The 144,179-nt window shown below is 34.5% G+C and overlaps 5 protein-coding genes and 2 pseudogenes across 5 annotated transcripts; 3 read left to right on the top strand and 4 right to left on the bottom strand.

Moving 5' to 3' along the window:
- Window positions 1-56,346: 56,346 nt before the first annotated feature.
- On the bottom strand, window positions 56,347-60,144 carry LOC133176348 (uncharacterized). The gene is made up of 5 exons (XM_061311478.1): window positions 59,227-60,144; window positions 58,820-58,952; window positions 57,802-57,950; window positions 57,493-57,667; window positions 56,347-56,612 (listed from the first exon to the last, which is right to left on the bottom strand). The coding sequence occupies exons 1-5, from the start codon at window positions 60,142-60,144 to the stop codon at window positions 56,347-56,349; spliced, it is 1,641 nt and encodes a 546-aa protein (XP_061167462.1).
- Window positions 60,145-61,991: 1,847 nt separating this feature from the next.
- On the top strand, window positions 61,992-68,360 carry LOC133176318 (uncharacterized). The gene is made up of 4 exons (XM_061311447.1): window positions 61,992-62,397; window positions 65,457-65,664; window positions 67,921-68,005; window positions 68,166-68,360. The coding sequence occupies exons 1-4, from the start codon at window positions 61,992-61,994 to the stop codon at window positions 68,358-68,360; spliced, it is 894 nt and encodes a 297-aa protein (XP_061167431.1).
- Window positions 68,361-68,460: 100 nt separating this feature from the next.
- On the bottom strand, window positions 68,461-70,359 carry LOC133176294 (putative nuclease HARBI1; annotated as a pseudogene).
- Window positions 70,360-78,332: 7,973 nt separating this feature from the next.
- Window positions 78,333-79,359, top strand: LOC133176305 (putative nuclease HARBI1). The gene is made up of 2 exons (XM_061311439.1): window positions 78,333-78,665; window positions 78,751-79,359. The coding sequence occupies exons 1-2, from the start codon at window positions 78,338-78,340 to the stop codon at window positions 79,227-79,229; spliced, it is 807 nt and encodes a 268-aa protein (XP_061167423.1). The 5' UTR covers window positions 78,333-78,337; the 3' UTR covers window positions 79,230-79,359.
- Window positions 79,305-83,459, bottom strand: LOC133176317 (uncharacterized). The gene is made up of 4 exons (XM_061311446.1): window positions 83,060-83,459; window positions 81,576-81,699; window positions 80,455-80,578; window positions 79,305-79,588 (listed from the first exon to the last, which is right to left on the bottom strand). The coding sequence occupies exons 1-4, from the start codon at window positions 83,457-83,459 to the stop codon at window positions 79,394-79,396; spliced, it is 843 nt and encodes a 280-aa protein (XP_061167430.1). The 3' UTR covers window positions 79,305-79,393.
- A 20,537-nt stretch (window positions 83,460-103,996) lies between these two features.
- On the bottom strand, window positions 103,997-105,913 carry LOC133176350 (uncharacterized). The gene is made up of 5 exons (XM_061311481.1): window positions 105,550-105,913; window positions 105,064-105,423; window positions 104,656-104,767; window positions 104,359-104,548; window positions 103,997-104,195 (listed from the first exon to the last, which is right to left on the bottom strand). Exons 1-5 carry the CDS (start codon window positions 105,865-105,867, stop codon window positions 103,997-103,999), a joined length of 1,179 nt encoding a protein of 392 aa, XP_061167465.1. The 5' UTR covers window positions 105,868-105,913.
- A 33,267-nt stretch (window positions 105,914-139,180) lies between these two features.
- Window positions 139,181-140,049, top strand: LOC133176325 (uncharacterized; annotated as a pseudogene).
- Window positions 140,050-144,179: the final 4,130 nt, after the last annotated feature.

Here is a 144,179-nt window from a genome sequence, read left to right as displayed (position 1 = left end):
TGAGTCACAGCAGTAGAACAGAGCAGTGGGTATGACGTTTTGGGCAATGGCCATACCCACCTTGTACATCTCCCATTGTCGAGTGAACGCTGACCACTGGTCTGGGTCACATCCAGCAGCTATGGTGGGTGGGTCCAACTTCAGTTTGGGAGCTGCGGCAGCTGCTGGCTGGGCCTGTGGCTGGTGAACAGTTCTATCGTGGATCTGGAGGGCTGCCGTCATCGCTGCGGCAAAAGCTGCATCCAGGTCCTGAGACTGCCACTCACATCCAAATACAGGGCACTCTAACGTTGGCATGTTGGGGAGTATAGATCGTCTTTTGTACCAAAATTGTCAAATTGTGTAGAACTGGTATCAGTCATAAATGATAACCATCATCCAATGAGTAACTCTTTAATTAACTAAGGATGACTGATACCTGAAACATATAGAAATAATATTACATTACATAAATGATTAGTTATTCTCTGACTTGTTTACCTGTACTTCGATCGAAATTCTCCTCCTACTTGCTCGCACCCAAGCTTTTACGACCCTCAATTTATCCATCGTAAGTCGGAGAACCCTCCGGCTTTGTACAACTGCTTAAACTTTCCTTATACGCTTTGTGTAAACCATAAACATGCATGACCCAATACACATCTCCATGTGTGAGGTACCTGGAAGTTAATATTATCGAAAAATCTCGCGAGTCACGTGACGAGACTTACAGACCCTAACGCAGCCCGAATTTGCTTGGTTCCAATGAAAATCTAGATAATCTTGAGGAAGGGAGCATTCATTATTTGTTGTTGTAAGAAATGCGAATAGGTGATATCACCTATTCGAATAGGTGATATCACTCATTCAAATTGAATAGGTGATATCACTTATTCGAATAGGTGATATCACTTATTCGAATAGGTGATATCACCTATTCAGCACGAATAGGTGATATCACCTATTCGAATAGGTGATATCACCAATTCATTTCGAATAGGTGATATCACCTATTTGAATAAGTGATATCACCTATTCGAATAAGTGATATCACCTATTCGAATAGGTGATATCACCTATTCGAATAGGTGATATCACCTATTCAATTTGAATGAGTGATATCACCTATTCGAATAGGTGATATCACCTATTCGAATAGGTGATATCACTTATTCGAATAGGTGATATCACTTTTTGGCAGTAAATACCAAAACGGCGCCTCATACTGAATGGCTCAAGGGCATAATGGCTTATTATAATGGCTTATTGGCATAATGGGACCTATAATATAAATCAAGGTTAGCTACAGATATAATATACTTAATATACTTTGCTCATACTCGTACATTTTCCTGTACATTCACTAAGGTGCATTTTACTGCATTATACATAAAAATAAGTTGCATTTTACGGCACTGTACGTATACTTCATTACTTCAATTTACTTTACAAAACTATTACGTTCACACATAGACTAATTGTACTACTTGTAGACAATAGCTTTACTTTAAGACGAATACTATACGCCATACTTTGTACATACAACACTATGTCTACATTATACATATACTCATACACTTATACTTTTACTTATAATATATATACATTACATGAGCAAACACTACTTTGAATCTTACTTACAAATAAAAATATAGAACAAAGTTCTCAAACACAGTGATGCGCTTCAGAGCTCTAAAATCGACGCAAAATCGATGTGTTGTCTTTCTTTGCAACAAGGAGTACAGGGGATGAGTATGGACTTTCCGAATATTCTATTACCCTAATTTCTAACATTTTACTTACCTCTCCTTTCACCGTTCCCATCATAGCAAAAGGGATTTGTCTCGGACTTACTCTAACAGGTTTATCCGTTGTTGTCCTGATTTCATGTTCAAGCACAGGTGTATGGCCTGGTACATGTGTTAAAACATCACTATACCTGTGTAAAAGATCCATAAGAGTTTTCTTTTTCCTCTGTTGAGATCTGGATTCACATCTACATTTTGCTTAAGTGTACCGTTAAAACGTTCAACTAACCCGCTGCACATAGGGTGATATGGAGTAGTTGTCAACTGTTTTAACGATGAGTCTACTAACCTCTTTCATGAGCCCGGAAGTGAACTGACTTCCCATGTCTGTCAATATTTCCTCTGGAATACCTGTATAGGATAACATTTCAAGTAAGCTTCAGCAACCCGCTCTGTTTCTGGAAGCGCCTTGGCTAGTGGAAACCTTATGGCATAATCGACTAAAGTCAAAATAAAACGATTATTTTTTTTCAGTTGGAGGATGCAGTGGACCTACAATGTCTACGGCAACTCTTTTAAAAGGCACATCTATTAAAGACATTCTATCTAGAGGAACTTTAGTCACCTTACCCTTAGACACCATTCTCTGACATGTATCACAAGACCGACAAAATCGTTTTATCTTCGACTGCATTCCTGGCCAAAAGAATTCTGACAACATTCTAGAAATGGTTCTACTAATCGCTAAATGACCAGACATGATTGATTCATCAGCTAATTTCATTACATTATGACGAAACTTTGAAGGAACTATAAGCTGAGAATAAGTCTTACCACCCTCTATTTCTGATGACTCATATTCTCTGAACAGAAGACCATTCTTTTCAAACCACTTGACCTTACCATCACGTGATGTTCGATCTTCCTCTGCATATTGCGTGCTGTTTCGAGTCGCGGTTCTGATCGCTATTCCCGCAATATGTCACCTGGGTTGATTTCATCTTTGACAGTTTCTGGAACTTTAAAGGACTTGTTCCATGTTTCTCAATTACTTGAAATTAAAAGCGTATTTATGTCCCTTATGATCATAGTTTGTAAATTACGTGTTTTTATTGTGGGGATAACGCGGTAATGAAACATTTTTGATTGAAATAAAAAAAACCTCAGTTAAAAATCCAAGTTAATTAAATAGCGATCAATTGACCATGATACGTCATATGCGACAATGGCTGATCAGCTTTTTACGTTAATCTTACTAAAATGTTCGCGATGCAAACTGGATTTTCTGCGTTATGACCAACCAAATCACTGATTTTATCTGTACAAAGTTGAATATTCAACCTTTTTTTAACTGTTAGCAAGAAAAAATACGAAAAATATACTAAAAGGAAAAAGAAACGCAGGGTAAACTTTTTAGGTGAAATAAGTTATATATTTCAGACGTATTTTCCAGTTATCCTATCTTACATTTAAAATCATCTTTAATAAAAATGTAACCAAAATCACGTTTGATTTTCCCCAATAATTCATGAGTTATTGAAACCCATATGACGGTATCCCCCAAAAGTGAAAATTCTCATTATCTCACATGTCTCCCTCGCGCATCTGTCACAGCCATGATTCTCCAAAGCAATGCATGGATTTCATCAGTGTGTTTATCCTTCTAATAGGGATATTATTCAACCTTTCTGAGAAGGCAGCCCTTAGTTAATTGGAACCAGCTTGGCCATTTTAAACCCAATCGTCCACGTAGTCCCACAGAAGTTTGATGCGAAAAAGATGGACTTGACAGAGACCAGTCAAGTGGATAAACGTGATTGATTGCGAGAAAATCTTGACAAACCCTGGCAGCATTGGGAGGGGGGTTAACATGCCCAAAAAATAGGCAAAGGACGTACGCATGCGCGAGTTAGAGGAACACTTACGTAAAGTTGACGTGCTCAGAAACCAAAATCGCGCTATCGATTTCCTTCAGTTTTGGGGTGAATGTAACGATTATGATAGCCTGCTGTATTAACAGCAGTTTTATGGTAATGTGATGGTGATTATACAGGTGGCAGGATGATTAACCCAATCTTGACGTGGCGCTGTTACGCGTCAACGTCATCGTCACGGTTGGTTGGAAACCTTTCTACGCCTTCTCTGAGGACGGGTAAGACGTTCTGTTGTGGAAAAATTCACAACAAACTGCACAGAAACCTGTCATTGCCTTTGTCCTTACTTAAGCAACAAATAGCCAGACCCATGGTACTTCCGTCAACCGTACCTTGATTTCAAGAAATGTAAATCGACTGTTAATATCGAAAAACGATATGTATAACTTAAGTGCAGCAAATGGTACTGCAAGATGTGTTGAAAAACATGTCGTCATCGATATGCACGTGTTTTCGGCTTTTTACCACTTTCCTTATGTGACGTCATACATTTCACGGTTGAGTAGTTCTGAACACTGATTTTAATGCACAGTAACCAAGATATCCCTCTGACCAATTTTCATAATTTTCGGTTACACAGTCAAAAAATTTTCGCATATTATGTTTCCCTGCGTTTCTTTTTCCTTTCAGTATGCTATAGATACACTGCATCTTCAGTGTTTTCCCTTTAATTTTGTATTTGAAGAAAGCAATATTCAAAAAATCTTTTTCAAACGAAAATTGATTAAAAACTATGCCTTATTCTTGGTAAACTAATTAAATATATAAATGATACACCGATGTCAGTTTATTTATTTATAACACGGAGTAATTAATAGCCATTCTCTGTAAGCATTTAAACTCTTATATAGGGAGTGTGGCACGCTAGGTCTTAGATTTTTATGAAACTTGGCACACATTCCTATATTGATGTAAGAAACAAAAATTCATAATAAAATGGTTGCTATGGTCAATGGTTACCATGGCAACCAACATACATTTTTCATGGCCTAAAAAATGCTAAATTTTGATGAAAAATGACCATTTTTGACAAATTAAAGTCTTTAATACAACAAGATATTTACAAGACTTCATCTTTTTGCCAAAATACATCACTTTTATAGTTCTTTAGATAATTTCTAGTATTTAAGTAACTTTACCTAATAGAAAAAATATCGCCTGTTTTTAGGTAGGATTTTTCTGGGAAAAAATTGTAGATTTTAGGCTCTTTTGAAAAGCCTGGTATAAAATTTTGCGGACATTTGGGAAAAAATAAATGTATTGGTTTTAAAGTGCATATATAGTTCTAATATAAACTACAAAGAAACATTTGGTATTCATATTTAGTTTTCATGTTACCATGGTTACAAACTTATGCTTTTTTAAATAATTCCAGACAAGGGCAATAGGTATCTACAATAAGTTTCCATATAAATATCTGAGTATTTTAAAATGCATTAAAACCGAATTTAGTTATGTGGTACACAACAGCAAAAACAAAGAGAAAAATCAATTTTCATGACAAAAGGTCAAAGGTCAAGGTCATAATAGCTCGATTTAGATGGAAATTTTCTGTGTCCTAACTAATACTTTTGTTTTAAACAGCATGAATATACAAAATTACAGTTCTGTTGGACAATAACTACATGTGGCATCACATGAATTGGTAAATACGGACAGAAAGTCAAAGTTCAAGGTCACAATGGTATATAAAAATGCCTTTTTGTACCCCGCTTTCACTGAAAGTGGGGGATATTGATGAGGGTCTGTCTGTCCGTCCATCAGTCTGTCTTTCTGCAAACTTTTGTTTCGGCCCGATGTCTCTAGAAGCCTTTGAGCCTTTGCAATGAAATTTTGCATAAAAAATCCCTGTGGCCTAGGGAAGAAGGTCAAGGACATGAATACATAAATTCTGATTAAACACTTTGTTTCTGTGCGATATCTCGAGAAGCCTTCAAGCTTTTGCATTGAAATTTTAAAGCACAACTCCCTGTGAACTAAAAAGGACCCCTATTGATTTCGAGGTCAAAAGGTCAAAGGTCAAAAATTTATATTTTCTGTTTGTGTGTAAAACTTTCATTTCCGAGTGATATCTCAAAAAGATTTTAAGCTTTTGAAATGAAATTTTATATCTTAACTCCCTATGGTCTAGCCCTCTCCTCTGAAAGTGTCCCGTCCCCCCCCCTCTCTAAATCCGTACATGTTCTTCTTTTTTCCTTAAACAGGGGACACAGATTCCCTGAATTAGCTTGTTAGTATAGCATTAATACTTGGATATTGTGAAAGCGTATCCTATTTTATACACAATTTATTTTACTGAAACTGAAGGTTAGATAAATTACATTCTCACCTTCAGGTCATTTATTGATAAAAATGTAACCAAGTCAAAATACTGAAAGCCTATAAACTTACCATATTGAGTGACTTGTACGTAGAGAATTGTGCTACATGCATGTAAAAGCACTCTTTTGTTGTTTTTGTAGACTAAGTCCTTGTTCTAAAATGTACATTTTTGACCCTATCCAACAGCCCGCATTTTTCCAGTGACAGTCAAATTATGTTTTCCTGTGACTTTTTTCAGAGAAGTTGACAGAAAACGCCTAAATCCATTTTACTTTGCAATATTATTCTTAGAAACTTGAAAATTTAGAGACATAGATGATAAATATTTCAACCCAAATATGCATGGGTTTACACATAATAGATCTGCTGGTTCCCAAAATTTAATCAATAATTATCTGTTGTAAAAATCTGCTGGACCTGTTCGGATAATCTGTTTTTGTGCTTTCTTGAATTTATGTTGGTTGGCAAGCTTGATGGAATCGTACACCTTATGGTGTGTTATGTAAACATAATTTCTAAAGTTTTATCCTTGAAAATGCTGAAAATAAATACCAGGTAATCTGTCCCTGCCTTCTTCCTACGGGTTTCATTTTTTAAAAATGAATATAGTAAAGTAACCAATGACCAGGACTTACTCCACCCCTTCCAGGAACCATGTAAAAGAAACATGGATACCTTGTAAAACGTTAAGAAGCGTTATTTATAAATATCAAAGGAAGTGATTCATTCATAAGTGAATATTTACATTTCCAAATATTTTTTCTTAATATTCTTTGCAAATTAGAATGCTGTTCATTTTCTCATGAATTACCATGGATGAGCATGAATATCTCAATTGTTACGTCATAATGCCGTACTTGACGTCAAAACTATAGTGCAAACTGTTTTGCTTTAAAAATGACAGTTGAAATGTGAAATTTGTGGTAACTCATCATAAAAATAATGTAAATATAAGAAATGAATTTAATTTTTGAAAATTCATGAGGTACATGAACTACAACGCTTCACGCCGGCATATTTATCATGAAGCGCTAACGCGCTTCATGAAATATGCCGGCGTGAAGCGTCGTAGTTCATGTCCTCATGAATCTTCAAAAATTAAATTCATTTAAGAAATGAATTTAATTTTTGAAGTTTCCACAAGTTACACCATTCAACTGTCATTTTTGAAGCAAAACCGTTCGCACTATAGTTTTGACGTCAAGTACGGTATTATGACGTAACAATAGAGATATTCATGCTTATCTCATGGTAGTTCATGAGAAAATGAACAATCTTTTAATTTGCAAAGAATATTAAGGAAAAATACTTGGAAATGTAAATATTTCTTAATTAACCCCACCCCGCCCCCATTCCGAGGTATAGATTTATTTTTTGTTTAATTTTAGATTTTTTTTTTTTTTTTGGTAGAAAGGGGGTTGTTGTCAGAAATTTATTTATGTTTTCATAGTTAATAAAATACAGCTGGACAGATTTAATATTAATTTTACTGCTACAAGGTTCAATCTAAATGTATCTTAGTCTAGAGAAATGATAAACCGTAATCTTTAAACATGATTCAGACAATTTGTATTTCTATGCACCCCCCCCCCCCAAAAAAAAATGAAAGTGTAATTTTGACTGGTCGATAGGAATCAAACAAAACATTTTTATTATTGGCCTTAACAATTCTTTTTATTTATTTTTTATTGGGTAAAGACCTTTCCCTTAAAGAAAATTCTTGCTTCAGCAACATTATCAAATTACATCACATCATTCAATATAAACTTGATACACCTGTACTTTGTTGTTGCCAAGCCTATTTTTTTTATCCAACTTTCAACTTCCAGTTTTGTACGATCATGTAAATGTAGTTAGACTTTAATTATTTAGGTAAAATCAAAAGCCTACTTTTCTAACATTATAATTCAGTTTTGTTTTTTTTTTTCCACATTCATTTTTAAAAAGAAACACTGGCTTTCCTGGCTGTTATTCATTGTAATATATCACGTACTCTGACTGAGACACTGTACCTCTTCCTACAACCAATTCAATATAATTCTGATATTTTAAGTTTATCTTTTTATCCCCATTTTGAAACTCATAAGACCTTGAGGCTTAGGCTTCAATATCATGAATGTGCACAGAGCTGATTTCTTGTACCATGTGGTCTTGTACATTTCGCAATTGTTCACACATTAAAATTACTCTTTGCATCCAGGAAATAAACAAAGAGGTTAAAATTTGTATGCACATTAAATAAACAGAAAAAAACACTTGATTTTACTTGAAATCCAGGATATATGTTGACAATGTAAACAACTTCCAGTCAGTTTTGTCCAATGATTCTTTTTATCTCTCACACTAAAGAGCTCACAATTATCAAAGGGAGATAATTCAATTTTTAAATGAATGTCTGCTATTTTAATCATAGATTTCTCATATTTATAGACTGAATACCAACAATGTTTTTAAATGACTTTTAAAATCAGATGTCATACTTTTTATTTCTGTAAGTATTATGAATTGAAGTAGCCGCATTTCATTAAATAACATTCCCCAAAATTGCATTTTTTCAGAAAAAAATCAACTTTAGACACCGTTTCCATGGTAACTACTCAACATTCATATGATCTAACAATATTTTTGGGAGTAGTTTATGAGGTGGTAAATTCTAGCCAAATTTGAAAAAAATCTGTGATTACGCGTGCCACAAAAGTTTAAGTGGTTACAGAGAATGGCTATTAATTATTGATAATTACAAGTAAATGTGCATTGTCGAAGGCAGGGGTGGATCCAAATTTCCAGCAGAAAAGGAAGGGTGAAGGGAAGAAGGGTGAATTGGTCAAATGTTTAATTTTTTTAATACTAAATCAAAAACCCGAAAATAAATCCGCGGTTGAGTTTATATTTTCATATATTTCAGTGATAAAACGAGTTCAGAAGATTAAAAAATATAAGTATACTAGACTTTTTTACGGAATCCCTCAAATTCTGAGTTTGCTTTGAAATTCTTCACCGTCTATATTCACTGAAAGTGAGAGTATTCTTCTAAGATCGGCAAAGTTGTCTACATCGTGTAGGTTTTATCCATTCAGAAAGATACATAGCTCTATGATTATGTACCGGTATGTCTTTCCTAGGGCAGGCTGTTACATATCCTCTTTTTAGATTTAAAATTGATATGAGACCAAATGAGTGATTTTTCTAAGTGAGAGTATTCTACTAAGATCGGCAAAGTTGTCTACATCGTGTAGGTTTTATCCATTCAGAAAGATACATAGCTCTATGATTATGTACCGGTATGTCTTTCCTAGGGCAGGCTGTTACATATCCTCTTTTTAGATTTAAAATTGATATGAGACCAAATGAGTGATTTTTCTACACCCAATTAAGTCCGAATATCGGCCCTTTCCCATATCAAAAATTACCGATTTTTTTCCCAATTTCAGTTGCATCCATATCTGTCTACATGAGTGATGCAATATTCCCGCCGAGAAATAATCCCATGTAAGATACGGTGATACAGATATATCTCTTTCTAATTTTCACACATAAACTTTTCTTTAAATTTTAAAGCTAAAATATATAACTTTAAAATTTATAATTTGTTATGCAATAGGTCAGAGTAAGTTTTGCCAAGAATCTTAGCATTTAGACGTTGACAGAGGTCTTGTAGCCAAGCGTAATACGCCCTCTGGTGAGAGATTGTTAAAATGATAGTGAGGAAGAGCAAATTATTTTGTGCGTTTACAGGAAATAGAAAAACACATGGATCATGTCAAACTTGTGTGTAAATACATCGTAAGAAAAGTAAGATGCATGTGAACCGGCGAAGCATAGGTTTATTTGTAAATCCAAGTACTAGTTATTCTACAACAAGCATCCCTTATTCCACAAAAATCAAATTTTGTACACTCGGCAGATGCAACTAATATTGCAGGGTAATTGCAGCAATATGATAAGGGTAACTTAGAAAGCTTTAATAATGAATTAGAAAAAACGATTTGTTATAAATCATGTCAGATTATTCCATCTTCAATGCCTATTATGAGTAGGATTTTCTCATATGTCTACCATTATGGCAAAAAAAAAAAAAAATAATGATAATGAAATATTGGACGGTCACAAGGACAACTTTCAAAGATTGAAAAAAAACAGTTAAAAATGTAGAACTGTGTCTAATTTGTTATTTTGTAGTAAACATTTTTAATTAATGATCTTGCATTTACCTATATATTTTATTTTACCTGTCAATTAAGGCTAATTTTAATCTTATTGATTTTTCCCAATTTGACACAAATGTCGATGATTTTTCCCAATTGTAAAGGCCCAGCTGGCTCCGTTTAAAAAATGTAGAAAAATCACTGTCAAATATAATCACAGTCATGTAAGAGGTAGACCAAGTTCATCTCATACTGCATTTTTGTTCTGTGTTTGCGTTCAGTTTGCAAGTCTGCTAAAAAGAAATCTGAAAGGATTCACCTGGACCATTATTACAGCTAGTGGTGCCTGGGATTAAATAACCTATCTTCAGACGGGAAGCAAAAATATGTAATGCTAACAGGAAATAAGGGTCTTGACGGTCACCATAGTATAAATACAACAATGTAAAGTATCCTTAGAAGTATAAAATAAAACAAACTGAAAGTTGATCGATGTTACCCAAAAGCAAAATAAATATAATGATCAGGGATAAAAAAAATAATTAGTCTAGTACTCCTAAATAAATCCTAAACTATATCTATTTACTTGCCTGTTTCTGCCCCCCCCCCCCCTCCTATGTAACTATAATCTTGTAAACTAAACAAAACAATAGTGGTAACCCATCTCATTCCCTCTCATATCGGTCTATCTTGGTCTGTGAAGAACGCAGTACAATAAAGGTGCCTTATGGAAATATCGGCGATTTTTTGTGATAAAAAATACACTCTTACTCAGGACGACGATTCTTTTTAATACTTTACTAATATCGGACAAATGTAATTAAGGTTATTAACTACATATTGAAGACGATTAGGTTTTCTATTATATCACATGATGTGGCAGTCACATGATTTTAGCATATATACCTGCAGTATTGAGGTCACTCATAAATTCAGAAGTGCAAGGGCATAATCAAGTTGAACTTTTAAGTTTAGTTTATAAATATTTTCAATAGCCATCGTAGTTTGTGAAAAGTGCTGCGATCCTACATAGATTGTACTATTTCATTGTTAAAATCAAATATGTATGACTGCATGCTGACTGTTTTGCTGGTCAACTGCATAAAATATAGAATTACTGTGAATCACCAAATTTTCACGACACCTTATTTTCACGATTTATATACTAGTTATTAATAAGCGAAACAAAATTTTCACGAATGCTGGTTTTTGTTGTATTTATCCTATACTAGTGAAAATATACACGAGAATAAAATTTTCCCGAGCAGACCGTCTCGCGTAATACGCAAAAAAAGTCTGTCAATTTAAAATTAAGAAAAAAAATAAAAAGTGATCTACAGTACTAAATTTATTTTCATCATTCCACAAGGATCGCAGCACTTTTCAAATACCTTAATATTTCTAGAGTTTCTGCGTAAAAGCTTACTATGATCCACTGAGTGTATGCCATTGCACAAGAAACGATTCATTAAGACCCTTACATTACCCTCCAATGGATCTGCATACAAATATTCAACAGTATCAGTTAACTAGAAAATACGAGCCTTGTTCGAAAAGTTCGTGGACTAAGCCAATCTTCGTTATACTATCTTCAAGAAATTTAGAATGAGCACATTATCAAATGTAAAAATATTTATTTTGTTTAAGTGTGAAGTTTCATTCCATGTGATTTAATAGAATTCATGTTATTTAATTTTAAAATCAGTACGTTTTGTAACCACGGAGCAAACTCAACAACACTGTAACGTCAAACACATACCGACATGAAGTTCTCTAAAATACTATCCCTATACATTTCACACAGTATTGCCAAATATCAGTGCACTCATTAAAAACGTTTCTCTATCACTTGAAATCTATTTTTCTAACAATTGTTCCAGTAGCATTATTTTGTTTGTCAATGTTATATTTTTTTCACTCATAAGTGTGCTTTCACAAGACCAGCATCTGTGAAGCGCCAAACTTTTAGCATGACGTTACTAACTTTTAAATGTTTTTGATAAGATTTTTTTTTTATAGGTAATCCGCTTTCTCACAGATCACTATCGTCTAAGCAAAGTAGTCTATCATTCAAATACCGCTTTTACCATGTACACACACATGAATGGATCGCTTTTGACATATTTCCTACTTCCTCCGCATTTTCAGAGTTTTATTCTGGAGTTTTCCAGTGTACAACACAAAATTGTATGGTTAACTGACCTGCTCCGTGACGTTCTACGACGTTATCTTTCTTGCCTTTTTCAATGAAGACCACCTATCTTCTGGAACTGATTTCTTTTCAACGAAGCAAATTATTAAGTTATAATTTGATATCAGAAACGATGAAACACTTCTTAATTTGAATGTGTAGATTTTTTTTCCGTTTTTGTGTCATTTTACAGAAGATATGACTTCATACATTATTTAGTGTCTTGATTGTAAATTACAAAATTTTGACCTGCTCCGTGATCCGATTTTCGCATTGTTTAAGTCTAAATAAGTTTGAAATAAACCACGATATTTTAAAAAAAATTTAATACACATCATTTGAATTTACTGTTGAAGTATTTCTTCCAAATTTGGATATTATATGACGTTAAGTAAAATGTTATGACGGTAGTCCACGAACTTTCCGAACAACCCTCGTATATTAATAAAATTATTAAAAAGACATTGCATCCAAGTTGATGTTACTAGGATTTCAACAACCCTTTTTAAAGCCAGCTTTTACATTGATCTTGTTCGTAAATACAACCTATTGATGTGTCGCATTTTGTCTGAAATGTTTCAAACCATTAATTAGGACATTGCTTTTATACTAAATTTGCTTCAGAGTCTACCTGAGCAATACATAGGGTTCACAGTGGGTATGTTAGCAGGGGATGCACACTCCTCCTAGCCACCCGATCCCATCTCTGATGTTCCCTCGGGTCTGTGTTTGCCCTTTCCACGATTTGTTTTGTTTCTTGGATTTATGAAACTGATCAGTGATGAGCACGCAGTTACTCTGTATTTCTTAATCCTGTCTATATCAAAGGCTGTTAAAACGCTCTTGCCGATTTGGAAAGCCGTAAAATTTGCAATGATATGAAACATATGTGACGGTGCACATTTTAATGTTTTTGATGAGACGTTAAATCGCAATTTGCCAAATCAAAATCAACGTTTTCTGAATTATCAGTACTAATGTTTGCGACCATAGGTTTTTCTGCAAGAATTTTTGAGTCTAAGTTTATAACTGATTCTTGATGCACTTCTGAAACTGTAGCGATGACTAATGTCGACGGCAGAGAGCGTTTGCTTTTAGTCGGGTTCATTATTTCCATAACTGCGCGACCGTTGCGAATTTTAACTAAACAACGCGCTCCTAGCAATTGTCGATTTGAAAGGGCAGATGTCGGTTCTAATAGAACTGGCTTACCTGAAGTTTGTCTTGAGACTGATACATCCAAGCGTACTGAACTTTCTGGCTGAATAACAATAGCATGCAATGGTCTAACTAATCCTAAATTTGTATGTAACATACACACTAAAGGTTTGTTACCTGGAATTGTCATGGTCTCTGATGCAAAATCTATTTCTACCTTGTTCGTAACAAGAAAATCTCTACCAATAATAAGTGAATGGTGCAGATTGTCAAAGATTAGAAAGGTGTTAGTAAATGTAACATCACTAAATGTTAATGGAAGAGTGATTTCCCCTTTGACACTATGACATTCTCCACCTACACCTGTAATTTGCGTGAATTTGGATGAATTGATCTTAACATCCGAAGGATCTAACTTGGCAAGCAACTTTGAGTGAATACAACTAACGTCAGCACCTGTGTCTACCAAAGCATTTGTCTTAACATTCCCTACATTAACAGTGACTGTACTCTTATGTAAAGATGTTTTGAGACTAAGAACTGTTGGATCTCCCCTATTTGGCAATTTAGCACTCTTTTTAGACTTAGACTTGTTCTTGATTAGTTTTGATTTTTGAATAGAAAGCTCTTGCTTAATTTCAGAAAGAGTCTTATCCCTAGCACTTACAGCAGCCTTTATCAATTCTTTGTCTTTGTGCCCACCTATAGATGATCTATAGACAGGCTCGAATCCCTATTTACGATTACCTGATCTACACATTCTCTGAAAATGACCTAGCCTGGAACATTTCCTACACCTTTGATTTAGAGCTGGACAGTTCCTCCTATCCCTACAATCCATTCCACATCTAGAACACTGGTAGTGTGACCTAGATTGATTGGGATTTGAGGCTCTACCCAGGATTGGCCTAAATTGAGAAAAATTCCTTTGATTTGGACCCATAGTCCTTTCAACGTGGCTAACATTCGCGGAAGCTAAAGCTAATTGTTGTAATTGTTCAGACATTTGATCAAATTTAGCATGTAAGGATTCAACTTGAATACTGTCATTAGAGGAACAATTTTTTTCCGCTAATACTGCAAGTCTACGAACCTGATCAACTGTTTCAGGCTCCCTCATGGTTACGTTTTGTTTAATGTTATTGGATAACCCATTTAACAAAGCACCTACTTGAAGATTTTCAGGCCAATTGACCTTTTGAGCCTGTTTTAGAAACCTAGTCACATACTGCTCAGCTGATTCAGCTGGCAGTTGCTGTATTTTGAACAATGACACATCATAAGCGTTGTTTTGAACTCTAAATCTATCTAAGAATGCTGCGGCAACTTCTTCAAAACCTCTGTTCTTAATTCTCTGATCTAAATTATCATACCAGAGAGAAGCGGCACCTGTTAAATGGAGCGGGAAACCGGCCGCTTGTCTATCTTCATTCAAATTTGTAAATATTGAATACTGGCGATATTTTGCCAGCCATGCGACAGCATCTTCATCGCCACCGCCGAATTTTTCAAACGAAAAGGAAGACATTACCTCGTCTTCGTGCTCTTCACAGTCGAAGTCGAAGTCCTCGTCGTCTTCCAAGAACGCTGTTCGCAGGTAGTAGTTGTGCGGTCTTGGCATGTGAGGTTGTGAGGATCCGGGTCTTTTTCTCCACCACGTATTACGGCGTAGTTTTGCTAACGCCTGGGAATTAGCTCTGGGGATTGCCTTACGCCCAGCAACACCTTTGTCCTTGGCCCTTTGGATGATCCTTATTGACCTTTAAAATACGACAAGGTTGAGGTTATACAATGTTTATTGTCTCGTGTCCCGAGCGTAAGTGAAGTATATTATAACATAATAAAGATCAATTAATTTACAAGATGTTATTGATTGATATTAATGTACAAACATGAAATATTTATATTGAATTAATTTATCAAGTACTTAAATTTATACTAAAGAAACAATACAGTGGTCCGCCATTAAACATTGGCGGCCATATTGAAAACTTACTTCCGGTTACATTTCCGGTGCTAAAATTATTACAAAAGTTATGGCGTCCGATACAATTTTAAAAGTGACATCATTTTAACAAAGTGAAATGGAACAAAATGTTATAGAAGGAAATAGAACACTATACTTAACTTTAATAATAATGTGGCGAAGTACGATATTTATTTCCTGACTTAGTTAACCTTTTAAAGGAATTTATACCTAATAATATGATGACCAATAATTTATCTTTTTACAGTAAATATGTATATCCTAACTCTAATTCACAATTAATAATTCTAACTGTTAATTTAGAATAAAACTGAATTCATTACTAAGAATGCTAAATATTTGTTATAAATATAAATAAGTAAATGTTTCAATACTGACCTTTAAAATACGACAAGGTTGAGGTTATACAATGTTTATTGTCTCGTGTCCCGAGCGTAAGTGACGGGAGGGAGACGGGAGAACAAACTTAAACCTTCAACCTGTCCTTTGAGAGGTCACTCAAGGGGAATAATTATATTTAATTATAAATGTCCTTAAAAGAATTTAATTAATATCCCTAACGGAGCCTCACAGGAATAGCGTCCCTTATTACCTAGAGTTTGATTTAACTTGCCGAAGAGTTTCTCACTTATTCTGGCATCTATTGTTAAGAGTTAATCCCGAAGTGATAGTAATTAACTCAAATACGTATGTTCTGACAGATGAATAGATAGACAGGCAAATGTTTATATTACAAATTAACTTTACCATTGATAATTGCCGATATGTGAGAAAGTATTACTTAAAATAAATTGTAACATATGTTTGATCAAGAAATAAAGAGAACCTATGCGTGAATGTTGATCCAAACAAATTAAACTAATTTATTTATTTAGCAGGTATACTTAATTCTAAATATTTCCTATTTTCAAAATCATAACTTTTAAATAAAAATTGCTTATAATTTAGCTAGAAGAATAAAATAAATATTGATTATCATTGATTTATACAAAATTACGTCAGAATTCAAAAACATTAAAATGTGCACCGTCACACTATTCTCCACCACGTATTACGGCGTAGTTTTGCTAACGCCTGGGAATTAGCTCTGGGGATTGCCTTACGCCCAGCAACACCTTTGTCCTTGGCCCTTTGGATGATCCTTATTGACCTTTAAAATACGACAAGGTTGAGGTTATACAATGTTTATTGTCTCGTGTCCCGAGCGTAAGTGAAGTATATTATAACATAATAAAGATCAATTAATTTACAAGATGTTATTGATTGATATTAATGTACAAACATGAAATATTTATATTGAATTAATTTATCAAGTACTTAAATTTATACTAAAGAAACAATACAGTGGTCCGCCATTAAACATTGGCGGCCATATTGAAAACTTACTTCCGGTTACATTTCCGGTGCTAAAATTATTACAAAAGTTATGGCGTCCGATACAATTTTAAAAGTGACATCATTTTAACAAAGTGAAATGGAACAAAATGTTATAGAAGGAAATAGAACACTATACTTAACTTTAATAATAATGTGGCGAAGTACGATATTTATTTCCTGACTTAGTTAACCTTTTAAAGGAATTTATACCTAATAATATGATGACCAATAATTTATCTTTTTACAGTAAATATGTATATCCTAACTCTAATTCACAATTAATAATTCTAACTGTTAATTTAGAATAAAACTGAATTCATTACTAAGAATGCTAAATATTTGTTATAAATATAAATAAGTAAATGTTTCAATACTGACCTTTAAAATACGACAAGGTTGAGGTTATACAATGTTTATTGTCTCGTGTCCCGAGCGTAAGTGACGGGAGGGAGACGGGAGAACAAACTTAAACCTTCAACCTGTCCTTTGAGAGGTCACTCAAGGGGAATAATTATATTTAATTATAAATGTCCTTAAAAGAATTTAATTAATATCCCTAACGGAGCCTCACAGGAATAGCGTCCCTTATTACCTAGAGTTTGATTTAACTTGCCGAAGAGTTTCTCACTTATTCTGGCATCTATTGTTAAGAGTTAATCCCGAAGTGATAGTAATTAACTCAAATACGTATGTTCTGACAGATGAATAGATAGACAGGCAAATGTTTATATTACAAATTAACTTTACCATTGATAATTGCCGATATGTGAGAAAGTATTACTTAAAATAAATTGTAACATATGTTTGATCAAGAAATAAAGAGAACCTATGCGTGAATGTTGATCCAAACAAATTAAACTAATTTATTTATTTAGCAGGTATACTTAATTCTAAATATTTCCTATTTTCAAAATCATAACTTTTAAATAAAAATTGCTTATAATTTAGCTAGAAGAATAAAATAAATATTGATTATCATTGATTTATACAAAATTACGTCAGAATTCAAAAACATTAAAATGTGCACCGTCACACATATGCTAAACAGAAATCTGTTTTTGAAGATACCCAGTATATACCCTCGACCGCTTATCAACATTTGCAACTCATGTATATAATAAGTTAACTAATTAAACATCATGGTACCCTGTTCGGAGTGCTACTGAGCGTTACTGATGCTTTTACATGTGAATAGATCTTACATCAATGCGTGTTCATTTTCTCTCCCTTATTATAGTTTATTCAAGAAAATTCCGAAAAAAGAGATTTGTTTTGGAGGAATAAGCACAAACAGCATTGGTCAACAGCGAGTTAGTAACCATTCCTGATGAAACTTTGTGTACACGACAGTTTTTCTAAGTTGTTTATCCCCACCTGCTATTGTGCTCTTTGAATCAGATCCGTTCATTAGACGTTACATGTGAGAATACTTCAAAGGCCGTCCTAATAAACCGCATTATTCGGAGACCTGGTGTGTGAGCGCTGTCTTATCGTTTATTCTCGCTCGGGGAATAATGAGTATTATCAGTATTTAGTAATGGGATTTATCACTTTTAAGATTAGAAAATATGCATTTTTACGAAGAAAAAATGTTTTTGTACGTAATCTTGCAAAACAATCAAGGCCATATCTTTTAAAAACAATAATTCTTCAGTCTATCATTTCATGATAAGACACTATGTGTTGTGGCATGTATGAAATGTACATAACAAAAGCGGCAATATGTAGAGGTAATGAAAACAAAACACTTCTTTTGACAATCCAAAAGCCTTTCCGAGAGACATTCAAAGACAAAATCCCTAACAGGATAAGAATTCTAAATCTGGCATTGATACCAGCAAGTTTTCTGGAAATAGCATTCTCGCTGAAGCAAGCACCGCCGCGAGTTCTGCAGTACCAGCTGACAATAATTCATCATAATTGACTGGTCAAGTGAGAATACCTATGCCAAATTTTATGATAAAACTGTTTTTATAATGATACAAATTTTCGGCGCTTGTAAACTTGTCTCCAAAACGCAAAGATGATTAGAGCATTCAGTAAATTGTTAACTTTTCTGTACTACGTGTAATACCTATTTCTAATATGTGAATATTTGCTTTAAGGACATTGGCAAGTCAGGGCTTTCCGGAGAAAAAAGGTTTAATACATGGGTTTTTTCACTTGTAAAATAGTGATTGAGAGTGATCTCCCGTATAGAATTCTCTAAGCGGTGAAAACCAACAAAGCGTATGTTATAGAGGTAAACAAAAGCACGTGTACTTCAACGGGTAGAATTATCTAATGATCTATACAGCAAGAAAGAAAAGTAGTAATGGCTTTGTTGTACATTGTATTCAGGGACAAAGAGCAAACAGGTCGTCATTTACCATAGTTATGCTCAGTATGCTGGGAAGAGCAAAGATGTGACATATGCTGGAAGGTAGGTCGACCATGCCGACTGAGAACAGTTCTTAGGTCGTGTGAAGGAATCAGCATTTAGTAATTACGAATAAAAGTTAAAAATAAATCCATGCCAATATTTTTATGACAATGTATTTCAATCAATTCAGTCAATTACATGATAAAAACAATCAACCAGTCATTTGACCAATTTTAGCTGTTAAGGGACGCAACTCAAAAATGATGATCGGTGCTGGTATATCCATGTCTTTTTTCTATATATACATTTTCAACCAAAATATCTAAAAGTCATAGGAAATGAAGTTACAATAATGTATATAATACAAAAACTGTATGAAATAAATGGGATTTGAAGAAATATTATGGTGAAAAATTATGTAGGTCCCTTTTATCAACATTTGACATAGGAAATGCATTAAGAGTTGTCAAAACACTAATTTGACAAAATCTAAAAAAGAATGCTGGATTGGTAGGTAAAACGATCCAGAATATAGCCTATTTAGTACATTTAAACCTACTCAAAAGTTCTTGAAAAATTCTATACAATAACCAGGAACCTAGCTTGCCAATGTCCTTAAGAACCCTCTATACACTGCACACTAGAGAGTTCTGATTTTGTGGTATTTTTCTGAAGATAGAGTGATCTGCCCTTTGATCAAGAATAAAATAAATTGAAATGTACAGATTATTACTTAATTTGTGATCAAATCAAGCATTCATAACACTTTAATAGGCCAAGATGAATAGATAAAACACTTCATGTGCAAATATTTTGCCCACTTAAGTAAACAACAGTGATTTATACTCATCAGTATTTCATTGTCTTTGAACATTTTTCCTGGGGGTAAATGCAAGGCACCCTATGCTGAAAATGTGATAGATATGCTAAATGCTTACACCTTTACACATAATTTTCTCAATGTCCAAAAAATATTTTCCTCTAGTGTATAGAGGGTCCTTAAACATTTCACGTGATACCCATTTGACTTGGTGATGAAAGTGAATTAGAAAATTAAAGAACTTTAATTAATTCTACAAAGTACCAAAGAACGTGGTGGTATTTAGTGTCCACCCTTGATCACCATCCCATGGAACTAGGGTGCTTTATGAAAATAAATTTATAATTAAGCGCCTAAATTTTTCTCCTCAAGAAAATTCACATATTGAGTTGAATACAAGGTCTGGGAGTAGCCTTGCATTTCTCAAGTAATAACCAACGTCCCTTGTTACTTCACAGATGCAAAGTTCACCTTACAGGTAAGTCTTTTTTTAATTTTCCGTAATGCAAAATTTAAAAAGATGGGGTTTTGTATTTAGGTAGAATCAGCAGGTTACACATGACACAAAGACTGGATTCATGTCACTGTTGACGGAGAGCTCTATCATCATTTTTCGCCATAGCTGTTTGCATAACATCAGCTACGTTACACAACTGTGATGTTAAATAATAACAGTGTTAACCGATTTCAGAATTCACTCAATACCCTAAATATCGTTCTGCACAAGTGTTGACATTAGCAATACCTTCATGCTCCACATAAGGACTGCTCTCAGAAAAATTACAACTTTTAACCGTGTGCATTTAAAATTAAAAACAACAGGAATTGGTAGTTTGCAAGGTAGTAAAATTCTTTCTTTTATACTTATTATGGCATTTGTATACTTATATTTGGTAAATTCATTCATGTTGGGAGAGTTTTAGTTTGTGTTTGCCAATGTTTTTTTTCAAAAAATATTCCAGACAATAAAATGAAAATAGAAAAACAGATTTTAAGTTGTATAGAAATTACGTGATGATTTTGTTTTTAAAAAATCTTGAAGTGGATATTGATTTAACAAACAAATATTGATAATGTATATAACATTTCTTGTTTCTTGTGTGTTCATGTAGTCTTTTCTAGACTATCAATTGTTAAACCAGTTTAAGTATGGCTTTTGAGAAGTTTAAGTTAGAGTTACGGGTTAACGATAACCAGCAAGATTTTATCAGACGGAATGTCACTGTCACTTCAACGTTTTAAAAGAATTTGGTTACCATACGTTATCATTTACATTTTCATACTTTGATGAAAGATATAAAAGAAAGAAATATATGGAGATAACGAACAGTGTTCAAGCTCAAAAGTCCATTCAAACAATACAAATCAGGAGTAGAGCAAACACAGATCTTCAAAACATCAGAGGTGGGCTCAGATGCCATGGAGAAGTGAGCGTCCCTATCCAAGTCAGACCCGCTGCTCCTTATCATGATCAGGAAAAACAGGAAAAAAGTAGACAATTCAGAAAAAATCAATGAAAAGTAGAGGTTTTAATGCTATTAAAAATTATTAAAGATTAAACAAACAGACACCATAAGTCAAGTTACTATTCTTGTGAATAGTATTAAGAAAAAAAGCATATCGTTTTTGCTTTCCGAGTAAACGAGGCCTTGCATAAACATTTTTAATTAATGAATAATAATGTTCTATAACTTTGTTTTTTCATATCAATGAAGTATTAGTACTTTTTATATTTTTTGTTAAGCTTTAATGAATAGTGAGATTTAAAATATTTCTTTGATTTGCATTGTAGGCTTTTTAACCATACACCCAGACGCAAGCGTAATCATGGGCATCAGTCCTACAATAAACCTTTAATACACGATGTCTCCTTTGATTCATTACTACCTTATGTAAATCAACAGTTAGGTTTTCATCACATTCGAATATCTGAAACATAATCCTTCTTCGTGTTCGTGTTCTTCTTCACCCTACAACTATAGTCGTGCTGGACAAATGACCTAATTATAGTTAAAAATTAGGACCTTCAATCACTTTTTTTAAAAGGGCCAAAATTTAGGGAACCCCAATCTTTCAACTGGCGTCATAACTTTTTGAATATTATGAATTATGTGGAAGATTACGCCAGGCGATGGGTCAGACATGAAGAAGAAGACCTTGATACTTTGTCAAAATAGGTTAAATGTATCAGAAGTATGTTAAAATCTCGTATTAAGCGATTGAGTGGCAATATGAAAACCATCTATCCTTCTGAATTCAATAATTCAGAAGTGAAAAAAGAATTAAATATACTATCAGTATGTACTGATCCCAGCTGACAAAGCAGGTAAAAACATTGTCTTTGTTTGTAAGGCTCTTTATTTTAATTGTATTTTAGAGGAACTGGGATTAAATTCTACAAGTGGTAATCCAACTTATACCCATAGCTCCCTTTCCAGGAGGAAATTCTCTAAACTCATATGCCAGTTTTGAATATTTTTAATATTCCCATTAACCACAATGAATATGAATTACCATATCTCTATTGGATTCCAATACTTCATAAAAATCCTTACAAACAAAGATACATAGCGGGTTCCAGTAAATGTTCTTCCAAGTCTCTTTCTCTACTCCTCACTAAAATATTAACAGCGGAGCAGTGAAGGAGATACCTCATGAGTACTGTGAAACAATCAAGATTATTTGATTTTATATCAAATAGTGAATTATTAATTTAGGACAGGATTTTATGTTTTGTTAGTCGGTATAAAACGTACGCAATTCATTAAATCATCATAGCAATATAGTAAGGTGTATTACGAGTAAAAGTAGGTACGAATTAACTATTGCTGTGCACCGGAAGTTTCCCCCCTTTTTTTAAACCAGCAGAATTTGCAACCAGACGCTTTTTCGAAGACGAGCAAAATATTCAATACCATCGGCATCCCAGAGCAAGAAATAATGCCACCAGTGAAGAGTAAAGCGACGCAAATAACGTCAAGGAAGCGCAGAGAAAGTTTGGGAGCCCCAGCGAGAGGAAGAGGGCAATCGAAGCGGTGCAGACAAAGCACCAGTGCCACCACTTCACCACCACGCCGGGCCCCGGCCGAGTCGTCAGTTGGAAGCCTTCCAGAAGCCCCCCCCCTCTCCACCATCTATGGAAGTTCACCTATCTTCGCTGACGTTATCACCACCAATACCAAACACAAGCACCCCCGGAAGCACTCTCTACCATCGGCTCATACATTCACCTCTGTCGTTGGCTCGCGTATATCACAGTGATAAGCACGAGAAATAGTGCGTTTCTTTTAATTCATTATAATTAAATGTTTGAGCTAATGATAGCCCTTAAAGATAGATATTTACTAAATAGATCTAATACTATTAGTTTAATTTGAAATAATCCTTGACATGTTATGTTTTTTACGTTATGTCAAAAATCTTGACGCGAGCCCATTGCAGAGTTGTCTGAGAGAGAAACGAACGACAACTCTGCATAGGAGATTGCCCCGGAAGCGGTGAGTTAAATTTTTCAAACCAACCTCGACAAGAAATCAGTTGCCATGATTCTTTGGGTTCACATGTACCAAATACCTTGAGGTACCCTTAGCTTCCCTTGAATTGCCAGTCTTTCTTTCCTTGAGGTACCCTTAGCTTCCCTTGAATGGCCAGTCTTTTCATTCCTTGAGATACCCTTAGCTTCCCTTGAATTGCCAGTCTTTTCATTCCTTGAGATACCCTTAGCTTCCCTTGAATTGCCAGTCTTTTCTTTCCTTGAGATACCCTTAGCTTCCCTTGAATTGCCAGTCTTTTCATTCCTTGAGGTAACCCTATCTTCCCCAACCTTGCCAGTCTTATCTTTGCTGAGGTTACCTTTATGTACTCGGGCATTTGTTTTGTCTTCTTTGTCCAAAGTGGCAACATCCTGAAGAGCAACAAAACACGTTAGTGACATAAAGTGTATTATTTTTGTTATATTCATTGAGAACAACCTCGAAGTTTGCATCAAGGATAAGAGTGGGAAATCCCTGTTGAATTCAGATGTCTTCCACAATTAGTTAAAGATCTTAAATGGAGACATAATTTCTAAGGAACTTTTGGAAAATTTGAAATCACAAGATTTTACCAAAATCAACAGCTTAAAAACTTACGACTTTTCTACTTTATACACAACCATTCCCCAAGATAAATTAAAGTCCAGGCTTTTTGACATAATTGACAGCTGCTTTTTCAATAAAAATGGAACTCATAAATATACTTACCTTGTCATTGGTCATTTGCAAAATTATTTTGTTAAAAAACATTCTGGTTGTACACACAAGTACTCTGAAGTTGACATCAAAAAGATGCTTGAGTTTCTGATTGACAATATCTATGTGGTTTTTGGAGACCAGGTCTTCCAACAATCTATTGGAATTCCCATGGGTACCAATTGCGCCCCGTGATTAGCAGACCTTTTTTTGTATTCATATGAAGCAGAATTTGTCCAAAATCTTGTACGTGAAAAGAAGAAAGCACTTGCTGTGGCCTTCAACTCGACATTTAGATATATCGACGACGTATTGTCAATTAACAATAGCTATTTCCATTCTTATGTCGATACGATATATCCTGGTGAACTTGAGATACCACAGAGTCTGACACATCTGTTTCATATTTGGTTATTTTACTTGAGAAAGACGTTAATGGTAATCTAACAACCAAGCTTTAGGATAAACGTGATGACTTTAACTTTTCAATCGTCAACTTCCCTTACTTATGCAGCAATATACCTTCATCACCTGCATACGGGGTATATATCTCTCAGTTGATTCGATACGCAAGAGCATGCTCTACGTATGTACAATTTCTAAAACGAGGTAAATTACTGACAAACAAGTTGATGAAACAAGAATATCAGCTGTCTCGTTTAAAGTCATCATTTCGTAAGTTCTATGGTCGATACAATGACCTTATCAGCAAATACAATTTATCATTGAGTCAAATGCCGACTGCCGTTTTTCATACTAATTGTTAAGCCATTATTTACACACTGAATTGTCGACGGATTTTTCCGTTATTTCCCGATCATGACAAGGAGCACACGGCGGGTTTGACCGGTCGACAGGGGATGCTCACTCCTCCACCTGATCCCACCTCTGATGTTTAGGGGTCCGTGTTTGCTCTGCTCCTATTTTGTATTGTTTAATGGACTTTTGAGCTTGAATACTGTTCGTTATCTCCATATATTTCATTGTTATACAATTTAGTTCTTAATAAAACACTTTTGTTCTGAGATTTCAGCTATTTGAAAATATATATATATATATATATATATATATATATATATATATATATATATATATATATATATATATATATATATATATATATATATATATATATATATATATATATATATATATATTATGGCAAAGGTCATTCTGTGTCTTTAACGTTGGTGGAAAAACGCAGATTTAGTGTCTTAATTGCTCATTTTTACTATTAAGAACATATACTTCTGGGATTCTTTAATTCAAACCATTATACAAAAAAAGTAAATGAGGTTTATCACAAATCTACATTTTCTTTAAAAGTAACGAATTAAAAAATCAAATGTTTAAATCTTTGATAATATGATTGTGTGTTCTTTTACGTCCCGTTCGAATTTTTCAATCATATTGAGACATCACCATATGCCGGTGAAGGAATTCAAATTTAGACCCTTACTCGGTACTCAGGGCCATTGATCAATAAATTCTCTTTATCGTGTCAACAACTAACGTGACACGGGGCCTCGGTTTTTGAAGTATCATCTGAAAGAACCGCAAACTTCACTCCAAAGTGCTGAGCGCTTGGCAAAGGAACAGTTACTACCTATTTTTTATCAACTTAGGTCAGTCACGGCCGTGATTCGAACACACAAGATTCCTTTAACGATACGAAATGTGTGAAAATATCTTAATATTCTGGAAAAAGCCGAAAATTCGAAGACGTTAAATTTCTAGATTTAAGAAATCAATAGCTCTTTGTTCATAACATAAGGTGCTAAGGTTAGCATGGCTGATTTCATTAAAATAAAAGTCATTTATATGTACGTTATTCTTTAAAGACAGTCTTAACGATTCCGTCGTTATCATTGCTTTTTTCCACATAAAAGACATTTAAAAAGCAAGGAGCTCTAGTAATTGTTCGTTAATTGTTATCTTCTTTTTAATCTCGGTTTGCGGTCATTTGAGAGACATTACAGACAGACATATCATGATCTGATATATATACCATTATATGGAATTTAAGATCGTTTGCATTTAATGCCAGAAAATTCTTATGTAAAGTTCTAGCGTTTGTTAAAATCTTCAAGTTTCAGAGCATCAAAGGTAATGGAAATAAAGTTATCATGCATCAAGATATGTGCTTGGACATTTACGTGCATCGTACGTCAATAGGAAAAGTTTACAGCACATACGCACTAAATTTTTCTCCGTTCCCGTAAAATTCTGGCTTTATAAACTGCAGAATGCAAGCTAGCGTTTGTGGTTATTGATGTTGCCAAGCACTGGCGTTTATGAGATACTAAATTATTTTTAAACACGTACGTATATAAACACGTATATCTTCTATGTATATATCCTTGTGAAAATAACTTAAAACAGAGGTGTTTTAAGAATATCTAATTCTCCTCAATTAGATATAACGTAACGTGCCACACGACTGTTGTCCTCAAGCGGATCTGTGTAAATAATCCAATTATATAGACGCCAAGACCCGTGTTTTTACTGCAGTTTTCGGATCCCTTCGTGTTTTGACTCGTAATTGATTAAATTGACCAACACCTGATTTAAAATCACTATTAATAAAGATTAAAATATTTTTTTTGCGATTTATAAATTGCGACAAGCATAATTTATTTAAAAAGAAAATTCACCAAAATCAGTTACTTATAACTTCTAAAAATCACGTGTACATGTGACAGCATAAGATCTAATAACTTACAACGTCACTTTTTTACTTGGGAAAAAATGCCTGATTTCCCCAAGCCTTGGACAACGGTTTCTGTTTGAACGACCTTGAACTTGACCATTTACCTAAGGTGAATGGGTTTCAATGTTGATGAAAGTATATGCTGTAGATGTGTTTACGGATTGCATTTCCCCCTCTTTTTTAATCTCAAATGAATTTGATCTGCATACCACTCAGGAAATTTATTCTTGATATATTTTTTAGATTTCGTCATTTCCAGCGAGGTCGATGCTGACGGGAACCTACCGCATATGTATGTGGTTCCGAGTCATTTGATCATTGTGCTCGTGAAGTTGATGTTCTTTCGAAGCTTCAAATATTTACAGGACAGGCGTATTCGAGCGATACAATGGCAATTTTTTCCCCATACTTTCAATATAGGGTATTATATTTTTTGTAATGTAAATAATCCGCGTAATTTTCTACCCGCGGATTAAAGTGATATTGTGATTCCGCGGAATTATGACCCCGTGTAAAAAGTACATTTACAGTATTTGAAATCTTTTCCATCGAGATATTGAAAACAAAACCAATTTGCCCTGAGATTTCAGCTGTTTAAAAAAAATAATGGTGAAGATCATTTACTTTCATTAACTTTAGTGGAAAAACTCAGATTAAATGTATTTGAACTCAACGCTTCTGCATCTTAAAATCAAAATTACAATTAACAATGCTACTGATTAATTCCTAATTTTACTGTTTTGAACGAATACTTCTGGAATTTTTAATTCAAACCATAATGCATAAAAATTATCTACTCTAATTACATATTGGTATATTATAAACATCAATCTCTTTTTTTTTAATTTGTCGAAGAAAACAAAACCTGCAATAAAAACTTAAAAGTAAATCAGGTTAATCAGAAATCTACATTTTCTTTAAAACAAGGAATTAAAAAATCAAATGTTTAAATCTTTGATAAATGCAATGCGTGTCAATAACCCAACAAAGTCGAAATTTCAAATACGCAAAATTTCAAAATGTAAAAAAAAAAGCAATAGTTGTTTATTCATAATATAAGTAACGAAGATAAACATGGCTGATTTCATCAAAATAGTAGTCGGTAGAACCTTCGCTCCATGATCAGAAGTTCTTGCGTTCAAACCCCGGCCACTTAAAAGTGAAAGTTGCGTATCTTTCGGATGAGACCTTAAAACTGAGGCCCCGTGTCACGGCAGGCCTTGGCAAGATATAGATCCCTTACTGTTCTATGGCCATGAGTGCTGAATTAACGTCTAAAGTTGAAGCCCTTCACCAGTATCTGGTGGTATATCTATAGGAGTAATAAATTCTTGAACGGGACGTAAAAAAAGGTACAATATGTATTCCATACATAATTTTGAATGAAGAGACATTCGAAGTTTGTGTTTTACACAGTTATGATTGCTGGGCTTAATTTTTTATGGATGATTTTATAGAGAGGACTATTATCCCCCTGGATGTGTGGGTTGGTATTATTGTAAGGGTGAGGTGCAGAGAGTATGATTCTGTGTTACTCTGACATGGTCTGTCTGTTTTAAGTCGGACAAGATGAATGTTCAGTAAGCTATGGATAAGTGATAATTATTTTTTTAATTTTTGCATGTGTGCAAAATAGTGTTAAGTGTATTAAAGAATGTGCGAGACAGTAAATGAGAGAGCGGTGACTCTGGAGAAAGTAATAATGATGATGTCTTGGTTAGACATAGAGGGTGTGTCTGTTCCAGAGAGAACATGGTGACTGTTGAATAAGTTTAGAAAAATCACAGATTGGTTTGAAAACCTAAAAAGTGTCTGAGAGGAAAAGAGTGCTGAGTATATCAAAGAAACATGAGAGATGATACTCTTTAAAATAAAGTAACTCCGTATAGTGTACATTAAAATATTATGGAAATAAGTGCATATGTCCTGATAATTGGCAGTGTTTCTTAAAGACACTGTTTTTAAAGATAATTAATGAAGAGAGGATAACTGAGAATTATCTTCACTAAGTGTTTAAAGTAGCGCAATAACATGAAGTCATTTAATTTGTAATGAACTGGGATTCATTTCCTTGAAGATTTCTCTACCCTCTCTTTCTAAGGTGTCTTGAAATTGTGTTTATATATATATATATATATATATATATATATATATATATATATATATATATATATATATATATATATATATATATATATATACAGTCCCTGAAACGTTCTACTTTCCCATTTTTCCGTTCGCTCACCGTTCGTTCACCGTGCGTTCACCGTTCGTTCACCGTGCGTTCACCGTTCGCTTTGCGTTCACCGTTCACCGTGCGCTCGCGTTCACCGTTTACAAAGCGTTCAGCGTTCGCTCTTCGTTCCGTTCACCTTGCGTTCAGCGTTCACCTATCGTTCAGTTTTCATTGTCATTCGGAACCCCGAAGTGAAAGGACTTATCTTTTTGTAGGTTAGGAGTTACAGGTTTTTTTAATTTAATAACTAACATTTCGTGTTTGAAGAATCATTATTTCATTGGGAAAAATATCTACGATATATATTTCTATTATTCTAACTTAGCTGTTAGGTTATTTATTAAATTACTCTGGAAAATAAATGTTGTTATAAGCACATTCTGTACCTATGTAGAACGATGTTGAAATATTTAACTAAGGGCAATGTGCAAATACTTCAAGCACTGCAACATTTTGTTGTTTTGATAAAGACGAATCGTTAATGGAGATATAATTATCCAAGTCAAATAATTACGCAGCAAAATAACGAAAATATTTATTTCTAACAAGTTTTTTTTTTCAATTACTACAGAAAATATGATAGAACTAGTTGTGAGAGTTATACATAGTACTGGGGATATCGTGTTAATTTATTATCTTTGGAGCGAATTAAATTCATTTGATAGTGTGGTTAAAGGAAATATTTATCTACAATGTAATGCACTACAGAATTTTCTCTACTATAATATGTCAAGTCTATAGTTATAGAGAAAAAAAAATCTTTCTTCACCGTAACTTTATATGTTTGCCATTCGATATGATTAATCCCCCCCCCCCTTTACCCCTAAATCGGTTACTTAGTCAGTATTTTATTTCCAGAATATTTTAATTAATATTTTTTAAAAAAAGTTAAGGTCTTTTTAGAACAAAAATTTCAGTCTCAAAACAAACATGCATCTAAAAAAGTCACAAAACAATAGTAGTTCAAAATGTACACGTATCGGCGGTGGTATTTGGAATTGGCAGAGAGTATGTTTCAAAGTCAAGTGTTAATGCCCAATGTATTTTATTCAATTATTATTCAAATGTTGGAATCAACTCTAGAAATGATAAAAATAATTGTTATAACTTGTTGGAAATACTCGCACTTGTCTTCGATGTGACGAAACTTTCACACCTGCACAGTGTCGAATGATTTTGATTGACAGGACAAGCACGTGGACTTCGTGTGAACTTGAAGCAGGAAAATAAAATCGAGTATGACTGTCAAACAAATGGATATGATTTGTTGATAAAAAAAAAAAAAGTTACTTTCACTGTCTGATATATTTAGAAAAAAAAATTTCAGGGTTTTTGTTTGATATAGGTACAAACATTTAGTAAAGCCTGAAATGGGGGAAGGGGGGCTAAAACGGAATATCTCTCTCTCTCTCTCTCTCTCTCTCTCTCTCTCTCATTTGTTTAATAAAAACTATAACAGCATATTACTTGAATATCAAGTTCTGAAAATTGAATTTATAACAAATAATGAATATGTTTCTTTGTATTATCTTGTCCGAGTATAATCACGGCCATCTACAGATAAATGCTGCTCAATAAACATGGCCGTAGGAACCGGGGGGGGGGGAGCCAATAATTTTGCTGATATATAGATTACTATAGTAAACATAGATACATGTACTATATGCTTGTGCCCCCCGCAATAAAAAGTCTGATGACTTTTTTTCTTTATTCTTTTTGCTTGTCAGGAAATATTTGGTAGTGCCCCCTCAACTATCAACTGAAAATGTATGGCTGTACACCCCCCCCCCCAAAAAAAAACCGAATTTGCTTCCTACGGGTCTGAATAAATCATTATGAAAAATAGAAATGACACATAATATATTATTGTATTAAAAATTTAAAATACGAGCGTATTAATGCAAAACGTCCACTGACCTTTAATTAATTTTTTTTTCATTACTTTACACAAAATCGCCTGAACACGGAGATATATGAATGGATGTTACAACCACTTTAATTCATTCTATAAGTCAGAAGTTTTCTCTGATTTGTTATCAACTAAGAACAAACATTTTTATTTTCCAACTGAAAAAAATATCTCTTATACTTCAATTGCAATATTTTAATGCGATAAAAATCGTGTGATTAAAAACTTAATGTGCATGCATCGTCTTTCTTAGGACAATTTTGGAGAATTTATTTTATTGACTTATTTATTCATTCATTTATTGGTTTACTTATTTATTATTGATTTTTTTTTTGGGGGGGGGGGGGCACCTGACATTATAAAACAATAAAATAGTTTCAATGCAAGGAAAAGATCAGAGGCATTCCGAATATATCGTATATCTTGCGTTCACCGTTCGTTCACCGTTCACTTTGCGCTCGCGTTTGCGCTCCGTTCTGCGTTCTGCGTTCGCTCACCGTTCACACATCGTTCACCAAGTTGCGTTCAACGTTCACACATCGTTCACTCACCGTTCGCTCTGCGTTCGTTCACCGTTCGTTCAGCGTTCGCTCACCGTTCAAGTGGGAAAGTAGAACGTTTCAGGGACTGTATGTAAGTATTAATATTTCCATTGTTTTACATAAAGTTTGTTTTGATAAGTCTTAATTCAGTGTGTGTTGTTGTAAAATACGTAAGTTGTTCAACACATCATGCAATAGACATGTAAATGTTGCTCACTGGCATGTTGCACTCTCATGTTTGAATTATTTTACAAAGGTGGAATGGTTTCAGTCACAAATGTACTGACGAACAGCATCATTTAGAGATTTCATCAAATGGGGAATCCCAGTCTTTACAAATCATTAAATTTTAGCTCTTCATCCTTGATAGAGATAAGGATCCATTATTTGATTTCTTACTTCAATATTTCAGTTCTGGTAGTAACACGCCATTTGTTTGGTTTAAAAATAAGTTAGTATCAGATGAGAGTTGCAGCAAAATTTTGTGCATGCTTAGTTACACTTTATCTTTACATTTTCTGGTGTCGCCTGTTGTCTCTCACGGGTTTTGTCTTGAAATATTGTTTATGAACTTGTTAATATGATGCATGATATAATATTGCATTTGTTTAAAAAAAATCTTTCAAATGATTGCAAGTAGATTTTTAGAATAGATTTTTAAAAGAGTTCGAAGATTTGTTATTATATTTTTTTTTTCAAATTCAATCACATCAAGAGAAAACAATTACAAAGATGCAGATCATCCATTTTACTTTAAGGTACATATAAAGTTTTATACCAGTTTTTGAGCATTATTTTATAGTTTATAGCAAATATTTTTTATTGAAACTTGAAGGTGTAATTGTATATTTAGACATATATTTCGATCATTTAGTGTTTTTCAACTTTTGTCGAAATGTTTAGATAGTGTCATATAAAACTGTCTTCATATACCTCATGGTGTACAACATAACATGTTGAATACAGTTGTTACAGTTTTCAATAGATATTTTGTATATAATAATAATCAGTGGACAATTTTTAATCGATTGGGATATTGTTTAATTTTAAGTAATATTCATTGAATTTGTCACTTAAATGAATTTTAAGTAAATAATAAACCTATAGTACTGTTCACCTTCTTCACTTCTGCTTTTTTTTTTAAATGAAATATGAAGATAACAAACAGTAATCAAGCTCAAACATTAAGCTTGATAACTTTGAAACAATACAAATTATTACCTAACCTACTATATAAATTGTAATTAGGCATTTTGAACTGTTTCCTGATTCTTTTTAATGTTTTTGCAAGTCCTGAAACAGTCAAAACTGTTTACCTGGTCACAGAATGAACTGTTGCATGGCTGAACTGTTCCATTATGACGTCATAATTAATTCCCCGTACTTTACAGCTTTAATATTGAATTATGTATTAATTAAAGCATTTTCATTCAATTTGAAATTATCATCTGAAAAGTAATCCTGATATATAATCAATTTAATATCATTTCGAAGAAGAGGCCATGAACACCTTTTCTGAGGGTAATTTGGGAAAAATGTAGGCCCCTTTCACTCAGTATAGTTCTTTGCCATACTAATATGTAATATTCAAATCTTCAAGACATCATTATGTTGTTTACTACATGTTTTTTTTTTTCAATTTATTAGTGCATGATAATATCACATCCATTAATTTTTCTGAACACCAATCGGTGTGAGAATTTGATTAATAGTTTGTTTTTAAAAAATAATACATGTACAAACATTTGTCAATGTATTTTAAAGGCCATTGATTATTATGTCGATATCATTACTTTAAGAAATTATATAGTAGGTTAGGTAATAAAACACTTATTTCATGAAAACTCGGGAAACAGTCAAACTGTTGTCCCTCGATAATGGGGAAGACCTGGGAAACTGTTGCCCTCGGCCTTCGGCCTCGGGCAACAGTTTCCCAGGTCTTCCCCATTACCTCGGGACAACAGTTTGACTGTTCCCCTCGTAGTCATGAAATAAGTGTATACTGGGAGTGGAGCAAACAATGGCTTAAAAAACATCAGAGGTGGGATCAGGTGCCAAGGAGGAGTCAACCAGTCACACTCGCCATGTGCTCTTTGTCATGATCTGGTCATTCCAAGTTTTTTCTATGTTTAGCGTCCTCGTTCGGCTCGGTTTTTGACACCGCTGAAAAAAAAACAAAATCAGGAGTCCTGAAATTGATCATTTTTGGTCAAAACCTTTGAATTCTGTCATTTTCTTTCTATACTTTTCTAAAATCTGTCATATTAGTTATGTATAAGACACTTAATTCCATAATTTTGCTAAGGAGTCTCTCTATGAGAAAAATAGATTGATGAAATCATTTCCTTTGAATGATGTCATTTATCTGACTATAAAGTCTGTTTTAATATTTTAGCTTGTGTGTGTGTGTGTGGTCTTTTTGTGAAAAGGTAGGAAGGTTTTTGAAAGATTGTTGGACACTAAACAGAGAAAAAAACTTGCCTCGGGCGAACCGAAAAATTTGTACACAATCTAGATGTAAAAATAACGGTCTTCCAATTTATATCTCAATAAAATGTGAACATACGATAAGTCTATTAAATATTCAGAGACATTTGAAAGGGAATGTTACAAAAAATTCTGTTGGTTAGCACATATAATTAATTCTTTTTTCATTTATTCAACATTTCTTTATCAAATTTTGTGAATGCTCCATTTTCTTTCTTTTTTGTCTCCCAGGTAATCTACTTGTTTATAGCCATTAATCATTAAAGTCACCCTGTCCTCTCGTACTTATTTCGTGTAATCGATTATTAATGATTTTGAAATAAGTTGAACCCTTTATCTCAATAGGGTTTGACCCAGTGTTCAGAGAGTTAAATCTAAGAAGGAATGAATGTGTTAAAAGATATATCTTAAGGAAAAAGAACCCTGTGTTAACAGAGATAAGACTTTAAGAGGGATCTACTGTGGAGAGAAAATAAACTTCAGGAAGAATGGGTTTTGTAAGGAGATATCCCTTCAGGGGGATTGAACATGTCTTATGAAAAAAAAAATCTTAAGGATGTTAATAGATGAATATAAGGAATAATGAACCTTTGTTTAGAAAGATAAAGAGTAAGCAGGAATGACCCTCTTTTATGAAATATATGTTTGCTCCCTATTTGCATTGTTTAAATGGACATTGAGCTTGAATACTGTTATCTCCATATTTTACATATCTTAATGAAGAATAACCAAAATCGTCACAGTTGACCAAAAAATTGAAAATAATAGATGTTTTTTATTGTTTGGTTGTTTAATTCCTATAGCCTGTTGAGTCGGTTTTTTGTCACATTATGACCGCCGTCAGGAAAATCGAAAACAACGTCTTGTTTGGCTTACATGACTCTACATAACCTAAAATACAGTATAGAAGAAAAAAGAAAAAAAAATGTAACATCTGACATAAACCTCAAGAAGTACACTTATTCTTATTTAGAAAATATGGAAATCGAAGGGAATATGAAATATATGGAGATACGAACAGTATTCGAGCTCGAAAGTCCATTCAAACAATACAAATCAGGAGCAGAGCAAACACGGGACTCTAAAACATCAGAGGTGGGATCAGGTGCCATGGAGGAGTTAGCATCCCCTGCCGACCGGTCACATCCCACCGTGTGCTCCTTGTCATGATCGGGAAATAACGGAAATATCCGTCGACAATTCAGTGTGTAAATAATGGCCTAACAATTAGTATGAATTATATTTTTACTGAAAAAGAAGCTGTCGATGATGTCAGAAAGCCGGTACTTTAATTTTCCGTGGGGAATGGTCGTATATATAGTTGAAAAGTCGCATGTTTTCATGCTTTTGATTTTGGTAAAATTTTGTGACTTCAAATTTTTCAAAAGTATCTTGGAATTTTTTAGTATCCACATCTGATTTACACCACTTCTCGAATATATTAATTATAGATACAAGGAGCTTTGATCCCTTTACACAACATTCCTCTTCTTAGTTGTATTTCCTTCTCGAAAGTGCACTGGCAGCGCAAAGCTTAAAGTGCATCTAATACCAAAATCGCAGACATACAGACAAAATTGGTCCAGACCTTTCCTTTTACACTGCGCGAAAAGTCGGGTTTAATTTTACCTTAAATGCAATTTAAATGCTGCGATTATTTGATATTTAAATGTGTAGTATTGCATATTGTGTGATCGTAAACGTTAAAAAATAATTAGCATTTAATATACGTATACTGGTTTCCCTAAAAGAACAAATTTAATAAAGTTGGAAAAATTGTAAACTTACTAATACATTCAGATTTGAGTCTTCCGTAAACTAATATTATACCTCTAGTATATAGAACGTAAAAGTATTATTAAACATGCCAATAAAATCAAGTTTTATGATTATATTAAATTTGTGTGCTTAATAAAATTTAATATACAACTTTACCTCATTATTTGTTCTTGTTTAATTCACACTTTACTTTATAATACTGCCAAAAATTAAATTATATACGGAAAATTGTAGACTTACTAATATATTCAAATTTTACTTTTTCATAAACTAATATTATACCTTTTGTATATGTGACGAAAATTTGATTCATTAAGATTTATTGTTGTATTGGACAATTTTAAAAAATAATATATATTTTACCTCATTATTCATTCTTGTTTAATTTACTCTCTCTCTCTCTCTCTCTCTCTCTCTCTCTCTATATATATATAACTATCAATTCCTCTGCCTTTATATTATGTTTTTAGCAAATATTTTACAATCACACACAAAATCCACTTCTCTAAAGTTTTATTACATGTTCTCTCAATGACATACAGAGTAAGAATTCTTACAAAGTATAAAATATTTCAGAAATTATGCATATCAGAATTTAAAAATTTACAATGTAGTTGAAATTTATATATGGAATTAATGCTATTATTATCAATCCTTACATAGCACTAAAAATACAATAAATGTCAGAATTTAGAATTTTACAATATATATTTAAAAGGAATTCAAGTTTTGAGAAACCCTGATAACAATGGGTCACGAAATAATTCAAGTCCAAAAAAATTAATTGCAGTAATTAACAAAATAGCAAATTTAAATCCATCAGCAATAAATTAGAACAAAAGGTCAAAAATGCAGCCTATCTGGACTCCAAAAGAATGCAAAATCCATGATTGAATCTGCCCCTATAAACTGCTCCATGGGCAGTAAATTAAAAAAAATAGTTTATTCATCTTATGTGTCTTTCATATACAGCATAAAATACAGGGCCATTTTTTAAAGAAGTCAAAATATGCTAAAGGCGAAATTCTCAAATAATGCATGTGGATAAAATAATGCACAGTAATTCTAATTTTTAGCATGCAATCTGAAAAAAAATATTGTTGAAAGTTGATAATTTTCAAATATTCAAATTGTGTTAAATATTTACTGGTCATTAATATATGTGTATCAAAAGGATCACTTTCTAGTATATATTTTGAAAAGAGCTTGTTTGCATTCAAACTTTTATCTTTAGTACAGAACTGGAAATAGATCATAATTCTTCACAATAGTTTTTAAAATTTAAAAATGCACTGTTTTCATGAAAACCTGTTCAGTAGAGAAATAAATCAAAAATTGTAAAACTAGCAATGAAAAAAATCCATATGATGCATATTAATGCCAAAAACTACACTTAATTAAACAAATTTTGTTCATATACAAGATACACAACATTATATCTCTAATTTTAAACATTACACATGATTTTAAAATAATTTCTAATGTTTTCTATATTGAAAAGTGCTTGGGCAGAAAGAAAAAGTATATTATGACCAGACAAATCAGTAAACATTTTGGAATTTATAAGGGAATTCATTTATTTAATTTACACAAACTTTGCGAGGCAAACAGTCAATGAATGTGTATCAAGATTTAGAGGAATGGTACATTTAAACATCCTTTGCTATTTCATTTTTATGAATGTCAATAAGCAAAAGAGGTAGACAGGAACAAGATTACTGTAAAACTACACATATCCCATTAGAAGCAATTTCAGATTGAATTTGAAAATGAGACTTAAAATTACTTTTCAGTAAATATTCTTCTAGTCTATGCCTAATAAATTCAGAAACAAGATCTGGAATACGTATGTACAAATTATCATGCATTAGTATATGTAAACACTATAAAAATTCTTTAACTCTTTACTTTCCATAAAAGGAAAAAAAGTTGCCCATTCTTTTTCTTACAATATCTTTTACTCAGAAGTGTCTTCTTAGTCTATTTCTTACATGTACATCTATGACAAACTAAGCCACTGACAGAGAAGCCTCACTTGCACACAAGCAGCAGCAAAAGGATCGGTCTTAGACACCACCTTTCTCCTACTTGGGTATCAAGATCTGCAACTTACTGCCAGCAAAGCTCTTTCGGACTACCCTTGAATTGTCTCAGATTTATTTTCACAATAGATGTCCATGCACTAATTATTTAAGTTAAACTTGTACATACATGTAATTAAATCGAGATTAAAAATGCATGTGCATGCGTACTACACAAAAAGCCAATTGATGATCTTCAAACAATGAAAAAAATATGACATGTTTTAATCTGTAATCAAGCATCAGAAAACACTTAAACCATCAAAAATACAACACTGAGTATGTATTTTTATATATAACATTTGAATGTGTTCATTCAAATTAAGTGAAAAAGCACCACAATTATACATATCAGTAGCAACTGATATTTAATCTCTAATAGCCCATTTCTGTTCAATCTCTACATCATCAGGTTTGTCTCTTTTGGATTCCTTATTTGTCCGAATTCTTCTGATGCTCTGCCTTTTAGACCGTTTCGATTTGAGAGTGGCACTTTTGGTGTCTAGTTCTTTGAAAACTTTTAAACATTCATCAGAACGCCACTTGAGGTTTGTTATTTCATAAATAGTATCATGTGATGAATCATTTTCATATTCCGAAGACATATAATCAATGTTTAACTTGCTTTTTCTTCTCTTCGTCCCAAGTAGTTTTCTGCTTTAAAGCAGCACGTCTAGCTTCTAATTTCTACAACATATAAACAAATAAATACACATATATAAATATTTATCTCTCTCTCTATATATATATATATAAAATCACAACACTGAAATAAACTCTACCGGTTTCATTTTCAATCTTCAGGAGTTTGAAGTTTAACTCCTGAGGATTGAAAATGAAACTCATGGTAGAGTTTATGTCGGTGTTGTGATTTTTTTGATATACGACTACGTGTGTGGATTTATACTATATATTTCTGGATTTTATATATATATATATATATATATATATATATATATATATATATATATATATATATATATATATATATATATATATATATATATATATATATAAAGGTTATAATAATCAAGAAAAACAACAAGAAATTTGATGTTTAAATTTTCTGGATTTGTGCATATATTGCTAACCTTTACACCAAAAGGATGACTGCACTTAATGCCTGTTTTTGGGTCTTTTTCGGTTGCTTCTGTTGCTTTTATATCTAAACCTTATTTCACTTTTGTATGTTTATGAAAGAATCCTGTCAATTTGAAACCAAATTTAAATCTTAAAATGATTTTAGACTGTAATACAATAAAATGATTCAATGTTTTTTGTCCTTAGTGCTTTCCAAATATAGTGAATTTACAGTTACCTGCCCTCGATTGAACATTAGATATGCATGAGAGGTGGAGCTAACATTGTAAATATGGGTCTTAAATTAGACTTGATAAATAACAATGGCATGTTTGAAAAAAAAAGAACATGATCACTCTTTCCAATCTCCCTCTCCTTTCTGAATGGCACAAATACACTTCTGACAAAGGTTTCAAAATGAAACTAACAATATGAGTACGTCAATGTAATTAAAGCAGATTGTATATCAATGCCAGATGACTTAACGTGTTCGAACACAATGTCCTAGTTAGCACAAAGTATGCTACCTTACAAGTCACGTGACGGAATTTAGTATTCACAAAGTTACCCGAGGTATGACATCACGTGGTGAATTATAATATTCAACATGTCACAATCCTTTGGTTACAACACAGAAAGCGAATGTAAGAAGAAGCAGTTTTTTCCTCTTTTTAACCATGATCGAGCACATGTTTGTCTATTAATCTCCTTTTGACACATTATTATTTATGCAAATATACAACTTCTGTGAAACGGAGAACAATAGACAAACATGCGCTGACTATGTATTAAGTCAGTAAAAAAGTGGGCGTCCTCATTATCGTACGGAGATTCAAGAAATTGTGATGACCCCTGCCTTTGAAAACAGATTCAAAGTTCGTAAATACACACTTTTATTAAACGTAATTACATAAAGTTGTAGATTGGATGTTGACCATTCTAGCAATGAAAAGAAAAATGCTTGTTTTGAAAATTTATTTTGTCGCAAATTTCGCATGTCCTTAAGTGCAGTCATCCTTTGAGTTGATTATATACTAAACAAGTGACCCAGGGGAAACATAGCTCACCTGATTAAAAACTGACAACCGACATAATTTTGAACCAATTATCTAGATAAAAAGAAGTGCAAATGGCGGCCTATTTGATATTATGGGGTGCTGTTTTAAGGGCTATTCCAGGAAAAAAATGTATGAGAGGGTTGGACGGCACTTCATATATTTTATATCGGTAGTGGGGGCTGGAGCAATTAAATTTGTATGGGTGGTTGTCCTCATCCAATATATTTTTAGATCGGTGGTTGTATTTACCCTCACAAATAATCAACTGTTAAGTACTTCTTTCCTTTTCATTTTGTATAAATCAGTAAATACCCTTTTTTTTTATCAAACACTCACCCTAACCAGTGGTAAAAAGTGTGTTTACATTGAAAGTGAAAGTAGTATCGAACAAACCTGAAACAAGGGCAGATAACTATAACAGCATGTGACAGTATGACTGCTCTGACAGTGGAGGATTAGGATACGGATTCCTTGTACTTTGGACTCCATGCTTCAGTTTCTTTTTGCCAATTTAATCAAACATGACTACATTGGTAAATTAAATGATATTTGAAACAATCAGAAAGATCGTTTTATTTTAAACCAAAAGTAGAAAAAAACGTATTTGATACTGAACATTTTAGAGCATGGCTAGGGAGTTTGCAAGTAAAATAGTTTACTTTACACCACCTGCAGTGTAAAAGGAAGATGAGATATGGGTTAAAATAAAGTATTATGTCAGTTACATACTGGTCCTTAACCTGTTAAGCATCAACTGTAATGTGTCCCCCCCCCCCCCCAAAAAAAAAGAAAAGAAATCGGAATCATTTTGTTAATTGTTATGAACAAGATGAGAGAACAACTATCAATGATATGTTATAATTCACAATATATATTTTAATTAATTGTAGGAATGTCATGTCCAGTATATTAGTTTTACCACTACTTGAACTTTACAGATAACAATGTCATGCATCATCTTAAAACAGATATATAATTAAGGCTTTTAGTGTTGTGTACCATAAACCTAAAGGAGCACATTTTATTAAGGTGTAGCAGGAACCTGCTTTGGATAGAGGCCAAAAGCCAGCAACTCATCTGAAGTCAGATAAACTACAAAATTTGAAAAGACTACATAAAATTTAATTTTATATATATTTGACTATAAGACAATTTAAAAAAAATTAGATGGGTGGTCGTATCAGAAGCATTTTTAATTTTATAGGGGATGGGGGAGAAGGTAATTAAAAATGAGTGGGTAGTGGAGTGAAAATAAAAGTGCCTTCCAACCCCCCCATACATTTTTTTCCTGGAATAGCCCTAACATGCATTTTTGATTACATTGATTGCATGTAGATCTGAAAAGGAACGATTGTATTACATAGAAATGGGTTTGTGAGTTTTGTTCTGTACAATGTTTCTATAGCCTACTGCTATAACAGATGGCTCTCTTAACATCAGAATTTAGACATTTCTAGAAGACCATGAAGATCTGCCAGTTTCATTTAGTCTGGGTAGTTAAGTCAAAGATAGATTCTTATGATACTGTAAGGTAAACACTAATGTTGTTTAAACAGTAATTTTTGGGGAAATTTTGATTAAAAGATGACAGTTGGAAAAATCTTGCATCTTTTTTTTTTTTTAAAGATAACAGGAAAAAAACCCCACTGCCCTTTCACATCTATTTTTGAAAAAATTAGCCTGAAAACCGAGCAATTAATTTTTGATGGTCTAAATTAGTTATAACTTTTTTAGGGCTGAAACAAATTATCAAAATTTTGCTCTATATAATCCTACATATTGCCCCCCCCCCCAATGGTATCTTCCTACCCCTAGGGATCATAATTGAAAAAAAAAATGATCAATGCAGGTCCAGAGAAATTAGAAGTTTAACACTGCATACTAGTTCATGTCTTTTGGCAGCAGTCAATAGGGACATTTAGACATATGCATGACCTAAAAGCTTAAAACATGCAGTGCATGAGCATACCCTTTTCTTTCTTTGGTACATCACCATTCCTTGCTTAAAGGAATCAGCTTTTCCTTTCCTTATCCGCCTTTCTTTGTCTTGTATGGATTGAAAGTATCTGTGTATTGCATCTAAAATATGACATTGCAACAAAAATTAGCAAAAGATTAGAATGTCTGAAACCTGTAGAAAGATACATTATTCAAAAACGTGTCGTAATGCCACAAATGCCCCCGCAGGTAGCCATTTTTAAATCATTTCTTAGTTCAAGAGGGATGACTGTCAAAAATCATCAGACCAGGACCAAATTCGAACTTCACCTGTATTTTCTGGTAAAATACCTGCATATGCAATTTCATCATTAATACCTGCATATGCAATTCCAACCTTACACATAAATCCCTACAAAGGTTAGATAGCTGAAACTGAAAATTTCTAAAAACATTTCAAGTTCAAGAGGGAGAACTCTGTCAATAATCATCGGATCATGACTAAAGTCGAACATGACCTGCATATTCCTATGACATATCCATGTCAAATTTGAGTTAAATGTGTGCAACTGTTGCCGAGATAATGAACGGAAAGTCAATGATGACGGAATGACAGAATGACGGCACAGGGCAACACTATATGCCCCCTGCCATTTTATGGCTGGGGCATAATAAATAATCAAGATTCTTTTTTCAAAACTTGATATTACAATTACACATACATGTTAAATATTCAAGGCTTGTAAAGCGTAAGCCCACAGGTAGAATAACATACCCTTTATTGACTGTGAGCAAATAGTTATTATCGCGATTATTTAGAGTAACTCCCCTTTATTGCCCTCTCTTACATAGGAGTTTGACATACTCCAAATCTCGCAAGATTTTTGGGTACAACGTTTTGAGGGTAAACAATGCCGATGCAGAAGGATGAACAAGCGATAGCCGAAATAATTATGACAATGTTGAATTTTATCAATTTCCGAAGGTTGAGTCTGTTAGAAAACAGTGGTTGCAATATATAAGATGAGATAGTTCTTCTCCATAAGTTTGCAAAATTGCTATCTTCGTCGTCACACTGGTGATAATTTAGCTGATCAGCCTCCTCACACAACACTCGTAACTCCTCTTTCTTCTTATTCGAGTGACTTAAGCTCCGTGATCATAAATAGGTGACAAGTTCTGGTTTCTGTTTACCTTAAAAATCTGTATTACCAGCTTCGGTAGCACCACGCGTCTATAGCGACGTCACTATACCCAACCCGTAGGCATAATGCGCCTCCAATATGGAAGACTTCCTAAATGACGAGTAATCACGATAATAACTATTTACGTTTGCATTTATTTGATTCTAGACATAAACAATGAAAAAATATAATTATAAAAAATTTTGAGCTCTAACTGTGTCCAAGTCTCTATAAATTTTGCACTAGGTTGATCTCCTTCAGAAGTAAACAATTCTTTTCTTCCACTATGATCATATGAGCAATGTTTGAATTTTTAACTTGAAAATCAAATAAAAAACTACATGATTAAATTAATAATACTTTATATAAACGATACCATCAATTACCAGATGGATTAAATATTTAGGCATTGTTTTTGAAAGATATCAGTCTATGCGAAAGTCTAAAATTTTTACAGGACATACGGTCTGGTAAAAATAAATATTTTACCAGACCAAGCATTTACTTACAAGACCGACCTTTTTCTTTAAATTCATACACCATTACGATTCAGAGACTGAGAAGGGGGATGTATTCTCACTGTTAAATTGAACCTTAAATAGATCCAGAGTTGAGATTATTAAAAAAAATGATTTTACTGAAATGAACAAACTTATTATTTTTTTTAAAAGGTAGTACATATGACAAATGCATACAATTTTCTCTTTTTCTGGTTATTTAACACATACAAACGAAATATACAGTGTCAAAGATTTTTTTCTAAAACTTAAAATGCACTTTAAAATATATTTATTTATTTCCTGAAGTAACTCATAATAGTTACTCTTGTTTAATAATGAAAATAATCTACCCAACCGAATCTATGTATGAGCTATCTATAGATCTATATTCCATGACAGGGGAAATTCGAATTAGAAATAACCGATCATGACAGGGTTGATATAGATTAAAATTAATCATGCATTACTGCTAAATAGATCGAATAAAGGATATGTGTGGAGAATAAGACCATATAAACATGTAAATTAAGATTTTTAGGCCTTATTTTTTCATCTGACATTTGTTCCTGTATCCTGAATTTTTTTACCGACCCGAACCAAATTTTACCGGTAAAAACCGACGGTCCGGTGACTTTTGCATAGACTGAGATATAGTCTCATAACTGCAAGGGTGTGACTGCGTGCGAACAAATTGGGTAAAGTTGTTCAATGCGAGTGTGAATTTTCATTTTCCCTTATGAGGTTACATTTCCATGGCGCTCAACGTTTGTGACATAAAAATAAAACGCATACTTTAACCTTTTGACCCCCTGTCCCTGCTATGGTGTGTTGAATGTCGTAGCTTTCCTTACACTTTATAAGAAAAATACATGTGGAATATAAATATTAAAGTATGTTTAACATACATTTGAACATACAATATATTATTATTATTATCATTACAAGAGGCCCAGGGGCCAAATCGCCCACCTGAGCACTCTGGCTAGGAAAAATCAGAAATCAGTTTAGTCTTGAAAAGTTTAAATATAAAACTGGTTGGGGGTGGTTGGGGTGTTAATTTGAACTAACTTGAATCTAAACTTCATAGGGATGCTTTTGAATTAATATGACAAATAATGGCTTTGCTGTTCTTAAGAAGAAAATTTTGATTGATATATCCTTGTATAAATATGATCCCCTGTTATGGCCCCTCTATTCTCCTGGGGGGTAATGATTTGTACAAGTTTGAATATACATTACCTGATGATGCTTCCATTTAAATATGACTAATCATGGCTTTGCTGTTCTTGAGAAGAAGATTTTAAAGATTTTTCCTATGTATTCCTATATAAAACTTTGATCACCCATTGCAGCCCCACCCTACCCCCGGGGGTCATGATTTGAAGAAACTTGAATCAAAAATACCTAAAGATGCTTCCGTATAAGTTTAATATTTTCAAGCACATTGGTTCTTGTGATTTTTAAATGACGCCATTAATTTTTCACGAATTCATAATTATCTCCCCGTGGAAGAAAGGGTGGCCCTTCATTTGAACAAACTTGAATCCCCTTTACCCAAGGATACTTTGTGGCAAGTTTGGTTTAAATTGGCCCAATGGTTCTTGAGAAGAAGATGAAAATGTGAAAAGTTTACGAGGACGACAGACAACGGACAAATTTCGATCAGAAAAGCACACTTTGCTAATAAAATTTCAGTCATTTCTTTGTTTACATCTGATGAAGGTCTGCAACAAATGATCTCATCATTTCAAATTATCTGAATTCCATTTAAAAAAAAATAGCAATATAAATTTTATTCCACAGAAAACATTCTATATAATCCATTTATAAACTAATACCTTTAACAATAACATGCATCGTAATCATTCCAGCATTTGAAATTGAATATGATCCAAAGAAATATTACAGTAACTAGATGAAATCCCGCGCAAGCGCGGAGAATTGAATTTGAACCACTACCGACAGAAAAATTCCAATCATATATTGTAGTTTCTATTCACGACCAACAGGCTTATAGTAGGAATTTAGAAATACTTTGTACAAAATCCCGCATTTAGCTTTAAAGCAGAAGTAGATGTACGTCACCCCCCCCCCCTCCTTGTAAAAACTTGAAGAAAAAAAACAATTTCATTAATTGACGTTTATTGTGAAACCTGTTATACTATGTTATGGATATTGTACCTAAGGTGCTCTTATCTCATTTCCGTCAAGGATAAAAGCAGCGAATATACCGGTACACATTTTAATGACTAATTTTTGGGGGTAAACATTAGGTTTTAACGCCCTATGGCCGAGTATTTGATACAAAAGACTGTATTCAGAAAAATAAAACCTGAAATGTATTGATAAAAGCACAAAAATTTTACCGCTTTAATTGTATTTGAACAATACCTTATTCATTAATTTTCTCTTTTCATTACGAAGTACAATTTGTACTTCGGGTTCGTTGCCGCTATACTCTCAGTGAGGAATATACAAATTTTACCGATAAATTATGAAAACCTACCAATAGTCTTTCAATTTGTATAAATATATTAACACCTTATTGTGATACCAATGATTTACCATTATTTCAATGACCATTCACACAAAAGCTTTTATTTTTATGTTCGAGGCTACAATCGCCTCGTTTTTCTGCTTAACATCGGGCTCGATGCTATACGATGTTCTAGAAGTTTCCGTCAATAGTAAGATCAGTGAATGTCGAAAGTAATTTGCATATTTTCCTTTTTAATAGGTTATCACAACTTATTTCTTTTATATCATTTAAATGAAGTTTTGATTGAATAATTCAGTGATGACAGTTTTATGAAATAAATAAACGATTGCTTGTTGTCAGTTTCATTAAAAATTGCTAACTTAGATCCGCCAACCGGAACCGCCACCGTACTCACGTTATTGCTATTTCATGGTTGTTTATAGAAAATGAAAGTAGACTTTTAATTTAACGTACGACACTTACTAATGGAGTGAAATCTGAATATAGTTTACGGACATCATCTTGTATCTAGTGTATTCATAGATGAGTTAGTAAGAACTCTGGTGCACCCGTTTCGGAGTTTATTTGCAAAATTTATTAATTTATAAGTATAGATGGTTACAATGCATGCGCAATATCAACAAAGAAATAACTACCTCTTGCAGCTTAATTATTCTGGTAGATTATTGATTTTTCTATTTCCTTTCATTAAAAATATAATAAATACTTCAAAACACAAAATATCCAAAGGTCACATTACTCGCCTGAGCAACCATGGTCATAACTTTGACCAAAACAGGGGGAAGGGGTGAGGATGTGTGTCAGGACCACCTTGTGGGGTCAAGATCTTGACATACATTTTTGTAACACTTGATACACCATACACGTTGTGTGGCTTTTCAAGAGTTATCAAGATCTGAAATGGAACAAGAATACATGTACATGATTTAGAGAAGTCCCACCCTACCTTCAGATGATCAGTATGTCATAGTGCAATTTTAATATATATGTATTCATATTAATACAATATTTAAGGTGCCAAATACAGTTTGGTCATCTGATACTCTGTTCAAGTATGTCTGACAAACAGATATCTAATCGCAAATCATGGAAAACAATAAGGTATGATGATGTGAACAAACTAAAAGCTACTTACCTGAGGATGCTTCAACATAAGTTTCTATTTTTCTGGATAAATGGTTTTAATTAAGATTTTTTTTTTATTGCCAAAACATTTTTATTAATTTTAAATTATCTCCCTTTGAAAATGTTACAATTTTTTGATGGTTAGACAGAAATACAAGATGGAAGACGACAAAATTTGATCAGGAAAACTCACTTTAAAGCTTTCAGCTCTCGTGAGCTAAAAAGTATATGTTATTAATTTTTTTCTTTTACTTTAACGTTTGATTTCCATCATCAGATTTCATTTTCCATTCAAGCCCTTGTGAATTGCCATGGGAATATCCATCATGCACAGCAGTCTGAAAGTATATATTCACAAATTAACATATCATCAATTACAAATACACCATCCTGATTACTCCTTTTAATCATTTGAAATCTAGACACAATGATAGAGCATCGTTTAGCATTATCATAATACATATGTGCATTATTATTACTGTAGCTTTAACAAAACAAGAAATCTGTGAGCCAATCATGAATGCTCACTAGTGATACCCCCCCCCCCCTTGTAATTGATGTGAATACACAAGTACATGTTGTAAAAAATAACTGTGCTATCATTTATTTAACAAAAAGTTGACATAAGATTTAAACAAAACTGAATCCCAGTATATGGGAGTTACAATGTACATTATATTGGAATGAGCAGTTGCTGAGAACTGTGAAGGAAATTTGTTATACAGACATATACAAGAAAAACCGAAATCTGGGACAGTTGGGAGTACTAGATTTAAGGCTTGCCCCAACTGTGTTTGAATTCTTTCTTTTGAGATTTTACATTTTTAGCTTTATTGTCTTCATCTGTCACTTTATGTTTTTACCTGGTTTCTCGTAAAAAGAAAAAGTATTGGGCAATTGCACTTTATATTTTCTATGGTAATTAAGCCGGAAAGTGAAAGCTGAAAACAAAAACAAAACTTATAACCAAAATAAAGGGTTGGTCATTTGGACTGACATGATGGTGTTTTTACCAGACACATGCATTTTTAATCGGTTTTCCACAACTCTGGACATTGTGTCAATTTCTTTTGTTCTGCTAAACCATTGCAACTGACATGAATATTACTTCAGTGGACACTGAAGTATCATATTTTTGTTACCGCTGATAATACTGATATATATTTGAAATCACCAGTTAAAAATTGGAACTGATCAGGTCAATCGACATTGTTTTGATAATGGTAAATTATACTATTCATAAGAGGAACTTCCTGGAAGATGTGTTTTCAATATCCAGATTGTCATTTTGTTCTTTTCATAGCAACTACTTTCATTTTCGAATTTTTGATATGTCGTTCGTGAGTCATTTCATACCGAATTTTCAATGCATGCATCATAAATTGTATCATAACAGAAAATATCGGTATGTATCAGTGTATCCTCTAACTCTGGATTAAAGAAAATAAAAAAATGTGCAGCCAAGTATCAGAATTCATGAATAAATAATCAGTCTTGTGTCATTCTCAATTTAATTTGTGTACCTTCGAAGATCTGATTCAAATCATATTTTATATGCAATGCGTTAACTGAGAGAGAGAGAGAGAGAGAGAGAGATGATCCTTTGAAACTGGATAATTTTGGCTATCGAAAGGGAGTAGGTTCAAAGAATTTTCATTAAGTTCATTTAAGTTTTTGTGTTTTCCTGCACCCCTCCCACGATTAAGAGCATAATATTATACCTAAGAATAAACAGCAGCAAATTAAACAGAACAATTTGATCCAGTTTCATAATACATATTTTCGATAAATCTGACACTACCATATACATTTAGAAAATTAAATTATCTCAGAGTTTATAAAAAGTGAAACAAAAGCGCTATATCGAATGCTTTAATGTAAATGTTTTTGTCTTTTTGCAATAATATATACGTAAACACTATTTTATTCTGTATAAAATTAAGAATTCTTAACAGATTATTTATCACATATATATAATACCAAAAACATACTTTAACTTAAAATATAAGTGGATTTACTTTTACAGGTCGATTTTCTTAAACGGAAGGTATAATTCTTTCTTTTAAACTATATTATTCTCGTTGTATATTGCATTTAATCTGATTATACTTCTTTGAAAAATTCAATCAATTATATGACATTATATTTTGCAGATAATGTAACTTTATACATAAATTATATTCAAAACAAGAAATATACTTAAGTAAACGAAAGTATTAAATTATATTAAACGTAACTTTTCATGCAGTGTTATGTCCACACCTGGAATGATAAAGCCTATATTAAGTTTCATAACTTTATTAATGACACTTTGAACACAACAAACACACATTTGTTACAATAAAGATAATTGGAGTTAAATGGCCGCAATCTTTTGTGGGGGACTGGGGGTCCCTACAAATGTACCAAATTAACTATGGGCACATGGGGGGGGGGGGAGGGGGGCAGTGTAAGCACGATCCGAACGGTCACCACGTTCTGGACCAGTGTATGTAGGACTGCCCTTCTCCCTGTCTCAAGCGCCACCTGGTTTACACATTTACTTTACCAGACTGTGGCCTCCTCCCCCCCCCCCCCCCCCGCTTGTACGAGGTGGAGGTGGAACCAGCCATGACAGGCCATGAACCACGGATATTACCATATCATGTTACTTTGGACAAGTTATGTGCTACATGTACTTGTGCATTACATACCAAAACACCCCCTGCTTAGAGGCAGGGTGGGGAGATAACCAGGTTATGGGGCCAATTGATCCCAACATACACTAAAGTATCCCCCACAAAAATTGAGTAAAAGTTTGTAATAAATCATTAAGCTAACTAGGAGGATATTCATTTGTTCTTTTGTTTAAAAACATGTGGAGAGCAGACTGCAGGTTATTAAGGTAAACCTCAAGGCCTGTTTTTGACAAATGGGTACCATCACGCCTGAATAATTGTATTTCTGAGATTTTAATGGTTGAGTTGTGGTTTATGTAACAGCCATTAACTTCTTTAGTAATAAACTTTTTGATGGACTTGTTAATTTTTGCACCTGCTGTGAAAGGGATACCATGCCAATAGAGCCTAGGTACAGTCCCTGAAACGTTCTACTTTCCCATTTTTCCGTTCGCTCACCGTTCGTTCACCGTTCGCTCTCCGTTCAGTTTTGCGTTCAGCGTTCACCGTGCGCTCGCGTTCACCGTTCACAAAGCGTTCACCGTTCCCTCTTCATTCGTTCACTTTGCGTTCACCTTGCGTTCAGCGTTCACTTATCGTTCAGTCTTCAGTGTCATTCGGAACTCCGAAGTGAAAGGACTTATCTTTTTTTAAGTAAGGATTTACAGGTTTTGAATTTTATAAATAACAAACCGTGTTTAAAGAATCATTATTTCATGGGAAAAAATTATCTACAATATTTATTTTTATTATTCTAACTTAGCTGTTAGGTTACTTATAAAATTTATCTGGAAAATAAATGTTGTTATAAGTACATGTATGTACCTATGTAAAACGATGCTGAAAAATTAAATTTAAATAAGGGCAAAATACTGATACTTTAAGCACTGCAACATTTTGTTGTTATGTTAAAGACGACAAATCGTTAATGGATAGTTAATATTCGAAGTCAATTAATTTACCAAATGCAGCAAAAATACGAAAATATTTATTTCTATTACATTTTTTTCAGATAATCTAGAAATACATATTAGAACTTGTTCTGAGAATGATAAACAGTACTGCGGATATCCAGTTAATTAAATATCTTTAGAGGAAATTAAATTGATAATGTGGTTTAAAAAATATTTGTTTAAAATGTAAAACATTAAAGAATTTTTTTCTACTTTACATATATAAAGTCTTTAATTAGAGAGAGAGAGAAATGCCTTTATCACATGATTATCATTTATATAACAAGGGTGATTCTTCAGTAATGATATTTTTCACCGTAACTTTATATGTTTGTCATTCGATATTATTAAGAGCCCCCCCCCCCTTTCCCCTAAATCGGCTACTTAGCATTTCCAGTACATTTTAGTTAACATTTAAAAAGAAGTTAATGTGTTTTGTAGCACAAAAATTTCAGTCTCAAAACAAACATGCATCCAAACAAAGTCATTAAACAATAGTAGTTCAAAATATTCATGTGCCGGCGGTGATATTCTAAATTAGCAGGGAGTATGTTTCAAATTCAAGCGGCTTAATCATTCCAAGTGTTTATTCCCAATGACATTTTATTCATTTATTTATTTTAGAAATGTTGGAATCAGATGTAGAAATGATAAGAACAAATGTTAAAACTTCTTGGAAATACTAACACTTTGCCTTCGGTGTGACGAGACTTTCACACCTGCACAGTGTCGAATGATTTTGATTGACAGGTCAAGCACGTGGACTTCGTGTGAACTTGAAGCAGGAAAATAAAAACCGATTATGACTGTAAAACAAATGGATTTGTTGATAAAAATGGTTACTTTCACTGCCTGATATATTTAGAAAAAATTTAGAATTTGTTTGATATAGGTACAAACATTTGAGGAAGAAGGGGGGGGGGCTAAATCCGAATCTCTCTCTCTCTCTCTCTCTCATTTGTCTGTTTAATAAAAACTATGACAGCATATTACTTGAATATCAAGTTGTGAAAGTTTAATGTATAACAAATAATATGATTGCCTTTTTGTATCATCTTGTCCGAGTATAATCACGGCCGGGAAATGTCTACAGATACATGTAGAAGTCTGCTCAATAAATCATCATAAAAAATAAAACTGACACATAAATATATTATTGCATTAAAATTTTAAAATACGAGTGTATTTATGCAATACGTCCACATACCTTTGTAAATTTTTTTTTCTCATTATTTTACACGGAATCGCCTTGTATGGTTGTTACAACCGTTGTAATTCATTCTATAAGTTCGTAGTTTTCTCTTCTAAAATCCACATTATTTGTAATGGTTTTATATTTCAAATAAGAATAAACATATTTATTTTACAACTAGATTAATTTCATCTGTTATACTGTTCGGTAACAATTACAATGTTTTACAGCGATAAAAATCGTGTTATTAAAAAGTTGAATTTAAACATCGTACATATGTGCAGAAAATATTGTAAGAAACTTAAATTAATAATTTTACTTAATGTGCATGTATCGTCTTTCTTAAGACAATTTTCATTGATTTGTTTATTTATTTATTATTTATTTATTTTTTTAGCACCAGGCATTAGAATACAATAGAATAGTTTCAATGCAAGAAAAAGATCAGAGGCATTCCGAATAAATCGTTCATCTTGCGTTCATTGTTCGTTCACCGTTCACTTTGCGCTCGCGTTTGCGCTCCGTTCGCTCACCGTTCACCAAGTTGCGTTCAGCGTTCACACATCGTTCACACACCGTTCGCTCTGCGTTCGTTCACCGTTCGTTCATCGTTCGCTCACCGTTCAAGTGGGAAAGTAGAACGTTTCAGGGACTGTACCATTGATGAAAAAATTTAAGTGGTACTAGGGAGAAGTGCATTGTAGCGATACAGGCTGCACTGTATTTTGTGAGTGAGTTTAATGCCTGTTAAATCTGGTGTAGTTAAATCATTAGACCCAAGGTGTATCAATAAAGATTTTGGTGTAGTATGGAACGCCATAGCTGCCTTATGTGGTTATTTCATGAGAAGATGGTGCTTTTTTATATTATGCTGTGGTTATTTCATGTGAAGGTGGTGCTTTATTATGTTATGCTGTGGTTATTTCATGTGAAGGTGGTGCTTTATTATGTTATGCTGTGGTTATTTCATGTGAAGATGGTGCTTTTTTATATTATGCTGTGGTTATTTCATGTGAAGGTGGTGCTTTATTATGTTATGCTGTGGTTATTTCATGTGAAGATGGTGCTTTATTATGTTATGCTGTGGTTATTTCATGTGAAGGTGGTTTTTCGTGTGAAGGTGGTTTTTCATGTGAAGGTGGTCTTTCGTGTGAAGGTGGTTTTTCGTGTGAAGGTGGTTTTTCATGTGAAGGTGGTTTTTCGTGTGAAGGTGGTTTTTCATGTGAAGGTTGTTTTTTATGTGAAGGTGGTTTTTTATGTTATGCTGTGGTGATTTCATGTGAAGGTGGTTTGGAAGTTATATAATATATATGATAGTATTTAGGTGCATGATTATTATATTCGAAACCCCTTTGACTTCATCTCTCATATTTGAAGAACTACAATCATGGCAACTGTGTCAGCAAATTTGCAACAGATTCTTCAAAATTTAAACTTACACCATGCAGTTCCAAATTTTGAGAGGGAGAAAATTAGTATAGATATTGTTTGTAGATTATCGGCTTTTCAATTAGAAAGTCTGGGCATTTCTAACAGGGCAGACATGATGAAATTACGAACTGAATGCATAAAATATGGAACAGTTATGCCCCCGAAAGTGTATACAAATTGTGGTGCACCAAAATTCGAAATTCCCAAATCATTTCTTCAAAATGCCCTAGAGAATGACTTAACTATTTCAGATATTTCCAAGTTACTGTCAGTGTCTAAAAGAACTGTTTTTAGAAGAATGTCAGAATTTGGTTTGAGCAAAATGACTTTCTCAGAAATTGATGACTCTGAATTAGACCTTAAACTAGGAGAAATTGTGAAAGAGTTTCCTTCGTGGGGGGAAACTATGTTGCGGCAAATGCTTATATTAAAAGGAATAAGAATACAAAGATGGAGGCTTTGAGATAGTCTTCATAGGATGGATGATCAAGGCGTGCAAGATAGACGCACTGGAAGACTTCATAGACGGGTGTACGATGTGCCTGGTCCAAGTTACTTGTGGCATATCGACACAAATCATAAGCTTGTCCGCTGGAGATTTGTTATAGTTGGGGGTATTGATGGTTTTAGCCGCTTAGTAACATTTTTAAAATGCACTGACAATAATACGTCAAAGACAATATTAGATTGCTTTTTGTCTGGAGTTGAAAAATATGGGATACCAAATAAAGTCAGATCAGACAAAGGGTTTGAAAATGTTTCTGTGGCTGACTTTATGTTGAATCACAAAGGAGAAAACAGTATAATTACAGGGAAGAGCACTCATAATCAGAGGATTGAGAGATTATGGAGAGATGTATTTGAAGGCGTACTTAGTTACTTCTATAATCTGTTCTATTTCATGGAAGATCAAGGTTTCCTTGATCCTTTAAACTTGATCCACACAATTTCTTTACATTATGTTTTCTTGCCTGAAATAAATAGAAAACTGCAATTCTGGAGAGAAGCGTGGGCTCGACATAAGTTACGAACTGTGAAATCCTCTCCAATGAGTTTGTGGACAAGTGGTCAACTTCAAAACCCCACTGGAATTTTAGAAGAACCAAATCTGGAGGACTTTGGAACTGAAGGGTACATTGATGAAAACAGCAATGAAGAAGAAAGTAGGAAGCCAATCTTCCAGCCCCTAGCTCACAGGATAAGTGATCAGTGCAGACTGGAATTGTCAATGGAGCCACCAAGGCATACGATTAACTTTGGAATAGATTATTATCTTAAATGTTTGGAAATCATTGGGAGAAACACCCAGACAGATTAAATGATACAAGCAATTGCACCATATCTAAATCAATTTCAAATGTTTGTTGAAATAATCAAAACAATTAATAGGAGAGTTTTGGTCTAGGTTGAACTTCTTGTCATTCTATATAAATGTTTGCATATTAATTCATTACAGTTTAGAGAAAAAAATATTTTACCTTCATTTACTAGTACATCATTTTTTTCATACATTTCTATTACCTACTTTGATCACTTTATTACCCTGGTCAAGATATGAGCAAATATAAAACTTCTTGTATTAATCATAAGAAATTCGCTTTTCTTCTGTGAATCTCAATTTTTCTAATCTCCAAGAACTTCTTATCTCCCTTTAGAAAAAAAAAGTTTAAATAACCACTCATTTTTACAATTAATTTTCACTAGAAGAAAAAATGATAAACAGACTGATGCAAATCAAAAAGGATCATTAAATCTCAAACTAAGAAAGTAGTTGAATTTTTATTGAATGTGAAAGTTTTTTACCTTTAACAATAAAACAAAATTACCATAACAAATTACATGTCATAACATAAATTTCACTTCTCTTTGAAGTAATACAACCTAGAAAATGTGTTCACATTTGAGTATTGGCTAAAACAAATAAATCAAATTCAAACTCCAAAATGACTAGAAACAATTGCTTTAAAAAATGCAAAACAAGCAAACAAGCGGCTCATGCAGAGGCCACATCCCTCACATGAGGAACATTGGTCAACTGACAAGTATAATCCAAGCAGCTTTAAAAAGTGAAATACAAACATATCTGTAAAATTTAGCAGACCATATTTTGTTTAAATTTTTTTTAAAAGTCCACACAGATTTAAAATTAAAATTGAACACATATTTTGAAATAATTTGTGTTTCTAATACTTATACTAATACCACCCCTCTCCTACCCCATGGGATCATGATTTGGATGAGAACTTGAATCAACATTAACTGAGGATGCTTCCACATAAGTTTAACTTTACTTGCCAAATGGTTTTAGATAAAAAAAAATAATAAAAATAAACTTAAATCTCCTTGGCATAAGAGGGTTTTGTGCCACATTTGGTTGAAATGGTTCTGGGGAAGAAGTAAAAAAGGTTAAAAGTTTACAGGCAGACAGACCAATGGCAGACAAAATGTGATGCTCAATGGTGCTAAAAACTAAATATGCAACATCCTTGCAAAAATACATACCGATCTGTTCAACAACTCGGTTCCCAAAAAAATACCAGATGTTTGCAAATTATTATTAATGAATCACAATACACATTATTCAAAACCCCGCAATAAAGAGATCTAATGACAAAATTCACATTTTCATAAAATCTTGACCTTACATGTATTTCATATTTTAAGAGAAAGTTATTCTATCAAAGTGTTAACCCGGTTGGTTCTGCCATGTAATGTGCTTAATGACTTAAACGTTACATTAGTCCAAAATATGCATTTGAAAATGCATAATCATAATATGAGAATAAATTCTCTTCTGGCGGGAGTGGAATTTCAGCAGATGGCCTGGGTATATTCAGGGTGTTGGTACAAGTGCTTGCAGTTGGAATGAAAGATGTGCTAGGTGTGCTTTCAACAAATTCAATGGATGGATGCAGGACAAATCCAAGAACAGGTTCTTCATTCGCTCCAGTAGCAAACTGCAAAATATCCCTGAGACTAACAGTTCCCCTTCTACCACCTACAAAACAGTTTCCAAAGAAAATGAATAAAAATATTTCTTTATAAAACATTCAAAAATACAGTTTGTGAGGAAGCATTATGGTATACATACTTTTGTTGATGAGAATTAATACTGTGTTTTTTAAATCTTCAACAATATTCTCAATTTTTCATATTTAGTCCTTTATACACACATTGCACATAGCGTACTACTGTGCATACTGTTTTAAAACCAACTCATTCATTCAGTGTCAGAGTTTTCTGTGTCCATAGAAATTGTTGGATATGATATAGAGTCCCTGCTATAGTTAAAATGAGATACATGTACACAAACTCCCACCGAAACTTGAATTTCATTTTGTAATTAAGGAGTAAAATTGTAAAAAAAAAAAAAAAAAAAAAAAAAAAAAAAAAAAAAAAAAAAAGTATTATCAAAACAAACAAGAGGTAAGTGAGTGAATGTTCACTAGTAATACCCCTGTTCTGTTGTGAATATATCCTCGTGTTGACATTGAATTTATACAGAAATGAATCTCACCTAATGACTTGCCTAAGTTGGGATTCGAACAAAAATGAATCCCACCATATGGCAAACCAAAACAAAGAGTGTGCTAGAATTTCAATCATCTACGATGAGTAGTTGCCAAGAAAACTGACAAAAATTTGTTAGGGACAGACACACGGACATAGAGACAGACACCCAAGGGTAAAATAGTATACCTTCCTCTCGTTCAGAACGGGGTATAAATATTGTAAATATCTTTATAGATATGTAAAACATTTAAACCTAACAAAAGCAACTTCTGATATTAATTTGTACATAAAATATCTACAAACAAAAAGACAGCGTAAATGACCTGTGTCTAGGACTTGAAGGATGGAAGGAATTAAAAACATACTTGCAACTGCTCTTAAATACTTCAGAAATACTGTATATACTGCACTCTCATATCTTTTGTTGTTTGATCCCTCCTCTGAAAATTTTGGTCGCAAAAGCTGTATCAAAGCTTTGATTGTGAGTGTACAACAGCCTGGACGAAATAGATGCCGGAACATTGGCAAAACACTGCCAACCTACAATATATCATGTGTAAATATACATGTAAATTACCAAACATTTTTTTTTTGTTTACAAAATTAACATATAACGTATATGAGATTTAACTGATAGTGTAGTCAACAGATTCCAGTCAATTTGTCATTTTTACCTTGATCAGACCAAGACAATCTAGACCTTTCTTTAAATTGTGAACACATGCTGATTCAAAGTCTTCTAAATTACTGTTTAAAAAAAGCCTGTTTAGAATGTTTTCATCAAGAAATTTTGGCACAGGTCCATTCTGCAGTATACTTAAACCTGGAAATATAAAGAAATTTACATAAATATATAAAACTCATATGCCTGTTTCCCAATCATATTAATCTAATTAATGTTGGTGTTAATCAATGAACAACACTTTAAACAAGCAACATACACTGACTATCAAATACCAAAACTCACTATAGCTAGTATATACATGTATTACTATCAGCACAGAAATTGCCTTTATATGCATTTAAAAAAATAAATGTATTTACAGTTAATCTGTTATACAGGTGTGAATATTTGCTTTAATGGCCATCACATGATTAAAAATACACCAGGTGTAAATTTACTTATATGTTCATTTTATTTAACACCCCCCACCCCCCAACCCCTAGAAAAAAGGAATTTTCACAAGAGCCAAAATACACCAAGATACAAAACTTGGGTATGTCAGAGCAAGGTTTAAATTAATGGACACATTTATGTATGGTAACCAGGCTAAACATGGGCAAATTAGTGCATGGAAAATTTTATTTTAAAAATTGATCAATATCAATAAAAATAACATGTTAAGCAGTTCAATATATCTCAGTGAGATAGGGACAAAATTTGTATGAAAGACATTGACTTTTACCACTGATTAATAGTGAAAAATGACATCTCTAATCATTTTTCTTTCAAATACAGACAAGAGTTAGAAAGACAGCCAAAATCATTATGTTTCACAGTACGAGGGATAAAAACAGAATGAAATATCTTTACACATTTAATATCAATACCAATACCATTCAGTATTTTCAATTTGTGATCCATTATAAAATGTGTACATCTCAAGTACTAATTTAGGCAATATTACATGTATTTCGATATCACTATTTTTTTTTTTTTGATAATTCATTTATCATGTTTTATATACCCACCTATGTTTTTTCCAATAACAGTATAATCAGCATGCATATAATCCCGCAGTCCTTTGTCAAAATATTTTTCTTTTATTGCTGATAAAATCAGCGAGAAAAACTCTTTTCTCGGGCCTCCTTGATCAATGGCTGTCTGCAAAAAGGGGGAAAACAGATTTTTTTTTAATTTGTCAACTTTGCTTAAAAGTGTTACAAACTATACATGTCAAAAAAAAAAATAAATTACTGTTTTAGACATAAATTAAATTTATTTTAATCATTGGAAAGAGCATACATACGAGGACACTGTTTTATACACAAATTAAATTTACCTCAATACCTGGTATTCAAATTATTGGACAGTGCATGTATAAATGTAAGAATAGATATTTTGAAATGAAGTTTACAATACAATTTTTTTCATTTACCTCATCATAAAATTGCACTTCAAGTGTCTTCCGTAGATTTTCTATGGAACTGACTTCCTCGAATCCTGTCTCTAATATGTTATTTCTGTCTACGATGATAAAATTTGTTTCTCCTTCATCACATTGTGTTGTGTCTGTGATTTCCAATTGTCTGCCACAAACAATAACAGACTGTAAATATCTCAGAATTTCTACAGGGTCCTGGATGTTTTCGGAAATACAAAAATCTATGGCTTTGGCTATGACAAAGTCCATGGGTCCTCCACAAGTATCAGATGTGGTTCCTTCACTATCATTTTCAGCAGTGGTGATATTTTCAATGACTGTCTCTTTTGATTCAGTTTGAACAGCACTCCCATCAACAGATAAATTACCAGAACTGGTATCCTCAGGAATGGTCAAAAGGCCAGGTCTTAATTGTTCAGGACAATCTGTACTCATGTCATTGACAAAATCCTCAACTCGAAGAAAAGTTTTCTGATCTAGCACTTCTTCAAAGTCACATTTTTTATTGGGAAAATCTTGTGTCAGGTGTGGGTCAGGTAATTCATCCTCACTATCACTAATTAGATTTGCCCGGCTTTCACACGTATGTAAATGTTCTCTAAGTTCTCGAACACTAAACATTTTCCTGCAGTGATGACAGTTGACTTTTGAGTGTTCCTGCTCGTTATGTTCATTTACTGGATCTGTTGACAAGCTTCTTTGAATCGGTCTTACATACATTTTTGCTTGATTTCCCAAAAAAGTCTTTAAAGTCCTTGCATTCCATTCACAGTCAACTACTTTTAACTCGCGACAATTCTGTCTGCATTTTAAAAGCTCGAACCCTCCGCAAGTCTGTAACTGAGGAAATCCTAAACACATATTTTTATTCTCAGATTTTTCATCTATGGCATCTGAAGATATTTTTTCCATTACCTCAGATTCAGTGTCAGTGAGTGAAAGGCAGATTTTTTTCGGTCCCAGACCTGCCTTGAAGTTTATTTCCTTTTGCAACGCAGTTGGAATAGTATTTGTATCTTTGTCTGGTAAACATACAACTGTAACAGTCCAATTTCTATTAACTTTTCCACGCGTCTTTTTATTGGATGTGAATATCTTGTTCGTATTTCTTGACCTTTTACCTTTGCCTTTACCACCCATAAAAAGGACCTCCCTTTGAGACTTTATTAAATCAGCTAAATCAGTAGATTTTTCCCTCTGACTTTCCCTTACTTTCTCTTCAAGTCGAATCCTATCACCTAAGGCATTTACGCCTAATCGAATAACCTGCTCTTCGCTTAAACTCAAGTAATTGGTTACTTCAATTTTCTCCGTTTCAAAGTTCGGGATAAAGTTACTTAGCTTTAATTCTTGCAATATTCCATTCATCGTGTTTGTTGATAAACTTGATTGCGCCATTTTGTTGTAAATACGTCCGGTTGAGGTCAAGTCGTACACAGTTCATCTCGTTCGCTTATAAATATACTTATTATGCTAGAAAAAAGAGGAACTAACAAAGGTGCATTAAAGTAATTTTAATTACATAGATTATTTGTTTTACTTTCAAAATTTCGATATAATAGCTGTTAAACTCAGTCTTTAAAAATATGAGGAGTTCCGAGTGACCACCTTCACATAGAATTAAAAAAAACCACCTTCACATGAAATAACCACAGCATAACATAAAAAAACCACCTTCACATAAAATACCACCTTCACATGAAAAACCACCTTCACATGAAAAACCACCTTCACACGAAAAACCACCTTCACATAAAAAAACACCTTTACATGAAAAAACAATTTCACATGAAATAACCACAGCATAACATAATAAAGCACCATCTTCACATGAAATAACCACAGCATAACATAATAAAGCACCATCTTCACATGAAATAACCACAGCATAACATAATAAAGCACCACCTTCACATGAAATAACCACAGCATAACATAAAAAAAGCACCATCTTCATATGAAATAACCACAGCATAATATAAAAAAGCACCATCTTCTCATGAAATAACCACATAAGGCAGCTATGGCGTTCCATAGTGTAGAATACTGGAGTAAATAATCAGAAACTGCCTTGTCCAACTCGTCCCAATGCATACCCCTACGCCCTAACCAAGTGATTGTGGCAAATAAATTAAGGTTACTTCCCCCTGGTCGGTAAGTTTGCAGCATGATGGCATGATGGCCTGCCCAGAAAGAAATTGATTATCCCAGTATCCAAATGGTAAGGGTACCTGAAAAATCTTTGGAAAACTTAGTAGACGTTACAATAAAGGGGAATAGCTTTACTGTCTTCTAATGTATCTTAAATGTGAAGTAGATCGCCATCTTCCCTTTGTTTTTATTTCAGTATCAGAGAGACCTTGTTTGGCTAGCTATGTGCCATGCCAATTCTAAAACTATGTGATCTAAAATGCCCAATAAATTGTAATGCTTTTTGAAATATGGCTTGGAACTGATATTTTGTAAGAGGCTTAGAGTTTAAATGTGCAAGGAGCTTGTCATTTTCTTGCAAACCCTCCCTAAAGAGCAGGATTTGGTTGCACGAACGTTAGTTAAATTAATTCCCAGTTAGTGTTGTAACTAGCTGTTAAATTTTTAACGATAAGTTACGTAACTGTCAGTTAAAATTTTGTTGTTCGAAAGCCTATTAAAAAAAAATTAGCTAACTCACATTTAATTGATGTCTTATAGTTAACTTTCAGTTAAAATCGTTCTACACGCGCGCGTTCCCCGTACCTACGGGCTACGGCGAAGTAAAAATGGCTGCAAGTGTAAAGCGAGAGAGAAGTACCAACTGGTCCTTGGCCGAAATAACTGTTTTAACAGATTTCGTCGAAAAGAACGAAGAAGTTCTTAAAGCCAAACAGAGCAATTTGATAACAAACGCTAAAAAGAACAGCAAATGGACAGAAGTGACAGATTTGGTCAATGCAGTTGGGGTACAACGCAGGTTGGTAGAACAAGTGAGGTTTAAGTGGGGGAATCTGCAACAGGGGGCTAAGAAGACATTTACAGAGGCCCGTAAACATGCCAGGAAAACAGGCGGTGGACCTCCACCAAAACCCCCTACTGCCGCCGAGGAGAAGATAATTGATTTAATGAAGGACAAGCCAAATTTCTGTGGGATTGCTGGGGGCTTCGAGTCATCAATGCCAGGCACAACAGGTATAACAACAAATATAGAATGTAACATGTGAAGAAGTCACTAATTAACTCGAAAATATAACATTTTAGTTATTTAAATTAAAATACTTGTAGTCCACAGACATCAGATGTTCGTATGCTTGTTTACATTAGGCCTATCGTCATGATGACGTCATATTTCAGATTAGCCTATACATGTACCTAGGTTTGAACTTACGTTAACTAGATATGAATGCCTATTTTGGTGTTTAAAACAGACTGATTTGTTCCAAAGATAATGAAGCGATTTCTTGATCCTAGTAAACCCTTTAACTGGAATTTCATTAGCAAATCATAAAATTCTTACTTGCTACAGCTGCATAGATGATCACATGCTTCCACCATGCTATCCTTTAAGTGCTCAATCATGGCACATGTATAAAATCCATGGATAAAATGTATCAGTAATGCAGTTGAAACTGTAGAACGCAAAACAGTATAATCCTTTCACTCAACCTTGTTGGGACCGTGGGTTTTCGACGATGTGGAAACTCATTCACAATGCATTGCGTTTGCGAACATGACGTCACAAATGGGGCACTAATAGGGTGTTAGATGCGTTACTCAGAGAGAGAGAGAGAGAGAGAGAGAGTAGACTCTACTCTAAAAGATGGAAGAACACACTGCATAGCATTACAAAGATCTAGCTCAGATTGCGGAACATTAATTTCAAACTATTCTGGAATTGAAATTACATCTTGATTTATTGTGCGTAATAAAATATCTTAGGTGGATTTAAAATACAATCCAATGTGATCTTGTTTATCAAAATTCTGAGTTGGACCTTTTTTGAGTGGGTGTGCACACACCCCATCCCCTTGGGAAAAAAATCGTAGATCCACGCATGTATTCGTACACATATTATACATGTAGTGGATATAATCATAAATGTTCAAATTCATTCCATGTACTCTCAGTATCTTTGTACACTCTATATTATGCCGTGAGATATTTATTACTTTATACAAAGATACGACTCAGATTGCAAAACAGTTTCAAACTATTCGGGAATTGAAATTACGTCTTGGTCTATCGTATTGGAATATCTTAGCGGGTGGATTAAAAAAAATCAACTTCGAACTGGAATTACAATCCAATGTGTTCCCAGACTTCCGCATAGAATTGTATTGAGGATAATCCTGTTAAAAAATCTCAGACGTGAACATGTATAAATTCATGATTTGTGAGATCGAAAATTGTACGTCCCGTCATTTGTAACTAAAAATATGGGGTGTAATGTGAGATGTGCCTGCAATGTAGAGAGAAATCTTCGAAAATTATATCTGGACTTTCAGCATCCGACTGTGCTAAAATTTATCGCATACCAATCGTAAGTTTCCGTGACATATAATTACGGTCATATTAAAAATCGACAGACATGTTTACTTGCAGATTTGTTTATTTGTTTGTTTTGTTTATTTTATTTTTTTAATTAATTTTTTTTTTTTGGGGGGGGGGTGCATGTTTTATATTTTTCGACAAATGCCATTTTAATGGTACGAATGTAATACGGACTCACGGAACGAACTGATTGTTGCGAAAATTTTCAGGTGAACTCATCAAAATATGGTAGTTCAAAGTGTTTGCCTTTATTATACGAGATGAAAAGTATATAGAATTACACGCAGAGTGTTTGCGATAAGAGATTAAGCAAGTGAGGTAAACGCCACACTACATATGGAGAAATGGTGTTCATTCTTCTTATTTACATATCGGCCATATTGGAGCTATAATGGCGACAGATTCCATAAAGGTTTATATAGAGAACGAACAAAAACCCGCAGATTTTTATATGCTAACTATTTCGGATAAAGTTCTTCCGCCGATGTTTAGATTTTTCTTAATATCTTCTACCGGAAATGACAATATTGTTGATGCCAAAGTGAAAGTTGCGACCGCCTTTTTGATTTGAAATTCCGAAGCGAGAGTATAATGTTTTAATGAGGGAAAAAGCACAGAATTGGTGTCTTTGTCATTTTTGCTGATTAAATGTAAGTGTTTATTGCAAGTTGACAGTTCTTCCGCCGATTAATAGGTGCAGACGAATGCCTTTTTTTATAAAATACAGATGATTTATCATTTCATGAAGAGTTACGACCGCCTTTTTAATTTGAAAAAGGCGATTTCTTGCATCAGTGTGACCTACTTATTACCAAAAAGAGATGGTTTCATGAGTTGTAATTGTTAATAACCCAAAATTATGCCCAAATAACTATGTCGGAGGCTTGAAAAAAAACAAAACAAACTGTGCTTGCAGGTTGTAATATTAAAATTTAAAGAAATGGAATATTTCGAATTTATGCAGGATCTTATGAATATTAATGAGAAGTAAATCACGTGGTAGCAACCTCATGAATAAACTGTACATCATTTCTCCATATGAAGAATTTAGAGTTTTCTGAAAAGTGAAAAAGTTTTACTTTGAACTCTGATAATGTGTGTCCCTTTTTTATATAATCACATCATTAACATATAAAAGGTTTTAATCAGAAATTTCCGAAATACAAATGCACGAGCAAACTCTACTTTGAGGGGAATATTGTACTTTCGAACGAAATCCTTACGCATTTAAAGGAAACAAGTTTATTCACCCTGTAACTATTTAAATATTAGCATCTCAATTAGATATGCATCCAAATAAAGCTCCTTTTAGTACTTAACATGCTATGAAAGATTTATAGAAAAAAGATGTCAGTGCAAAGTATAACAAAGAAGTGCAAGGCGTCATGTGTACGCAAATTTACATCATATGGAATCAAAAGTGATCGTCTGAAGCCGATCACAAAAATGATAAGTCTGCAGTTTCAACAAAATAAAAAAGATCGGAAATCATGTTCCGTGAATAAAGGTGGGATTTTTTTCTCATTCTCAGCAGAAAAAAGTTTGATACAATATTATATAGTTTAATACAACATCACGTAGTAAATTTCGAGCATACTGCAGCTGAAAAAAAATTAAAAGATTTTAAAGGGGGGGGGGGGCTTTGAATGAAAATTTCCATACTAAATTTTCAGCAATAATGTCCGTATCTTCTGTTTTAGAAGATATACCCTGCTCTTCAAAGTCCGCCTCGACTACCAGTCTCAGTTCAGTATCCGAGTGCAGCGAAGCAGCAACGCAACAACCTAGTGAGAGGGAAGCAACAACGCAACAACCTAGTGAGAAGGAAGCAACAACGCAACAAGCTAGTAATGAAGAAGCAGAGATGCAGCAAGAGTCGTCGGTTGAGTCAAAAAGTGAACCCGCAAGGTATCACCTTGTTATATGTACACGACATATAGCATAAATCTCGTGTGTGCAGATAATTATGTATCTTTATTTCCTTTATAAATTAAAAACAGATTTTTGAAAATACACTTTGAATTTTAAAAATGAATTCTTTTGTGATGTGATTGTGTGATTGCTATACAGACGTGTGGAAAGCAATTTCTAATTTTAGAGAGGGGGCACCCAACAGGCTTGGTTCTTATTAGACTTCTATATGAATCAGACAATTAACTATTTAATTTAAGGACCAATTCATTAAATTAAAATATATAAATATGTAATTACGTCAATAGAATATAGGGAGATCCTGGATTGGGGGGGGGGGGGCTTTTCTCATTGACAACAGGCCCGTAGGAAGTTGGGGGGGGGGGGGCACAGGCATACATTTTCAGTTTAGGGGCACTATCAACTACCAAAAATTCTTTGACAAGCAAAAAAAAAAAAAAAAAAAAAAAAAATCTTAAGACGTTTTTATTGAGGGGGCACAAGCATGTAGTAGCCATGTTTTCTATAGTGATCTATGTATCGGAAAAATTATTGGGGTGGCACGGCCCCCCCCCGTGCCCCTCCGGTTCCTACGGCCATGTATTAACCGAGTTGGGGGGGGATGTCCTGATTTTTTTTTTGGGGGGGGGCATTTTTGCTTACTTAACCATATGAATTCAATAACTTTTGAAATCCCGGAGATGTTTTCCTTTCTTTATGGAAGAAATGAAACGCAACGCATTATATACGTCATAATATAAAGTAAAAAGGTATAACAAAACAGGTTTTCGGACTGGATCTTTCAATGGGTCCGAAAAACGCATGTTGCTCTCGAATCCATTCGATAAATGTACAGATAAAATAAAGACTTCGCATCACGTTTTATTATTTTTTTCGGGCGGGGGAAGGGAGGCATTCAAAAGTATCTGAACGGTAAACAGATGTGATAGAATGCGTCTGTATAATTTTAGTATACGGTTTACAACGTACAGAATTCCTCCTTTCAAAACAAAATAATAAATTAAAAAACTGTTAACTCCATGGACTTTAATATAACATTTGGTCCATTGATTCACAAATTCCACAACGTTTAATTTGTAATATTAGCGACATAAAAATGTAATTTGGTCACGTTTCTTAAGAATGACTGAAATGACTGTGATAATGATACTGAAATGATAGAATATTGCAGTAGTGGGATTTCAGCATTAATGCTACATTGCAAAATAGTCCAATAAAATGTATACTATTTTGTAGCGGTAATGTAATTTTTTTGTATCGGTATTAAATGAGCATGTAGCGGTAATGACTATTTTGAAAATGTAGCGGCAATGAAATTCATAATAATATACTGAAACGCAAAAGAAACGCAACTAGCAGTAATCTACAAATATTTGAACCTTTTAACTAATGATTTTCAAAACTGGTTTCAGTTAAGTTAAACTCGATTTAAAAGCATCAAAGATTTGATAACAATGTTAAATGATTACCTTTTAACTTTAGAAAGTAACACATGACTGTTAAAACACCCCCCTTCCCGGCCATTCAATTATAGCGTGGAAGACTGTCATGCACAGCAATTGCAGTTTGATTTCCACGATGCAGTAAGTTCATCAATCTCGGGATCTGAGCGAAAAAAATATTCTTTGCCATTTTTAAATGTCCGTTTTTCAGATGATGAAGTCGAATTTTCTCTAACCTAGCGCAGTGTAGTAACACTTGGACTTCCGGTCCACGGACTATCATTCATGCTAATGATACGTACGAGCCTGTTGAGGCGTGTTGTCGGGCATTTTTGCATCTGCAATTCTCCATCACCTTTATTTTCAGCTTTTCCAGCTAGAGCATTTGAAATGCGTACTTAAGTCATTTTCAGAAAGCCTTGGCATTTCTTCCGGAAACGAAAGGAGAATTTATTTTGCGAAATATTGCTGCATTACATATGATTAACAGATACAAACCCTTAAAACCCCATATTTTTGTCAAATATTTTGTTAAACATGCAATTTTTTATTTCTGTTCAGCGGGCTTAAACTTAACTTCCGGTTATGGCATGAAAATCATTCAACCGTTAAATTATCGATACTTACAATGTTGAAGATATCTATACTTTTTAGATACAAAGTTATATCCTTTATATGATTTTCCCCTCTAAAATAGGATGTTGCGTTTCTTTTGCGTTTCAGTATAATAATTAAATAGATTATTATAGTTTCTGTGTGTAGCTTTCCTAGTTACTTTTTTCAATTATAGCGAAGGTGATATAATTTCTCCTCCACCTGCGCAGGCAAAGAGAAGGAAGGTCTCCCTTGAACAACTTCAAAAGATGCAGTATGAGGTAAAACAGAGCTGCATTGTACATTTACACTTGTTCCGTTCTGCAAGTGAAAAGAATACTTAATCAGATGTGTCGTTTAAATATTTTTGCTAAATAAAATTTATATAAGACTGGGAAAGTTAGAAACGACAAATAACAAAAAATTTGTTTCATTCTGAAGGTTTTATGCTGTCAGAAAAAAAACTTCGAACTGCAGAACATGAAGCTCCTTAGAGACTTAGAACGGACAGACCTCGAGAAGAAGAACATTCAACTACAAAATGCCAAGCTGGCGCTACAGATTGAATGCCTGAAGCAGACTGTCTCTCAGAATGAAAATGCTCTACTAGCACTCCACGCAATTACCGATGAATAAAATGATATATATAATAACTGTGTATAATAATAAATATAATATAATCACATCATTAACATATAAAAGGTTTCATTCAGAAATTTATTTCTGTTAATTCAAATTAGAAATAGGTTCTGGTGATAAAGACTTAGTTTCTGATTGCTCTTCCATCCTCAGGTCCACGATAAGCTAAATGAATAGCGGGGTCGTTATCTTGTTCATCCTCATCCTCCATCTCTTCCTTAAGAGACAATGCAATATTATGCAGAATTGCACATGCACCAATTATTCTGCAGACTTTTGCAGGCTTCATTTTAATTTCACTATGCAGGACATGGAACCTTCTTTTCCACCACCCAAAAACTCGCTCAATGGTATTTCGTGTGCGACAATGGGCTGCATTAAAGGCTTCCTCGGAAGGGTTCGCATGGTGGAGATACGGGGTAATGAGAAACCTGGAACAAGCATAGCCGCTATCACTAAGAAGATAGCCGTCCTCAACACCATGATGGTTTCCTTCTAAGAATAAGCAGACGTCAGATGTCCGAAAAATATGACTATCGTGGGTACTGCCAGGCCACCGTGCATTGATGTTTATAAATTTCCCTGAATATAAAATGAATTGTATAGATTATTATGTTTTCAAGGAGAGTTCAAAATATAGTATGATAAAGATCATGTTCAGAAATTCCCATAGCATCTAGATTTGGATTTAGATTGGAGTGAATTCAGTACAAATGTATTTCTTTGAAAGTTTATCCTCAAAGTTTGCTTAAAAAATATACATGTTTAGTTAACAAAAACTGGAGCAAAGAGTTTCTATTCTTTAAATACTAGTATACACTTTTATGACAGTCACACAGCATTTGTATAGATCTTTCCGAGAAATACTTGAGTCCATTTAGTCTAGCCCGAGGTCATATCACATACATGATTTAAATGGTGAAACTTTGTGGTTCACATGTTAGTCTCAAAGGAAAATGATACTCTGGACTTTTATTGCTAAGATTCGAACCCCCAAAAATATCACACAGGGTTTAAATATACAGTAGCCCGGGGCTAGTCATTTTAATAAAAATTTTTGCATAAAAAATTGTTGGGATAGTTAGTTTGAGGTTTGGGCTAGCAATTGTATACTGCTCAGTAGCCCCTGGGCTAGTGGATTTTTCATGAGGAAAATTTCAACCCCTGCCACATTAATTATTTAAGTAATAAAATAAATTTTGTTGAGAAAAATTTCCTCAGAAAAGTCTTGTTTGTCATATTTTCATAAGTTTCAATAACAATAACTTTACTGTAAATACTAAATTCACAAATTGAATATGATTTTTATATAAATATCTCTGTAGCTGTACACATTCTGCACGCCTTGTTCGCCAACTCCTTTTTCGGGAGGGGGGGGGCACATTTACACTGTTTTTAATATGTGAATCCACAATATATAAATAGTTTTTCATAACCGCAGAATGTTAAAGCAGGTTGCAGTAACGTAATTTTCTGTATATCCCTACTTTTACTACAATCATACAGCTAAACATGCGGTATAAATTAAAACAAACAGTCCTTTTCCAGATCTTGTTCTCAACGAAGCCAAACGAAAAAATTAGAATTGTTGAAGATTTTTTTTTTCGAAATAAAAATAAAACTGAGATCAATATATGATGAGATACTACACTACTACATGCATGTACCTTCGTGGTCACAAATGGCCTGTACATTGATGGAATGATACCCCTTTCTGTTAACAAAGACTGCCTCTTCTTCCGACGGCGCTTGTATTCGAACATGTGTTCCATCGACACAACCGATGACTCCTGGAAATCCTCCCCTTTGGGAAAAAATTTTGTTTTGATCTAACAATTTCCTCTTGATTGGGCCACTTTATAAATCTGTCTTTATTTGCAAGGAGTGCATCAGTAACATTGTTGATGGCTCTGCAAACTGTACTCTTGTCTAACCCCATAGTATCGCCTATCACCTCCATAAAACTCCCAGACGCATAAAAGCGAAGCGCCAGCATAACCTGCAAGGATTTCATACTGTTTTTAAAACTTTTCTGTTGGTTTAAAAATGTATTCAAAAGGGTCTAATGAGGGCACATGTTTTTACGTCGCTGTCAGCATTCTTGCATAAATTTATGACGTCACAATCAAAATGACGTCATTTTATAAGCGTTAATTTACTAAGATTATTTACTTTAAAATGAGATGTTACTTCCTATATTGTTACTTAAGAAGTTATGATTTTTTTACATTAATATTATGTGTTATTAATGATTATCAATACTTGAAATATAAACAATGTAGCTATAGGTTTTTAATTACTAAAAACATGGATTTTTACATTGATACTACGTGTATAGTAAAAACTGATAATTACGTTAAACAATGCAATATTATTTACAAATTATGTAGTTTCTACGTCATGTTGAGGCATGAAGCACTATGATCGATATAGTATTTTTAGAGGTAAGTCTGACAAGGCAAACCAAGAGAAGTTTCATAAAACACTTATGCAAAATGTATATATTTATATTTCTGGTATGATGTGTTTGATCTATTTTTCAGTAATTGATCCTGGGATTATGCTGTAGTAAAATGTTGATCTTTTTAGATAAAAAGTTTAAATATCCACGTAATAACAATTCATGTATATGTACTCGGAGAAAAAAGTACCTGCATTTCCACAGATATGGACTGACTTCGTTTTGTTGCTCTTTGCAGATCATTTCGCAGCATGTCCGAAATATATGTAATTGAATCTCGTTTAAATCGAAAACGTGATCGAATCTGAGTGTCACTTAAGTCAGACATTTCCATTCTCTCTCTGTAATTTCTCTCCTTCCTCTCCGCAAACAAATTCCCGAACAGTAACAAATCCGCCATTTTGATTTTTAATGTTTAATTAAATATTTAATGTACCTAGGTAACCTCAGTTAAATCTGTTAGTTAAATTAGAAAACTAATGAAGCTTTAACTGTCAGTTAACTTTCGTGCAACCCATTTAACTGGCCGTTAAATTTAACGTCGCGTTAACGAAAAGTTAACGGCCAGTTAAATTTAACTAACGTTCGTGCAACCGGATCCAGGAAATTATTTATGATTGTAATTGGGTTGACAATGGATTCAATATGAGAGGTGATATCTACAATGAGAGAATGGCCAATTTGGTCTGTTTTAGACCTTTGAATAGAAATCTGGCAAATATTTTCATGCTTAATTGCGATGTCTGAAAAATTAAGTGCAAATGTTTCACTTACTCTTAGCAAGACATAAAATGTTAGAGTAAAGGCAGCCGAAAAGAGGGCAGACTCGTATCCAGAATTGCAAACAGTGGGCAGGGAATGGATAATTTTGTGAAACAGCTCATATGAAATAGGGATTCTTGGGTCGTTGTTGATACCTACTGATCTACGCAGCCCTTCCAAGATTTAAGTAACTATGAAACATTTTGTTGTGTCTTGAAAACCATGTATTTTGTGTATGTAGGAGATCGGATTTAGGTACAGTGATACTGTTCTGTATGACATATTATTAAGTGAGAGGAAACCAATAAAATGCAACAGCTGTTGAACTGATGCTGGCCAAATACTATAAGGAAATTAAATTCTGAAAGGAAATTTTGAAATTTGTTAAGAGGTGTTGAGTATGCTCAGTGTGTTGATGGTGCTACTGAACACTGTAGTTATCTATCAGCTTCAAGCTTTATATTTCCCAGATGTGGCTTGGTAGTGGGGTGGGCCATAGGTCTGCCTGCGGTGGCAGTCGCCTGAATCTGCCCCACTGAAATCGAGATAAGGAGTCGGCAATGAAATTTTGTTTTGTGGGGATATATAAGGCCTTAATACAGACATTTAATTTTAGGCATATTAACACTAGCTTGCGGACAAGATTCATAACCCTATCAGATTTGGAAGTTGAGTTGTTGATGATGTGGACAACTGACATATTGTCGATGTGGAAAACAAGCATAGAATTGGCAAAGTGGCTCTGCCATAATGTAATAGCGACCAAAACCGGGAAAAGTTCCAAGAAAGTCATGTTCCTGGTAATACCTTGTTTAGCCCAAGAGATTGGCCAGGGCCCATAAGCCCATTTGCCCATAAAATAAATGCCAAATCCCCCATAAGGTCCCCCGGAGCTGTCTGTAAATAGTTGAATTGTGCTTGTTGTGTATCCAGGGCTGGGAAGAAATAACAGATATGCCATTGTAAGATTGCAAAAAATTTTCCCATACTTTAAGGTCAGCTTTTATGTTCTTTGTTACCCTGATTCTGTGATGCTGTTTTGTAATGCCTATTGTTGAATTTATAAGGCGGCGACAGAAAGCCCGGCCAGGGGCAACAACCTTGCAAACAAAGTAAGTGACTGCATTTCTTTCAAGGAGACCTTCTTTGCTTTCAAGAAATATTGTATTATACCATGAAGCTGATTTAATTTTTCCAAGGGGAGTTTCATTGTCATATTGACAGTGTCCAACTCTATTCCTAAGAACGTTAGGACTTGTGTAGGTTCCACTGTTGTGTCGTGAGCAATTGGCACACCAATATCTGAACAGATTGATTTAAAAACTTTGAGGGAATTGTGGCAAATGAATGTGTTTGGTGAGCCACAGAAAAGAAAATCGTCAAGGTAGTGAATTATTAAATCATTTTGGGAGTATTTTTGGGTAAGCCAATGTAAGAATGATGCAAACTTGTCAAATAATGCACAGTTAATTGAAGATCCAAAAGGTAACATCTTACCAAAGTCGTATTTGTCCTGAAATCTGAACCCAAGCAGGTCAAAATCGCCCGGAGATACTGGGAGCAGCCTAAATGCTGACTTAATGTTAGTCTTTGCTAAATATGCCCCTTTCTCCACTTTAGCTATCACTTCTGCCGCTTAATCTATGTTGCTATAATGTACTGAACAAGCTTCAGGGTCAATAAAATCATTAATGGACATGTTTTCTGGGTAAGAGAGATGTGTATGAGTCGCATGTCACCATCTTTTTTAGGCACAAGGCCTAAAGGGGCAACCTGAAGGTTTGGAATGGTGGGTGAACGAAAGGGCCTGCGACTCGTTTTAATGCTACTTCTTTTTGCATTTTCATTTCAGCCATTACTATATTAGCCTTGAGGCTAGGGAGGTTTAAAGATTCACGGAGTGACCTAGAGCCCAAATATTGGAGATTAAAACCATACTTAAAACCCTGCAATATAAATTCACAGTCTGAGTACCCAACTAAGTGTTTACGAAGGTTTTGCAACTTGATTGATGTTGTGCCCAAAGAATATATACAGCTAGTATTTTGAACATCTGTTACTTGGGTGATTATCTCCGCACTTGCTGCATGCATGTCTGTACTTGCACATAGGGAAGAAAGGACAACTTACTCCCTTGTTAAAATGATTACAATAAAATGCCGAAGTACGGTTTGGATTGTTTGTGTAAGAGCTTTGACTTTGAGAAGCCAAGGTTCTATTGTACGTGTCGTGTTTGTTGGATATGTACAAAAGCCAAAATTCTTGATTTATATGCCCCCATGACACCTGGGGCTGGTTGGCCATTTTTAAACGAAATTGCTCATCGTATTTAAACCAATTGTTTGACCTAGTAGCAGTAATTCTTACATCTCTGAGACACTTAAGTAGTTCTTGAGCCCGTGTTGGAAATTTCTCCAACATTATGCTTGTAAATATGATGAAAGCCGAGGTCCACCTATCGATCGTGAGAAAGGTATTCCTTTTTGGTTTAACAATGCATAGACGCCCTTCTTTAAATGTAATGTCCCCTTGTGATTCATAATCTTGCAATTCACAAGCAGTTTTAGTTAGCAGTGAGAGATCTATAAATTTGCCCTTCCATATTTGGCGGAGGGCAAATTTAAAGATGAATTTAAAGATTAATATAATGTTTTACACTTTAATTATGATGCTATCCTAACTCTGCCACTTCTAAAATTCTGTGCTGTTTGTAAACAAATATGATTATGAAGTCATATTTTGCAAAAGGTGAAGATAATCATTTAAAACCAGAAGTCTCTGATGAGACTGTAGCTCTACTGGTTTGCATTTTTAACAGAGGAATGTAATCCTTTTGACAAGACCTTCCTCTGGATATCAACAACTTTGACCTTGACGTTTTACTTACTTTTAAAAACTTTAATCTTCGTCATAACTTTTAACAGTTGGAGCTAGGGCTTTCAACTTTTACAGGTATATTCCTCGAGACAAGACCTTTCTTTGAGTACCAACATTTTTTATCTTTTGGCCTGGACTTTGACTTGCATTAAAAATTTCAGAAACTTTAACCTTCACCATAAGCTGCCATACGGGGCTCCCTCTCCAGAATCGAACCCTGATTCCCCATCACCCGTTACAACAATGGTAGGCATAGCACGTACCATCAACAGTTAATAGGGCTGTCATACAGGGGCATCAGTGTTTCACAAACACGTACATCTTGTTTATTTAGAGTTTATCAAAATGCATATAGCATCTATGGGTGAAGCGGAACAAAATTTGAAATTCATAGCCTCTGCCCCCCCCCCCCCCTTGGGCCTGAGAGGTGGGGCAAAAACCACAAAAATTAATGCAATCTTTCAAAATCTTCTTCTTTACACCTGAACATCAAACTGTTAAAATGATTGTTATAAGCATTGAGCCCTCTACCAAAATTGTGAAATTCATGACCCCAGGGGCAGGGGTTCTGGTGTTAGGATGGGACTCTATTGATTATATAGAGAAAATGCATTAATTCTCTGAAAATCTTCTCCTCTGCTCCTGGGTATTATGCAGATGATCTAAGTATATACTTATGATGATGAAGGGTGCCCTTCCAAAATTATGGATTTCATGGCCTCTGGGTCAGGGTTACCGTGAGGGGGGGGGGGAGCTCTAATGATTATATACTGAAAATGAATTAATGTTTTGAAATCTGCTCTTTGGTATTAATCAAACATTTATGATGAGCAAGGGTGCCTTTTCCAAAATTGTGAAATGTGTGGCTCCAGGGTCAGTGGTTCCTGTGGGTTGGGGCACTACTGATTATATAGTGGAAATGCATTTTGTTTGTTCCTCTGCTCTGCATCTGGGTATTAAGTAATCAATGTAAGCATGCTTACTGTATAGTTATGATGAGCAATGGTGCCTCTTTCAAAATTGTGATTTACATGGCCTCTGGTTTAAAATACAAACCAAATTCAATTGTTGGAAAGTTGTTACATGATACTCAGGTGACCTATAAGGCCCGTGGGCCTCTTCTTTTTTTTCTAAATTTGTTTTACTTTTGTTTTAATCTGTCTAGCCTAATTATGTTATTTTTTCAATTAAACCTATTGACATTAAAAATCTCAAATTTATTATTATTTTTATTTGTTCAATACATGGTTTTCTCAGCAATAAGTTTTCAACAAAATGTCGATATTCCAGTCATAAGGATTTAATATGTTTGTTATGGTCTCTGAGTGAAACATCCTGGAATGGGACTTAAAACAGCATACCATCAAATTTTTATTGTGTTTAACTGATTTATAATTTTTTAAGCATCAAAACTCTATCATGCTTGTGTGTCTTATAGTAAATTGATTAAATTTTATTGATTTCATTGTTACTTGCATCATGTTCTTTATTTTCAAGACTCCCATTATTTTTGTTAGTAATTAAAACTAATCCTGAATTATTAAACTTAGGTATATGATCATCTCATTGTTGTGTAATATCTTTCTGAGTTCAAATGACTAAACTATTACAACGAGTAGTTGTGGCAGGTAAAATGTGGCTATCTATAGTTCTTGTCAGATATAGGGACAAATACATATTATACACCATATTTTGTCATTTGCCAACTGTTGTGACTCTTAAGGATGCATACCACAAACAAATTTTCTTATCGCCCAAACAGAAGAGTTACACTGGTATTTTTTTTTCAATATTTCTTTCAATGAAAATGTAATTTAAAAAATTTGATTGTGTAAAATGTAAAAATTCACTCTTGAAAATGTCCCTGGAAACTTTGCAGCAATAAAAAATTCATACATATTTAAAACTTTTTAAAAAATATCTTGAACTGTAAGATTGCAGTTTTGCTTTTTTCACCAAAATAATATGTCACACCTAAAGTAAGAAAGGCACCTGATTTAGCAAAGATATCTGAATTTTGAAAGAAAAAAGTTTGTGTGATTTATCCTTAAGGTCAGCTGCAAGTACACATGACACTTATAGGTCAGCTGTCATAAGTCATGGTACTTATAGGTCAGCTGTCATGGCACTAATAGATTACCTTTCAGCAGTCATGGCACTTATAAGTTAGCAGCCAGTAATCAGTTCACTTAAAGGTCAGCAGCCATGGAATTTATAGATGAGCTGTCCCCAGTCATGGCCCTGAAAGGTCCGCAGTCATGGCACTTATAGGTCAGCTGTCCGCAGTCTTAACACTAATAGGTCAGCAGTCATGGCACTTATAGGTCAGCTTTCCGCAGTCTTTACAATAGGCATCATCGATAGGCGTGGTTAAAAAAAATCACATGTAAAAGTTAATGTCAAACCCTGCTTCGTATCCAGTAATTTATGCATGTTATTCATTTCTTCTAAAAAAAAAAACAAATAAGCACCAGGATTCGGTTGCACGAACGTTAGTTAAATTTAACTGGCCGTTAACTTTACGTTAACGCGACATTAAATTTAACGGTGAGTTAAACGGGTTGCACGAAAACAAACTGTTAGTTAAACATTAGTTAAACTTCTCTTTTAACTGACAGATTTAATTGAGGTATACAAGGTACATTAAATATTTAACTAATCATTAAAACAAAGATGGCGAATTTACTTTTGTTTGGAAATTTGTTTGAGGAGCAGAAAAATCGCAATTACCGCAAAAGAGTAGACATGGCCGATCTCTCCGATAAACAAATTCGGTCCAGGTTCCGTTTTAAGCGCGAATCACTCCATTTTATTGTTGATTTACTGAGAGATGATTTGGAGAGAACCACTCGACGTAGTCAGTCCATTTCAGTTGAAATGCAGGTGACAAAATTTTCTATTTCTGTCTCTCTCTCTCTCTCTCTCTTTCTCTCTCTCTCTCTCAAATCTAAAATCATATGTAGGCCTATATGAGTTACGTCACAACTATGAATATGACGTCAATTTAACTCATAGTAAAACCTCGATGATAAGGTTGTGAATATGTGTTATAAACAGTGATATTAATTATTTTATTAATAATAAAATGATGTGAATCAATGCATTCTTACAGGCGAGATAGAAATATAAATGTCCCGATATTATTTTTTAAATCAAGATTCCATTTTAGTGGGGGGGTTTTTATTTTCCGACGTTCATCCCAAAAAGACTTTACGATGATTTTAAAAAAATATGTTTCTTTTGTTTATTTACAAAAATAGATAAACGCTATTGATATTTGAAATATTTATAAATGAACAAGAAATTCTTCGCTTATAGCTATTGACTTTTGCACTAATGTGCATAAGGGACAACCATTTGATTTCGGGGGGGGGGGGGGGGTCTGGCAGATTTCGGAAATAAACAATATTGAAAAAAATAATCTGTCCTCGTTTTTTTTTGGTTTTTTTTTGTGCTTGTCAAATTTTTTTTTCAGAGAAAAAGAAAATAATTTGTCTTGATCATCTTGAAAATAAATAATCTGTCCTTGACTGACATGAAATGAATAATCTGACTCGAAAAATTTTACTACCCCCCCCCCTCCCAGAATCAAATGATCGTCCCTTTAAGCAGAATGTGATATGAACAAAATGAGGTACATACATATGTAGCACAAATATTGGGAGAAAATTCGCAAAAAAAATGCATTTTAAAGATAACAGTTTAATATATGGATGATTTTTGTAAAAACGCTAGTCAGGATATTGCCATCGATCGGGGAATAAAAATATATCGATTGCATGTCTGTGTATTGAGGAATAATGCTTGAAACATACTCAATATCTATAGTTCTAATTTGTGAAAATTAAATAGGTCAGAAATTTTAATATAGGTCATGCTTGCCCTGCGGTTTTACGCCTCCGGGAGTTTTTTGGAAGTCATCGGGGACACCATGGGTGTAGATAAGGGGACAGTCAGTAGAGCCGTCAACGATGTGACAAATGCACTCATCGCAAAGAAGGACCAGTTCCTGAAGTGGCCTATACAGGAAGATATGTCAAAGGCAAAGAGAATTTTTTTCACGCGTGGTGGGTTCCCAGGGGTAATTGGTTGTATTGATGGCACCCATATCAGGATACAGGCTCCCTCAGATGATGAACCAACATATGTGAACAGAAAGGGGTGGCACTCCATTAATGTGCAAGCCATCTGCGACCATGAGGGTATGTTCACTCAAAGCAGTAATTTTTATCTTATATTTTTTGTGCCAGCTTTGGATAAAACCTTTAAAAAAATTTTTTTTTACAGGAAAGTTCATCAATATTGATGCTCAGTGGCCGGGAAGCAGCCACGATAGCCACATCTTCCGGGCATCAGAGGTATGCGCATTTTTAGAAAATACCCACCGTGGAATTGAAGATGGATTTCTTCTCGGTGACAGCGGCTACGCCTGTTCAAAGTTCCTGCTTACACCTTACCTGCACCCATCAACGCCTGCACAAGAGGCTTACAACTCGGCCCACTGTCAGACACGAACCACTATAGAACGAGCGTTTGGATGGTGGAAACGTAGATTTCATGTTCTGCATGGAGAAATCCGTATGAAACCAGCTAAAGTATGCAGTGTCGTTGGAGTCTGTGCAATTCTTCATAACATCGCGTTGATTCTTAAGGAGGAAATGGAAGATGATGATGAACATAATGACAATGACGTTGGTCAATTGAACTATCAAGGCCCAGAGGACGGACGAGCCATCAGGAACTTCATCACGACAAATTATTTTTAGACAAGATGAAGAGTAACATAATATTGATTATGGAATTACACTTGTACATTAACTGTACCTCATAAGTATTGACATGGGTAGTGAAAAATAAAACTGTGAATTTCATTTAAAAGATATTTTTAATTTAAATATATATTATTTCATACTCTCTATAGGAATTACAACTATTCATCAGAGATGACCTGCAATGCAAGAAGAGCATTTTCATTTTGAGATACACTCTGTTTCATGATTTCAATTTCTAATAACAATTTTTCATTTTGCAATTTCATGTTTTCTTTCTCTAAATCCGCCCGTTCTATGTCTCTCTCCAGCTTCATACTCTTCAATTCCAGTTGTCTTCTCTGAGTGCGTAACACCTGCAATCAAAAGATTTTACCTCAAAATATATTGTGGAAGAACTGCACTTTGCATAGCATAACAGTCCCCATAAAGCTGTATATGAAGTGAATTAAAAAAAAAAGCACGTAAAGGGGGGAGGCAAATTAAACCACTTATCCGCATTTTAGTGTTCTCCAGCCCAGTGTGTTCTTTCTGGCATCATAAAATTTGCATAAAGAGTCAATAATAAAGAAAAGTTTTAAAGACAAGGCATATAATAGTTGGCAATTCGGATATTCCTCCAAATGTATAATCCTCTTATTCTGGCCGTGGTTGAATGAGACGAGAATATTTCCTAGCTCATTAAAATATTGACCAATGCGAGTAAAGCATAGTCGGAAATTAATGCGATCTTTCATTATCCAATCGCAATTTACGCAACCTTTGTTTTTAATTGGTGATATAAGCTTTTTTTCATTGATTTATAACGACGCCACACATTAGGCGTGATTATTCTTAATTTGTTCAAGTAGCCACGGGCAGAAGAACTATGAGAGGACACCAGACCGTGGCTTAAGACGACGAAATTCAACTCCACTGACTTTTGAATAAAGTAATGATTCCATATTTCAATTAGATTTTAAAAAGTTATGGGAGTTGGGGGAGGGGGGGGGGGTATTAGATTTTATATCTTCTCATAAATTAAACAGAAACATCTCCATTTGTTTCTTAGATCATAATAAATTAGGTTATGAATTTCTTTTTATGTTCTTTAAACAATTAAAGCAAAATATTTTTTATTAACTAAGACTAGTATTGAATTAAGTAGGAAGGAACCTTTCTCAATATATACTCAGTTGTACCAGTTATTAGTAATAACTAGACTGTAATAAACATTTGCTACCTCATACTGCATTGTCTGCAAAACATCTAATGTAATCCTTTTCCTTTTCTTGGGTTTGGTTACCGATGGTGACTGGTCACGTTCACTGCAACATTCAAACTCTGATTCCTTTTCCGCATTCGTTCTAGTTAGTAAAAAGTTTTACTGGATTTACTTAATACAAGAAAGGTGGGGAATAAAATTATGATAAAAAAGCAGAATACCGACAATTATTAATATTCTTTTTAATTGTTTTTTTTTCTTTTGAGATCTCGACATGTGACAGAGGACACCTTTTCTCAAGCGGATATTTATATGACCCAATAACTTTTTGAAAAGTAAAAATTGCATATACACGTCAATTAAAATATCATATTTACATTTGTAAATGTTTTCCTTTATATAACACTATTAAAAGCAACGCGTATCTATATCCGTATAAACACGGGTTCCTCGCGTCATAAACGTTCGACGTAATTTCTCAGTGACGTCATAAAGGGTTGACGCGCAATCAATAGATCAAACTCGTGCCGTTGAGTTTGAAAAAATAAAACATTTCATGCGTTAAAGGTTATAATCAGGCTAATAAATAATATGAATAAGTCACAAATGTAAATATAAGTAATAAGGTATCATTTTAAAACATCTATCGGGATATAAATACGGGTTGGTACGAGATCAAATTTTCCATAAAGCCCTTCGGGCTTTATGGAATTTGATCTCGTGACCAACCCGTATTTATATCCCGATAGATGTTTAAAAATGATACCTTATTTCTTAAATGCATGCGATATCATAAATTTTAAATCATATATATCTTTTTAATTTTATTCCTCTTTGATTTCGGACTGGCAACTAGTCAGTACATAACCAGTGCGATAATAAAATTTTAAAGGAAATGCAGTAATTAGTAAGAAGAAATATTAACTTCCTTGACATACAAACAATTCGCACAACTTTTTACCCGTGGATAAAACCAAATAGGTGATTGACCCCGTAAAAAAGTGTGTTTACAGTATTAACATAAAAGAAATCTCGTCAACTAGTATACGTAACTGAAATGTTAAAACTTTTTCTTCCCAAACTTAAAAAGAATTAAGCATTCACCATGCTTTCATTTTTTTAAAGATCATTAAACCAACCTTTCAGGATAAGTACACTCAGAACTTTGGACTTCGTTTACATCGATATCTGCTTCCGTTCTTTCTTCATTGGTACCATGGGTCGAAGTAGAGGCTGCCTCTGACTCAGTTTCTTTTGACACCACTTTAAAGGAAAACGAAATATTTGAGATAAATACCGGTATTAGTAACAAGTGTTACTTCTATCTGTACTACTACTAAGTATAACTTGAGGCCTGTAACAAACCATTTCAAAACGGGAAAAAAAAGGGTGGGGTGAAGTGCAGAAGGGGGGTGACCAAGCGTTCCATTAGCTAAATGCTCTTTGATTTTATAATGGTGAAATTTAAAAAAAAAATCATACAGGTCCACTCATTAGCTTTCTAGGAACGTTTGCTAGCACCATATGCATCGTGCAATTTATCATCTAAATTATTTTTTAAACTATGATCAGAAAAAAGGATTCCTCACACTATAAAATACCTGCATTTTTTAAAATATGTTGCAGTTATAAGTGGATCAAGGGATCTTTGAAAAGGATCAATTGAAAGCCGGTGTGTTATAAATTTAGGCACGGAGAGCTGAGCGTGGCATCGTGGTTTTTTTTTCAAGATGCATGGAAAATGGGTCAGGTAATAAAGATCAAATAAAAAAAAACATCATGAAACCTTTTGAAAATAATACCTGAAATATCAGGAAAAAGCAGTCTCACAAAACTCCAAAATCGTGCGGAGGGGGCCGGGATGGGGCCTTTTGTTTCTTGCCCAAATTTTGACAAGATTATGTGAAGGGGCTTGACCTTGTCAGCCTCAGAATGAGTCTTAAATTCAAACAGAATTTCGATGATACTCCTTAAATGTTTTCTTTTTCTTTTTGCTACATATTTGTTAAAATAATGAAATGGGTTTCTTGCTTCTTACCTGAAATAAAGCAATCACAACCCATATTGTGCCCCACTAATGACGTCACTTTGTATGAGAATGCGTTGGGCTGTGACTTTTGAGTAAAGTGAGCTTACATCGGACTAAATTTAACATTTCGTGTGATAATGTGGATTTTAACAAGCCTTAGTTATAAAGGGGATGTTAGCTATATTTAAGTGAAAAAGGCGATTTTATTCTTTCTGTTTGGAAGATCATAGAGTTTTTATAGACTAGAGGATCGAGACATGTACTGAAGTAGCCTTCATTATTACATTGAGGCCTAGTTGCATCACAGGCTGGACTATTTAAATGGATTTTTCAAGTGAGTCTTACATTTTAAGGAAAAAATTAAGACATATTCAAAACAGCAGAATTATGTTATTATGACAATAATATTACACGTGTTATGTGAATGGTTGGTGACGTCATCAACTTGAGCAATGTTGTCAGACGACAATGTAAACAAACGGTACTTCTAAAATACGTCTCTGGCTGGTTTCATTTGATTAAACGATAATTTGATTCAAATATAATTTTAATTTCATTTTTCGTTTTTCTTTGATGCATAATATGGCAAAATACCTGCAAATGCCGGCACAGATGACTCGAAGCCACCTACTATGCCACTGAAGTTAGGCCGATCTTTCATCATCTCGATGATTTTCTCTTCAGCGGCAGTAAGCGGCTTTGGTGGAGGGCCTCCTCCGGTCAATTTGCTTTGTTTCCTGGCCTCACTGAAACTTTTTTTGGCTCCTTGTTGTAAGTTGCCCCACTTGAATTTTACCTGCTCCACGGTGCGTTTTTGCACACCGATGGCATTAATCATTGCGGTTACCTCCGCCCACATAGCATTTTTTTTCGAGTTGGTAATCTGGTTACATTGTTTAGCTTTTAGCGTTTCCTCATTTTTTTCCACAAAATCCGTCAAAACAGATATTTCCGTGAGGCTCCAGTTCGCACACCTCTCTCTTTTGGTAGCCATTTTCTGCATTATTTTGTAAGGAAAAAGCACATGCAGACGTATTTAATTGCTTGTTAACTAACATCGATGAGTTAAATCACAGTTAACTAATGAAGGTTTAATTACGTTTCGTGCAACCCATATTTAACGGCTTGTTACGTAACTGATAGTTAAATTTTTAACAATCAATTAACAGCTTAATTTAACTAACGTTCGTGCAACCGAATCCAGTTCATTAGAATGGAGTTGTGTACGAAGTCTTATTGAAATTTGCACAAAAATGGCGGATTGACTGTATGTTGTTTAATGTCCCGTTCGAGAATTATCCACTCATATAGAGACGTCACCATGCAGCGGTGAAGGCCTTCAAATTTAGACCTTTACTCGGCACTCAGGGCCATTGAGGAGTGAGGGTTCTTTATCGTGCCAACGCCTCTCTTGACACGGGGCTCGACGTTCCGAAGGACCCGCAACTTTCACTTCAAAGTGCTGGGCAAAGGAACATTTTTTCATCAACTTAGGTCCGATCACGGAGCAAGCGCTCTACCAAATGAGCTACCATGACGGTCTTACTGAATATAGTACATGTTTGCAATTGCAGGTTTGTATGGGAAAACAATTTCTGAAAATTATGTAGATATTCGGTTTAGCGAACCTTCGGACTAGTGAACCTTCGAACTTATTGACCTTCGGGTTAGCGAATCTTCGGACTTATGGACCTTCAGACTAGTGGACCGTATACGCCAAGCCCCAGAACCAATTCCCTGACTACCTGATCTGACAGACGGAATTAAGTAAGTCGCTTTCACGTTCGGTTCGTAGAACTTTACTCTGGTGTCCGAGTCAGACGCACGACATTTTTCTGTGTACTTTCTATGGTATTCTTAATACATGGATGAGGAGTCCCCGATCTACGCCTTAGTTTGCGGATCGGACAGTCCCGACGCAGATGGCCTGACTCATGGCACTCAGAGCAGACCACTGGCCTTGAAGCGCGAGGACGACCTCGACCCTCAGACTGCTGTTTGGATGAACGCCGCTTGGGACTATAGTTCTTGCCACCATCCCCCATGTCACTGGAGTAATGACGCTGCCTCCATAAGGCCCGGTCCGGTGCTCGGCACGGGTCTTCGCTCCTTCGGCACTGGATGATGGGTTCCTCCTAAAAGTGCGTTCCCTGTACTCAACATAGGGTTCCCGAGACCCGGAGTCGACGTTTTCTCGGGAATGACCTCGAAATGGCGAAAAACTGAGGTCATCTTCGTGATCACGGGATACCGACCTTGCGGCTTGCGGACGACGGGCTACAGCTCTACGACTAAGTTAACAAGTCTTGACTCGCTTAATCGCCTCTTCCAGAGTCCCGGGGGATTATTTATCCGTTGCTGCCCCGCCGCGCCACCATTACACCCAAGAGCGAAACGAACAATTATTTGCTCATGAAAAATTCCCTGCGAAGTCCCGCCACCAAACGCTTTCTGGGCAGTGTCCATAAGTCGGTCCCCGCATTGTTCTATAGCTTTCCGCCCGCTGGCAAATAGAGTTAAATTCCAGCTGTGAGGCTGCTCGCAGAGAAGTTCTACTAAACCTCTCCTCCATCCGGAGAACAACTTCTCGGAAACTTAACAGCGCACCTCGTCGTCTGAGAATATCAAAAAACTTTAGGGCTGCCCCCTCGAGTGTGAGACTTAGGGCAAACAGAGAGTCGGGATCGCTCCACTGATGGTATTCCGCGATAGTGGAGAACTTGGCATAAAACGGACCCCATTCTTCGTCTCCGTTATATCTAACCCCTTTAACTTCGGCTGGAATATTTCTACTGACACAACTTCTGGTTCCCGGGGGCAGTAAACTTAGCAATTGACTCTGATTCGCGGTGGTCATCAAAGTGTAACCTTAAATTGAACGAGCCCCCCCCCCCAGTGCTAGGTACGAGCGACGGACTACCCCCCAATGCAGCTGACTGCCCCCCGCCCCCCACCATAGTGATCAGAGCCCTGACCACTCGAGTTAGCCACACTAGGATGCGTGGACGCTAAAGGCACGGTCGCGGAAGTACCCACTTGGGTGCACCACGACCCAGGACCGGTGGGCCCGTGCTGGGAAGCACTTGCTAATCGGCAGTCCCCCCAGCCCCCCGACGCGAATGAATCCAAAGTAATAATACTTGGGAGTCCGGAGCTAAAGCTGTTTTTTTTTTTGTTTTGTTTTGTTTGTTTGTTTGTTTGTTTTTTTTTTTTTTTGCTTGTCAAAAAATGAGACATTTTTTTTTTTCCAGCAGGTTTGACTCACCTTTCATGGAAAAATTCCTTGATCTGCCCTTGTAAAGACTATAGCATTTCCCATGATTTTTAACTTGCATGTAGTACATTGGATTTTATATACATTATTGCTCTTATTAATGCTTACACGAGAGAAGAGAGAGAGAGAGAGAGTGTGTGTGTATGTGTATACTTATATTGAATTGCAAAAAATATTTCTCCATAATCGTGTGGTTAGGGTTTCAAGTTATTCTTAAAGATTATTCTCAAAATACAAGAAATTGTATAGGTACCAAATTTTAGACTGCCTACGGAAATTCTCCAACCTGGAAAAGCTTCCTATGCATTCTTATAAAACAGGCACGTAGCACTGTTTCTCAATATGTGTATATGCGAGGATGCAGGGGAAAAAAAATTTAACACTTAAAAATGGGGGGGGGGGGGCAGGAAAAATAACGAAATACTTAAAAAAATGAAGAAGGAAAGCAGGCATTTAAAAAACTCCGTAGTCAAGTGAAGGACAGATTCCATTCATACCATCATTTTCGGCAGAAAATATTAAAGCACAATAATGTTGGATTGAGATTGGGGGGGGGGGGGGGGGAGGAGCAGCCAGTCTTAAAATTAAAAAAAAAATCCTTATTAAATTAACCGTAAAAGACAGGCCTGTAGAACGCATGGATGGGGGATTCCCCCTCCCATTTTTTCCCGAGCATAATGTTTTATTGTTTAATATGAAATACACACTGAAAGGTTGATCCCCTCCACTTTATGTTGTGTCAAATCGTCGAAAGAGGTGCCCCACCTCCATCACCATAAAATATGATTTTGGAGAATTTTATCTTTTTTTTTTTTAAATTATATATATATATATACAAGGTATCTGAAAGAAATATTGCGGAATACGGGTAGTTTTTTTGAAACAAGTCGTACATTGATGCAATTGTTGCATTTTTAAGACTTCATGTCAGCTTTAACATAGCTAAGTTGTCTCTCAAACCCACAAAGAAGAAACGTCTTTAAGATTACATATACAAGGGTTGTCTATAAAGTTCGTGGACAAATGCTATAATTTTCTAAATAAAATCCGCACTTGCAAACGTGTACGATAATATTAAAATATTATACCATGATTTAGTAAATATATAACAATTAAAGCAATACATACTTTTTTCAAGAACGTTATAGGTGTAAATACTGTAGTTATGGATATTGCCAATCATAGGCTTTTTAAACCCCCGCGTTTTACTGAAGAAAATGCAGCTAAAACAATCCGTTTTTTCCTTAAACTTCAATATGCCAACAAAGGAATTGACGCGGTTAATATAAGTAATATTCTTAATCACAAAAGGGTCCAGTCTTGTATTCCACCATATTTCAAGTTAAAGATGTATTTCCTACAAATATACATCGACTATTGCTTCCAAACTTTTTAATTACAAGAATATCGAATATCTGAAACATAATCCTCCATCGTGTTCATGTTCTTCTTCGCCCTATAACTATAGTCCTGCTGGGCACGTTATTACTGGTGACGTAAATATAGTTAATAATGAGGACCTTAGTTCACTAATTTTAAAAGGTCCTAAATTTAGGGAACCCAAATCCTTCAACTGGCGTAAGAATTTCATAAATATTATGGATTCTGTAGAGGACTACGCCAGGCGATGGGCCAGACATGAAAAAGAAGACCTTGACACTTTGTCAGAATGGATTAAATGTATCAGATGTATGTTAAAATCGCGCATTAAAAGATTGAGAGGCAATATGAAAACCATCTATCCTTCTGTATTCAATAATCCAGAAGTGAAAAAAGAATTAGATAGATTACATGATCAGTACGTACTGGTCCCTGCTGACAAAGCAGGTAACAACATTGTCTTTGTTTGTAAGGCTCATTATATTAAATGTATTTTAGAGGAACTTGGATTTAATTCTACAAGTGGTAATCCAACTTATACTCATAGTTCCCTTTCTAAGGAAGAAATTCTTCAAAATCATATGTCAGTTTTGAATATTTTTAATATTCCAAACAACCAAATTGAAATTCGAATTACCATATTTATATTGGATTCCGAAACTTCATAAAAATCCTTACAAACAAAGATACATAGCGGGTTCCAGTAAATGTTCAACCAAGCCTCTATCTTTACTCCTCACTAAGATATTAACAGTGGTGAAGGAGAAACTTCAAGAGTACTGTGCAACAATATATTCGAGAAGTGGTGTAAATCAGATGTGGATACTTGAAAATTCCAAGGAACTTTTGGAAAATTTGAAATCACAAAATTTTACCAAAATCAACAGCTTAAAAACTTACGACTTTTCAACTTTATACACAACCATTCCCCACGATAAATTAAAGTCCAGGCTTTTTGATATCATTGACAGCTGCTTTTTCAATAAAAATGGAACTCGTAAATATACTTACCTTGTCATTGGTCATTTGCAAAATTATTTTGTTAAAAAACATTCTGATTGTACACACAAGTACTCTGAAGTTGACATTAAAAAGATGCTTGAGTTTCTGATTGACAATTTCTATGTGGTTTTTGGAGACCAGGTCTTCCAACAATCTATTGGAATTTTTATGGGTACCAATTGCGCCCCCTTGTTAGCAGACCTTTTTTTGTATTCATATGAAGCAGAATTTGTCCAAAATCTTGTACGTGAAAAGAAGAAAACACTTGCTGTGGCGTTCAACTCGACATTTAGATATATCGACGACGTATTGTCGATTAACAATGGCTATTTTCATTCTTATGTCGATACGATATATCCTGGTGAACTTGAGATAAAAGATACCACAGAGTCTGACACATCTGTTTCATATTTGGATATTGTACTTGAAAAAGACCTTAATGGTAATCTAACAACCAAGCTTTATGATAAACGTGATGACTTTAACTTTTCAATCGTCAACTTCCCTAACTTATGCAGCAATATACCTTCATCACCTGCATACGGGGTATATATTTCTCAGTTGATTCGATACGCAAGAGCATGCTCTACGTATGTACAATTTCTAAAACGAGGTAAATTATTGACAAATAAGTTGATGAAACAAGAATATCAGCTGTCTCGTTTAAAGTCATCATTTCGTAAGTTCTATGGTCGATACAATGACCTTGTAAGCAAATACAATTTATCATTGAGTCAAATGCTGACTGACGTTTTTCATACTAATTGTTAGGCTATTATTTACACACTGAATTGTCGACGGATTTTTCAGTTATTTCCCGATCATGACAAGGAGCACACGGCGGGTGTGACCGGTCGGCAGGGGATGCTCACTCCTCCATGGCACCTGATCCCACCTCTGATGTTTGGAGGTCCGTGTTTGCCCTGCTCCTATTTTGTATTGTATAGTGGACTTTTGAGCTTGAATACTGTTCGTTATCTCCATATATTTCATGCAAGCAGCGCGGCCCAGTGTGACGTAAAGCTAATTTCATGATGAGCAGATGCAAACCATTGTAAACTTGGAATTTTTCCCCAGACTGAAAAATCTGGGGATAACGTGATAGGCTCAAAAGTAAAGTGTCTTACATGCTGTTTTCTGCGACAGTCCTCAACCCGGCGATTCACCGCTTGGAACTGGTTCTGTGCTTACAGGAGACACTGGTGGAAGAACCCCCTGATCAAAGTGGTGCCAAAAACTCGGAATGAGGAGGGTTCAGGAGGGGGAGAAAAGGAGTCTATAGATTAGATATAGATGTTGATTGTGATGATAAGGGTTTTTATGATGAATTCATTGCGAAAAACTAGAGATTTAACAGGATAATGATTAAAAAGAACGAGGAAATACATGCATATTTAATGCAACGCTTGTTTTGAAATCAACTAAAAAATACATGTATCAGACAGAGTTGTGAAGAGTATACAGTGTATGTTTAAACTTTCAGACTTCTTAGATCTAGAATATAAAGAAAACTATCTGGCAACGATAGAGAGAGCTAAGTAAGAGGTTTTTCCCTTTATCTTACAAAAATTATTTTCTATCAGACAGAAAATATATGGGATATACTGCATATTTTAATTTTGTCCAAATATTTGAGTGTTAAAGAAGTATTTAGGAGAACATATTTGTCCTTTTGATAAAATTTTAAGAGTTATAACAAATATTAAACCTTGATTATGGATTTTGATTTGTATCATATGTTCATGGATACAAGATATATTTTTTATGCCATATTGCCAAGTGTGTGCAACAATATTTATGTATAGACCATAACTGATTTATTTTCAAAGTTAAAATCAATACACGGTAATTTACGAGCGTCATCAGTATAAACACTTCGTATACACAGACTGCACAGCCAAGTCCGACGTTGCGCTGGATTTATAATGTCATGATAAGAAAATCCAATTTTCATCAAAAAGCAGTGGTTTTCCACTTCTTGTAGTGTCTCCCAAATTGAACGTACCATTGAAAAATCGTATATACAAATTTCAATCATTGACCTTAATATATTCCGGTGGCCGCCATTAAGCACATGCTTTTACTAATCTCGTAAATTTTGTCTACAAGTAACCTTGTTGACCAAAAGAATGGCCAGTGAGCTATGCAGTATTGCGTTCGAAGATCTTGTTATTGATCTCGACACAAAAGAGTTGATGACTGAATACCCATTATCATGTTTTGTCACAAAATTCAAGCCACGTACTGGTAAGGCTAAACTGTTGTTATTTGAAGATATAAACCAGACTCTCTATAAAAATAGTGCAAGAATGGTATGTTTATACACATCTGAGAACAGGTTATTTACATGGATTAAAGCATTATCCATTTTATATTATGATAACAATGGAAAGAGACCCGGGTTAAAAGTAACATGGACCGACACCCCTAAGAACTGGGCGGATCCAACAAATACCGGAAATGCTATCGTGATTGAGATTTTCAGAGAAAACAAACCACATGAGGATAACCTTGTTTTCAACATAACAGTCTTCATTACAACTGGTACCATAAAGGTTCAGGGAACACATTATGACAAGTTTACAAAACTCCATTTCCCTATCCTGCTTAGATTAGTTGATTTGTTATTGGATCATGCTGTCGGTGACAATTCCACTGTAGAGCAAACTTCTGTGAAGGACATAGACATAGATATAAATACTACCATGGTTGATATCAATCAAAATGATGTAAATGATGGTTGTTTACAAGATAAAAAAATAACACCAAAGGATGTAGAATTACTTCAGGAAGCCTTACTTGATGGGTTGAAGAAGCTAGAAACCCGAATGGAAAAAGATACCATTTCTGTTTTAAATGCAGTTCAGGAATTAAGAAATTCATCTACACAAGATGATGTAAGTTTACTTAAACTACAAATTCAGAAGGAAAAGGAAATGTCATCACAGCAGAAAAATCGATATGAGGACCAACTGAAACACAATAAAACCATGCTTCTTGAAACACGCAAGGAGCTAGAGAGCACTATTTCTGCCCACAGAGCAGAAATAGAATTCATAACAAAGAAAATGGAAAGGAAAAATGAAGAAATCACAGTGTTAGAGGACAGAGTGGCATTACTTAGCAAGAAACTTGAAGAAACTCAAGATGAAATTCTTCAACTCAAAAGCACATTAGGTTCATCAGAAAATACAAATCCTGTTGGACCTGACAAGCCAGTTGGAGCTATTCCCTTAGTTCTGTTATTAGGAACTTCAAATACTAATGATATCAAGGAGGAGAAACTGACTCCTGCTTCAACTGAAAATAAATTTACCACATACACCATTACAGAAGCACAAACATTTCTTCAAAAGTGTGAACAACAGTACAATGCTATCATTTTACACATATTAACAAATGTTGTTAAAGGAGATGATCCTAATGAATGTAGCACAAATATTGATGAAGTCGTCAAATACATCAGACAAAGATGGCCGTCTACCAAAATAATATCTTTAACGACCCAAGAGTTGACACGCACAAAAATTGTGCAGAAATGGTCAATGCGATCATTAAACAACGGATTCTACAGGAGAATGATGAAGCCATTACTTTTGTCGAGCATCATAATATGTTCATTGATTCCGGCTCAAACACTTCACTACTTAACAAAGATGGATATCATCTCAACACCAAAGGGGTATCCAAACTGGCAGTCAATTTTCGATATGCGTTGCATAGGTCCCTAAAGCTAAATGTGGAACGTCGCTCCAGAAGCAACTCACAACGTCGATCACGTGGACAAGGATTTGTTGGACGATCCAGATACAACAAACGCGTCTGAAGTTTCCTCTGACTGGAAATCCTTTTTGTAGATCTTTATTTTCTTTTTATATAATATAGACATAGAAAATGTCTTAATTATAGTGAAGGTTAAGAATTATATAATTCTCACTTAATGGTCAACATGGTATACTATATGTTTAATATTTCGTAATTTTGCTAAAAGAAAGAAGAGTTTAAAATTTGGCCTACTCAATGTTGGTGGCCTAACATATAAGGGAGAAAACAAATTTAATGAACCCTCATTTGTTAAACATTTGAAAAAGTATGATATTTTCTTTTTTGTGGAAACTCATATAGGACATGATTTTATTGTTCCAAATATTGAGCCCTTTTATTGTCATACTATATGCAGACCAATATCCAATAATAATAGATACTTTGGAGGATTAGCAATATTTTGTAACAAATATATCAAACAGCATGTGAAAATTTTAACAAACAACAACAAAGATTTTCAATGGTTAAAATTTGAAAAGGATTACTTTGGATTTGAAAATGATTTATACTTGTGTGTTATATATATTCCACCATTAATGTCCTCATATTATAAAGCTCTACAGGTAGATATTTTGGATTGCATTGAAAAAGATGTTAATAGATACTCAAAGTTTGGAGACGTTGTATTATGTGGTGACTTCAATGCCGGGGTATCCAATAAAAATGATTTTATATCAAATGACAGCTGGTTATATGTACCCACCAATACTGATTATAGACCTGATAGAACTATTAATCAACGTTCAAGTCAAGATGAAATTATTGATGCAAGGGGCAAACAATTATTAGATTTATGCATTGGTAATCAACTAAGGATATTGAATGGTAGAATATTTGGAGACACACACAATAAAAATAATAAACATGTGATAATGATTTAGTCAAAAAAAGAAATAATTTACTGGAATATGCAAAAACTCTTACTAAATACCCTAAGGACCCTATAGTAAGAGGACATTTCTTCAAACTTCGTAAAAATTATGCAAAACTCCGAAAATTTAAATATAAAGAGTTCAAAAACAGTATGCTTAATAAAATTGATGAATTACATGAAAATAGCCCAAAAATGTATTGGGAATTAATTAAAAAAATCTCAAAACAGAGTACAGATGACAAAGGTTCTTTAATATCCTATAGTGACTGGATACAGCATTTCAATATGTTAAACACTAGTGAAACTTGTTTTAACTCGCGCATTGCTGCTTTGGAGGAACATGTTTCTAATCTAGAATCTAATATGTACTTCAATGAATTGGACTATAGAATCACTAAATCAGAAGTTTCTGAGGCAATAAGCAAATTAAAGTATAATAAATCTCCAGGATTGGACAGAATATCTAATCATATGCTGAAATATGGACAAAGCTCACTCATTGATAGTCTGCAAAAAATATTCAACAGCTGTTTAGCTAGTGGTATTTATCCAAACCAATGGTCTTCTGGTATTATAACTGCACTTCATAAATATGGTGATGCACATGGCCCAAATAATTATCGCGGGATAACCATAACTAGTGCAGTAGGAAAATTAATGAATAGTATTCTCAACAATAGATTAGACAAATTTCTTGAGAAACATCAAATAATTAATGAATGTCAGATTGGTTTTACAAAAATGGCAAGGACATCAGATCATATGTTCATTCTTAGAAACATAATTGAAACTTACTGTCAGAACAGAGATGGTCGCTTATACACATGCTATATAGATTTTAGAAAAGCATTTGACACTGTAATTCACTCAAGTATAAAATATAAATTGCTAAAGTTGTGTGTTGGAACAAATTTTTATATGCTTATTAAAAGTATGTACAATAATAGCAAGTCATGCATTAAAATAAAAAATCACCACACAGATTTTTTCACAATAAAACTTGGTGTAAAACAAGGTGACAATCTCAGTCCCAATTTGTTTAAGATATTTATAAATGATTTACCAGAGTATCTTAAAGATGCAAATGACCCAATAATACTGAATGGTATAAAAGTACATTGTCTAATGTATGCAGATGATGTAATGTTACTGTCACATTCAACAACTGGCTTACAAATTAATCTTGATAAATTGCAAAAATTCTGTTCTGATTGGTGTCTAAAAGTTAATACTAATAAAAGTAAGGTTTTAATCTTCAATAAAGCGGGAAGAACTCTTAAACATAGTTTTATTTTTGAAAGTAAAGAAATAGAATGTGTGTCTCCTTATAGGTATTTAGGAATATATTTTAATGCAGCTGGAAATTTCTCTAGTGCTCAAGATGATTTGTACAAAAGGGCAATGAAAGCATACTTTAAATTGCAGGAAGACTTTTTATCATTACAACCAAGCATTAGAACATCTCTTCATGTCTTTTATCACACTATCAAACCAATATTACTCTATGGCAGTGAGATTTGGGGAATCTTAAATCGCCCATCTTTGTTTTACCGCAACACTATATCACTCCAAACTAAAGTGTGAAAACCTCCATATGAAATTTTGTAAATTTATTTTAGGTCTTCATAGAAAGTGCTCAAATTTTGCAACTTTGTCAGAACTTGGTATATTTCCATTACACCTTGATGTTGTAAAAATACAATGAACTATGTAAATAGACTAGAAAATCTTGGGACTTCTTTCCCATTATTGAATGCAGCATACCTTCAAAGTAAGCTTAATGCTAATACACGTAAATCGCAGTCATGGTATGGTATAGTATGTAAATTTCTTCAAATTGCTGGGTTAAACCATATTATTACCATAAATAAACCCTTATATTTCAAGAAAAAAATGCAAAGAATTTTTATATAATCATTACACAAATGAATGGTACAATATGAGAAATTTAAAAAAAGGAAAACTTGAAACTTACATTAAATTTAAAACTAATTTGGTTTTTGAAAATTACCTAGCACTGTTATCCCTAACAAAAAAGTACTACAGTTGACTATAGTTAACTATAGTTGACTATAATTAACTATAATTTACTATAGTATCAAAGTTTTTTCACTATAGTAAATCAAAGTATTTTTACTATGGATTTCAGATCGTTATATTTTTTGTTCTTCAATTCATACCTTGACATTTTTTATATTAAATTGAAATATTATTTGTATATTTACACATTATTTCGAAATTTTAAATTACTGTTATCGAATTTTAGAGATTTTAATTTTGAAATCTCAAAAAAAGTTCTAGAGTAAAGTTTCATAGTTAATCAAAGTATCAAAGTTTTCACTATAGTTAACTTTAGTAAATTTTTGTTAGGGATCACCTGAACAACGCAAAGTACTTACAAGGTTGCGGACATCAGCACATAATCTACCAAAAGAAACGAGGTCGTTACTTAGGGATTCCCAGACAACTAAGAACTTGTACAAATTGTTCTTCTCACCAAGTTGGAGATGAAATTTATTTACTCTTTGAATGCCCAAAATATAATTTACTTAGGCAAAATATGTATGAAAGTATACAACAACATTGTAAACAAATTTTACTTCTTGATAACATGAACAAATTAATATGGATGTTGAATTGTGAAAATTATGATGTTCTTAAAGCCCTTTGTGAATTGATCAAGGGAGAAATATAATGTGTCTTCTACATGTATATAGAATTTAAAAACTGTATGCTTTTAACACTCAAAAAAATGTTAGTTTGGTCATAAGATATGCAAACATGGTGACTTATAAAGTACCAATGCACTGTCCCGTGGTATCTTTTGCAATTTAGTGGAATACATCTATTCAGTATATATTTTGTATATGTATATCTCTGGCTTTTTTGCATTATGGTACACGGTGGTACTTGTTTATACTTTACAATGTGTATTTCGAATTGTACATGTTAGCAATTATGTCAACTTATGAACCATGAGTAAATTGACTAAGTATATGTATTAAGAAAATGCTGAATATTACTATTATCACATTTTGTGAATAATTATTATATTTATATGTTCTGTTTAATAATCATGTATGTAATATGCTCAAAAGGGCACCGATTTGGAATAATAAATAAATTAAATAAAAAAAATATTCCAATAATTTCAAGTTGTTTGAATGAAGATTTTGTCTTCGACGTCGTTTCAACCATATTAAAACATATTTTTTTTTGATTAGACGCTGTTTCGTTCGAATGGCGGTCGTCGCTTGTCAATTTTTTAAATATACTTGTGGCGTTTTTTCCTTGATATTTTCACTGTATGTATAGTAATCGATACTAAATATATCGGAAGAAGACAATAGTCGCTGTTTTTGCAGAATGTTATATTTGTTGTTTTGACTTGTTTTATAAGAGAGAATAATCATTTTTATCAAAAAATTTTATTTCAAAACTTGCGGCATTTCAACTCTTGGCCGTGCGCACTGTCTGGGACCCTTAAAAACTGCGATTTTTACAAAAAAAATTAAATTCAAACAATAAAAACCAAACTGCTCCGATGTGGATTTTCACACACACACACACACCCTCACACCCAGAAACACATGCCTTGACCAATTTCTTTGATTTTTATCTCAGTTATTAGTTTAATTAATACAATTTTATAGCAACAAAATGTTGCGGAAAAATGTCTCGCTTAATTGGAATTGTGATGTCACAAAATTACATCATAAAATTGTTAAAAACTGCCTTTGAATAAAAATGGATTTACCAAAAGAGCAAACTACCCTCATTCTAAAACTATATTGCCAAACCCAGTCTCCAGTTACTGTTATAAGAATATTTAGGAGAAATTTTCCAAAAGAAAAACGAGTTACTAAGTAGCAAATATTGAGAATAGTAAGAAAGTTTGAGCAAACAGGATCTATTGAAGACAACAAATGGAGCAATGAAGACAGACCAAAGTCATTCCAGAGACAATTCAACAGGTGCAACATGTCAAAGAGGAAACACCACAATAATCTGTGAGGAAAGTTTTAAGTGGTGTGAGTAACACTATGTCATGTAGCTGATCCAGTGTTCACAGAATTTTAAGATTTGACCTACACTTAAAGCCTTAAAAAATATCTGCAATGTAGTACCTTAAGCAAAGTGACAATGACAGCCGCATTACTTTTGCAAAATGGATGAATGAACATGACGATATAGTCAATGACATTTGGTTTTCCGATGAAGCTCATTTCTACTTAACGATCCCACTGGGGGACGTGGAGACTGGTCCTTCGGATGAGACCGCATAAACTGAGGTCCCGTGTCGCAGTAGGTGTTGAAACGAAAAAAAATCCCTCACCACTTGCCGGTGGAGAGCTGCAAATTTTGTCCTATACTCGGCACTTACGGCCATTGAGCAGTGAAGGATCTTTTTCGTGCCAGCACCTACTGCGACACGGGACCTCGGTTTATACTGTTTCATCCGAAGGACCGGTCTCCACGTCCTACAGTGGGATTCGAACCCGCGACGTAAGGATCAACTCCTTACTCCGCGACTCTAGAGCATCAGTTTATGAGTCTGTCAGTTAACGCCTGCCCGAAGCAGCCGTGAAGGAAAATTTCATATTTAAAGAAAAGCTATTATATCACATTCTAAAATCTGACTTATCAAATAAACAGTGGATTAGGAGATCCATGATTTTAGTAATGAATTTAGTCCAGCAGTTCAAAATCTATAGCTGTAAGGTTTCAAGATCGAAGGGAAATTATAGATACAACTATCAAAATACTTTGCACAAATGTAACTTGTAGACGGAAAAAAATACATATACATGTAATAACAATTTTAAAAATTATGGATATGCCACTGACTACATTTGAAATGCAGCATTCTGTTTTAATTGCTGTTAATCCTCTTTTAAGGAAGATTTCACTTATAACACCTTTATGGAAATAAATGCTTCCGCATCAAGCCCATTATACATGTATTTTATAAATGAAAAAAAAAAGATAAATAAATTTCTTAAACGGGCTAATACAGAAAAACAAATTTGTATACTCAGCGACCAACCTACAGACCCTAAAACGTGCCACTACACTTCAGAAACAAAACGAACCGTTCTGTGCAAGGTGCGTACCGTACCGTGCACAAAGCGAACCGTACCGTACAAAAAACGAACCGTTCCGTGCAAGAAGCGTACCGTTCATGAATACTTTTTGAAATAATTATGCAAGCCACGCCCCGAAAGCATTCCGAATCTTGCAGTGACCAAATACAGTTGGTCATTTTCTTTCATTTCTTTCGAGGCATCACCCGTTAAAGAAGGACGGAAAATAACCCTAGAGATTCAAAATATTATTATTAAGTACCATGCATCTGGACTTAATCTGTTAAAATAAGGAAACTACTCTAGTTACGGCTTCAAAACAACTCGACAGAGTGTGAGGCGATTCCTAATTCGCCATGAATTCGATGCACGATCGGTTGTGCTTGACTAACATTCTTTCTCATATTAAATGCAGCATCGTAATATTTTCGTATACACAATGTATAAGGATTCTGTGCTATTTTCCGAAATCAAGCCCTTAAATCATCCCTCTATTCATGTAGATCAACTGATAGACTTAGGTTTATCAAAGTTATTTCAATTCTTGTTTATTTACATATTTACACTTAAGATTAAAACATTATTAAGCCTATTGAACTCGACCGACGACCAGCTTTGCAGCTTACTCCGACCGTCTCTCCCGAACGTATCGGGAAGGAGACGGACGCCGTGCGGAGCGGCCCGACCACCGCACTACCAATGTCCGGGGACAACCTCATCCTTGCCTTTCGATGCGCCGGGCGCTCTCTCCCTGCCGATGGAGGGGCGCCCTTCTCGAGACAAAAACCAGGCGCAGAGTACTTAGTGCAGGGAACTAATTTTGTAACAGCATCGATGCTGATTTTTTTTTTTGAAATTCTCTGCTTGATGATTTGAATGCTTCCTTTGCTTGGTGACTATGCAAGTTATGTCTCCCCTTTCAGGGGAGACAAGTTTTTGTCGATTTTCTTCTTCTTCTTCTTCATCCAAATTTGGTTCGGGCCGTAACTTAAATACCCTTTGACATTAAGATTTCAAACTTGGAACATAGATAGATGACGTAAAAAAGGAGTGCACGCCACCAACATTTTTACCTTGACCTATTTATAAGGTCAAAGTCAATCTTTTACATCAAAATAGAGTTCAGCCCATAACTAGAGATCCCTTTAATATTAGGACTTCAAACTTGTAACATGAGAAGAAGAAATTACAACAAGATGCACTGCATTAGAATTTTGACCTTGACCCCTTTCTGCCTTCAAGGTCAAATAAAGAAAAAACACGATCTGACCATAACTTGAGAACCCTTTGACATTAAGACTTTGGAACGTGCAACGGTTGTATAAAGAAGGGATGCATGCTACCAAAGTTTTTGACCTTGATTCAATAATTATAAGGTCAAGGTTAATTTTTTACATCAAAATAGAGTCCAAGCCATATTATGAGTACCCTTTGATATTAGGACTTTAAATTTGTAACATAGAAAGAAGACATTGATACAAGATGCAGCATACCAAAATTTTGGCCTTGACCTCTTTTCTTCCTCAAGGTCAAAAGGGGGAAAAACTTCATTACATCCTTCGTTATAAAGACTTCAAACATGGAACATGCAGAGGTTGTATAAAGGAGGGATGCATGCCACCAAAATCTTAAGATTATTTTGTTCTGTCGGGAGATTTATTTCCACAAGCTTCATGTTTATGTACAAAGAAATAAACAAAGCAGAAGACAATATATATTTATTACGTAACAAACATTCTATCATATTTTGTGTACTTTGTACATTTCGTGAGACCGCTTGAATCATTGAAAAAAAGTCGACTGAGTATGTTCTCAGTAGAGTTGAGAATGTAAAAATTCATCCTCAACAGAGTACATACTCAACTATGTTGGTGGTTGGTGATTTGAGAATTTTCTCAGTTGAGGACGTCCTCAACACTAGAGTAGAAAATTGAGGCTGAGTGGTATTATTTTGGTGGCGGCGGGGCTTGGATGGTATTATTGGAGCCAAAATTCCACGCCATGTCAGTTCAAAAAAATACTCCTGTTAGGTAAAGTACGAAGATGGAGTTGTCATTTCGTGGTACTGTAAGTGTAAAGCCAGCGCACGTATTGTTGGTTGCTGCGCACATATAACAAGCGGGATTTGGTTTCTATCGCATGCCCGACATCAGGATAAGCCCGTGCAAGGAGTGCGTGATTGGTCAGAACACCTCGAGGACGCAGCTCGCGTGATCGACGATTCTGACAGCGGCGAGGAGAGCTCAACTGAAGAATAGATTGTCTAGTTACATGTATTTTCTTGCAGTGATATTTTTCACTTTTATCGCTGTTTATTATCATTGAAACATAAATATTCAACAGAATGCTAATACATAAAATGCTTAGTACATGTATCATAATTTTCACCGTATATATTAATCTTATATACGATTCTATTACTGCAGCGTAATTCATGTTGATGTTTGAATAAATTAATACCATATGTTGCAGATTCGAGCAAAAATTGTTAAGATGTATATTTATTAATGATTGTTATAAAGAATTTAATTTCTAATCATGATCATGTTGTATCCTTATTTCTAAATCGGTTAAAAAACGTTACGAATTGTTTTATACAGAATAGGAATTTATCATAGCACCTTTACAATAAACGTCCCAAACGTCAACGCTAAAATGGCGACGTTAAGTTCCAAACAATGGCATTCCAGGCATAAATTTTTCGTAATATTCATAAGATAAATATATACTGTTATATATTATCTGAAAGGAAATTTTTTTCGCTTTCCACCCCAGCATTTAAAAGTAAATTTCACAACGCGGCATTTTAAAGGCCAAAACGCCCCTTGTTCTTTGACCTTGAAGAAAGTGTTAAAGTTCAAATATTTTGCTGCAGTGCATTTAGTCTCAATGTTGTTTTTCCTTATTCAAAGTTTTGAAATCCTAATGTCAAAAAGTTCTCAAGTTATGACCTAGACTATATTTTCATGCAAAAGATTTACCTTGACATTATTAATAGGTCAAGGTGAAAAAAAAAATGTTGGCATTCACCCTTCCTCTATACCACCTCTCCATGTTCCAAGTTTGAAGTTCTTAATTATTGTCTAGTTTTTCTGTTTCTCTGTTTTCTCTATTTGACCTTGAAGAAAGGGGTCAAGGTGAAAATTTTGATGGGTTGCATCTTGTTACTATGTCTTCTTTCTATGTTACAAGATTGAAGTCCTAATATCAAAGGGTACTCAAGCTAAGCCTGGACTCTATTTTGATGTTAAAGATTGATCTTGACCTTATAATAATTGGATCAAGGTAAAAGATTTTGGTGACATTCATCCCCCCTCTTCATATCACTTCTGCATGTTCCATGTTTGAAGTCTTTATAACAAAGGATTCTTAAGTTATGGTGTAATCAAGTTTTTCCCCTTTTTGACCTTGAGGAAGAAAAGAGTTCAAGGTCAAAATTTTGGTATGCGGCATCTTGTATCAATGTATTCTTTCTATGTTACAAATTTAAAGTCCTAATATCAAAGGGTACTTATAATATGGCTTGGACTCTATTTTGATGTAAAAGATTGACCTTGACCTTATAATTATTGAATGAAGATCAAAAATTCTGGTGGAATGCATCTTTCCTTTATGCAACCTCTGCATGTTCTAAGTTTGAAGACTTAATGTCAAAGGGTTCTCAAGTTATGGTCAGATCGTGTTTTTTTCTGGACCACTGGATAGAGAATTCTGATCTATAATAATTCCAAACTATTCAGAAATTGAAATAATTTGTAGTCTGGATCAGTCATTAAATTCAATCAATAAAAAATTGAATTCTTTATAACAAATTAAATTTGTTATAACAGATTTGTTGAATTCGTTATCGCGAATCCAAAAATATGTTATAACAAATTAAAACCGTGAAACGAATTCTAAAATTTGTTATAACAATTTTTTTTTAACAAATTCTAAAATTTACTACGGATTAAATTCCTGATATCAAATTCAAGAATTAATGTCTTACAGTCTATAGAAAAATGTATATATATGAATTTGATATTACGAATTGTCGGATTCGATTAATCAAATAAGATTCGCTTTATCAAAAATTTGGATTCCGTTATAACAAATTTAATTCATTATAACAGGTTTTAGAATTCGTTAAAACGAGTTGAATTCGTTTTAACAAAATTTTGAATTGATCTAACGAATTCAAAAAATTTGTTATAAAGGATTAAATTTGTTATAATGGATTAAAGGATTAAATTTGTTATAATGGATTAAATTTGTTACAATGGATTTAATTCGTTATAACGAATTCAATGAAATTGATACAATGAAATAAATGGGTTATAACAAAGTCTACAATATTCATTTTTTCCTCAATGGACTTCATAAAGCAACTTCTGACTAATAAAATTCCAATCCATTGTTTTCTCAGACGACCAGTTGCTTTCTTTCCAACATTTCCAGTTATTTTCCGCGGTCTTAGATTATGTGTTAGCATTTTCTAAAGTGTTCTTATATATGCCTCTATCACCAGTTATTATTATTATAAACATATAGAGCGTATCGCCTTGTACATCTAAGTCGGTATACAATGCCATCGTTTTCTTATCTCTCTGCTTACAATTGTTTTTTTTAACGACTTACTTTTTTTTAAATATAATATGTCTAGAAATACTTTCGGGCGTTTGATATTCAAGATGATGGTGTTGTAGAAGCTACAAAAATGACAGGGACAACGAGACTGTTAAAAAAAAATTTAACAACATTAAACAAAGAGGTATTTTAGTTGTTTAATTCTTGTAGGTTTCATTTAGACTTGTTGATTATTTAAGATTTGTTTAGTTGATTTACATCGTTTTTGTCAGTGCGAAAACTATATAAACGTTTATTGTTATCATTCTTGTTATCTTTTTGGTTCAAGTTTATGCAAAACAAAAAACTGTAACATTAACACACTCATGACGACAGATTTTAAAAGTTTTCGCTTTCTTTAAATTAGAAAATTGCAAAAGGAAAGTGTTACATGAATGACGCGAATTACATTTTTAATATTTTTCTTTCTCGATGAATGAAATATGAATTGTCTAACCTAAGCCTGCTTAAAAAATATAAAAAATATATAGATATATTCAATGTAATTAAGAGAGGTATGTATTGGCATAGAAAAAGAAAAAAATGACATGTTGCGAGGGCCAAAGACAGGTGGTGGTCCGGCTCCTCCCTCTCTTTACAGCTTCTGAGGACGCCTTGATGTAGGCGTTTGACGGGTGACCACAGATCTGCGGATTGCCGGATGGCATTAACACAGACGTCACTGATGGTAAAAACAAAAATGAAATGAAACTTTCAATTTTAAATTTTGCCGAATCCATGTTATTACATTATATATGTAAACGAGTAGCAAGAGTCTGTTACATTCACAATGTAAATGTTCATGCAAGAATTACACATGTAATCGTAAGGATGTATTGAATTGCGTATAAATTTAACAGAAATTGAAAAGGGCATGGAATCGAGTACGCCAGCCTCTACAACTTCGACTTCTGCCTGTACATCTTCTATCATCTTTAAATCTTTGACTACAGCCTTAGAATCTGATCGACCAGTCTCTCCTAATAATTCCGAAAAAAATATTGAAGGATGTACTTGAAGAAGAAGAGTTGGAAAATCTCAGATTGGATAATAAGAAAATTAAACTCGAAATAGAGAAAATTGATAATTGAAAAGCAAAAGGTGGAGGCAGAAAAGGAGCTCATTGATGTTAAGAAAGCGTTTTTGGTCCGTCAGTTCGAGGAGCGATTTCCCAATTCTGTCATTTATACCACTACAAGTAATTCAAGTATGATTAATGAATTGTAATGATGTGTTGCACAAAAACAAATTAAAACCAAAATGAAGAAACTGATTTTCCAAAATGTACATGTAAAAGGAAAAGAAATTATACATGAAACCTATAATATTGTTTTAAACAAATGGAATACATATAAAAATAAGTTTGATTCTCTGTCATTACTGTCAAAATCTGTATAAATAGCAGTATCGCTTTGTTCTGTTATTTTTATCCTTATCAAGCCAAGATCAATTAACTTCGCGAGTTTTGTATAGGTACATGTATTAAATTATTTTACGCAAGTGAAATACGTATCCACGATGTAGTTGTGCATGTTGAAACCATCACCAGTTAATGCATTGTTGTAATTGTTGTTTCCACCATAAAATTGAACTTGTGTAGATTCAACGATGTCTCCTTGGTCTATTCCAGTGTTATGCAATATTGCACAGGCAACGATGTACTTCGTTGCTTGACGTGGGGTTGTCCTGCATAGAATGATTGGCAGTTTATTTCTCCAGTTAAAGTTTGTTGAAATATTCTTTGTCCCCACTGACAAAATTTAATGATTGAATGCAATAATACTGATAAAGTATATTGAGCCTAGCTTTACAAATATTTCAAACAACGTTTTTATCAACTTCCATATACCTAAGTACTCCTTGTAGGCACGAAAATCGGCGCTTCAAGATTCCAAACGTTTGTTCTACTATTACCCTGGTCTTACAAAGTGCTGCATTGAATTTCTGTTTTGGGACAGTAGAAGGATTTAGAAATGGTGTCATCAGATACCTTTTACACGGATAGCCAGAATCTCCTAGTAGAAATCCGTTATATTCACCTATTAAATGAAATACAGAATTACACCCTATAAAAATCCAAGTAATCTGGATTTGTGCGTTTGAAATAATAAGAACGTGATTTTTATATATATGCAAACCCAAGTACCGTTTTCAAATTTCTGACACAATGCAGATTCGCGCCATATTCGGCTGTCGTGGACGCTACCAGGCCATTTCGCACAAATACTTGTTATTCTGAAGGTGGCATCGCAGACAGGCTTTAGAAGAAGTCAAATATTAAAACGAAACATAATTATACAAGGATATTACGTTGAAGCATGCTTTTTAAAATTTGCGATAATCAACATCAACATGCGCGGGTTTGATGAGGAATATGCATCCCCCAGTGATATTCTGGTGATTAGATTGATTAAGTGACTGTGACTAACCCCTCCCCCCTTTTTATTCGACAAATAGGATTTGGACGGCGGCGGGACCAGGTCTTCGTTCACAAGGATTTTGTATGTACCGTCATCCTGTAATTGTTCCTGAGTGTATGTTTTGTCATTTTTACTTGGTTCACTCCTAGCGTTAACTGGTGAATTTCAGAATCGGACAGTTTTGGGAAGTCTTGCGCAAAACCTGCTGCATCAATTTTCTGCTCTGAATATGTCCTGTTGGACAGTCCGGATCCATTACTTTCAACAAATTCCTGTAGCTCGTTTTTCCGCTTAGAGAGATGCAGCATTTTCAGGGCAGTGGCCTGATCCTCCTCCTCATTGCCAGAACTTAAGGCAGAAGTAAATCTGTTGCATAGGGCACCCACGATCCTTATGTAGTCGCCAATGAAGGGAATCTGTGTATTTGGTATGACATGATTCAGATATTTCCACCTCTTCAACCTCGCATTGGCCGACTCGACTACCCATCTTACCTAGATAATTGATTTGAAATTAATGATTTAAACAATGCATTAGTTTTTAGAATGATATGAAATATTTCATAAGTACTAGAAGACAAATACAATGTACACATGTACATGAAATTTAAAGTAAAATACCTTAGTTATTAAGCGTAAATGGCTAGCTTCCTGTGTGGTGTGTTGAGATGTACCTCTCTGCATGAAGCAAGGCATTTCCATGTTGATACCAATGTCTCCAAGCATCTCGGAACTATCCCGAAATCCACGATCTACAATGAATGTGTCACCATCCTGGAGCCAGTCTCGCATTTCCTCGGTGTTGTTCCGGATCATGTGATTTAAGATTCCGGCATTGTTGTTCTTTGAGTCGGCGAGGTACGGCCCCAGAACAGATACCACATATCCTGACGTAGTTACTACCATCATCGGTTTCACAAATGGCCTGTGTTTGTGCATGCTGAAGGAGCGCCTTGAAAGTCTGAAGTTACATGATTTCTGTACATAAATGTACGTCGTGGCGCAGTGGTTAGAGCGTCTGCTCTAGAGTCGCGAAGTAAGGAGTTGATCCTTACGTCGCGGGTTCGAATCCCACTGTGGGACGTGGAGACCGGTCCTTCGGATGAGACCGTATAAACCGAGACCCGTGTCGCAGTAGGTGCTGGCACGAAAAAGATCCCTCACTGCTCAATGGCCGTAAGTGCCGAGTATAGGACAAAATTTGCAGCTCTCCACCGGCAAGTGGTGGCGTCTCCATATGAGTGAAAAATTCTCGAGAGGGACGTTAAACAACATACAAACAAACAAACATATATGTACGTCCCGTCAAGAACAAGTAGGACATGTGGGTCTTGTTCATAACCAAGGGAAAAGAGCTCTTTCGCCAATGGTCTAGTGTGGTTGGATATAACGTCTTCTCTAGTCACTTGACCAAATCCAAGATTTTGAGGGACAAAATCTTTTTATAATGCCCTCCGTGCAGATGATATAGCACGACGAATCTAAAATTCAAAGTAAGAGCATTTACAATTTCATTACTTGCATTTGATTTCTTAAATATTTTTATAATTTTTTAAAGTCATTGATTCATTTTTTTTTTTTTAAGGATCAGTTTACATAATTGTACCTGCCACTTTTTCATGTTGAAAAGGGTACACATAATCTTGTTTTCAAGGCCACATCTTAGTTTGACGAGTAAGACGACAATGCATGTTCTAATACTTCTAGATTTAGAGGTCTTTATATCTTGACTGTGGCTGACAACTTCGTTAAATTGTGTTCAATCTAAACCCGTTAGATTGATGTAATCCTGATCAGACATATGGGAATCATTGTCTAAGTCAAGTCGAACAGCTCCATTGTGTTTTGCTACATGTACATCTCGCAAGCTTTAAAGAAACTGAGCAAGACCAATCTCATCAAAGGACGTGTAACAGCGAAGACTCGTTGCGACACCTGATTTTAAGACATCTTCAACAAAATGAATGTGGCACGGGCAACACGTAGCCCCAGGCTTCATAAGAAAAAACTTTGTACGAACATCTCAAACATCTCACACCTTGCTTTTTCTAGAACAACTAGTTTGCGGGCCCTTTTCTTACATATGACACATGCATCATGTCTGTATCCTGCAGAAGATACCGGAATTGTAATGGGTGGAACACCTTTTTTTTGTTAGGACTATCAGAAGCACTGGATGTTCTAGGAATATCAGGTCTTGTATGAGAACAGTAGTACTGTTGTCGACATCGATTGCAATGTCATTCTCACATATGTCCGTGACAAAAGTCTTGGATAAAAACTTTCTGAGATCTTTATTTTTCTTCCCGTGCAGAAATCTTTTCTCATTTTTCTTCACTCGTTTATGGCATGTAACGCATGAATATGCTTTGATTTTATAAATATTTATCTGAAAAATAATACATAGACATTTAATAAATATAATTGTTATACCTTTCAAAATTGTTTCCTATATAATTCTATACAAAAAAAAGTCTAACATTTCCAGTAAATTGCTGAGCGGTCATAAACAAAATCGATGTTTGACCGCAGAGCGAGATATTGGACCTGTCGATGAGATGTTGGACCGCTTACGTCACAGTATGGGCGGGGTCAGCTGTATCTTATCTGCATTTGTTGGAGTTCAACAAAACTTTACGGAATTGACCAAGTTTAAAGCGCAATGCGGGTAAACAAAATTTACATTATTTTATGTCAAAATAAAAAGTAAAAGGTATAACAAAACATTTATTGACTGTGTTCTCGGGCAAATGCGTTTTGTCGACCCCTCGAACCAAACTGTTTGCCTGAGGCCTAATGGCCTCAGGCAAACAGTTTGGTTCTTGGGTCCGAGAAAACGCATTTCACAGATATTAGGGGCGGATCCAGGATTTGAAAGGGGGAAGGGAGGGCGCCATCTGATAAGGTAGAGTCTAGAGGCCGTCATCCCCATTGGGTCTTGAACGAGGCCCTGGTGGGGTCTTGGGGCGAAGCCATACAAGGAAGTTCCAAAATTCTAGGAAATTAAAGTGTTCGAAGTAGATAATTGATCCATTTCTTGTTGTCATGCTTAATGATGAGAATTAATATAACAATGAATATTTTGGATCTTTAGGATCAAACCCCAGTAATCAAAACCCTAGAAGCACCTGCTAAAAAAGAATATACAAATATACATCTATCTACGCACCTTCGTTTGATAAATTATTTATCTGTTAGGAAGAAACAATAGTTTATCTCAAGTTTATTGGTTTTATGCCCCCCCCCCCCCCCCCGCACTAAATATATTAAAAAATATCCATAACTTGTGTTATATCGCTTTTCACTTTCAGAAAACATAAGTTGAAAGTACACATAATAAATGTATTTTTGTAGAGCTACAGATATATATCATTTAAAATATACAACTTCGGCAATTCACTTCATTACAGTTTTAATTTTAAGCACATGCCAAGAAAAAGTACGCATTTTAGAGCGAACTCGATAAACATTTTGTTGTGGAAAGTACTGCACCCTATTAAGGTATCACACCGGTAATTGACCAATGAATATGAACTTCATTGTATTTCTATAATTTTTTTTTTCTTTTGAGACTATGATTTTTTTTTTTAATTTTCTTCCAGTGTATTTTTACAATTTTGGTACCTGTGCCTAGTACATTTTATGTACTTTGTAAATGAATGAAGGTTTTTGACAGGAACTATTTTTTCAGGACAAAAGAGGAAACTTTCTAGTCTGGTTCCCGCCCCGCCATTGCGTTTTTCACTTCGATCGTTCCCAAAACGAAATGAAAAACTTAGTGTCGGGGGCGGGAACCAGACAAGAAACTTCTTGGTGTAGAGGTTTATTTTTCTTTAACTAAAAAAAAATGAAAACTTAGGACCCCCCCCCCCAAATCTGCTGCCGTTGTCTTGCCAGCGTTAGGGGAAATAATCTGCATCAATTACACTCTTATTGACCCCATTGCTGTGGAAAATGACCGGGATTTCTTGGCATAGATATTATCACTATTGTCTAGTAGCCGAGGTTGGGAATTGGGGTTAGAATTTGGAGACTTCAAAAGTTTCGCTTTTGACTTTTTCGAATCAATATATATTATTGTTTCGGTTGAAATAGTGTGTTCATATATAATGCGTATAATACAATTATTATAACCAATAACATGATTATCTATATAATAACGCAAAGTTATGAAAATGTGAGACCACCTGTCCCCGAATAAATTGTCGCCTTACGAGGCTCTAGAACACATGTACCTATATCATATATAGGTGCTTGTCATTTCATTTATTAACACACACGTATTTCATCGCTGGGAAACAAACGCTATTTAAAATCAGAAATAACAAAATACGCATTTAGCAAACACACTGCAGATCTATAGTACATTAATATGTACATGCATATGTTTACATGTAATTCTGTAAAGGACACAACTAGGACTTAAAGAGTGTTCTGAAAAAAAAAACATGCAATAATCGATATGTAATAATAAGTATATTCTTATTTCAAATTCAAACTTTTTTCTATGCTTGTGAAAACATTTTTGAGTTTTTTTTTTTTTCATTTTAAGGGGCTTTGAAACCTCTCTCCGAAAAAAAAAAATCCGCCCTTGTATGATCGATACTTGTGAGATAAATTGCAATTACTGTAATATCCTAACTTATTCGTTATTAGAGTGTCTATGGTTAAAAAAACAGCATGTATACATTTGTTATCAAATATAATATTCGTAATATTTATACATGTTTAATTTTTAGAATGTAGTAAGCCTGTGAGGAATGTCAATAAGTAACTCTAGGACATAACCTCATAAGTGAAGGCTGACCTTATGCCAGACACGTTACCCCCCCCCCCCCTTTTTTTTTTCTAGCTATGTGAAAATAATTAATATATATTACCAACTTTCCACAACTTTTTTTTATCTATGTTACAAAAAAAAGTAAAGGGGTGCTACTAGCATTTCGAGGACATTTTCAGTAGTAAAAGGTTACGTTTGAAAAAAAAAAGTGGGGAGAAGGCAGGACTCCTTGATACGTACGTACGTGCCTATATACATGTATTTTTTTTTTTTTTTATACATGTACAATACTAGTATCATGGACGAAATGAGCCGTTTGATAATTAAATTCAATAAATACACATCCATACTGCGATGTTCATTTAGCTACTGAACTTAATCTCTGCAAGTTAACAATCATAGTAATGTGTTGAAATAGAATATGTCAGTCACTAATCACCATTTATGATTATCGTTTTTACTTATTTGACAGAACGTTTACGTCTTGTATTTTAACGGGTTGCCTCTGATTGAGAATACACATTTTTACAAGGAAAAATTCTTCACTATGGGTGTAATATAGTATTTGTGTCCTTTAATTAGCCATGTACGATGTCACTGGTTGCATGTGTGCAGGCTAAGGGCCGTCAGTCAAATAGGTGTTATGTCTATCTCTGCTTTTTGTATAAGTATTGAATCATGTTTTCGAAAGTAAATTTGAGAAACTACAAATAATAAAATACTTACTATCAACAGGTATGCACCATTTTTCAATGTCAATGTATAATTATTCTTCAAAACTGCAACTCTAGATAATCTTCAACAGCTCATTTGAATAACGGTTTCCAAGGCAATCATATACCGAAAATGACAGTTGAACTTTTAAAGAAAATCTGCGAATTCCCTAAACATTTTCTGTATTTTACATAGGGAGCGCAGGTGACAACCAACATCAGTTTTTGCATACAGCAAGAAGAGGTGATATTGCATATGTATACCAAATATGAAATTGGTTCTTTAATGCGCTGGTGTTGAAATTTACGATGAAAAGTTGAATTCAATGTATATTTTCTTATTTTTCATTGAACGCACTGTGTTTTGCACGCCATTATGACGTCTCACTAAGTAATACGTCATTTTCTAATAGATGTGAATAAAGTACATAGCCTTGTCAGTTTATTAAACAACACTGATACATAAAATATGGGAGATGAAAATATACGAAAAACCGCGGCCATAATATGTATATACCGCACCTAGTTCTTAAAATCCGCTCTCTGTATACTCAATTCGCATGTTAATGAAAACAATCTACTCCCCAAAAATCAGTCGGCATACAGACGTTTCCATTCTTGTGAATCTGCGCTTTTAAGACTCGTAAATGACCTGCTTGACTCTATGGAGAAACAAGACGTAACAGCTCTTATAGCAATCGATCTCAGCGCCGCATTCGATACTGTAGACCACGATATATTAATAAAAGTACTTCAGAAACATTATGGAATCTGTGGCTTGTCATTAAAATGGGTAGATTCATACTTGAGACCTCGTGGCTGCCAAGAATGTGTAAATTCCATTTCATCATCTGTGCGTCAGCTGCAATGCAGCGTTCCACAAGGTAGCTGCTTAGGACCCTGGTTGTATCTGGCGTACGCAGGAACTATATTTGATGTCATTCCTCCTTCCATATCAGTTTTCGGTTTTGCAGATGACCATACCGCAAATACACGCTTTAATCCAACGTCGAAACACAGCGAAATTGGGGCTATTCGCGAGCTTGAGGATTACGCAAAGATTATTAACAACTGGATGAACGCTAATAAACTTAAAATGAATGCATCAGAAACAGAATTTATTCTATTTGGCAGTAATCAACAACTAGAAAAAATGTGCTACAAAAGTGATTAACATTAATGAAAATGAAATAAAGTCCGTAGAATGTATACGATATTTGGGTGCATTTTTAGATGAAAATCTTAATTTCAAAGAACATGTAAATAGGAAATGTCGAACAGCAATGTTAAAAATTATTTAAGGATCAAAAGCATCCGCAAATATTTAACGAAGGAAGCTACGGAAATTTTAGTTCTATCATTAGTTATTTCACATTTAGACTATTGCAATGTTATTTTATTCGGCATAGCACAATACGAAATTAATAAAATGCAACGAATTTAAAACATGTGTGCCAAATTGGTTTTAAATCGGAGGAAATATGACAGTTCAAAAGAATCTCTATTTGATCTCCACTGGCTACCGTTCAAAACTAGAATATCATTCTAGATTCTGACATTCATGTATAATTGTTCAGTGGGCCAAGCACCAGAATATTTAATTGAACTTCTGTCAAAACAAACTTCAAATCAAAAACTGCGCTCTTCCCGAAATTCCGAAAGCTGTTACATAGTCCCATTTAATAAAAGAAAAACTTTCAGCGACAGGAGTTTTAGTACCATCGGACCAAAATTGTGGAATGAACTGCCTTTGTATATTAAACAATCAAAATCTATTGATGATTTCAAAAACAACTTAAAAAATTACTTCTTTAGGGACTTTGATGCTTTATTTTAATGATTACTCTCCATGTGTATTTGTATATAATATGTAATTTTTTTTAACTGTACAACGCCATTAAATACGTTTGTGTAAAAATAGGCGTTTAATCAAATAAATCAGTTTCAGTTCTTAAGAAAAACACGACCAGACCATTACTTAAGATCAGTTTAACATGAAGGCTTGAAATTTTGTACACAAAATTTGAGTTGGGATGCACTGCATTATTATTTTTTACCCTGATCATATATTTGCACTCGTTAATGTTGGTAAAGAAGGGGAGACATGTGTTTTTATCCTTATCCTGATGCTATCTTTGTAGTTTTATAACTAGGTCAATGCTATTGGAAGTAGATCAAGCTACTGGAAGTAGATAACTGAATTTCAGCATTGCAGTCTAAAACAATAAATGTTTTTATCATCATTTTATCATTAAATTTCATTATATATTGATATTTTTCATAATTTAACCACCGTCAAGGAAGCTCAGTCGGTAGAGCGCTCGCCCCGTCATCGGAAGGTCTGGTGTGAATCCAGGAATTGAAGTTAGAAGGGCGCAAAAAGTAGGTAGGGGTCTGGGGCCGCCTTCAGGTTCCAAGTGGGTCTAGGGCCAAGCCAAAGTAGGGTCCGGAAGCTCCTGGATTATGGAAATTTATTGTAAAAATGAGGTCTACCGAGTAGACATTATAAGATTTTCTCGAGAAAACTATGATTTACGCTAACTTTGACAATTTTTTTTTGGGGGGGGGGGGGGGTACGCCCTCCTCAAATACGCCATTGAACATTGTGTGTTCGAATCATGGCTGCGACTGACCTAAGTCGAAACAAGAGGCCGATGGGCCGCAACACTCACCTGAGTAACTTTAGCCTTCCTGTTCTTCACCAAATTCTCTTCCTTGTAATACCTTTTGTGGCCCCACCCTACCCCATCGGGTCATAATTTGAACAAGATTCTACACTACCCCAGGATGCTTCCACATAAGTTTAAGTTTTTCTGGACCAGTGGTTCTTGAGAAGAAGTTTTTAAAAGATTTTTTCTATATTTTCCAATGTAAAACTTTTATTCCCTATTGCGGTCCCACCCGATCCCCGGGGGGTCATGATTTGAACAATTCAGATTCTACACTTTCCCAGGGTGCTTCCACATAAGTTTCAGCTTTTCTGGCCCAGTGGTTTTTGAGAAGAAGATTTTTAAAGATTTTTTCTATGTATTTCAATGTAAAACTTGTGGCCCCACCCTACCCCTGAGGGTCATGATTTGAACAATTTAGTTTATTCACTTTACCTGGATGCTTCCACAGTAAGTTTCAGCTTTTCTGGCCCATTGGTTCTTGAGATTTTTTTTAATGGTCCAACCCTATTTTTGAGGCGCATCGCTATCAGCGATGTAGCCTCATTGCTGACTAACCCCACTCTTTCTTTCAATTACTGCGGTGACAAAGGACTCCACAATATTGATTCTACATACGCTAGTGAAAATAGTGCAAATGTACATTGACAAGTTGGTGATATTCATTGTCTATTTTTAAATACCAAATAACATAAAATCTCACATTTATATGTTGTTTATACTTTGAAAGCAACAAAGTTAAATGAAAGAAAAAGTGAGCAAGCTCACATACCCCACGCTTCCCCAAAACTCGACAATGCAACACGTAATGAATGGCACAGTGCATTTTAAATACACAGTATAATTCAAAAAAGGGGCATTACTTGCAAAAAATCATCACATCAAAACTTCTTGCATATAAGGACATTCAAATCTTTGTATGTTACAAATTTAACTGGACTGAAGTTTCTAGATAAATAATGGAATCAAAATTTCTTGGTAATATACAAATCTATACATTATTCTGAAATACCTACAAAGTTTCAGGAAATTCAGTGCCGGAATTATGCTGACAAACTGTTATTTAAATTCCTCAGTGATTTTGATTTGTTAATGAGTGTAAGTCCATGTCCAACACATGACAGTTTACACATTTAAATAATTGATGGAAACAAAATTATGATGTAGTCATATGAATCTGTATATACTGTACTTATGAAATTATTTAAGGCAAAGCACACCAATTTGAAGAGGGGGGGGGGGGGGGGGGGAGAGAACTATCGAAGATGATGTGAGTGTGTGTTTGTGTTAAACCATTAATATTTTGATCTCAAAATCAATAGGGGTCTTTTAAGGTCATAAAATATTTCACATAGAATTTCATTATAAAAAACTGATTCCAGTGGAGTTTCTTATTACCTAGCTGGAAAGTTTCTTCAATAAAAGGCAAAACTCTTAAGGCAAAAATAATGGAATCGGAATTTCCTGGTAATATGCACATTTACACACTGTGTACTAAATATCTGCAAAGTTTGTCCAAATTCTGTGCAGCGGTTTAAGAGGAGTTGCGCAGACAAACTGTTCATCTTTATATTCAAGATATGGCCAAAAACCTAAGTTGAAAAGTGCCGAAATTCCCAGAAAAAATAATGGAATCAGAATTTCCTGGTAATATGCACATCTACACACTGTGTACTAAATATCTGCAGAGATTGACCAAATTCTGTGCAGCGGTTTAAGAGGAGTTGCGCAGACAAACTGTTCATCTTTATATTCAAGATATGGCCAAAAATCTAAGTTGAAAAGTGCCGAAATTCCCAGAAAATATAAAGGAATCGGAATTTCCTGGTAATATGCACATCTATACATTGTGTGCTAAATATCTGCAAAGTTTGACCAAATTCTATGCAGCGGTTTAATAGGAGTTGTGCTGACAAACTGTTCACCTCTATATTCAAGATATGGCCAAAAACCTAAGTTGAAAAGTGCCGAAATTCCCAGAAAAATACGGAATCGGAATTTCCTGGTAATATGCACATCTACACACTGTGTACTAAATATCTGCAAAGTTTGACCAAATTCTGTGCAGCGGTTTAAGAGGAGTTGCGCTGACAAACTGTTCATCTCTATATTCAAGATATGGCCAAAAATCTAAGTTGAAAAGTGCTGAAATTCCCAGAAAAATAATGGAATCGGAATTTCCTGGTAATATGCACATCTACACATTGTTTCCTAAATATCTGCAAAGTTTGACCAAATTCTGTGCAGCGGTTTAAGAGGAGTTGTGCTGACAAACTGTTCATCTCTATATTCAAGATATGGCCAAAAATCTAAGTTGAAAAGTGCCGAAATTCCAAGAAAATATAAAGGAATCGGAATTTCCTGGTAATATGCACATCTATACATTGTGTGCTAAATATCTGCAAAGTTTGACCAAATTCTGTGCATTGGTTTATGAGGAGTTGCGCTGACAAACTGTTCATCTCCATATTCAAGATATGGCCAAAAATCTAAGTTGAAAAGTGCCGAAATTCCGAGAAAAAATAAAGGAATTGGAATTTCCTGGTAATATGCACATCTACACATTGTGTCCTAAATATCTGCAAAGTTTGACGAAATTCTGTGCAGCGGTTTATGAGGAGTTGCGCTGACAAAAAAACAGGACTGACGGACTGACTGACTGACACACTGACTGACTGACGGACGGGTCAAAAACATTATACCTCACGCAACTTGTTGCGTGGGGTATAATTAAGAAAAGAAAAAACAAACAAAAACCGAGAAAGAGAAAACAACAACAAACAAACATGTGCGCTACGCGGAGTAAGATCTATTTGCATTACAACAGCTTGTACTATAAATTTTTAAGCCTTGTAAGGTGACATTGCTTGTACAAATATCTGAGAAAAATGTTCAATAATTTTATTTAATAAAGCATCACTAACAATAGGAACGAGATTGTTGTTTTCATAGAAATAGAAGGAATATTATTATGTTTCACTCGGTGAAACGAATAGTAAGATGTCCAACTGAATAAATTTTTGCAACAGGCGCCACCTTTCGGGAATAAAATTCCACGAGGAAGGGTGACTTGAAACAGTGAAATGATCGGTTTTTGGTGAAATGTTTTGGTTGAATATCATGAAATGACTAATAAAAAACTGGAAACTGTGGATTTCAATTTATAGGATTACTAATACATGTACCTTATAAACTTAGACTTTTTGAGTTCAATCCTTACTGCTAAGGTTTTAAAGTCAGTTTTATTGAAAATATCAGAGGAAATCGGCCGCCATTGACGGGTTTCATAGTATACCACGCCCGATTGTATTTTTTTTAGTCCCGTATTGTTTATTTGAATATTTCATTTCCCGTAATTTTTGGAAGATAGGACGATACTTTTTCTCAGAACCGCTGGGTCGTCCTATTTAACGAATCGTCCTATCTAAGGCTCAAGTTTAGGAAAAATTGCCCCCAAATCAGTAAAATTTACGTCAATTTTAAAGCAGATCTGTGCCATTTTCGTATTTTTAAAAATTATTTTACCGAGAGAGAAAAATAAACAATAAAGAATTAAATATTTATTCCATTGATTTCTTACAAAATAAATTCCATTAAATATCCGTCGATATACAAATAAAATTGTCATCTAGTAAATAATATCTCAAAGTATATTTACAACATGCCGTGTCCATCTTGTGAAGGTGGAAGTCGCAATCGTTTACTAAAAATAAAACCGCAACCGTATCAAAGTCTAAAATACGGAAGATTTTTTTTTTCACAATCGCAATTGTAATTTTTTTTTTACCATTTATTTGTAACGATTAATCGAATAGAATACCTAAATATTTTTTCCTTGTGATATCTAATTAAATGTAAAATGCGTGAAATAAATTGCTGCCAGTAAACTCCTAAAATATTATTTACCAAATATATCGCTAGTCAAACTATTTTGTTTTATATACCAAGGGGTACACTGAATTATACAAAGATTGGCTTCTAGTAGAATTTTAATTGTCTGACAGATAAAGGGATATGAACTGTGTACACAAAGATGTTAACACCTCTGCTGGTTTAAACACTTGCGGGGCATGATTAACAATCACGTGCCGCTACAGGGGTATTAGTGCTATACATCATTGAACAAACAAAGCTGTGAAATTCACGATGACTGTTAAATTACGAATGTACTCTCAATTTAATTTATTTTTTACAACAATATCTCAAGCAAAATTATAGCATGTTAATATGATTAATTTCAATTGCTCACTGTTACACGTTATAGTCCATTGCGTGTTTTAGCAAATCCCTGGACAAGAAATATAAAAATGGTGGTCATCGATGTTAATATTGTACCCCGGTAAATAATGTCGGAATAAAAGAAGATCTCCACGATGTTCTAAAATGGAAATGATTATTGTTTGATTTTGGGTATTTCCCTAATTATAGCTGTTGTATACTACCGTATTTATGTGCTTAACGACAGAGTCAAACTACGAACAGGCAAGCTGGAAAAAATACGTATATCATAACTCAAGGAAGTTTTAACTATGTTTGTATGAAACACTATTAAAATGCTGCACTCATATAAATACCAGTTTATTTTATCAATACATTAATATCACGTACGGCTTACATGTAAGTTAAAGAGGTTTATATGTTCTGATGCGTAGTATCTACGTAAGAATCTCTAGAAAATCGATAAACAAAGCCTCGTCCTATCTTCCGAGTTCGTCCTATCTAAGGATTTTTTTTTAAATAACGGCTGAAAATGAGCCTTTCGACCTATACATCCCATCGACATATACTCCAAAAATTACGGTATCAATATGGTTTACGTATTCATGGTATTATGCCATTTTGCTTGAGAAAATAAGTCTAAGACAAAGTATTGATATTTTCAAAAAGTGCACATATGGAAAGAAACTAAAAAAATTCAGATATGAAATTATATAGAATTACTTAATAAGCAATTATTTCTAAATTTTCATCATTATTTCATCTTGCCACTATGATAATAATTAAAAATAAAAAAAAAAAAATAAAAAATTTAATTAAAATCAATTAAAAATTAATTTAAATATCATTGAATTATAATTTACATATTGGACTATCCTTAAAGAAATGGTTGTTTTCCTGACCGACTGGTTAAAAATGCCACAACGCAAAACTTTTTTTACCATCAAAGAAACGATATTTTATTATTTTTCTTTATTCCTGATTTTTTTCATTCCCTCAACATGTATGTTGAAATTTTCTGAGAGAGAAAAATTGAGTTTTCTACCTTCAATGCGATGCGCCTCTCAGGCCTTCAGGCCTTTGTCTTTTCTTGATTTTCTCCCCTTGTAGGGAGGCTTGGCCTTTCACTTGAATAATTTAAACTCCCCTTCAGCCAAGGCTGCTTTTTACCAACTTTGTTTAAAATTGGCCGAGTTTTTCTTGAGAAGAAGTTGAAAATATGAAAAATTTACAGACAGATAGACATGCAGCTTGACAGACGGACGGACAACGGGTGATCAGAAAAGCTCACTGGAGCTTTCAGCTCAGGAGAAGCCAGCTTTGTCTCTCCCGATCTATCCATTGCATGCCTTTACAAATCATATTGGCCAATTTGATAATTAACATCAGGATCGAAATGCTTTAAATGAAAACGAAAGTAAAAGTAATAAAAACTGAAAGGTTCAAAATCTGAAATAATCCAATATTTATGCTACAGAATTGAATACACTTGTAAAATACATTTAAGATACTTTTCAAAAGAGTTTAAACTGATGCGCCAAACACTGAGTAAAAGAATTTATACAATTTTATGCCTCGTTGCGTAGAAAACACGTTTTATGAATAGTTGCCAACCAGTTAAATTACTGCGAACCAGATTATTGATGTTGCAAGAGCTTATATATACACTCCCCAATATAGGACATTTTCCCAAAGAAAACAACACCAAACGCATTTACTGTTTAAAACTGTATTTACATTATATTGGTATATGCATGGTGTTAAAATAGGGATTTTGTTGTTTAATCCATATTGATTTAACTGAAATGAAATCAACAGGAGTGACCTACTCTACGTCAATCTCCCAGAATCGCTTGCACATATCAAATAACATATATAATTTCATTGCTATGTGTCTTGGTTGCCATGGTAACAGCCAGAAAAGTTGAAAAAATTGAGATTTTCAGCTACTTTGAATCTTTATCAAGCCTTAATAAAGACTAAGAAAAACAAACAAACCATTCTCACAAAAACATGACACCTTGTTGCCACTTATGCTATATTGATTGATTGATTGTATATTGTTTTACGTCCCATTCGAGAATTTTTCACTCATATAGAGACGTCACCAGATACCGGTGAAGGGCTTCAAATTTTGACCTTTACTCGGCACTCAGGGCCATTGAGCAGTGAGGGATCTTTATCGTGCCAACGCCTGCCGTGACACGGGGCCTCGGTTTTTAAGGTCTCATCCGAAAGACCCGCAACTTTCACTTCAAAGTGCCGAGCGCATGGCGAAGGAACAGTTGCTACCTATTTTTTATCGACTTAGGTCTTTCGCGGCCAAGATTCGAACTCACGACCTCCCGATCACGGAGCGAGCGCTCTACCGACTGAGCTACCGTGAACGGTCACTTATGCTATAAAGAAACTATTTAGAATTTATCTTTAAGTAAGTGGTAACCATGGGTACATTTGGAATACATTTTAGATGCTGAAAAACGCTCAATATTCACTAATGATAGATAATACATGATCAAACTTAATCAACAACCAAAGAAAAACAATAAAATTATTTGACCTTAAGTAATTAGTTCTTGGCAATATTATTCTAAAAATAACTTTCATGGTTGCCATGGTAACACAGTGTAACCATGCAAAATCTGTTGCTAAGATTGGGTTAATGCTTCTATCATGACTGGCACATATACATCTTTAGGACTTTGCAACACTGACAACATAAGAAAAATAGGGATTAATTGTTACTTTGCAGTGTAACCATCGAAACAACATACCAGTTGTTTAAAGTGATATTTTTTGCTGCTTTAGAAATTTACTTAATATCTTTTAATAAAGAAACATATTATTTGACTCGTCGCCCGCGTGGCGCAGTGGTTAGAGCGTCTGCTCTAGAGTCGCGAAGTAAGGAGTTATCCTTACGTCGCGGGTTCGAATCCCACTGTGGGACGTGGAGACCGGTCCTTCGGATGAGACCGTATAAACCGAGGTCCCGTGTCGCAGTTGGCGCTGGCACGAAAAAGATCTCTCACTGCTCAATGGCCGTAAGTGCGAGTATAGGACAAAATTTGCAGCTCTCCACCGGCGAGTAGTGGCGTCTCCATATGAGTGAAAAATTCTCGAGAGGGACGTTAAACAACATACAATCAATCATATTATTTGACTCACCTTGAATAGTACTTATCTGGTAGAACTAAAGTTGAATATCATATATTGATAAAGTTTGTTGAAAAATACAACACTGTTGCTATGGTTACCAAGAAGGGAAAATGTTCAATTTTGTTAATTTTATATCATTATTAAATCCTATGTGCCAGCTTTTTGCATCCAGTTAGAGATTGGGTGGTAGTCAAAATTGAAAGTCGGGTTAGTTGTTCATATATATCAATCATAAAAATTTTGGGAATCTACATACAAGGGCCTACTCTTTTTCGAATACCAGAGAAACGATCTTTAGCGTGCCAATGGGGGTTGTAATCCTTGACACGGGGCACCGTTTTACGTCCAATCCGACGGACTTGGAATTTAAAAATAAAAAAACAGTTAAATTGAAAATTACAAAAATGCTAATAAAAAAATATACATTTAAATCTTATTGTAAAAATCAGTTTCTTGCAAGTATTGTAAAATTGCACTAGGATTTACTTTTGTAAAAAGATTATGCATTGTTTGCACGCCATTAAAAAGTTTATTTCGAACAGGCGTAAAATCAGAACATTCTAAAAGTATATGGTTTATAGTTATTACACTGTCACAAGATATGCATTCAGGTTGATGTTCCCCGCTCAGTAAACATGAATGGGTAAACCTTGAATGTCCAATTCTTATTCTTGAAATAATGACTTCGTCCTGACGTTTCAGGCCAAAGTCAGATGATTGATTAACTTTGTTTTGTATGGTATAAAGTTTATTATTATCACAAAAATCTCAAATATTTGCCAAAGGGAATTTACGCAAAGCCATCAACATATAAACTACCATGCATATCATTTTTAAGTACTTCAGCCAAACTATTTATTTTAGTGCTGAATAATGTGACTGAAAGGATACTTCCTTGTGGTACACCCATTTCTTGTTCAAAATTGTCTGAAACTGTAGTTCCTAATCGCACTTTAAAAGTTCTATTATTTAAAAAATTCTTAATAAAATTGGGTAAATTTCCTTTGAGACCAACATTGTAAAGATCTTTTAAAATACCGTATGTCCATGTAGTATCATACGCTTTTTCTAAGTCAAAAAAGATAGACACAGCATGCTCTTTTTAGGTCACCTGAGTCACTCAGGTGACCTATTGCTATCCGTTTTTGTCCGTCGGCGTGCGTCGTGCGATGTGCGTTAACATTTGAACATTTTTAGCTTCTTCTCTGAAACCGCTCAACCAATTTCAACCAAATTTGGCATATAGCATCTATGGGTGAAGGGGAACAAAAATTGTGAATTTCATGATCCCTGCCCCCCTGGGGCCTGAGGGGTGGGGCTAAAACCACCAAAATTAATGCAATCTTTAAAAATCTTCTTCTTTACTCCTGGACATCAAGCAGTCAAACTGTTGGCATGATTGTAATAAGCATTGACCCCTCTACCAAAATTGTGAAATTCATGGCCCCAGGGTCAGGGGTTCTGGTGCTAGGGAGGGGTTATATAGATTATATAGTGAAAGTGCATTATTTCTTTGAAAATCTTCTTCTCTGCTCCTGGGTATTAAATAAACTAACTAAGTATATAGTTATGATGAGCAAGAGTGCCTCTTTCAAAATTATGAATTTCATGGCCCCAGGGGCAGGGGTTCTGGTGTAAGGGCGGGGCTCTATTGATTATATAGTGAAAATGCATTACTTCTTTGAAAATCTTCTTCTCTGCTCCTGGGTATTAACTACAGTAAATAAGTACATAGTTATGATAAGCAAAAGTGCCTCTTCCAAAATTGTGAATTTTATGGCCCCAGGGTCAGGGGTTCTGGTGTTATGGCGGGGCTCTATTGATTATATAGTGAAAATGCATTAATTCATTGAAAGGCTTCTTCTCTACTCCTGGGTATTAAATACAGTAACTAAGTACATAGTTATGATGAGCAAGAGTGCCTCTTCCAAAATTGTGAATTTCATGGCCCCAGGGGCAGGGGTTCTGGTGTTAGGGCAGGGCTCTATTGATTATATAGTGAAAATGCATTAATTCTTTGAAAATCTTCTTCTCTGCTCCTGGGTATTAAATAAAGTAACTAAGTACATAGTTAGGATGAGCAAGAGTGCCTCTTTCTAAATTATGAATTTCATGGCCCCAGGGGCAGGGGTTCTGGTGTTAGGGCAGGGCTCTATTGATTATATAGTGAAAATGCCTTAATTCTTTGAAAATCTACTTCTCTGCTCCTGGGTATTATTGAAACAAATTAAATACATAGTTTTGATAAGCAAGGATGCCTCTTCCAAAATTGTGAAATTCATGGCCCCGGGGACAGGAGTTCTGGTGCTAGGGCGGGGCTATATAGATCCTGTAGTGAAGGTGAATTATTTCTTTGAAAATCTTCTTCTCTGCCTCTGGGTATTGTTTAAACAAACTAAGTACATTGTTATGATAGGCAAGGATGCCTCTTCCAAAATTGTGAATTTTATATCCCCAGATTTAAGGGTTCGGAGGGGGGGGGGGCTTCTATTGATTATAAAGTGAAAAAGCAAAATTTATTTGAAAATATTCCTTTCTGCTTCTGGTTAAAAAAGCAATGAAGCTAAGTGTATAGTTATGATGAGCTAGAGTGCTTCTTCCAGAGTAGTGAATTTCATGACCCCTGGGTCAGATGTGCTGGTGTGAGGGTGGGGCTCTTGATAATATAGTAAAAATGCATTGATTCTATTAAATAATCCTGTTTGCTCCTTGGTGTTAAGCAGATAAACAAAGTGATTAGTTATGATGAGCAAACTTATGGTCCCAGGGTCAGAAGCTCTGGTGTTGGGGGGGGGGGGGGGGGGGCTCTATTGATAATATAGTGAATCTGTAGTAAAAATGTGTTATTTCTTTAAAAATCTTCTCCGCACCTGGGCATATTCAGAGGCAAAAAGAGTAAAAGTTTTAATAAGGAAGATTATTTTTACCAGATTTTTGAACATCTTGACCATTTGGTCAAGTGTTCTGGTCCTGGCCAGGGCTCTATTATTTTGTATTCTATTGAGAGGAGTTATTCCCCTTTGCCATTTACTTTTGATAATTTATCACTGTAAATAATGTACTTGAAAGGTAAATAGAATAAGATAATTATGCAAAAACTTTTATTGTATAATACAAAAAGTACTTTCATAGTTTTAATGATCAGATAGACTTGTAAGTAGTAGATAAATAAAAATGAGAGAAAAATAACTTGTCTTATTAAATGTTCATCAAGGACCAAGAGAGGCCAATGTAAGAAATTTCAACAAAGGATTAAAAAAGTACAGAAGCATTGATAATTTGTTAATATACTGTATGGTAATAGTGATAAATGGGGATCAGATTTATAGAACATAATTTATAAACTGTTAATGAATATTAAGACCAATTATTTTGTTGATCATGATCACCCTATTTTTCTTGCTTTTTGGCAACAAATTTTCACCTTTCAGTTCATTTTATACTCTATGCATCCTTTAAATTGTTGTATCATACTCAGGTGACCGTTAAGGCCCTTGGGCCTCTTGTTTAACAAAAGCATCTCTAATATAGGTTTCCAGTTTAACTAACTGGTCAATAGTACTTCGGTTTTTTCTAAAACCACATTGTATATTTGTAAGGATGTTATTGGTTTCAAGAAACCATATTAAGCGTTCATTGATCATCCGTTCCATGGTTTTACATAAGCAGCTTGTTAATGCAATTGGTCGATAATTATTAGGGTCTGCATGGTCCTTTCCAGGTTTTGGAATAGGAATAATTGTGGCTTGAGTCCAGGAAGGTGGAAAATGACCTCGTTCCCAGATAGTATTAAAAATTTGCAGAAGACATTCTTTACTTTCACTAGGAAGATGTTTAATTATTTGATAGTGGATATGATCCGGCCCTACAGCTGTGTCGTGAGTTTTGTCTAAAGATTTTTGCAACTCTTCAAAAGTAAATGGTTCATTATAACATTCTTTGTTTTCGGATATAAAATCTAATGTTTTCTTTTCTTGAGTATTTTTATAAGTAATAAAATTACGACTCATGTTGTTTGTCGAGGAATTTTTTGAAATTGTATTAGCTATTTCATTAGATATTTCTTTCTTATCAGTAATAATTTGATTTCCAATACTAAGATGTTGATATTTTTCAGGACCTTTTCCTTTTATTTTCCTTATTGCGTTCCAAACTTTATTTATAGAGGTATGTGAATTTAGGTTTGAAACAAACTTTTTCCAAGATTTTCTTTTGTTAAAATTAATAGTTCTGCGAGCTTTGCTCTAAATACACGGAAATTGCTTAAATTTATTGATATAGGTACTCTATTGAATAATCTTTCTGCTTTTTTTTTTTCGAGCTTTTATTGCTTCATTGCATTCTTCTGTAAACCATCGTTTTTTAGTTCTAGTAGAATTTGTCGAGGTTTTAGGTATACATTCATTTGCAGTATTTCATAGTATTTCAGTAAATTTTTGAATAGGATCAGGATGGTTTTCAAATTTTTCATCCAAAATATTTTGTAAGCACAAGTATTCAAATTTATTCAATCAGCCTTGTTTAATTTCCAGTTTTGAACATTGTTATTTTCAGAGGGTTTGGGTACTTTAAGTATGATTGGGAGATGATCACTCCCGCATAAATCATCATGCACTGACCAGCTTAAATCTAGGGAGTAAAGAAGGATCTACTAAACTAATATCTATTGATGAATAAGAACCATACCCGGATGCAAGTAGGTGTTTGAGCCGTCATTAAGTATACATATACAGAACAGAGGGTAATTGTCTTATCGAGAGAAACTCGTACAGCTACTGCCTGAAGATTAGTTTTTAAACTTATTTGGCTGTGAATGTATTTATTATTGATTGCTATAGAAGTACCGCCAGATGCTCTATCAGTTTGAGCATAATGGTTATACATACTATAGTTTTTAATATTGATCTTATCTGTTTCTTTTAAATGTGTTTCTTGTAAACATAAAGCTACCGGGCAATGGTCCTGAATGAGTAAAGATAATTCGTTAAAGTTAACTCTAAAACCTCGACAATTCCACTGTATAATTGTAGGATGATCCATATTTATTTCTTGTTATAGGAGATGGGGGATATCCTTCCTTTATTTTTATTGGGTGACACACTTCCGACCTGCGAGGAAGAATGACAAGGTGTAACGTCCATTTCCTCTAGGACCCCAAATTTATTGTGGAGAGCGACGAGGTCGTCTGCCCCTTTCGGCAACCGATCCCTCGACTGCTTCTGATTGTTTTTTGAGGGAGATCTGTTTTGTCTCCCGGATGATCTAGATGTTCCTGCAGATTCAGGCTTTGATGCAGCCGCAGCTGCAGTTTTTGGTGCAGCCACAGCGGCATGGCCTGCAGAAGCAGGTGATGAAGTAGATTTACCTTTGTCATGAGAAGACAAAGGTGCTTCAGATGATGAGGTCTGCTGTAGAAAATCTTTCTCAGAGACCTGAGTAGACACTTTCTTCAAAGACGATGATTTAACAACAGTTGCATACGTCATATTTGGTTTTGGAACGCTGTTCATGTTCACTAATTTTTTAGCTTCCGGATATGGTATTCTTTTCTCTGTTTTAACATTTTGCATTTCTTTTTCCTTTTTCCATATCGGACATTGTTCTGAAGACGACATGTGCTCCCCCTTGCAGTTTTTACACTTTGGGTCATTCTGACAAGTTTTGCCGTCATGCCCCTCCTCACCACACCTGAAGCATGTTTCAGATCCTTTACAATTCATTTGCCCATGCCCAAATCGCTGACACTTAAAGCATCGCAAAGGATTGGGCACAAACGTTTCAATTTTCATTAGGTACAGCCCAACTTTGATGTTGGTAGGGAGAGTTGGCATATAAAAGGTCAAAAGGTAAGTGTTTGTTGGTTCAACAACATCATTACGCTTTTTAATGAATCTTCTTACAGAGATCACTCCCTGGGATTCCAATTCAGATTGGATTTCCTGTTCAGGAATACCATCCAGGTCGTGATCCCTGTCAAACAAAATACCTTTGCTCTGGTTGAGTCCGCTATGAACCTTTCCAAGTACAAGGATATCTGCAAACATTTTTAAAGCCAACAAAGAAGTTGAATGTTGTTTCTTGGTGACTTCAATAAGAAGAGCACCAGACTTCAACTTTCTTACAGATTTAGGCGTACCAATAATTCCTTGAATACCTTTTTGTATAATAAAAGGCGATACTTCTGTAAGAGGCTTTGAATTTTGATCTGATAGTTTTGCTTCAAGTGTGATGAAGCGAGGCCAGTGTTCCACAACGGAGTTAAGTTGTTCATCGTTGAAAGAAATTTCTAGACCTGTTGGGTAACAACGTTTTTTTTTATTTTGAAGTATCCATGGTTAGATGAAGAAGGTTTCAGAATCCTTGCTCCCCGCCCACCTCGGAGCGCCAACAAGGGCGATATCTAGTCAAACGGATATCCAGTAAGATAGACACCAAGAGGATACAAAGAGACTATACTCAGACATGATATGCCTGATTGACCCTGAGCCACCGCTTAATATAAATATATCAACATGGAAACGTCGGCGTATTGGAAATTGCAAAATGAATCAGATAATATTACAAAAAATGCAAAACATCAATACTATGGCATGCAGATATTATCAGCTCGGCGTGACCAGCCGATTGATCAAGTCGGGCCAAACTTGACCTCCCGTCTAGATGAATATGGGGCCAAAGTGGAGTGTTGGTCATGTCAGGTGCGTTGCACCCAGCACCCGCAGACCTCAGCCACCAGGATCCCCTTCTCCACCAACACGGGTTGCAACCCACGGCCAACAGGTTGACCCATTTAGTCGCCTTTTACGACATGCAAGGGGGTGCCAGGGACCTATTCTTGTCACCCCAGGTCCCGACGGGGGTTAACAATAATGAAACATAAACACTACCACATGTGAATGTTCTGTAATTGAAGCTTCTGATTTGATCTGTGACTGTCTGCTCATGAAAGAGGCAATAAATCACTGTGACCACTTGGGGAATTCTTCCCTAGCCACACAAGAGATTATCAGTAATTAAACTACAGTGACTCTAGATTTAGAGAGGGCGACCTAACAGATCACTGATGACTGTAAAATAGGAGGCGGTGCTTTGCTCTTGCCCTTTTGCTGTAAAATCTCTCTGATTCAGAATTGAATTAAAGGCTTCTAAATACAGAAAAGAACATCCCATTCTTTGAATATGCATTGGAAATATGGTTAACTGACAGATATCCATAGCTGGATCTCCAGGGTGTCATATATTTCGAGCTTTGACAGATTTTGTTGGGTATTGTGTTTTTGCCCTCTACTGTAAAGTAAGATCAGACAGTTTATGGTATTATTTCAAAGAATTCAGCTCTCTTATTTATTGACCAATTTCTCTGAAAATTGGCTAGGTTGCTTCTCAAATGTGTGTTCACGAAACCGTATTGCAGATTTTTGATATATCTTGCTTAGTTTTGGAATTATTGAGGGAAATGTTAAATAAGGCTAAAAAATTGGTAACCTTGAAGTGCAAATGGCTGTAACTTTTGGATTATATTGATTGATTGTATATTGTTTTACGTCCCATTCGAGAATTTTTCACTCATATAGAGACGTCACCATATACCGGTGAAGGGCTTCAAATTTTGACCTTTACTCGGCACTCAGGGCCATTGAGCAGTGAGGGATCTTGATCGTGCCAACGCCTGCCGTGACACGGGGCCTCGGTTTTTAAGGTCTCATCCGAAGGACCCGCAACTTTCACTTCAAAGTGCCGAGCGCATGGCGAAGGAACAGTTGCTACCTTTTTTTTATCGACTTAGGTCTGTCGCGGCCGAGATTCAAACTCACGACCTCCCGATCACGGAGAGAGCGCTCTACCGACTGAGCTACCGTGAACGGTTTTTGAATTAGAAGATTTATCAAAAATCTGAGGTACAGTTTGAAGTTCAATCTTTAATCTACCTTGAGGCAAAAAGACCACTTTGAGAGGAGAAATACAAAAAAAAAGGTGATTAATAAAAAAAAAACTTATGCACTCAAATTTACATCAAAATTTAAATAATTTTTTAATAAGTTATAAATTTAACTTTAAATAAGGATAATTAAATAGTAAATTTAACAAGCTTTCAAATAATATATATTTTTATTGTACTATCTTTAATAATGAAAGAATTACACGCAAATTAAATTCCGGCATTTCGAAACCTTTGGTGTATCCTTAAATGCATAGAATTATGATATATGTATGTACATTTACTTGTGTTGCGCCTGCATAGCAAACCTTTAGTGTGTTTTTTAGAATGTATGTTTCATAGTTATGTTTTCGCTATAGAACTAAGATGCATGTTTACCCTTGATACAACAAACGTCTGTGCTTAATTTTTATTACGTGGATTACGTTTACCTTCAGTGCATAGTTAAGCATATGTTCCTTTCTAGTATCTGTAGAATTATTATGATTAATTAGAAGTCTTGTAGTACTCAACATTTAAAGATTTATTTATTACCGGCATTTCGTTATATGATAACTGAAAATGCATCAGATTAAGTAATTGCGGAAACTGTATGGTAGAGATGAATATATCCGGATTGTTAGCAGACGCGTAGTTTCTGGACATATAACTCTTAGAAATAATAAGCTTAAAATAATTATAAAATTATAGATGTATAAAATAGATCTTTTAAAGTATTATAAGTAGGTTGGATAATCCTAGTTTATTGATAAAAGTATTGTTTTTGGAGTTTTACATTTTATATATGACGTAGTCGCTGCATCACTGCGTCACAGTATAAAAGCAGCAAATTCGAAGCAGCGTTGTCAGATCCCTTGCAGAGAATTTAGAAAGAACATCTAGATCGGTGTCAGTCAAGATTAAGGTAATTTCAAATTTTAGTTAAGTTAGAAAAGTTTGTTTTTAAAAGTTCTTAGCCTATTTAGAAAAAGCAAATTAAAATGTGAATTCTTCAGGAAATATTTGAGAATTTATATGTTTTAAAGTATTCAACTATTGACTACTCGGTGCGGGATTCTGAACCAAAGTTTGTCTTATTTATTAGTAAAAATTTATTATTATTTACTGTGCAAGTTACGATGATGAATTTAGAATAATTTATTCCATTTCTATTGAGAATTTAGCTAAAGTTAATTTACGCTGCAGTTTGGCAACGGCGACACCAAGCACCGGGTAGCACCGTGCACCTGGTCGCACCGACTAGTCCCGAGCACCAAATAGCCCCGAGCACCGACTCGGATATTAGACCATTTTATGACGACAGTTGCAGGGGTTAAAATTGATGGTTGGCATTACCTATGTACACATGACATTCTAGCATAGGATGGGGTGGACTTTTTGTTATTAAAGCTGAACACGCTTCGTAAAAAGAATCTGTCCGCCATATTCGAATGGACTATCGCTATATCTGAGGGCCCCTATATATAGAGCCGCTCACTTGGTCACTGTTCAGTGTAATCAATTGTCACCGGTGTAGGCGGACGTATGCTATACAGCACTTGGTAGCGAAAAAAAATAACTGTGTGCTTCTTCTAATGCAGGAGAGTAAGATACCAAAGAGATTTACAACAGTTGCACAGGTCAGTGCAGCGTATACAAACAAACACAAATATACGTAACTGCAATAAAAGGTAAACAAAAGTAATGCAAGATAACCAGCACGAACACGGATCGCCATTCCACGCCGATACCCGTGACAATAAAGCAGTCAGGTGTAACGAATACGAAGAGTATACCCTGGTGTTGATATCTTAGATAGTAATATCGAAAATGGCGTAAGCCTATTTACGAGTCGTGTTCAGCTTTTAGAAGTAGAAATTTTGATTTCAGATATAGTTTTGAATACAGTATCAGAGTTCCTGATTGTGCCTGTATAGTTACACTTAGTAGTAGCAGTAGACAGCCCCGAACATCTTGAAGCTCCGGAAACCGAGAAGTAGCTAGTGCAAGACACCTAGCAGCACCGGAAACCATGTAGACTTGTAGCACCGGAAACCGAGTAGCCCCGAGCACCGAGCTCCGTGGAAGTTCGGCAGTAGAGACATTTTAAATATTTATTGAACTTTATTGTCTTTGATGCTATAATAAATATATATATTGATGCTATAATAAATATATGTATTAACTGTTCATATATATTTCTTTTCTTTATTAAACTAGGTACCTTCGAACCCAACTCTTGTAACGTGCGTCATAGGTACCGAGTTGATGCAATATTTCACGTTACAATTGGTGGCAGCGAATTTATTTATATTTACTAATAAAACCCAAAACGTTACACTTGTTTTTATAAAATTCACGTACTTTTGGTATATGTTATGGTGTGCTAATAGAAAATGTATTCAAAATAAATTCATCACTTTTATTCCAGAGGAAAGAGAAATGCTAAAAAAGGAAATATTTCAATTAAAAAAAGAGCTGCAGAAAGCCAATGAAAAGGTTTGTACTGTGAACTTGGGCTTCAGTGAAAGTCAACTCTGTATTTAAACTTAAAGAAATTAAACCTATTATATTTATGAGTAGAGGATGATCTATATATTGCATGTATTTCATTTTTAAAACAATTTTTTCACAAATCCATTGTACTTTTTTTTTTATAAACTTCACAGGCATCAGAAGCCAGGAAGATGATGCAAAGTCTTTAAAGGCAAGTCTGTCTTATAAGCATAAATTAAAAAAACTTCCCTGAATGGTAGAGTCTGTCAGTTTGAGCACAGAATGGGATTAAAACTTCCCTAAATGGTTGATGTAGTTGCCCTGTCTGAATCACTGTATTCATTCATCCGAGAATACCGTTCATAATGTGACATGATGAATTCACCTCTGTTGAACCTTGTATATCCTTATTCAATACTAAGTAGAGAATGGTTCAAGGATTACTATAATATAGGTTCACATGATAAAAGGTAAAAATTATATTTTGGGATCAGATGGTAAATTGTCAAACAATTGTCATATATGCAATGAAATTTAGCTACAGGTCTGATCATGATGAAAACAATTCAGATCATAAGCGTGGAGGGGTAAAGAGTCAAGGTCAACTTCCTTTCAAAAACCTCATTGTATTAATACATTACCAAATTACCATGATTTATGTCATACATGTGGAGGATACAGACCATGAGATAACCCTATGCTTTATCCAAGGGTAGGTATTTTTTTAATAGAACTTTCGGTTTTGACACAACCGGATGAGTGACCAGGTAAAAGTTTTTGGAGCAGGTCCATTCCCAAGTAATTATAAACCCTACCTGGACCAAACTTGCATGGATGATGCATCTAGGGTTGGACACTACCAGACATGCTTCGGATGCTGGATCTGATCTTCATTTTCTAGATGAGTGAATTTTAGCCATATTTTTACAAAATTAGCATGGATGATGAATCTTGGGATGGACACTTCTAGACTTGCTTTGGATGCTGAATTTTTCCTTTAATTTCCAGGTGAGTGAACAGAATATTTATTTTGGAGTAGCTCTGTATTACATGGCCTTTATGACTAAGCTTGCATGGATGATGCATCTAGGGATGGACACTTCCAGTCTTGCTTCAGATGTTGGAACTGGCCTTCATTTTCTTGATTAGTGAACAAGTAAAAGTTTTTGGAGCAGGTCTATTCCCAAGTACCTACAAGTCCTACTTAAACCAAACTTGCATGGAGTTTGATCTTGGGATGCACACAAACTAGGAAAAAATATAATGTGAGATTTGCCAACTACTGAAAGATATCATTCGCCAAGGAGAGCTTAGTAGTCTTTGATTACCTATGTTTTAGGAAAGAAATCATTCATAGTTTCACCGGGGATATCTCAAAGTTTTGTCAAAAACGAAAATCGCATGAGATAAATAAGATAAATAGAACATCTTTCATTGTGTGATTTGATATTTGCTTTATCCAACTTGTTGAAATGGTGTATATTCGCTCGGCAAGCCTCGCGAACATACTCCATTTCAACTTGTCGGATAAGGCAAATATCACATCACACAATATAGATATACTACGAGGGTCATTCAAAAAATTCGTAAACTTTTGTCATAACTTTTTTATTTAACGTCATATTATAACCAAATTTGGTACACATATTTTAACAATAGATTTAAATAATTGAAGTCAAAAAATTGGAATATATCTTGATATTTATTAAAATTATCAAAGATTTAAGACGGCAAATATGGGGTCACGGACCAGGGTTAAAATTGAGTTAATTACTAATTGTACACTTTATAATTTCTATTGCCATACCTCTAATAAATAGCGCTTTAACGAAATAAAATTTAAATATTCAAATTTAGTATTCAGGGATAGACAATAACTTTTAGATTCACTTGCCCGAAGGGCAAATAATCTCAAACTTTGACTTGCTCGACTGCAAAACTTGGTTGCCCAAATTTAAGAAAGAAGAAAATAACCTTAATCATTGCTGAAAATGTCTCTATGATAAGAAAAAAATATGACTAGATACACTAACTGTCTATTTGGCAGGTTGAGCTACATGAAAAAAAACCAATTCAATGCAATGTTCACCCCTGTCCTTGTCAATCTAACCTGGAAACACACACTGCCATCCAGCAAAAACCCAACCCCCTCTTGTTTTCTTTTCTAATAAAATTTATACTTTTAAAATTTATTTTCGAGAAGATCCTTTTCTGAATTTGATTTTTGAGATAACTAAAGGTACGAAACGTACATGTCTTGATCAGGATACCTTGTGTTACTTATATTCTTTGAGTGAATAAGTAATCTTAATATTTCCTAATAAGTAGGCAACAGATTTGTTAGACATAGAGCGTAACTACCATCATGAAAGACAATAACGAACCCGACTTTTAAATTGAATTATAATATAGAATGCCAGCGAGGGATTCCGAATGCAGAAACAATGTCAGGCACGAACCTGGTGGAAATAAATTTTTAATTGTTTGATTAATAAATTAATGTAATCTACATTTCTATCAGAAAAATTCTCTTGCCTGATCGGACAAGTATGTTGAAAGATTCACTTGCCCGAACTGAGGTTTTACTTGCCTCTGGCAATCGGACAACCGTTAATGTCGATCCCTGGTATTGTTCTATTACTTCAAATGCTAAAATGTAATGTAATACATTGCTTCCTTTCAAAGATATCATTTTTGAAGACAGATAGACTTCATTTAAGAAAGCGAAAAATGATGACATCAAAGGACGTCACAGAGCAGGGAGTAGTGACAAAATTTTGCTTTGCATTCAGGAAACCTTTAAAACAAACTCTGAAAGTGCTGGAGGATCAGGAAATAATCATATCAAAAATGAGCCATGCATTTGTATATACATGGATAAGACAGTTTTTGAGTGGTAGAGACTTTGAATCGGATGATGGATGGTCTGCGAAGAAACAGATTATAGTTAAAGTTCTTGTCAAAAGAGTTAGTACATGTACATGTAACTTCATGAAACATGATGTGTGCTTCACTGTTACAGGACTTGTGAAAGCAGAGTTACACAGTTAAGAATTTGAAAACACTGACAAACTAACTTAAGCTACTCAAACAATTGTTAGCAAAGTAGATGTCAGGTGTTATCGAAATGTTTTTATGAATGGGTAAGACCTACAAACCCTGTGTGAAATGAAAAGGCAGAGTAGTTTTAAAAAACTTCCTCGACGTTGGTTTTGACGTTACAATGTTGTTAAGCTTGCTCCGTGGTGACAAAACATGTTGCTTTTAAAATTGAGTAACATGATTTCCATTTAAGCAAATGGGGTGAAACTTCACATATCGACAAAATAAATGTTTTTAGGTCACCTGGGTCACTCAGGTGACCAATTGCTGTTTTCGTCCGTCGTCGTGCGTCGGTCGTAAACTTTTGAACATTTTCAGCTTCTTCTCTTGAACCATTGAACCAATTTCAACCAATTTTGGCATATAGCATCAATGGGTGAAGGGGTACATAAATTGTGAATTTCATGGTCCCTGCCCCCCTGGGGCCTGAGGGGTGGGGCTAAAAACATCAAAATTAGTGTTATCTTTAAAAATCTTCTTCTTTACTCCTGGACATCAAGCAGTCAAACTGTTGGCATGATTGTAATAAGCATTGAGCCCTCTACCAAAATTGTGAAATTCATGGCCCCAGGGTCAGGGGTTCTGGTGCTAGGGCGGGGCTATATAGATCATATAGTGAAAGTGCATTATTTCTTTGAAAATCTTCTTCTCTACTCCTGGGTATTATTGAAACAAATTGAATACATAGTTATGATAAGCAAGGGTGACTCTACCAAAATTGTGAAATTCATAGCCCCAGGGTCAGGGGTTCTGGTGCTAGGGTGGGGTTATATAGATCATATAGTGAAAGTGCATTATTTCTTTGAAAATCTTCTTCTCTACTCCTGAGTATTATTGAAACAAATTGAATACATAGTTATGATAAGCAAGGGTGACTCTACCAAAATTATGAAATTCATAGCCCCAGGGTCAGGGGTTCTGGTGCTAGGGTGGGCTATATAGATCATATAGTGAAAGTGCATTATTTCTTTGAAAATCTTCTTCTCTACTCCTGGGTATTATTTAAACAAATTAAATACATAGTTATGATAAGCAAGAGTGACTCTACCAAAATTATGAAATTCATGGCCCCAGGGTCGGGTTCTGGTGCTAGGGCGGGGCTATATAGATCATATAGTAAAAGTGCATTATTTCTTTGAAAATCTTCTTCTCTACTCCTGGGTATTATTGAAACGAATTAAATACATAGTTATGATAAGCAAGAGTGACTCTACCAAAATTGTGAAATTCATAGCCCCAGGGTCAGGGGTTCTGGTGCTAGGGTGGGGCTATATAGATCATACAGTGAAAATGCATTATTTCTTTGAAAGTCTTCTTCTCTACTCCTGGGTATTATTTAAACAAATTAAATACATAGTTGTGATAAGCAAGGATGCCTCTTCCCAAATTGTGAATTTCATGGCCCCAGGGCCAAGGGTTCTGGTGAAAGGGGGAGGGGGGGGGCTCTATTGATTATATAGTGAAAAGCAAAATTTCTTTGAAAATATTCTTTTCTGCTTCTGGTTAAAAAGCAAAGAAGCTAAATGTATAATTTTGATGAGCAAGAGTGTTTCTTCCAGAGTAGTGAATTGAATGACCCCTGGGTCAGATGTGCTGGTGTAAGGGTGGGGCTCTTGATAATATAGTGAAAATACATTAATTCTTTTAAATAATTCTGTCTGCTCTTAGTGTTAAGCAGATAAACAAAGTGATAACTTTTGATGAGCAAACTTCTGGTCCCAGGGTGATAGGCTCTGGTGTTTCTCGCTTGGGGGGGGGGGGGCTCTATTGATAATATAGTGAATTTGTAGTAAAAATGCATTATTTCTTAATCTTCTCTGCACCTGGGCATATCAGAGGCAAAAAGAGTAAAAGTTTTAATAAGGAAGAGTATTTTTACCAGATTTTTGAACATCTGGACCATTTGGTCAAGTGTTCTGGTCCTGGCCAGGGCTCTATTCATTTGTATTATACTGAAAGGAGTTATTCCCCTTTGCCATTTACTTTTGATAATTAATCACTATAAATAATGTACTTGAAAGGTTAATAGAATAAGAGAATTATGCAAGAATTTTTATTGTATAATAAAAAAAGTACTTTCATAGTTTTAATGTTCAGGTAGACTTGTAAGTAATAGATAAATAAAAATGAGACAAAAATAACTTGTCTTTTTAAATGTTCATCAAAGACCAAGATAGGCCAATTTAAGAGATTTCAACAAGGAATTAAAATAGTACAGAAGCACTGATTAGTTTGTCAATATACTGTATGGTGATAGTGATAAACGGGGAACAGATTAGAAACTAATTTACAAACTGTTAATGAATACTAGACTAATTATTTGTTGATCCTGATCACCCTAGTTTTTTGTTGCTTTTGTGCAACAAAACTTCACCTTTCAGTTCATTTTATACTCTATGCATCCTTTAAATTGTTGCATTATACTCAGGTGACCGTTAAGGCCCTTGGGCCTCTTGTTACATATGAAAATGTGTTGATCTTAAAATTTGTAAAAGTAATATGATCGATAAGAGACATTGTCTACGTATTTTTTGATGACCCTTGTACAATAAAAAGTGGGGGGGGGGGGGGGGGGGAGGGACAATCAACATTTACAATAGTGAAATGTTGTGCTTGAAAAAAATGGGGGTGGGGGTCTGGGCCCCCTGATACTACATGCTTTAAAACTTTGAAGTAAAAATTATTGTCATATAATATTGGAAATATCTCAGACCGTTTGGGGTGATAACAGACCAATTTAACTCAATAAAGCATTAGATCTTTACGTTGTCCATAAACATCCTGTATTATGTTGAACTCTGTGTTTATCAGAATAAAGCATTAGATCTTTAAGTTATCCATAAACATCCTGTATTATGTTGAACTCTGTATTTAATCAGAATGAAGAATCGCTAAAAGCCAGGTTGAAAGAACTTATGGAAGAGGAGAAATTAAAGACGTAAGTTATTCTTGCAGGAGATTAAAAGATACATTCGTGTACAAGAATGTCTATTTTAAATAATTATTAATTGAAACATAAATAATCCGTAACAAGATAATTTGTATCATTTTGATAACCTGTTACAGGATTGGGTTCAGTAAGAGAACTTTTAGTGGAAAGTGTTGCTTAAATATTGATTAAAAAAAATCTGGGTTTGACTTTTTCTTTATAATAATAATAATAATAATAATAATAATGCTTTATTTAAAGAAGGTAACCTGATTAGTGCAAGCACTATTCTTCCCCAGGGCCTTCTGTCAATAAACATTATAAAGTTAACATAGTTATACACATACAAACAAATAATAAATATATACATAAATATACAAGGACAAATATGAATCACAAATTATTCTGACATTGTTTTACATAATGTTTTACTTGTTTCTTGAAAGCATTAAGAGTTGGTGACATTTTTATATGTACAGGTAAATCATTCCATAACATGGCACCAGAGTACTGGAAGAAATTTTCAAAAAGTTTACATTTATGAATTGGCACACACAAGTCAACATTAGATTCAGATCGGAGATTGTATTGGTTATTACTTTTAAATTGGAACATGTCATTTAAATAAGTAGAGCAAGAATTAAAGAGGGATTTATAAAGTAATACATATTTATTTACAGTAAGTTGTTCATAGACAGTTCTTTCGAAATCCGGTAAGATGTATGTCTAAAGCAATAAATAAAAAATAAAAATAATATTATGAAATGAATGTTTGTAATCAATTTCTTATAGTAAATTGTGTTATTCACTGGTAAATGAGTGCAAGTCTACTTGCAAGTGTATGTCTTCGTCAACATTTTCAAGGTGACAGAGGTAGGTTGACGACCAATCATCATAGGGAGATGGGTGTCAAACTTCAAAAGAGAATGGACCGACAAACCCCCATGGAAGTGACTATGGATCGACCCATCGAGTATCATGTGGAGGAGACTGGGTCAAATCAGGGAAAACGAAAATTAACCGACAGCAGAGGATACTCCTACACAGTCAAAGTATAAATTACTATTCAAAAAAATTAATTATTTTCAAAAATGCTGACAATAAATTAACCGACTGTTATATAGTGTATGGGATAGTCATATTGAGAAAATGCTTGATAATAGATTAAGGCGATTTATTGTTCATTCCAATAAAAATAACTCTCTCTACTACAGCGAATGCGGAAGAACAACACAGTCGTCGATTGGTGCTGCAGTGTTAGATCAAAAGCGTTGCGATGCCCTGCCACAGTGGTGCAGACTGGTGACATCTTCAAAGACGGACCAAAAGACCATGTTCATCCATCCAAGCCAGGGTTAGCAGCTGCGGTGAAAATAATGGCGGAGGTGAGTAACATGTATACCGCATTTACAATAAAATGAAACATAACATAGGTCCTTTCTTCCCTTTCTTTCTTCAATGTACTTGGTATGCCGAAAAAATCCCATTAAACTTTTTGTGTATACTTCCTTCTTCAGGTTAAAGCTCGTGCCAAGAAAAAAGTCTTCACATCTGCTGCCAACATCGTCCAGGATGTCATGAGAGCTAATGTTGCGACATCCGCACCGGACTACAGGAGACCTGACTTAGAGAAGCTAGTTCGCAGAGCCAACAGAACGCGCGAGAAGATGAGGCCAAAACACCCGGTTAACTTGGCAGATTTCGAGGTAAAGTAACTACATATTTAATGCATGTGAATGGCAAGCGAGAATTTTTTTTTTATAAGTTTAATACACATTTATTTGTTAATTAATCTTTCTTTTTTTTTTCTTGTTGAAAATATTTTTGAAGTTTATCGCTGGCAAACTAAAAAAAATATGTTAGATTTATCAAAATATCATTTTCTAGGTTAATGTGGATTTTCTACCGGACAACTTCTTCATAGGAGAGGCACGAGTAGAAGACCGCCGCCATTTCATCTTTGCCACCCCAGATGGTCTTCAAACTCTCTGTGGGGCCAAACGGTGGTATATGGACGGGACTTCCAAGATCGTCCGGGCACCGTTTTATCAGCTTTTGACTATCCACGCCTTCATCAAATCGGGCGATGTCATGAAGCAGCTTCCGCTAGTCTTATTATGGCGAGGTATTCTCCACAAAATAAATGAATGTTATTAGTAAATCACATTTTAATCGGCCAAGAAAAATTCAATATGTTTACATGTATACCAACATCACATATTTTCAGTTAAAATAAGTTAAAGTGTGTGAAATGTCAGTATTGTAATGACAATGAATAAAAATTGTTTTGTAATTTTTTTTAACTTATTTCAGGTCCTCTCTGTTCTTTTGGAACACCTGCCAAGGCAGCCTCAAGTTAAAAGCGTTGTTGTTGACTTTGAGGCAGGTCTTTGGCAAGCCATTAGGGAGACCTTACCAGACCTCAACATCCATGGATGTGTCTTCCACTGGACCCAGGCTGTCTGGCGAAAAGCTGCTTCTATTGGGCTCTCGTCAGCGTACAGACATGACGACGGGACGCACGATTTGATAAGGATGTGCCTTGGCCTGCCGTTCCTTCCTTCGGCACACATCGGGCAAGCTTTCAATAAGCTTCGAGAGCGAGCCTCGACCCCCCTGCTTGAGGTATTTTATTAAATACAACTTTTGCATCTCATTATATATTACTATTTTTTTTACATTGAAAAAAAAAACAATATGCTTTGATTAAAATTGCATATTCTTAAGTATGATTTTCTTTAAAAACAACAGGAGCTGATGGTTTACTTGGAGGAGACCTGGATAGACAATCCCTTGTGGCCCACCCACTCATGGTCGGTGTTCAGGCAGTCGATACGTACCAACAACGACGTTGAGGGTTGGCACCGGCGCCTCAGCGACCAATCACCAAATGGACAGCTGCCCTTCTATGTTCTGGTGCCACTTCTCCCCCAAGAGGCCAATCTGCTACCCCTTCAGCGGAAATTGGTGTCCGAAGGAAAGTTATGCCGCAGATAGAGGAAGACCGGACAACAGCAGCGAATCTTCCGCCTCTGGGACCAGTACGAGTCCAAGGAAATTCGCTCCCTGCGGTTCCTTTCCAAGTGTGGTAAGATTATAGGCCCCATTGACAAACAGACGTGACTGACCTTTTAAAGAGCCCTGGACAATGAGTATCAGATCTCTACGTCGCCTTGCTGCGACATTGCGTGATGCATGGGGATCTGAAACTTTTTCAGACTTTCAGACAGATGTTGTACATAGTTGTAAATAGTAACTTACAGCATTTATCTTACATGCGTTTAATGTCTCAATTTAGTATTTTATTTACGTTTTTCTTTAAGATATTGTATGTGCCACCTTGCTCCGAAAGATTCTTAATTCAGAATGTCTTGGTAAAAAAGATATTAATGCAATTTTTCACAGATAACATTTATTGTTCATTTAATTAACCATGTTTTCCTTTCAGGATTTTCATTTTTTTATTCTCTCCTTTTTTCAATTTGATTAATTTAGAAAAATTAAGCTAAATAACTTGTATAATTTTAATTTAACATCCTTTTTACACTCGCGATTTAATATTATTACTATTTTAAATATTCGGTATTAGAAAATCAATAATTGTTTCCTTTTCATTTGGATTGTTTCATTATCCATCTTTAAATAAAATTATTATTTTTTAAAGTTTCATTATTTCTGTTTGGATTAAATTATTTGCATTTTGAAGTCTGATTGTTTCAAAAATTCATCTTTGGGTTTAAATTTTTCATTTTTTCTTCAAAATTATGGCTCTTATTGAGAAGGCCTCCACGTGGCAAGAGCTGGGCAACGGTATTGTTCTTTGTTTTTTTTTGGGGGGGGGGATGCTTTTTTTAATTGAATGATACCGGCGAACATTCTCAAAAATTTCTTGTATGATAAAATCATTTCTGTTCTATATTAAAATAAAACAAACAAACGAAAGTCAACCGTAATTTGGAAATGTTCCTGAGAGAAATCATTTCTGTTCTATATTAAAATAAAACAAACAAACAAAGGTCAACCGTAATTTGGAAATGTTCCTGAGAGATTATCGAGTATATTATATTTTGCAATAATTGTGTTTAATACTTGGATTTTGAAGTTCAGAAAGTCATCTTTGGGTTTAAATTTTTCATTTTTTCTTCAAAATTATGACTCTTATTGAGAAGGCCTCCACGTGGCAAGAGCTGGGCAACGGTATCGGAATCATTTTTTTTAGGGGGAGGGGGATAATTAAATGATACCGGCGAACATTCTCATTTCGTAGGAATTGTTTTCTATAAGATTATTCACACTTATTACTCTATTAAATATTTCATGGATCGCGATGAACGGTTCACGCTGAACAAACAAAAGAAATAAATAGCATAAATTAGTAAAGAGACCAGATTTAGGGGGCTTTTTGCAAACGGACATTCTATAAAAATATCTAAGGGGCGCTTTGACCAAAATCAGGGGGCGCTTTGACCAAAATCAGGGGTTTGACCATTGCTTGGTGACGGTTTCGAAACGGAATCAGGGGACTCTTTGACCAAAATTAGGGGGCGCTTTGACCAAAATCAGGGGGCGCTTTGACCAATATTTCGGGGTAGTTCTGTAACTTCATTTTACTGTAAAATTTCTTTAGGGGCGCTTTGACCAAAATCAGCTGGGGCGCTTTGACCAAAATCAGGGGGCGCTTTGACCAATATTTGGGGGCGGTTTTGTAACATCATTTTTCTGTAAAATTTCTTTAGGGGGCGCTTTGACCAAAATCAGGGGGCGCTTTGACCGGGACGGTTTTGTTAGGGGGCGCATTGACTGGCTCCCGTTCTTTCATACCCTTTTGAATCTGTAACTTTCATTAAAGTAGCCTATAGGATTACATAGAATTAGTCATATTTTAAATGCTACATCTGATAATAATACATATTATTATTTATATTATGTATTAATAAAGTCATGTAATATTGGAATGAATTACTCTAAATTAGGCTTTGGTGAAACACAAGGAAATGCAGCTTGAGAGCAAAAGCCCTAGAACAAAACGTATTCTAGCTTTCCGCTGTTCTTAGACATCTTATTAAAGGATGTATTCGTTATGACAAATGATTTGACCTATAGGAGAGAACAATTTTCCGGAAAAAGTCACTTTTAAAAATCAATGTTCTTTAGTTGTTTTCAATCGTATATTTGTCTAAATTTTTTAAATTTGCATTTTGAACCTAAATTTTTTATTTGCAACTTTAAAATTAGCCTTCAAAGTTGATAAAAACAGTATTTTGTCCGTTAAAGCACCAATTTTTGCGTGAATTTTGGCATAGAAGTTCTTCAGGGCAGGCCTGCCCCTAAATTAAATTACGAAATTTTGATAGATTTTGATCTATGGAATAATTTAAAACAAGATTTTTTAAGGACACCCCTGCCTTAGGGTTGAAATCGTAAAAAACCTACAAAAAATGCGAAAACCTATTCCTATCATACTGGTTCATATTTGGGTGAATTAATAAAAAATATGACCAAACGCATATTTATCAACCCACACTTTAAATACAGGCAATGAAAATAGATTTCTATGTCTCAGCATATGTCTAGATAGTGTCTAAATACCTGCCAAATATCTCGATATCTCAATTAACAAAAATGTTATGCCCAAATATGATGCTAAAATTGTCAGGAGTGCAACACCTTTTTTGTGACATCTTGAAATTCCAATATTTTTTAGAGATCTGTGAAATAAATAATGCTTTATGTTCAAAATAAAGACTTTCCTGATAATATTCAAAGTATTGAGCTTTAAATGTGGACTGTAGTAACTTTTGTTAAATCAAGTTGTGGTCATGGCTGATGTTAAAAAAAAAATGCTTATATACTGTGTCAGGAGTGCAACAGAAAAAATGTAGTGTTGCCAAAAAAAAAACATCAATTGTAAAATTCTGAAAGAAAATTAAGACAAAAAAGAATTTTCGAAGTGTAAAACAATAACTACTATACATTTTAAAACTAAAAAATGTTATATAAATCACAAGCAGCATTAATTAGAGTCAAGTATATGTGCATACCCAATAATGTCAGGGGTGAAACATTTGATGTTTTGCCCCCAAGCATGAAAAAAACTATTATCATTATAAGATTTTCGGATTTTTATTTTGGAAAATAAAGACACAAAGAACATTTTTTAACTAATAGATTTATCAATTACAGGGTCTGTCTGTGCTTCAAATCTATATTTCTATGGTCAGGAGTGCAACACATTTTTTTTTAAAGATTCAAGATGTGTGACGAAAACACTTCTATTCATGCTTAGAAGTATTCATTAATTAATAATGATCTTTTTGTATAATTTAATACTAAATTATTGGCAGTTTTATTAAGATTTTTCTTTTTTTCAATTTTAGCAATTTAGATGTGTTTTTATCTCTTTTGTGATTTTTTAGTAAACATTAAAAATAAACACCTAAAAAATGTCATAAAATTCAAGTAATTCCTCCTCAACTTGACTGAAAGAACAGAACAAGTTCTTATGTAATTTTCACTTCATAATTCTACTTTAAAGGCATCAATGCTTTTAGTCAGGAGTGCAAAAAATATGTTAGAATTATAAATCATTCAATAAAAATAAAGAAAAAAATGATGAGTAGAATTTTTCTGTTGGGTTACTGTGTTTGTCCTCTTAAGGAAAATATGCTATAAAATATATTATTTTATCTTCTATAATATACATTTAAGCTAGTTTTTTTTGTTGGTATAAATAGGGAATAATTCCAGATAAAATGCGAATTTTAAATACTTTCATCTGTTTAATTATGAAGTATTGGACTATAAATATTGAGCAATTTCATTACCACTTGATGTTGGCAACACTTTATGAATTTTTGTGTTCTATGGTTTTAATTTTAAATTTTACTGCAGTCAGGGGTGCAACAATACTGCTTTATAATTACCAATGCTTTTTAACAATCTTTGCTAAAAAATAAGTTGAAAACAAGATGTGTTTGTGAAACACTGATGCCCCCGCATGGCAGCTTATAGTGAAGGTTAAAGTTTCTTAAATGCAAGTCAAAATCCAGGCCAAAAAGATAAAAAATGTTGGTACCCAGAGAAAGGTCTTGTCTTGAGGAATATACCTGTGAAATTTGAAAAACCTAGCTGCAACTGTTCAAAAGTTATGGCGAAGGTAAAAGTTTTTCAGAAGTAAGTAAAACATCAAGGTCAAGGTCAAAGTGGTTGGTATCCAAAGGAAGGTCTTGTCACAAGGATTACATATGTGTAGTATGAAAGCCCTAGCACC

Source organism: Saccostrea echinata, unplaced genomic scaffold (assembly GCF_033153115.1).
Source record: "Saccostrea echinata isolate AGI-Se365-2 ecotype Australia unplaced genomic scaffold, CSIRO_AGI_Sech_v1 ptg000073l, whole genome shotgun sequence".
Classification (NCBI taxonomy): domain Eukaryota; kingdom Metazoa; phylum Mollusca; class Bivalvia; order Ostreida; family Ostreidae; genus Saccostrea; species Saccostrea echinata.
The sequence above is the reverse complement of the archived record's forward strand: the minus strand, read 5'-3'. Positions and strand labels throughout refer to the sequence as shown.

Excerpts from the sequence above, each read along its gene's own strand:
- LOC133176348 (XM_061311478.1), bottom strand. The coding sequence starts at position 60,144 with ATGGAAAAAATATCTTCAGATGCCATAGATGAAAAATCTGAGAATAAA. Across the intron at positions 58,953-59,226 it reads AAGTGCAATTTTATGATGAG|ACAGCCATTGATCAAGGAGG; the intron begins GTAAATGAAAAA and ends CCCTTTTTGCAG. Across the intron at positions 57,951-58,819 it reads TGTTATTGGAAAAAACATAG|GTTTAAGTATACTGCAGAAT; the intron begins GTGGGTATATAA and ends TTATATTTCCAG.
- LOC133176318 (XM_061311447.1), top strand. The coding sequence starts at position 61,992 with ATGGCTGCAAGTGTAAAGCGAGAGAGAAGTACCAACTGGTCCTTGGCC. Across the intron at positions 62,398-65,456 it reads ATCAATGCCAGGCACAACAG|AAGATATACCCTGCTCTTCA; the intron begins GTATAACAACAA and ends CTTCTGTTTTAG. Across the intron at positions 68,006-68,165 it reads TTCAAAAGATGCAGTATGAG|GTTTTATGCTGTCAGAAAAA; the intron begins GTAAAACAGAGC and ends TTCATTCTGAAG.
- LOC133176305 (XM_061311439.1), top strand. The coding sequence starts at position 78,338 with ATGCTTGCCCTGCGGTTTTACGCCTCCGGGAGTTTTTTGGAAGTCATC. Across the intron at positions 78,666-78,750 it reads AGCCATCTGCGACCATGAGG|GAAAGTTCATCAATATTGAT; the intron begins GTATGTTCACTC and ends TTTTTTTTACAG.
- LOC133176317 (XM_061311446.1), bottom strand. The coding sequence starts at position 83,459 with ATGGCTACCAAAAGAGAGAGGTGTGCGAACTGGAGCCTCACGGAAATA. Across the intron at positions 81,700-83,059 it reads ATCTGTGCCGGCATTTGCAG|TGGTGTCAAAAGAAACTGAG; the intron begins GTATTTTGCCAT and ends TTTCCTTTAAAG. Across the intron at positions 79,589-80,454 it reads TGCAGACAATGCAGTATGAG|GTGTTACGCACTCAGAGAAG; the intron begins GTAGCAAATGTT and ends TTTTGATTGCAG.
- LOC133176350 (XM_061311481.1), bottom strand. The coding sequence starts at position 105,867 with ATGCACAAACACAGGCCATTTGTGAAACCGATGATGGTAGTAACTACG. Across the intron at positions 105,424-105,549 it reads ATTTACGCTTAATAACTAAG|GTAAGATGGGTAGTCGAGTC; the intron begins GTATTTTACTTT and ends TCAATTATCTAG. Across the intron at positions 104,768-105,063 it reads TAACGCTAGGAGTGAACCAA|CCTGTCTGCGATGCCACCTT; the intron begins GTAAAAATGACA and ends CTTCTTCTAAAG.